The following is a 118,649-nucleotide window of genomic DNA, read 5'->3' as shown; positions in this document are numbered from 1 at the left end:
GTCAAATAGGTACAATTAAAATGGAAGACATCACTATTCTTACTAAATAATATCCTAGACATTTGTATGTTGTCCTTCTCCCAAATATTTTTCTTTTCCATTCCCATAGGACAGCAATAAAATCAATATAAAATTACTTTTAAAATAACTCTTGACATCAGAACATCACACTGGTTATTCTATGAACTTTTGAAAATTGGAAAACACAAAGATTTTAGTGTGGTGCCAATGGGAAAAGTAAGCATTTATGGAGGGGGTCATCCAGGGATAAGCTTTCTTGAGAAAGCACTGTACACCTCTTCTCAACGTCTCACATCTTAAAGGGAGTCAGATTCCAAAAATCACAGGTATTCAACATTCAAGTAAGCTACATCTACGGGGGGGGGGGGGGGGGACGAGATTGTCATCCAAAATGGTGCAGTAACTAACATCCAGAGGCATCTTACTGTTTATTTCTGGCTGAAGATAGACTGCCACCCATTGATAAAACCTTTCTGCATTTAAACTCTCCCTGGAGGTAATCTTGCTAGGAAGCTAGCTATACATAGCCTGTTTCTGCTGTGATCTGTAAAGAGGTTTATGGTAGCGCTTTCTTACATGGCAAGGTATCTGAATGGTGCTTGCAAGCAAAGCCATTACCACTCGACTGAACAATCATTTGGATGAAAATATACTTTTAAAAAAGGATATTTGGAATGTTGATCATCATGGGTGCCGCTGGGTCACAAGATGACATTAATGCCATGGAGATCCACCACTGGTATACAAAGTTTATGAGGGAATGTCCATCGGGACAGCTTTGTCTACATGAATTTAAATCAGTGTTGGGTCTACAAGGACTCAACCAAGAAGCTAATAAATATGTTGAGCAAGTCTTTGAAACATTTGACATGAATAAGGTAAGGAAGCATTTTTTTCCATATTTGCACTGTTCGTTCTGTTAATGTAGTACTCTGAAATTACCTTTAATTGTTACCTTAATACAGCCTAGATGCATTTCAGCTTATTACGATGTTGTGGAATGAGTGCTTGAAAAGAAATGATCAAAATACCCATTTGTAACTATTAGTTTCCTTTTAAATGAAGTCCTTGCTTGACTGCTGAATCTCTATGGCTTGCTCTTCTATGGCTCTCTAATCAGATCACTTCTGCTTAGCCCATTAATGCCTACCGGTGATGTTTCATATACTTGACAAGAAGGTTTTAAGTGCACAATAGGTGTTTTTGTTGAAAGTACAAAATTGTAGCTCTTGAGGCTTTTTCCTGGATATTTCTTTTACCATGGCAATGACTGTACTATCAGTATTTATTACTTATTAATATGTTCTGTATCTATTAGGATAAGAATAGCGTACAAATATTATCATGGTTGACAATGCAACAGCTTTGTTGGACAGATGAGTTGTTATATTTCTATAGGGGGATGGCGGCAAAAAAAATAAGCAGTTTGCCTCAAGGCCACACGAAGAGTTCTTGGCCTTAGTGAGATTGAGAGTCATATCAATAGAACAATTATAGAGGAAGTAGTGTTGTATAATGGTTAGAGATGGTAGTGTAAGATTTGGAAATGCAACTTTTCAATTGCTGCTCATGCAGCAGGAAAGAGAGAAATTATGTTTATAATCCTGGCCATTTTGAAGGAATGGGCCAGAAATCCCACCGTACTCCACTCCCCCCAAAAACATGCTCACTATATGGATCAATAGGCTTAAATGTTTTATGAAAACCATATATATGTTTTCATTTTTAAAAAAACCCTACCATATATCCCACAGCGATCAACAAGATGGCTTGAGACTCATTTATTTATTTATTTATTTATTTATTTATTTATTGGACTTATATGCCACCACGCCCCTGGGGCTCGGAGCGGCTTACAAGAATAGCTAAAATCTAACAAAATTTAAAAGCAATTTAAAACAATTTAAAAGAAATTCCATTTTTGTATATAGTGCATACACCCCACTGGTGTCATAAAGTTCCCTTTTGTGTCCATTTGTATGAGAATGTTTTGGAAAGCGCTGGTTGTGTGATTCCCCCATTGTTGTTCTTGTTGTTATTTGATACATAATAAAACCTTTTTGTGGAGCCTATTATCATTCACCTTCCTAGATGAATGATAATAGGCACCACCAGATAATATTTACCTCTGATTGCTTTATTGGACCTGACAACTGTAACACATCCTTACAAAAATTGAATTTCTTAGGAGCTTGTATAAACTCTTTGATGAATAACCTCAGTAACCTGAGGTTAAGGAATTTTTAATGGTAGTTGTTGCAAGTAATTCATTTGTTGTATATGGTGTCAAATCGGGTTATTTCCTTTAAATTGGCTTATGATGTTTTTATTAATTATGTATTTTATGTATTTGTGAGTTTTTTTAAAAAATCTTTGTATGGTGCTTTGAATCCCACCCATGGAAGAAAAGTGGGATACTACTCAGACACTCCAGGTCATACCATGTGACTAGATCTAACCAGGTCCTTCCACAGTGCTTTTAACCTCTTTTGCATTCTGGGAAATCTAAAAAATTATTTATCACAACCTGTTAATCCTGCCAAAGGTCACTAGAGGAAAGTTTATCCTGAAATTCAGATTTTGACATCAGCAAAATAATAATAATAATTTTACAACCTGTCTCACCTGTCCATGAGTAGCTGATATATATTATGAGTTAAGGCCTATGATGGGTGACTGTACTCTGGCAGTATGGTCAAGTAACCCTGGACCAGGGTGGTGGCTTTAGGCCAAATGGTCAAGGGGCTGTCAACTCTGTTTGGAGGTGAAGGAGCTGAGGAAAGTGCTTTTCTCCTTTTCCCTTCTTGTTCCCTCCCTAATTTTGGTGGGCTTGGAAAAGGCTTTGTTGGCATGCCACCTGGAGAGTTCTCACAAAGAAAGCAAGTGAGCAGTGAGCAGACAAACTGAGAAAGAGTTAAGTAGCCATTAGCTGTGGCAAGGGAAAATGGGAGGTTATATATTGCTATATAAGACAAAAGCATGCACAGCATATGACAAGTTTTCACACTTTGCAGATAAAATCACTTGGATCCTCTCTAACTATAGACAAGCCAGCCCCAGTGGATGCAACTTTGGTCCCTACTTGTCCAGTAATATTGGATTCTTTCTTATTTGTGCAGTCCAAGGATGTGGATAAGATCCTTGAAGAAGTGTGCTACATCCCATTTCCTTGGTTCATCAAATCGGACAAAAGTGGACTGGTTGAGTGGGTGGATATCCGTGCCTCCTTACAACAAAGCAGATTACAACTTGCCTAAAGCATGCAATTAGAAGGTCTTTGTTGACATTTATTTCCTCTACCCTTGTATAATAGGTAGTTTTCAGTCAGTATAACATTCAAGTTTGGGGCAAGGTACTGGAGCATGTGGTGCCCTTCCAGCTCTAGGAGTTCCTGCGTAAAACAAATTATAGTATGGCTGCCATGTTCATAGATAGAGGGCCTAGAAAATGCATAGAGATAATTTTTTTCAGATATGAGTACTAATACTGTGGAAACTGAGATTGTATTTTATCTAGTTTCAGCTCTGGTTTTGGCAAAGATACATATTTGGTTGCCTTGGTGGATGACCTACTAGGAACTGGAGAGGGAGAATATGTTAGCTCTGCTGGGTACCTCAGCAACTTTCAATATCATCTGTTATGGTAGGCTTCTGGACCACCTGACTCAGATGGAACAGATGTTGTTTTACATCAACTCTGTTCCTTCCTGGTAGATGGGAATATAGGGGATTTCTTGGCTCCTGACCAGTTCTTCCCCCTCCAATTCCTAGTGTGGGTAATCCACCAAGGTTTTTTTTCTGCATCCCATCATATTCAACATATATAGGGAGCAGCAGGTAAGAAAGACATTATTATTATCATTATTATTATTATTATTTTACTGACACAAAAACACAGTATGTCACAGCAAACAAGATATATACACTAGATTTCATATCACAAAATCACAAGTTGAACACTTCCCAAGCGTCTAGGACTGTGTGATGTATTTTCAAATGATGCATGCAGATCCAAGTAAAGTGGCCTTTTGCAGTTGACAGATCGTGATTTTGTCAATGTTTATTGTTTCCAAATGCCGGCTGAGATCTTTTGGCACGGCACCCAGTGTGCCAATGACCACTGGGACCATCTGTACAGGTTTATGCCAGAGCCTTTGCAGTTTGATTTTGAGGTCTTGATAGTGGCTGAGTTTTTCCTGTTGTTTTTCCTCAATGCGGCTGTCACCTGGTATGGCGACATCAATAATCCAAACTTTTTTCTTTTCCACAATCGTGATGTCTAGTGCATTGTGTTCCAAAACTTTGTCAGTCTGGATTTGAAAGTCCCACAGTATTTTTTCATGTTCATTTTCCACTACCTTTGCAGGTTTGTGATCCCACCTGTTCTTTACTACTGGCAGGTGGCACTTATGACATAAGTTCCAATGAATCATTTGGGCCACAGAGCTGTGCCTCTGTTTGTAGTCAGTCCGTGCGATTTTCGTGCAGCAGCTGAGGATATGATCAATGGTTTCATCAGCTTCCTTACACAGTCTGCATTTTGGGTCATCAGCTGATTTTTCAATCCTGGCCTTTATTGCATTTGTTCTGATGGCTTGGTCCTGGGCTGCACGAATCAGGCCTTCTGTTTCCTTTTTCAGTGTTCCATTTGTGAGCCATAACCAGGCCTTTCCTTATCAGCTTTTCCTTCAATTTTGTCAAGGAACCACCCATGCAATGCTTTGTTGTGCCTGCTGTCAGCTCTGGTTTGTAGTGCAGGTTTCTTGTACTGGTTTTTTCTCTGCTGTGCTTTGAGAAGTTTCTAATTATTGACTTCAATTAAAGCAGGTCCTTGGCTTTCCTTTACATATTCTGCCAGGGTGTGTTTTTCTTCTTCAACTGCTTGTTTTACTTGTAAAAGTTCTCTGCCACCAGACCTTCTAGGCAGATATATTCGGTCAACATCACTGCAAAGATGTAGTGAATTATGAAGAGTCATGCCTTTTCTTGTTTTTCTGTTCAAATTGTCCAGTTCTGCCTGTGTCCAGTTTATGATGCCAGCAGTGTATCTTATGACAGGTATGGCCCAGGTATTTATGGCCTTGATGGTACTGTCTCCATTGAGCTTACTTTTGAGAATTTTTCTGTCCCTTTGAATGTATTCTCTGTTGACCACAGTTTTCACAGGTTCATGTTTGATGATGATGATGATGATGATGATGATGATGATTATTATTATTATTATTAGAAAGAGCTGGTTGTCTAAATATTTGGGGTTCAGTGCTATCAACACTTATAACTCCCTTCTATTTATCATTCCCAGCTAACTCCAAGGACATTGTTTCCATTCTAAACCAGTATCTGCCTTCAGTAATGAATTGGATGAAGACAAACAAATTGAAGTTTGATCTATACAAAATGGAGGTGGTCTTGGTCAGTCAGAATGCAGATTGAGGATAAGGGATTGTGCCTGTGCCGGATGAGGATACACTCCCCTTGAAGACACAGGTTTACAATTTGAGTGTACTCATGGGTTCTGCTTTGAGCCTGGATGTCCAGGCTTAGTTGGTGACCAATGGTGTTTTGCACACTTCAAACTTCTATGTTAACTGCATTCATCCCCTGACATGTCTTATCTGGTTATGTGATAAATTCCTTATTTACATCCCATTACTGTAAATTTCTGTGTATGGAGCTGCTCCCTAAGATGGTCTGGAAACTTCAGCTGGTATAGTGTAAATTGGGGAGGGGCACAGTGACAATATTAATAAATAAACAATAAACACTGACTTCTAGTTGGTTTTGGACACAATTCAAAGTGCTTGTTATCACCCATAAGACCTAGGTCCAGGCTATCTAACATACATATCTCTCTGTATGAATCTGCTTAATCCAGATATCCACAGGAGAAGCTCTTCTCTCAGCCCCACCACTTTCACAGACATGGTTGAAAGGAATGGGAGATATGGGCTTCTCAGTGGCTACTCCTAAGCCCTGGAACTCCCTTTAAAGCAAACCCCTTCTTACTATAGTTCTATTTGTATGCAAATGCTTTTGTTTTGTTTTGTTTTTTGTTTTATTATTCTAGCAGGCCTTTAGAACCTAGAACATTAGTGTTTTAAAAGAGGGGCTCCTGCTCTTCTATTAAGAAACCAAGGACCTCTCTGGCTGAGAATTCCAAACGCCCCTCCCTAAACTACAAGCTCCAGAATTCTGCAAGAGGCAACCACGCGACAGGAGAGCGGGAGCCCCTGCTTTAAAACACGAATGTATATCATCTTTAAGAGTTTTTAAAGAAAGGGTTTTAAAGGGTGCTCTATTATTTTTTACTAAAGCTGGTTTTTAATCCCTTTCAGTTGTAGGATTTTAATTGTCTTCATGATGTGAATAGTTTGGTTCCATTTTAAGGTTTTGCTTTTGTATGTTTTAGCGAATCACACATTAAACTATCAATTTCCTGTAGTCCCAATTTTGGACAATAGGCAGGATATTGTAGTACGGGCAATAATTTGTAATGTGTACCTGCTTCCCCCACCTCTTGTAGGCCTTGCTTACCCTAATTCATTTTAGTCAATTTAACCTGAAATACCAGGGAGCAGCCTAAATTTAATTGTGTCATCAAAGGCTTTCATGGTCGGAATCATTGGGTTGCTGTAAGTTTTTCGGGCTGTATGGCCATGTTCCAGAAGCATTCTCTCCTGACATTTCGCCTGCATCTATGGGGATGCCTGCCATAGATGCAGGTGAAACGTCAGGAGAATGCTTGTGGAACATGGCCATGCCGCCTGAAAAACTTACAGCAACCCACTAAATCTAATAGCTAGTCCCAACTAGAGCAGGTCTGTTCAAACAGTCTCTGAATAGTAATGCTTATCTACATTTCAGTAGGTCTAGTATACTTGGAAATTTCAACATAAGGCAGTAATCATGTGGCCCTTTGTATGTTTTTGGTTTCAACTCTCAGTAATCCCTGGCCAGCCAAGTAAATGAAAATGTTGGGAGTTGCAGTCCAACAACATCTGAATTATCATGTGATCCTTACCTTTGATTAAGTCAAAGAACCAAAATCCATCTTCAGTCAAAGCAATTCAAAGCTTTAGGAAGTTACGTTTTTGGACTATAACTCTCAGAGCCAATGAGCCATGCCAGTAGCTAGGGTTATTAAGTATAACTCTGAATATTAATAGTGATACTAGTTCTTATCATTACTCATCATTCTCAGCAAATGGCCCAGGAATTGGTTCACCTGTGGGATGAGGTTTGGGGGGAAGCCAGGTAAAGTAGGGTATAGGACAAGTGATTCCCCATGCCCCACACTCTTCTCCTTACCTAACATTTGATGTAAATTACCCGGTATTCCATTTCATCTTCTAGCATTCCTCTCGTAATTAGATAAATATCAACCTAGGCCAAAACCTGAGGATGGTGCAAGGTTTGCCCTTATCAAAGGAAGGGAACCCAGGTGATGCCACTGACCACGAGAAACTGAACATCAAAGTTTACTACAGCATGCCATTCAATATTTCAAAACGCATGACTAACAAAGGATGGCATATACAGAAGTACGTATTTCTTCATGCAGTACTGGGATTCCTTCTCCTTTGCCCTAAGAAGATGATCCAGAGTCTAAGGGCCCTTCTACACAACCATGTAACCCAGAATATCAAGGCAGAAAATCAGCTTTGAACTGGGTAATCTGGGGGCTCTTCCACACAGACCTATATCCCAGAATATCAAGGCTGAGTGAGTGTGGACTCAGTTCAAAGCAGATATTGTGGGATTTTCTGCCTTGATATTCTGGGTTATAGGGCTGTGTGGAAGGACCCTGAGTCCACACTGCCATATATTCCAATTCAAAGCAAAAAAATGTGGGATGTTATTCAGCTGTGTGGAAGAGGTCTGAGATACCTGGTCTGGGACTGGATTTAGGAAATGCAGGTTGTCCACCCATTCCCTCCTCTCAAATATTTAAAGTTTGAAAAAGACACTTTCAGGCTACAGCCCCCAGAATCCACTAGCCTTTATGAGCCAAGAAATTTGGGGGAATGTAGTCCTAACAGATAATGTTTCCAATTTCTGCTTCTTTCCTTTTGGATTTGTCCTATTGAATGAAATTAGGTTTCCCCACTCCATTATAAATTATCTGTGTTGCTGGTTCAAACTGATCTAAACTGCTCTGGTTTGATTCTTGATAGCCATACCAACTGACTGTGTGTATTATTAATGACTCAACAATCTTTAGGAAATAGTTGTGCATAGAAAATTTGTGTATGTGTGCATGAGCGTGTGCGTGTGCATTTATTTTGATTCAGTAGTTCATCAATCAGTTAGTTGAATAGCAAAACACATATTATTTTATGGATTGATATTTCAGCATGAGACTGCTAAATTTGTTATGAAAACAGATCCAGAACTAAGTGAATTACTCAAATAAATGTGGTGCCATGAAACTTAAAGATTAAATTCCCTGCTATTTTTTTCATGATCTCTTTGACTATTTAAGAAATCTTAGGAAGTCATATTTCAATATTTTCTATAACAACAGGAAACTAAGAACATGGGGTTTAATGTTACCCCTGTTTGCAAATAATAGATTGAATTGTATTTATGACACATTTGTGAAAAATAGTCTGAGCCGCAAGCTGATGTCTTTCTCTTTTTCAAGTAATGGGGGGAGGAGAGGGGGACCTTTCTCCTGAATTTCTTCCTGCTATTAAATTTCTTGAATTATGTTGTCTTCCAAGTAAGATAAACTGAACCGGTGGCTGGCCGCTGTAACGGTCTGGATGAGGGAGAACAAATTGAAATTGAATCCAGACAAGACAGAGGTACTCCTGGTCAGTCACAAGGCCGAACAGGGTATAGGGTTACAGCCTGTGCTGGATGGAGTCGCACTCCCCTTGAAGGCACAGGTTCGCAGCTTGGGTGTGATCCTGGATTCATCGCTGAGCCTGGAGCCCCAGGTCTCGGCGGTGACCAGGGGAGCATTTGCACAGCTTAGGCTCTTGCGCCAGCTGCGCCCGTACCTTGGGAAGTCTGACTTGGCCACAGTAGTCCACGCTCTGGTTACATCCCGTTTAGACTACTGCAACGCTCTTTACGTGGGGTTGCCTTTGAAGACGGCCCAGAAGCTCCAATTGGTCCAACGTGCGGCAGCCATGATACTAATGGGAGCGGGACGCAGGGAGCATACAACCCCCCTGTTGTACCAGTTCCACTGGCTGCCAATCTGCTACCGGACCCAATTCAAGGTGCTGGCGTTGGCCTATAAAGCCCTAAACGGTTCCGGCCCAAGATACCTAACTGACCGCCTCTCGACCTATGAGCCCACAAGGACTTTGAGATCTTCCGGGGAGGCTCTGCTCTCGATCCTGCCTGCTTCACAGGCACGGCTGGTGGAGACGAGAGATAAGGCCTTCTCGGTGGTGGCTCCTCAGCTGTGGAACACTCTTCCCGTGGACATCAGACTAGCTCCCTCCCTGTTGATGTTCCGCAGGAAATTAAAGACCTGGCTGTTTAAGAAGGCGTTTGAACAAGAAGTGCAATGATTGGTAACTGACCATAGGATTGGAACAACGGAAAATGATACTGGATTGTGGTTTTTGATGATGAGACGACACGGAATGGCTTTTGTAGTAATGATGATGTTTTTGATGAAGATGTTTTTTGATAATGATGAATTGTGGATTATTTTATACTGAGTCTTGTATTTTGCACCTTGTTTTTCTATGTTGTACACCGCAGTGAGTCACCCCTGGGCTGAGAACTGCGGTATATAAGCAAAGTAAATAAATAAATAAATAAATAAACTCTAAAGGGGAGAGGGGTGTTACACAGTCATTTTCTAGGGTTCCCCTATTCCCTAATTTCCTTCCCAATGAGCCATGACCTTAATATTATTTTATCAGTGGCACAATGATGTTTGTTTTTCGTTCGCTGATTGAATGTTTAACATATTATTAGATAACATTGTTTATCTCCGATGCTAGTATTCCAGGAAGTGTCAGGTTGAGATCCTTGAACCCTTTGTATTGGAAATGTGCTTGAAACAACAAAGTTAAACAAGACAGGACAAAGGAAGAGCCAGGTTTTGCTAGAACAACCTTACCCAACCTTGGCACTCCAGGTATATTGAATTACAACTCTGAAATCCACAGGCAACATGGCCAAAATACTAAACTCTACTATGTAAGCCATATTGTCTTACATAGTAGACAATAGGACAGGCATGTAGCTGGGCGGGGGGGGGGGGGGGGGGGGGGGCTTGAGGGGCTTCAGCCCCCCCCCCCCCCAAATTCTCATGGTGGTTCGCCAAAAAGCCTTACTGGTGCATTATTTAAACTGTTATGTTTATTCATATCATGATCTGATCACCATACTCAATATATTCCATATGCATGGGGGTATTGGGGTAACGATAAAAAAGGTTTGCTAGGGTAGACCCTCTTTCACTCAGACTCAGCCCCCCCCTGAAACTCACACCCCCCCCCCGAAAACCCTCCTGAAAAAAATTCAGCCCCCCCCCCCAAATTATTTTGTGCATAATTTCCAGGTATGGGCTGGGGGTGTAAACTCTCCCGTTTCTTTGGGGGAGGGGTAAACGCTGGGTAAAAGTGAAGGCCTGTGTGCAAATCTTCAGCTCACCTAGTAATGCAACAGCTTGCTACAATTTGCATTAATTGTTTGCTGCAACTTGCACAGATGCTCCAGGAGATCTGTGTCTTTCCCCTTCCCTCCACCCCCTTCCTCCCAGTCAGTATAGTGCCATGGTGCATACTTTCGCTCTACCGCAGCAGTTCTTAGAGTATGCTCCCTGGAGCCCTTAGGAGCTCCACACTTCCTTCCTTCCTCCTCACCCTCCAAACTTTCCCTCCTCTTTCCTGCTCTTCCCCCTCCTTCCACTTGCCTTTTTGCCTTTCCTTGCTTCCTTTGCTGTCATAAGCCTTTTTTCCCTCACTTTCCTCGCCACGCAGATCTTTCCCCCCTCACTTTGCTTGCTCCCAAAAACCTATTTCCCTCCCACCACTCAGGAGGTGCTTTGATTGTGCTTTTCCTGAATGGCAGAAGGGAGTTGAACTGGATGGCCCCTGGGGTTTCTGCTATTATTATTATTATTATTATTATTATTATTATTCTGACACAAAACACAGTATGTCACAGCAAACGAGATCTATATGCTGGATTTCGTATTAAAAAAAAATCACAAGTTGAACATTTCCCAAACGTCTATGACTGTGTGATGTATTTTCGAATGATGTGTGCAGATCCAAGTAAGGTGGCCTTTTGCAGTTGACAGATTGTGATTTTGTCGATGTTTATTGTTTCCAAATGCCGGCTGAGATCTTTTGGCACCACGCCCAGTGCACCAATGACCACTGGGTCCATATGTACTGGTTTATGCCAGAGCCTTTGCAGTTTGATTTTGAGGTGTTTGATAGTGGCTGAGATTTTCCTGTTGTTTTTCCTCAATGCGACTGTCACCCAGTATGGAGACATCAATAATCCAAACTTTTTTCTTTTCCACAATCACGATGTCTGGTGTATTGTGTTCCAAAACTTTGCCAGTCTGGATTTGAAAGTCCCACAGTATTTTTGCGTGTTCATTTTCCACGACCTTTGCGGGTTTATGATCTCACCAATTCTTTACTGCTGGCAGGTGGTACTTGTGACATAAGTTCCAGTGAATCATCTGGGCCACAGTGTTGTGTCTTTGTTTGTAGTCCATCTGTGAAATTTTCTTGCAGCAGTTGAGGATATGGTCAATGGTTTCATCAGCTTCCTTTCACAGTCTGCATTTTGGGTCATCTGCTGATTTTTCGATCCTGGTCTTAATTGCATTTGTTCTGATGGCTTGCTCTTGGGTTGCAAGAATCAGGCCTTCTGTCTCCTTCTTCAGTGTTCCATTCGTGAGCCATAACCAGGTCTTCTCCTTGTCAACTTTTCCTTCAAGTTTGTCAAGGAACTACCCATGCAATGCTTTGTTGTGCCAGCTGTCAGCTCTGGTTTGTAGTGCAGGTTTCTTGTACTGGTTCTTTGTCTGCTGTGCTTTGAGAAGTTTCTGATTATTGACTTCAATTAAAGCAGGTTCTTGGCTTTCCTTGACATATGCTGCCAGGGCGTGTTTTTCTTCTTTAACTGCTTGTTTTACTTGTAAGAGTCCTCTGCCACCAGACCTTCTAGGGTGCCACCTTGTCGTGGTGGGGGGCTTAACTGCTCCAAGGATGCTGAGAGCTGTGCTGGCATTAGTGTAACTAACAGCAGGTTCAACCAAGTCAGAGAGGTCTCAGCTGAGGAGAGGAACTAAGAGCACCTAACTCATTAGCATTATGAAGAATCAAACCAAAATGAAGTCTATACTGGCTCGGTTGACACCTAGGATAAAAAGGACCACAGTGGATGCTGCTGATTCTGGACATCCATCGACAAGCAGGCTACAGAATCAAAATACAAATGAACATTCAAAGAAGCGGCAAAAATATACAATGCCAGAAAACCGCACAGTTATGAAATGCTATTATCATTACTACTACTACTACTACTACTGCTGCTGATACTACTACAAAGGCTGGGTCGTCATCTGTTGGAGTGCTTTGATTGTGCCTTTACTGCATGGCAGATGCCCCTGGGGTTACTTCTATTATTGTTGTTGTTGTTGTTGTTGTTGTTGTTGTTGTTATTGTTATTATTACAAAGGCTGGATGGCCATCTGTTGGGCGTGCTTTGATTATGTTTTTTTTCTGACAGAAGGGGGTTGGCCTGGATAACTCCTGGAGTCTTCCACTGAAATACTGTTATGTTTATATCTAGATTGAATTCTCTTTATTCTGTCTCCCCAAGTTTGTGAAAATGAATAGTAAACAGCTGCTTTAGCTAAGAATTCTCTTATTTTCGAAACAGGGAAATATTATTTCTCTCCCTCTCCCAGAAACTATGGTTGACTCATATAATCCAGTTCAAAGTGGATAATGTGGATTATCTGCTTTGATAATCTGTATTATATGGCAGTGTAGAAGGGGCCTAAGCAGGCATGTAGCCGGGGGGGGGGGGGGCTTGAGGGGCTTCAGCCCCCCCCCCCCCAATGCTCATGGTGGTTCGTCAACTGGTGCATTATTTAAACTGTTATGTTTATTCATATCATGATCTGATCACCATACTCAATATATCCCATATGCATGGGGGTATTGGGGTAATGATACAAAAGGTTTGCTAGGCTAGACCCTCTTTCACTCAGACTCAGCCCCCCCCCCGAAAATCAGCCCCCCCCCCCGAACCTCCCCTGAAAAAAAATTAGCCCCCCCCCCCCCAAAACGAAATCCTGGCTACGGGCCTGGGCCTAAGCATCTTTGGGTCAGAGCATATAGTGTTTCCCTTGTTCTCATTTCCTTCTCCCAATACATTTAGCCTAAGATACTAGCTTGGTAAATATCTAGAACAGTGGTTCTCAACCTGGGGTCCCCAGATGTTTTTGGCCTTCAACACCAAAAACATCTGGGGACCCCAGGTTGAGAACCACTGATCTAGAACTCTGGAAAATTACTAGAACTCCCAGATTCTTCCAGTCAGCAAAGTTACTGTGGTGCTGACTCTGGCCCCTTCTACACTGCCAGATAATCCACATTATCTAAGCAGAAAATCCATTTTATATGATTTGAACTGGATTATCTTCATTTACACTGCCATATAATCCAGCTCAAAACAGATAATGTAATTCAAATTGCTGGCTTTGGCCTATAAAGTCCTAAATGGCCCCGGCCCAGTTTACCTGTCTGCACATATTTCCCTCTATGAACTACTGTGGAGACTAAGATCTTCTGGTGAGGCCCATGCACTAGGTTCTGCCACCGTCATCGAAACTCCCTCCTTGGTGAGATTAGATCAGCCTTCTCCCTCCTGTCCTTCAGAAAGATGGTAAAAACTTAGCTGTGGGACCAAGCCTTTGGGACATTGTAATATTTATTTATTTCTGACATTTATATCCCATCCTATCTCAACCTCCGCAGAGGGACTCAGGGCGGCTGACAACAAAGCATAAATATACATCTTAGATAAAAACAGTATAAAACATTATAAAAACATCATAAAACAGTAAAACATTAGAACAATCACCAGAATTAAATCGTCATCCTACACACAGTCCATTTGAGTCCAACAGAGTCCATTAAACCATTGCTTTACCATCACGTCGGTCTACTCCGTGAAGGCCTGATCCCACAGCCAGGATTTCACCTTTTTCTGGAAGGTCAGGAAGGAACAAGTGGATCTGATTTGATTTGGGAGGTAATTCCATAGCCGAAGGGCCACCACGGAGAAGGCCCTGTCTCTTGTCCCCACCAACCACAATTGTGATGGTGGGGGGACAGTGAGCAGGGCCTCCCCGGATGTTCTTAAGGTCCTAGATGGTTTGTAGCAGGAGATATGTTCGGACAGGTAAACTGGGCCAGAACCATTAATAAAGTAATAATAGGAAACCCACTCCGCTGATCAGAGCCGATATGGTTTTAAACAATTGATTTTAAATTATATATACTGTATATACTTGAGTATAAGCCTAGTTTTTCAGTCCTTTTTTTAGGCTGAAAAAGTCTCCCCCGGCTTATACTTGAGTCAATGTTATTTATTATTTTACTTTGTTGTTGTTGTTGTTGTTAAATTTATTATTTTATTATTGTTGTTATTACTACATTTATTATTTTACTCTATTATTGTTAGTGTTACATTTATTATTTTACTCTATTATTATTATTATTTTACTCTATTATTATTGGAGGACATGTAAGCATATTTACATTGAAGAAGGTTAGAATAATGGTTTAATCAGAATTGGACAGTCTTATCTTGAATTACAGTTTTATGTAAATATTCAAAAACATTTAACCTACTGATGCCTAAATTAATATAATTTTATTGGTATCTATTTTTATTTTGAAATTTACCAGTAGCTGCTGCATTTTCCACCCTTGGCTTATATTTGAGTCAATCCATTTTCCCAGTTTTTTGTAGTAAAATTAGGTGCCTCAGCTTATATTCGGGTCGGCTTATACTCGAGTATATATGGTAACTGATTTTAGTACTTGTGTATATTTATAGTCTATTTTATGTTCTGGAATTGAATGTTTGTTATATAGATGCTGTGCTCTGCCCTGAGTCCCCTTCTAGATGAGAAGGGTGGAATATAAATGTTTTAAAATAAATACAATGTGGATTTTATACAGCTGTGTAGAAGGGGCCTCTGGTGTCTCTGGTATAGGTCTTTATGAACCACAAAACCTTTTCATAGCATGTGTCATGGGTTCAGTTTGATATGTCACAAATTAACTTTAAACCCATCTTTGTATAAAAATAAATAGGATACTTAAACACCAGAGATGGTTTTGCCAGTTCCTTTGTCCAAAGAAAGGTTCTTTTGTTAGAATAGCACATTCTTCCCTGGAGAATACTTTTGCTTTACTGTTTAGATCTGAAATTTCTTCCAGACTGGATTCGTGATAGTGCAAAAGATGTTTCATGCCTCATTTGGGCATTTCCAGACTGTATTTATAAGCTTGCAGGAGACATATGGAGTGTGTCTATAAGTGCTCAAGTCCCATACTATGGCATAGTAAAATGATGTTTCTTATATAAAATGGCAAAATCAAAGCTTGCTTTTAGGTGTGTGTTTTATTTGGTGTATGTGCTTTATTTGTTTTTATTTTCAAGACATCCATGGATGCAGAATCTGTGAATAAGGAGTGCCACTCGTACTTAATTTGTAATTTATGATAAAAAAATAACTTGGTTGGAATGGCTTTTGCAGTCATATTATGTTTAATCTACTGCGCCACCGGGGGCTTATGACATGGTCTTATGTGAATAAGACCATGTCATAAGCCCCCGGTGGCGCAGTAGATTAAACCCCTGTACCATCAGGACTGAAGACAGACAGGTCGCAGGTTCGAATCCAGGGAGAGCGCGGATGAGTTCCCTCTATCGGCTCCAGCTCCTCATGCGGGGACATGAGAGAAGCCTCCCACAAGGATGATAAAACATCAAAACATCCAGGCATTCCCCTGGGCAACATCCTTGCAGACAGCCAATTCTCTCACACCAGAAGTGACTTGCAGTTTCTCAAGTCACACCTGACACGATAAAAAACAAAACAAAATATAAGATCATGAAAGAGACTAAATAGCCCTAGCTGTGCTATTGGGTAGGCAAACGGGGGAATGGCAGGAACTATTATTATTACTATTATTATTACTAGTAAAGATAAAGGTTTCCCAAGTCTAGTCATGTCCAACTCTTGGGAGATGGTGCTCGTCTCCATTTTTAAGTCGGAGAACCGCTGTTGTTCATAGACATCTCCAAGATCATGTGGCCAGCATGACTGCATGGAGTGCCATTACCTTTCCATAAAAGCGGTACTTATTGATCTACTCACATTTGCATGTTTTCAAGCTACTAAGTTGGCAGAAGCTGTGCCTAACAGTGAGAGCTCGCCCCGCTCCCTGGATTCGAACTACCAATCTTTTGATCAGCAAGTTCAGCAGCTCAGCGGTTTAACCCACTGGACCACCAGGGGGCCCTATTATTATTACTACAGAATGATTATTTGTATTTTTATTACTGCTACTATCATATTCATAATCATTTAACTGTTATCAACTGTTATTAACAGGCCAGTAGAAGCAATAACTTGTGAGATGACTAATAAATGTATCAAATAAAATTATGAAATTACATCATAGAAATTAATCCCCTTCCTCACCACCATTTTTGAGTGAGAATGCCAGTCTGTGACAGTGATTGCAGCAAAGATCAGGCACCATGGAATGGAAATGCAGTATCATAATTAATGTGATCTTATGTAGCCACCTAGTGTTGATGGAAGATCAGAAGGAGATACTGTCCCAATCTAACTTGAATACTGTTGGTTAGAGAAGAGGAGAGTATCCCCACTGATTCAATTGAGTTCCCTTTGGGGAGATAAAATGGGGTATAAATAAATATTATAATAATTACTGAATTGTAAATTAACACATAGATATATCCAATCAGTTCTGTGAATCTACTGTAGCTGGGACTAACATTGGAATTGGAATTTATTATAAAATTTTGCAAATAAATTTCAAACTGAAACAACAGCTGGGTGATCTGAGATAATAAAAGACACAAGGGGCATGCAGTGAGAAACAATGTTAATACTGTTGGGATTCAACCCCACACTGCCCAAGTCTCAAGTCCTCAGTGTGGAACAGTTTAGTTAGTTTCGTATAGGCTGAGGGAATTCCTTTCCCCCATGTCTCCTGAATGGCAGTTGGGAATGTATCTTTTTATTCTCTCTTCTCTGTTTCTGCTCTCATTCTGATTGGTTGTTTAAAATTGATACTTTTCTACTGCAAGATTTTTGAATCTGCCTTCTTACACTTGAGTTTGGAGAGTATATGCTGTGTGTTTTGAGATCTCTCTGTGTGTGTGTGTGTCAGAGAGATGTAGTGATTGGTGTTTTTCTTCCCGTTCTTGAAACCTTAGAAGAGATGGGTGTTAGAGTAGCTCAGACCCACTTATTTACAATGAAGAAATGTAGTTCTTTATTATTGTGAATAAACCTTCTGTGATTTTTTAAAGACTGGACTCTGCATCATGTCTGCCTAAGCTCTAAATTCTTTACAGTCATATCACACAGCAATTCACACTCTGCTCGCTAATGAGCTGATGCTCAACTTTTGTATCCTGTTTGTTTTTGGGGTGCTCTGCTTTATTTTAGGGTAGTTTTCCCTAACAAATACATACTATAACCATACTATACCATCCTGTTTTATCTTGTTTCTCTTATTTAAAAAAAAATCATTTTTATTGGTGAATAATGTAACCACATTAAAAAAAAGAAAATCTATAGGTAAAAGGTCATTGACATGACTATGGTTCTTAATATAGTGAAAGTGGGTGAACATGGATTTAGAGAAAAGTAGGAGTGGAGGGGGGAAAGGAGCGGAAGGAGAGGAGACCAAGAAGAAAAAGACAAAAAAGAAAAAAACCATACAAACACACATATAACATACCTTTTCCCTATCACTTCCAGATCGCTTTACGTGGTATTATTTTGTTTCTTTACATTTTCTTCTTATTTGGATGTCTCTTACCTATGTCTATAAATTGGCCATAGGGATTTCTTTATTCGATTTTTGTAAACATTTTAATTGTTCTCTATTTTAAAAAATTAATAAAGTTACTTCAGTCCATTCTGTTTAGTATTGATCTATTTTGTGCAAGTTTTTGGGTCAACAGGTCCATATTCATAATATCTATTGCTTTCTCGATCCATGTTTCCATTGTTGCTGTTTCTTTTGCTTTCCAGAAGCAGGCTAAACTTATTCTTGCCACTTTGATAAGGTAGAAGACGATCTTGTCTCCATTTTTATCTATTTGGAAATCTGTCATTCCCAATAGGAAGTATTCTGGTTTGAATTCAAATTTAATTGCAAGATTTCTCCCATCTTTTTATATATCTCATACCAATTTTTTTACCACTTTACATTCCCACCACATGTGCATGAAGGTACCTATGTTTTTCTCACATTTCCAGCACTTCTTATTAATCCTTCTCTTCCTGTATTTGGCTAGTCTTTATGCGGTTAGTACCGCATTAAAAACATGTTGTTTCTCTTTTTGAATCAATGTGACAATAACCAGAGGAGCGGGAATACTTAATATGAAGGGTGAGGATAGTGAGCCCCCCCCCTTCCATATCACTTTATTAAATTATTGCTGGTTTGTTGGTAAAATACTTAATGGTCAATATTTTAATGTATTTTTATAATCTTGTTGGTTTATTTAATGGTAATTGTCTGTACTGCAATTGTTTGTTTGCTGGCATCTAATGATTGCCAGTTGTAAGCCACCCTAAGTCCCCCTTAGGGGCTTGAGAAGGATAGGATATATATGTTCGAAATAATAAAATAATAATAAAATAATAAAATAAATAGCACGAAACACTTCAAAACCCTTCCTCTCCCGACTTACCTCAAAACCACCTGAAACTGAAACTTACATGATGTCATGTGCTAAGTGCATCATTGTGGCCCTTGGAAGGGTGAAAATGTCCCTCTCCACCATTGCTTGTCTCTGTTCTATGTACATTCGAAGACATTGGAGCAAGAGAAAGAGAGATATTGAGAGACTGAGATCTGTCAAGCATTTTTTTCCCCTGCCCCAGCTTTCAGAATGAAATGGCTTTTAATTCTTTCCTTTCCCATAGCATGTTTTAGTAATTTTTTGTGGATCATGTGCAAGGTTCTTGCTTTTATCTTACTTACACCATTGTGGTTGTGAGAGTGGGGAAGGGAGAGCATGTCCTGTTTTTCCTTTCGCAATCATATCTCTGACCATCTGCAGCCTTTCTGGCTTCCCACTCTTCAGTTAAGCTCCAGCGAAGGGATTATGAGGTAACTGGCACAGGTGTAATACATATCATGATCCTGTTCCATGTCAGATGCAAGCCACCCACAAGCTATTTGAAAAGACCCATACGAAACAGCAAGAAAGAAACGTTAGCTTGGTTTGTGATAGGATACAAAGGAGTCTTTCAAGTACACACAGCAGAGACTTGTGTGTTAGGCATCTAGTTGCAAGTTATTGCTACTTTTATTTATTAAAGGGGATTTCAGAGGCTTCCACACCACAGAGGAGGAAAGGGCCAAATCCAAGTTTTAGTCAAAACTGTAAAGGGCTATCTTAAGCTAGTGGGGAGAAGGATTCAGCACCTTGGAGAGCTCCACCCTGAAGAATGGCTTCAGTGACCCAATATCACAGCCCCAGCTTCCATTTGTTTGGTACTCATCTATCATTCAAATAATGTTGTGGAGAAAAATATTCGTAAGCATGTACCCAGGAATAAACTAGATGTCCCAACTCTCAGCTAATGTGGAATCTGTTTATCCCCTCCAGATGTTGTGCATACATTATAGAAATGGGTTGCTGTGAGTTTTCCAGACTGTATAGCCAAATTCCTCCTGACGTTTCACTCGCATCTATGGCAGGTATCCGCAGAGGCTGATGGGTCTGTTGGAAATTAAGCAAGTGAGGTTTATATATCTGTGGAATGTCCAGGGTGAGAGAAAGAACTCTTGTCTTTTTGAGGCAGGTGTGGATGTTGCAACTGGCCACCTTGATTAGCATTTAATGGCCTTGCAGGATCAAGGCTTGGCTGGTTGTTGCCTGGGGGAATCATTTGTTAGGTGTTAGCTGGCTCCAATTGATTCTTGTTTGGAATTCTCCTGTTTTTGAGTGTTGTTCTTTATTTACTGTTATGATTTTAGAGGGTTTTTTTTAATACTGGTAGCCAGATTTTGTTTATTTTCATGGTTTCTTCCTTTCTGTTGAAATTGTCCACATCCTTGTGGATTTCAATGGTTTTTTTTCTTTTTAAAAAATATGTTTATTATTTTATCATGGTTTAATACATTTGTTATACATTGTCTGTTTTACAGCAGATACATATTATTCGATACAACCTGCCATACTTTTGGCATCTAGTGTTATTTTTCTGCTTATACATATTTTCTGTCCCTTACCACTGTGCTCCCCTCCCCCCTCTCAAGCCACAGCTTTTACATGTCATCTGTCCAAAATTTCAATTCTTCTTGTGGAGGAAACTTTCCTTCTTTATTTTTTAATCCTTTTTCGATTTCAATGGTTTCTCTGTGTAGTCTGACATGGTGGTTGTTAGAGTGGTCAAGGTTGGTTCATTAGGTGGTCTGCTATGGCTGACTTCTCTGGTTGAAGTAGTCTGCAGTGCCTTTCATGTTCCTTGATTCATGTTTGGACAATGATGCTGCATTTGATGGTCTCTATGTAGACTTGTCAACAGCTGCAAGGGAGACTCCTGCAGAAGCGTAAGGATCCCTTGTGTCCTTTGCTGAATGTAGCATTTATTGGATTTGTCATGTCAAACTACACAGAGAAGCCATTGAAACCTACAAGCATGTGGACAATTTTAACAGAAAGGAAGAAACCATGAATATGAACAAAATCTGGCTACCAGTATTAAAAAAAATAGGTGCCACATATGTGGGTGAGATGTCAGGAGAGAATGCTTCTGGAACATGGCCATAAAGCCCAGAAAACTCACAGCAACCCAGTGATTCCAGTCATGAAAGCCTTTGAAACACATTATAGAAACGATTAAGGTATCTCACAACAAAAATCTAAGCCAATAGGAATGTGAATGAGAAAGGGAATGAGATCAAAATGCATTCTGACAATCAGAAAAGAATCTTCTATGATATTGTACCTCAGGGAAAGGGTGGGGGAAAAAAGAAGTTTCAATGTGGATTTTAGATGTGGGTGAGAACTATAGTTTGATGGAACGTGACAGGACATTAGATGAGTGATCCAATTTTATGTGACCAGAAAGTAATCCTAGTAATTACAAAGAGCAGCTCATTCCATTACTACAATTAAGAAGCCAGCTTTGAATTAAGGGCTTGATTTCGCCTTCTGAAAGCAGAGGGATTGCAGAAGCAGAGGAGTAGGATGAGAGTGAATTTCCATTACGCTACGTTTTCCTAATCAAGCAATTCAACGGAAAATATTGTTTTCGATTTAACTGGATTTTTTCTAGATCAATCAGGTTGTGTTCTCTGCAACCATGCAATAATAACTCTCATGGTCATAATATTAGCCAGACAGAGCATCTTTTCCTATCAGTCAAAACTATGCTGCAATTAAGATAAAATATTTTGACCACATGTGAGAAAAGATCAGCTATTATTGCAATCCAACAGGGTTCAGCTCTTAACGAAATCCATCCATGTTAAAATGGAGTGTTGAAGTTAATCTCCCTTGGTTTCTATTTATACTTAGCCTAGCCCACATCCATAATGACCTGTAAGAGGTTTACAATTGTGATATAGTCCATAGTTTCTGTTGGCATCCCTCTTGGATGTAAGCCATTGTTAATGAGGGTGGATGCCTTTTGTGAAGCACACTTGAGCAAAGGAAGGGACAAAGTCATTTCATCAAGATGGGTGGCAGTGAATCAGTAGAAGAGCTTGTTGCTATGGAAAACCACCACTGGTATGCCAAATTCATGAAAACGTGCCCATCTGGACAGCTCAGCCTGTACGAATGCAAGAAGCTCCTCACCCTTGACAATGCGTCCGCAGAGGCAACTAGTTATGTTGAGAAGGTGTTTAATATCTTTGACACAAACAAGGTAAGAGCTCATTCTAGAGTGTGTTTTTTTGTTGTTAAGTAGTACATAACTTACATCTCATCTTTCAATTATTTGCTTAGATAATACCTCAGCATTTTCATTTTTCTTCATTTTAGAATTTTATTTTGGAAATAATGACATCTTATAAACAATAAATATTGGCACCAATGATCATGTGCTCCTTCAAAACATTTTGTATGCAAAGTTTTCCAGCCAATCTTTTGTAAAATGCTAATGTTCAATTGGACTTTCTGACGCTCTACAGAGTAAATTGAAACCCTTCTGGATAAGACCAAAGCCCCGTTGGTTTAGCATCAATAGCCTGCCAAATGTCTTATAGCAGCGGTTCTCAACCTGGGGGTCAGAACCCCTGGGGCGGGGGTCATGAGGGGTGTCAGAGGGGTCACCAAAGACCATAAGAAAACACAGTATTTTCTGTTGGTCGTAGGGGTTCTGTGTGGGAAGTTTGGCGCAATTCTATCGCTGGTATTTGGGTGTATCAGGTATTTGTGCCAAATCTGTTCCAGTGAATGAAAATACATCCTGCATATCAGATATTTACATTACAATTCATAACAGTAGTAAAATTACAGTTATGAAGTAGCAACAAAAATACTTTTATGGTTGGGGGTCACCACAACATGAGGAACTGTGTTCAGAGATTGCGACATTAGAAAGGTTGAGAACCACTATCTTATAGTAAATGTCCACAATTTGTTCATCCATTCATGTTTAATACTTTTATGGAATTTGTAAACAGTCCTAGAAAATAAAGTTCTCTGGGAAGTAAGCAAGGCCATCCCAACTAGAAACCCATTAAAAGAAACTTCCAAAATCCTATTTATTTCAGTGGGTCTAATCTAGTTGGGAACAGCACTGCCTTGTTGGGGAATCCCTTTCCGCAATGGTTCCCCAACAAATAGTACATAGAGCATTTTGCCTCTGATCCTAAAGGTAATGCATAGCCTCCATGATTAGCACCCGCAAATAACCTGATCCCCTAGTAATCTTTTTAATCCCTGTTTGAAGGCATCTTTTTTGGTGACCATCAACCATCCACACCTTGAAATAGCAGGTTTCATAGTTTTAACATCCTTTTCTCTGTCCCCAGTGTCTTGCTGTTCAGTTTTATGGGCAGATCCAAATTTAGGAACAGTGGCAGAAAACATTTCCTTAATCATATTGTCTTCAACATGTTTACGTCTTCCTTCCCTTCTTTCCCAATTGAACAAGTGTCAACAGTTTAAAACTTTTCTCACAGGGGAATTGCTCCAGCTGTATCTTCATCTGAGTTACCTGTTTTTTCATCTCTCAAACTCTACAACATTTTTAGAACAGGAACATGCAGTATTCTCAATTTGGTTGTATAGGTCTCTCTCTATAAAGGAATTCCAATAACTGGCAGTTTTGTTTTCCATTCTGAATGACACCTGGAAGAGAATTTGTCTTTATTAAAAATTGCTTCTCTCAACTTACAGAGCCCTTCAAATGTGTAGATGTGTGTGTTCATTATTTACAGATTACTATTTTCTACCTTTTTTGTTTCTACTCCAAGGTCGACACTTTGTTAGGGACATACATATACTTATAGGTGTGAATGTTCTTTTTTTAGTGCTACATTCTCTTCCTCCAGCCATTGCACCCAAAGCCATCTCTTCCATGTTACTATAAAGCCCCTGAACCTGCCCCCCCCCCCCCCCATTGCCATTATGGGCTTTCTGGCAGCATTTGGCCACATCCTGATGGCAAGTCAGAAAAATCCCCATAGTCAAAGAGAAAATAATGATATCAGGACTGACATCAGATAGGGTCTCAGCACTGCTATAATAATTGTTCATCAGGCTATGGGGATGTAGCCAGGTGCTTCTCTGATCCTGCCTGCTCACTATGATGCATAGAATGACTGCTCAAAGCAATTCCAGTGACTTTTCAGTAAGCTGAGGGGGGTGGAAATGGCTCAGTTTAGCATAGGTCTGCATGCAGATATTTATTCTACATCGATGAACGATTGATCGAGAGCAATATTTGAGCCATAAAACATTAAAAAAAACCTCTCGGCTTTGGATAAAAGATGTACTGAAGTTGCAAGATCTGAACTCAACTGAACATTACTGAAACAATTGCTGTGATAGAAAATTGCTGTGTTGGCATATCACATGTAGAAAGATGCAACTAATCATGTTTTCAGATTCTAGAGACATGTAATCATCATCATCATCATCACTTTATTTGTAATTTGCACATCTTACAATTTAAAACATGCCTTATGTTCTCTCCATGTGATTAGATCTAGTTCTATTCCCTGTATTTTCACAAGTCCTAATTGTGGAAACAGAGATAATTGAAACAGCTACTACAATTGACCTCAGCAGATGATGTTGTGTAAGAGATCAAAGCTTAACGAGAAACACAATGACATCAGCAGAAGGGTCAGTAGTAGTAACCCATGGTAGTGACAAAACAATGTGACACATGACATCTGTGATTGGATTTTAGACTTAAAGCACCTGCAGGAGTTGGGGAGGAGAGGGGCCCTCAGGTTGTGAGTGAACAAGCAGGACTGGGTGAAGGTGTGTGTAATACCGATCTAAATCTGGGAAGCTCCTTTTCAAAGCAATTCAATCCCACAACAGTGCTCACATCTTTTTCTTGCAGTCACATTGGAGGAGGAGACGCAGAGTGGGGAGCAGACTCGTGCACAAATCACTATACTATAATTTACTGTTTTGCCTGAAGTGTAGACCAGGCCTAATATACAAAACTATAATTATTTTATCCAAGAATCTTGAATGCAAGGGCCCTTCTTTGTGGCAATAGTTTAAGGGAAAATTTAAGCATATTCTGAATATCTGCATTAGAGAAACTTTGGCTAAAGGAATGGGGTGAGTGTATAGATGAGTATTTTCACAGGTGGTCCAAAAGCCGTGTGCACTGGAGCAGGCCAGAACTTGATCTCAGTAAATTTAGCACATGTTTCCAATGCCCATGTGCCCCTTAGCAGTCACGTTTTAAAAAGAAAAAGACAAACAAGAAACACGGGCAAGCTGTAAAACGAAAACAGGAGAAGCCATGCTCTTACAAAGGGATCCTACAGATAATGCCTGGAATCCTGTTGGCATTAAATGCAGACATTGTGTTGGAGGAAAATTCTGAGAGTGCCTTAGACTGTGAGAAAATCAAACCAGTCCATACTCCAGGAAATAATGCCCGGCTGCTCACTGGAGGGAAAGATATTAGAGGTAAAGATGAAGTACTTTGGCCACATAATGAGAAGACAGGAAAGCTTGGAGAAGATAATGATGCTAGGGAAAACGGAAGGAAAAAGGAAGAGGGGCCGACCAAGGGCAAGATAGATGGATGGTATCCTTGAAGTGACTGGCTTGACCTTGAAGGAGCTGGGGGTGGTGACGTCTGGCAGGGAGCTCTGGCGTGGGCTGGCCCATGAGGTCACTAAGAGTTGGAAGCAACTGAACGAATAAACCACAACAATGCCTGTGAATGCATTTTGAGGTCATCGCAGAAGGAGGTACCCAGCATCTCCTTCATGCAATGACTATGAGTGCACAGCCAGCCTTTATGTTGCCAACATTTTGTATGTTGAGGTCTGTATTTTAATGTGCTCTTTTTATTTGTTTTGCTTGCTCCTTTAAGATATCATTACACATGATGGCAAGTGGCACAGAAACAGGTTTATAAATAAAAAACCTGTGAAAGCATGTTTATGTACAGTGATAAGTGATATAGAAATTGTTTTATAAATAAATAAAGTGTGAAACCATGAAAAAAAGTATTCGGCTTCAAAGTTGTTTAGATCTCCAACATACCAGACAACACAGTATAAACTGTTTGCTTATCCGGACTTGTTTGTTGTGTGTCTTCATCTTGTCTCTGACTTATAGAGACCCTATCACAGAATTTTCTTGGCAATATCTGTTCAGAGCGGGTTTGCCTAAGATTGAGAGAGTCAGACTTGTCCATGGCGAAACACAGATTTGAATCCTGCTTTACTTATGATCTGTTCAATGTACACGTTAAATCAAAAGGGTGATAAAATGCAGCCTTGTCTGGCCCCATTGCATTTCTCTGTATTCTGTCCTGAGGGATGGTTCTTGTTCTGAGTACAGGTTTCATATCAGAACAATCAAACATTATAGCACATTCATTTCTTTAAGAGTGGATCATAATTTTTTTTATAATCTATACAATTAAAGGTTTTGCTATAATTTATGAATAATTGGCTGGTTTACTTTTGAAATTTTGCTGTGTGATTCCTAGAGCATCTTCCTTTTCTGAACTACAGCTTGGACATCTGGCATTTATTGTATGTCTTTTCTTGCATGATGTAGTAATGCAATGGTCCTATCGTTGCTATGCTCCCTGGTATCCCTTTTTCTTGGTGCTCCAGTCTGTGGGACATTCCTGTGGTTTCCATATCTGTTGACTGATTTTAGATCAGGTATCCTCAAACTGCAGCCCTCCAACTGTTTGGGCCTTCAACTCCAGGAATTCCTGATAATTGAACAAGCTTGTTAGGGCTTCTGGGAGTTGGAAGCCCAAACAGCCGGAGGGCCACAGTTTGAAAATGCATGTTTTAGATAGTATGGGACCAGAATTTGTGTCTGTAGCTTCAAACAGCTCTGTTCATAAGACATTTAGTTATATCTCCCAAGAGATCTTGCTGCAGCTTCCACTTCAATTACTAACATTGCAGGTTCATCTTTAAATGGTTATTCCTTGAAGGAATGTATCATATTTTCATCTCTGTTGTATGTATTTTCTATTTATTGTTTCCTCATCTTTTTATTTCTACTTGATCATGTAATGTGTTACTCTGCTGGTCATAAAGCATTCACTCTTGGCTTAAATTTCCCTTTGATTTCTCTGATTTTGCAGAAGAAGGCTCTTGTTCTTGTTTGTTGTCATTTTGTATTTCTCTGCATTGATCATTACAGTAGTTCTTTTCTCTACAATCAAAATGCTGGATCATTTCTGACACTATTTCTGTCACCTTTTACCTCTGCTACCCATCTGTCCTTAACTGCTTGAAGGATTTCATTTGTCATCCTCTGAGACTTCTTTCCTTTTTGGCTGCAGATAGTGTCTTTTTAAATTTCTACCTGACAATGTCCCTGGCTTCAGTCCAGAGTTATTCTAGCTTCCGGTCAATTAGGCTTAATAGTGCAAAATTTTGTTTTACATTATCTTTAAATCCTACAAGAATATTCTTCAAGTTGTAATTTGACACACTAGTTGATTTATCAAAGTATCAAATCATTTATATCGGTCATAGACCAGCACAGGAAATAAAAGTCACAGTTTCATACAAACTTGGTACGTTTAGTACATTAGAAATATAGGTGATGCACAATAGGGGGTGAGGGAGCAGAAGGGGAAATAGGATAAAAACATGCAATGCACAGGTCTATCAGCAAATTATAGATTCCAGGAAGATGATTACTGGGTGCACAGTTAACTTTTGGGACCAGTCATCCCCTGACAGATTTTGTATGCTGCTGCACAAAACTTTGCAACATTGTAGGTTGTAGCTGAATTACTATCTACAAGTAGCAAGGAGGTATAAAATTGTCCTGAACGACCTGGGTACTTCTATATCAGAGGTAAGATAAGCCTGGCACGGATATCCCTGTAGAACGGGCACTGAAGGAGCACATGTTCTATTGTTTCTATATGATCCGAATCACAAGGGCAGAATCTCTCTGGGAAAGAGATCTTCCGGTAGCGGCCTTCGAGTACAGCTGACGGGAGAGCATGGCATCGAGCCAGCGTGAAAGCCCTTCAATGAGTAGGAACCTCTAAATTTGGGGAGTAAGATATCTGCCGTCTTCATTGATAAGGAAGGCTGGAACAGAGGCAAGATCTAGTTGGCACTCTGTGTCTGTTGATTTAGTATTATCCTTTACCTTTACTCTAATTTTTGATATTAGCAGTTCATTGCATATACCGCAGTTTTACCTGGTTTTTATTTTTTTAGGGAGAAAGGCTCTGCCCAACTTACCGGGTGGAGAGGTTGTGGGGAAGGGCACCCTTCTGCCCACCATTGCTCCGGTGAGGGGCTTCTTCCTCCCAGAAGCCCCCTCTGTGTCGGGAAAGCTTCCTGCCAGCTGGGCTAGCGGTCAATCAGCAGAGGCCTCTTTTCAGCCCGTGATTTAAATGTTTCTATCTTCTGGGAGATTTGTTCAGAATGGTTTGCCTTTGCCTTTCACTGAAGCTGGGATTTTAACTTGCCCAAAGTCAGCCAGTGGGTTTCCATGGCTGAGTCAAAATTTGAAACCTGTTCTCCAGAGTCGTAGACCAACACTAAAACCACTACATTGCACTGGCTCTCACAAGCAAACTACAAGTCCAAAAGCTCTTTTTGTGCTACTTGAAAGCCATATAGCAATTGCCTGTGATATTGCAACTGTCCAATATTATAGGCAACTGGCAATATCACAGGCAACCCATCTGTTCATTGGTAGCATTATGCCCACAACCGTCCTTTTTATCTGTGTCTCTGCCCGGAACTGAACTCTATAATTCACTATTTATCTGCATTTCATTTACCAAAAGTCTTTCATATATCCATCTTCTTCTTGGCTCTTAAATCTTTCTTCTTTGTTGCTGCTTTTTTGTTCAGAAATCATGCAGCTGTCCAGAAGTCTATGCCGAGAAGTGCAGCTGCAATTCAACATTTGAAGGGCTGCACTGGTCCAAACCCCTGCTTTAGCATCTTGCAAATGTGTTTTAAAGGTTATTGTTGGTGCCATGCTTTTTGTGTTTAGGAGGCTTCTCTTATGTCCCTGCATGGGGAGCTGGAGCTGACAGAAAGAGCTCATCCGCACTCTCCCCGAATTTGAACCTATTGGTCTTCAGTCCTGCCAGTACAGGGGTTTAACCCCTTGCGCCACCGGGGGCTCTTATATCATATTCCATGAACACCATACTAAAAATAGATCTGTTAGCTTTGAAGAATCACCAACATTTTAAATTTCTCCTTTTAATTGTGAAACTGACTCCTAGAAAAAACACATTGACAAAACATCCTATTTTCTTATTTATATTATTATTGATAATGTTTGTCTTCACTGGGATTTCTTAGGTCAGCTGTGATTCCAAACTCTCTTTCCCCCCTATTTATCTTATACAGTTCCAGATTGTAAACCAGGGGGAATATCTTTGATTGCTAGCTTTATAAAAAGCCTACCTATCTTTGAGCTCAGCAATCATAGTTATGGACTGAGGCAAATATATATATATCTGGAAAGTGAAAAAGAGCTACCTAAAAATAGTAAAGCAGACACTGCACTTTAGTGGAGCCCAAAGGTGGAGAGAAGTATGCAATTTGAATTATATAAGTAATCTTGTAAAATTAAAGGGAAGTCCATGAAGCATCCTGGGGGAATATATGCCGGACCAAAGGCAAAGCACAACAGAGTGTCCCCTTATATTCCATGTGCAAAAGCTGATGAACTGGCAGCTTAATCTTTCTTAAACACATGATCATGAGTCAGCCTTCCACTTCACAGGAAAATAAAATGACAGGTTAAGAGGTGCAAGATAGGCAACGTGGATAGAAAGCTCTCTCCACCTACACTTCACTGCCACCTCCCGGCTGTTTGAAGCATCTGCCTCCCTTTTCACAACAAAATTCAAACTCCCCAAAATGAGTTATGTCTTTGCTGTCCAACCAAAATGCAGAAAATATAGCATACAAGCTTTTGAAACATCACTGGCTTCTTCATTAGACAAAGCTGTAAAAAATCATGTGGGAGAAAAGTGATGATGCTAGATGATGTCAAATGTTATTTCTGTTGTCAGTTAAGATGGCCTAGAAAGATATCAGTATATCTGAAGATACTATTTTTTGATGTAAGAAGCAAAACTTTAGGAGTTAATTGATATACGGCAATTCTCTGATTTTTTTTTAATCTCCCAGAAAGATAAAACTTTTTTATTTGAATTAAATTCAATATTCTCTGCCCAAGAAAAGGGCAGTTCGTTTCACACAGGGGCAGCCTGGATCTCAAGGGAAGTTACTTTTCTGTTGCTAATTTAGTTGAAATTTTCTTCCATCTTAAAAACGCTTGGGACCAGAAATGTTTTGGATTTTTCAAGTTTTGGAATACTTGTGTTTGAATATATGTTCACAATGAGATATCTTGGACTCTATGCATGATATTAATTTGTGTTCTATAGACGACAGAAGGTAATTTTATACAATATTTTAAGTAATTCTGTGCATGAAGCAAAGGCTGTTTAGTGTTTAGACTAGATTATCAAAAAGAAATGTCAGGCATCTATGTGCACATCCATGTACACATTTTTGCATTTTGGAATATTTGGGATTCGCAAATAAGGGATGCTCAATCTGTACTTCTGCTGGTGCCTCACCAAACTACAAATCCAAAGATTCCATGACATTGAGACATGGCAGATAAAGTGGTGTCAAACTGCATTGATTTTACAGTATAAATTAACATTGAACCATTTTCTCTAAGTTAATTCCATGATTCACTACATTAGGAACTGGATCCTGAGGCAAGATGGCGTCGGCACGATAGGGCGTGATTTAATGGGCTCAGATATTTATGTTTTTCCTACTCCCTCTCCTTGAAATGGGGAACGGAAAACACAATAGGACTAGCCCTGAATCTCTCCAGCATCTGTCCAACATTGTCAACTACTATACTACACTCACACCCCATCACATTGCTGACTCATACATGGCGTATTCTCAATTTAATTTTTTTTTTAATCTGAATCATTTTGCTTCCGTCAAGCCAAGCATCCCTCATCATAATTCCTGGAACATGTTACAGATTATAAAGAAATGATTAGTGTTTGGCTGAATATTGCCACCACTTATTCAGCACTGAACCAAATGAGAACTGACTTTCAAATGCCAGTTGGATACTTATTGATAATACATAGCTATCCTTCACCACCGAAACCCCTGGAAATGCTTCTTGCATGCCTGCATAATATACACTTTTGGGAACAGATGTTTGTCTAGTTTTCATTGAACATAAGAAATATATCTGCTAACCAAAACCCAACTTTCATGGCAATGCTGGATCCATAGAAATTTACAGGGGACCTAGACAATATCATTTTCCATTGGCATTCGTCTTGTTACAAGCATAGAATTGAAACTGTAAGGGGTTACAAGAGTCACCTAGCCATGCCAAAATCCACAGAATTTCCAAAAGATGACTATCCAACCTCTGTTTCAAAATTTCCAAAAGACCCCATTATCTTCTCGGGTAGCCTATTTGATAGAATTAACAATGTTTGCATCTTTATGCCTGAGCATTACTTGTTTGAATATTACTTTCCGGAAATTTAGACATGACATGTAACTTCCTGTGTGTTAGATCTTTTTCACATCCTCTCTCTCCTCATGCAACTCTAACCTACAGCCATTATTTTCTTTTTCCCACTGTCTCCTCTATTAGGTTATATATTTGTGCTCAACCACAGTAGGTAAAACTGTTTTATGTTTTGCAAAAAAGACTAAGCTTATTTGTTTTCTCTGCTGGTGGCGAGGGATGTCAGTTTTGCCACTGTTATTGCTCTGCTAAAGAAATCCAGTACTTTCTCCCATTTCCAAACACTATTCTATTGTCAAAAACTCTTATTATCAGGACATTCTTCCTAATGCACAGGTGGAATTTCTCATTTGATAATTTAATCCAATAGTTTGCATTTTAGTCTCTGGATCGGCAGTGCTTATTTATCCCCCTCTCTCCATGGGCTGTGTTGGGGAACAACGACATACTGGTTCTAAAATACAACACATACAACCAGTAAAACAAAAAACAAAAAAACTAGTTAAAACATCAGTTTAAAATAACGGAATCTATAGATATTAAAACAACCACCACATAATTTTAAAATCATAATTTAAAAATAATCTGGATAGACCTGCCGGAAGAGATAGGTCTTAACAGTTGTTTTAATTTCAGGCAGTGTATTCAGCTGTCAAATTTCTTTTAGCTGATCATGGGGGAAAGTCCTCAGAATGAGGGCTATCATGTCACCTCTCAATTGTCTCTTCTCAGACTTTTTACCATCTTGATCACACCACTCTGGACATATTCCAGCTCGCTAATATCCTTCTTGAATTGTGTTGGTTACGTTTATCTTTCACTCTCCTCCAGTGAACTTAAGGTGGCACACATCTCCTTCTCTTTCACTTTATCCTCACAACTTTCTTCAGAGATTGATCAGATTGCGAGAAACCGATGTCCCCAGGTCACCAAGCCAGTTTCACAGCTCATGAGATCTAACACCTGATCCCATAAACTCTGTTCGGCATCTTAACCACTACACCACACCGGTCCTCCCATATATTCCCAGGACTTTTACCCTGTCTTTTCCTCTTTACACAGATAATACATTAAAGAAGGAAAAAATGGGTTTTTTTTCTCTTTTGAGAAATAGCTTGATTTTTACAATGTACAATTCCATTTGATGAGAGGCACTGTATGACAGCACTGAAAGACTTTTTTTTAAAAGTCTCGTTGGTTGTTGTGGATGCATGCTACAGAATCCTGGGATTTGAAGTTAATTCTCCATTTAAAAAAGGCTAACACTGCCATTCAGGAGAGTAAACTACAGCTCTCTGGCAGAGAATTTTAAATTGTTCACTAAACTGCAAATTCCTATGACACTTAAAAGCAAACTGTTACAATTTAATTAGTGTAGACATATTCACAATTATAAATACAATACCCCTAGTTTTTCTCTGCTTCATCATCTCACTTTATTATTCCGTCCTTTATCACTATCAACACATCCGCTTTATTCTCTTGATCTTTCTTCTTAGTTACCTCACACAAAGTACCTATTAGTTGAAACCTCTTAGAGGTCAGATTTTTGCCAGGAATAGTTGTCGAGATCATCCTGAACTCGCCACTTCTTTCAAAACAATATCATTCCAGGTTGCAGAATGGTGGAGCAGAGATGCATTCACCAAAATGCAGGGCACAATTTAAGGAGCCTTTTCTATTTATCGGATAATTTTATTCCAAGAGTAGGTCTTGGTTGTTTTCAACATGTTACAAAACCTGTCTATTTTAAAAACAGGCACTGGAGATAATCTCTTGGTTAAGAGTCTATTCTTACTTAGCCTGTCTTTGGCCCCATCTTGTAAGAGGTTTAGAGCCGTTGTTAGTTTGTGAGTGGACATGAGCCATTGAAGATGCGAAGAAAGGTACACAGATGAAACGCCGGGACTGAGGATACCTTCTGTCCAATACAATGGGTAACAATCAATCACTATTGGGAGATGTAGTCTCTGATCAAGATGCTCATTATTTGTACACCAAATTTATGAAGGAGTGTCCATCAGGTCAACTCAGCTTGCATGAATTCAAAGCCCTTCTGGGTCTCCGTGATCTGAATTCAGAGGCAAGCCACTATGTACATCAAGTATTCAGTACCTTTGACTTAAACAAGGTAAGCCCGGTTTTATTAATTGCTTTTGTATTTAGCTACAAGTGTTGTGGTTGTGTTGTTGTTGTTGTTGTTGTTGTTGTTGTTGTTGTGTGCCTTCAAATAATTTCTGACTTACGACAATTCTAAGACAAACCTATTGAATATATGGTTCCTGAATTAAGCATGGCATTTAAGCTCATGGCACACTTTCACCTTTTAAAACAGTTTTCAAGAGTGATATTCCCCATGATTGTGGAGTTTTCACAGTAGCTCATTTTTATGGTATTCTAAAAGCAATGTGTTGCTTTGTGTGTGCCATATACTTATTCTTCATTGCACTTAAGCTGGCTGCCTATATAACCGTGCCTACTTGGAGTAATCACCCCTTTGTTAGAACCATTTGACTTTTTGATATCTACATTTTATTTTTCAACCATTTTTATATCTGCTAGGTTAAGAGATTCATATCACAACTGCTATGAATGCAATGAATTTTCTATCCTGAACCATTAACATTAATGGCAACTCTAGTGCTGCCTAGAGTCTTCAACAGAACCATGAAATCCCATTTCAAAATATTTATATTGCTGTTCTGTTTTATTCCTAATTTAAGGTGTTTATCATCTTCTATGAGGTAATCAAATTCCTAAGATATTATTAAACCAAAACACTCTGTAGTTTTGTAAACAAATAAAGCATTCTCAATATTTATGTTTTAAAATTTAGTTTTATGCTACTGTTTACTTCTTTTGCAAAAAATATCAGTGTAAAAATAATATATTCATGAAATACTTTGTTATTGTGTGCCTTAAAGAAATTTCCAATTTATGCTGACCCTAATTCAAAGCTATCATGGGATTTTCAGGGTCTGGTGTGTGACTTGTTCAAGGCCACCCACTGGATGTCCATGGCCAAGCAGGCAATTGAACACTGATCTCCCAAGGCATAGCCCAACACTCAAACCATTACACCACACTAGCACTCCACAGAAAACACTACTGGCTTGATTAAACAGAGCAAAACAAAACAGGGTAAGAATAAAACTGTATATTCCTTCTCCAAACATTCTTGCATAAGAGAAATGCATACAAATACAATCACGTTTTAAGTTTTCTAATCATCATCATCACCCAGTAGTGATCGACACACTGGGTGCAGTGCCTAAAGACCTTGGCCTGCACTTAAGCACAATCGGCACTGGCAAAATTACCATCTGTCAATTACAAAAGGCCACCCTACTAGAATCTTAGAATCTGCACACATTATTCGCCAATACATCACACAGTCCTAGACACTTGAGAAGTGTCCAACATGTGATCCAATACAACAGCCAGCAGAGTGATCTTGTTTTCTGTGCACTAATCTTGTTGTGTTTCTAATAATAATAATAATAATAATAATAATAATAATTATTATTATTATTATTATTATTATTACCCACCCTATCTCACCAGTCTACTGACTGGGGTTTTCACATCTTTCTCTCTTCCCTTCAAATGTGTTATGTGGAAGTGTAGATCCAGCTTGAGATTGTTGCTACTTTTTGCCTAATGGCAGGGCAAGCTCTAGAACTGGGTTCAAAAGGAATGAATGCTATTCCATAGGAAAGAAAATGGAAATAAGAAAGTTCAATAGGCGATAACATTAATTCAAGTTCCTGTCTTCATTAGAACAACAAGCAGTTTGAAGTAATGAAACAAAATTACTAATGTAAGAGTTTTACTTAACACGGACCCCTGTGGTGCTCCTGACTTCTTAATGCTTCCTGAATTAAGCATGGCATTTAAGCTCATGGCACACTTTCACCTTTTAAAACAGTTTTCAAGAGTGATTCATCATTGCTGTGTACAAGTACCGTATTTACTCAACTCCAGTGCACCATCTATTTTAGTGTGCACCTCAATTTTCAAAACCTGGTGGGGAAAAAAGATTTGCTAGCAAATGTAAGGAGGCAAAATCAAGAGGTGGGGGCAGAGGCTCAGGCTCACTCTGCATCCCTTTGAAGAGTTTGGAAGACTTTGTTTCAAGAACAATACAGATTTCCTTTCTTTCTCCCACTCCACCTTCCCCTTCTCCTTGCAACTCCTCTTTCCAATCATGAGGTGAAGGAAAAAGTGGGGAAGGCAGAGGCTCAGCCTAGCTCCACATTCCTTTGGAGAGTTTGGAAGGCTCTGCTCCAAGGAGAATGCACCCTTCCTCTCTACCTCCTCCCCTCCTTTGGCCTTTGCCACATCACTGGGAAGAGTCCTCCCAGGAGGGGGAGGAGAATAGGAAGGCTGCGTTCTCCTTGGAACAAACCCTTCCAAACTTTGCAAAATGATGGTGCCTTTGGGCTGCATGTCTCCAGAATAAGGTGTTGGCGCACAAAGGGGGTTATGTGAGTATGTGGGCAACAGAAGTGAGGGGCCCTCATGGGACTTGCAGGTGGCTTGGAGTACCAGGAAACCCAGAGGTTGGGTAGTTGGAGGCTGCTGCCATCAAGTCTCACCAGTTGGCTGGTCAACCAAGGATGTGGGCTTCAACAGAGCTGCCAAGAGGCTGGGTTTCAGGTGTGATTCTAATGTATCATCAAGTCTGATGCACATCCTGATTTGGGAGGCATAGTTTACTTTTAAAATATGCAGAATAGCCTCAAATAAGTATGGTACTTTGTTGCTATTAAAAGAAGTCTTTCAGCTTAATTGTAATTCAGAGAAAGTCCAATTACTTTCTTTTCCAAATACATTGTGGACAGAAATGCCAGGGTAATAAGATATAACAATAAAAAATGTAGACAAAGAGATCCCAGTTACAGCCTGACAAATACATTATTTGAGTCAGTGTAATGACGAACTTCCAAAGGAGCTGTAAGTGTATTTTCAAAGGCTTTCATGGCTGGAATTACTGGGTTACTGTGAGTTTCCTGGGCTGCATGGCCATGTTCCAGAAGCATTCTCTCCTGACATAGGTGAAACATCAGGAGAGAATGCTTCTAGAACATGGCCATACAGCCCGGAAAACTTAAAGCAACCCAGAGCTGTAAGTGATTGTATGGTCATTTTCTTTGTTTTGTCTAGTTACTGATTCTGTCATATTTCTTCCAGTCAGTAATTTAGTGAAGCCATGTGATTAAAACATTAAATACAGAAAGCTTAAGGCTAAGGATGCATCTACACCAAGCATGGACAAACTTCTGCCCTCCAGGTGTTTTGGACTTAACAACCGGTAAGAAGGTTGGGATTTTTGGGAGATGAAGTCCAAAACACCTGGCGGGCCCAAGTTTGCCCATGCCTGATCTACACAGTAGAATTAATGCAGGGATTTTCGTGAATCAGGAGAGCTCTCAGGAGGGGTCTACAGTTCCAGTGGATCTCTCCAGTAAGTTTTTGAGGGGGAACTGGGAGGCTGGATGGTGGCTGGTTGCCCTTCCAATTCAACCTGATTTGGGAGGGCATCTAGCCACCCCAGCCTAGGGAAATCTTGGGGTTGTGGGAAGGTGTGGGGACTAAATCCTGGGAGGAACTGGGTTAAAATAACTCAGTTCCTCCTGGAAGTTAGGGCAATGTAGAAAGGCCCTCAAGCTCCATTATTGCCTGGGTTGTTTTTTTTGGGGGGGGGGGGGGGTTGTCGTGTCAGGAGCAACCGCTCCTGTTGTACCCCGCTGCCTGGGGTAAAAGAACCCAAAGTCTAAACTTATACTTAATTCATTTCTACTTGGATCTGTAATTTTAAAACTAAGAAGAAGGGGGGAAAAAAACAATTGTAAGCTGGGCTGGCCCAAGGCACTTTGTTGAATGCGTCAAAGCATCCAAAGGAATTCATCCCACTCATCCAAATCAAGGCCCACAGTACTGGAACTAGCTAGACTTGTTTGGTTCATGAAGGGGATGAGAACCCAGAAACACCTTTCCCAATTTCTGCCTGAAAACAAAACAATAATTACAAAGTTAACAACTACCAATTGCAAGGGCAGCATCTGCAGGGTCCCCTGAGAAATCAAATAACCCTATGTAACATGATTTTTTTTTTGTTCCTGGGTAATAAATATAATTTTCTTATTGGTTCTATCATAAAAATATGAAAAAAGTTTATTAGACTGCAAAATCATTGTTGCAGCCTACACATTGAAATGTTAAAAATGGTATTAATAAAAATTAAGTGCCTACACTGAAGGAAATAATAATACTACCCTCAGCCACAAAAATGATGTTTCTGGAGTGTAACAACTACTTTCAAAGTACCGCACTATTAAAAAGCAAACACTTTCAAACCAGGAACAGATTTTTTTTTCCAAATTTTATTACATAGTGTAATTACATGAATTGGGGGAGGGGGAGGAGAGATAGATATATAGATAGACAAATAAGAAAAATGTTAATTTAGAAACTGTCACATTCTACTCAAAGAAACTGGAACACCATCTTAGGACACTTCTGAGTAACAATGTTTTCTCTATTTATTTTGATGAGCTTTCTGTGGCTTTTCTGTAATTACATGAAATCACTTTGGGACCACCTTTGCTCAGACTACTTGCTGCTTGCAATTAGAGGTGGTTAGTACAATATGAAATGCTATTATACTGCACTCCACAGCTTTCTGTGTTTGTTTTTCCCATATAGCTAGCTTTGCCCATATTATAAGTTTCAAGGGGAAAAGAGGAAATGGTGAAATCAATTTGCACTGATTAAATTGTGAAAGTATCTCTTTAATGCTGACCTAATTTGCATAGCATTTTGCTCTTCTGTTTCGTTTATTTTGTTGTTATTTGCTATCAAGTCATCTTTAACTGATGGCAATCCTGTGAGAATGAATCCCCCAAGATTCAATCTCTTATCCACTGACCTGCTCGGATCCCTGGCTTTCTTTATTAAATCGAACCACCTGCAATATCATCTTCCTCTTCTTATTGCCTTCACTTTTACCGAGCATCATTTCCCAGTGAGCCACAATATCTCATGTTAACTGGCTTCTTGAGGCTAGGATTCTTTTCCTCCTTCCATTATCAACCAAACCATTTCAGATCTACTTTGGACTTCATCCCATGTAGTATTCTCTCTGTCTCCTCTATGTTTCTCTGTGCTGCCGAAACAGAGTCCAACAGAAGCCGTAACATAACGCAAGGCCATTTCCAGTGATTGCCCATGGGACTTTATTACAACAGCACAGAGAAATGGATGGAAGTTGCATTTCCAAAAAATGGATGCTACCCCACTCAAAAGCCAGAGAGAAGCAAGGAGAGGCAGGGAAAAGATGTCAGATGGCTGCCATCCCTGAAGACAAAAAAGCAAAGGTCCTCAACAGTAGGGAACGAAAGAAGATTGTTCCCTCCACTCTTCTCCACTTTCATGGGATGAGGTCCTAAGAAGCAACTCATAATATTACATTTTTGCACTACAACTTCAAGATTGCTATAACCAGCCTGGTCAATGATGGATTATAGAAGTTGTAGTCAAAAAAAGCTTGTGTAAAAAGACAAATGGAAATCCTTAAAGATATGTACATGCATAAATGAAAGAGGGTAAGATGACTGCCTCAGTGCTCTCTCTGTCACTCCCCATCACCACATGCACAGAGCTTTTGCATAACATTGATCAAAGCTGGGGGGATTCTAGGAGCAGTAGAAGTAACATTTCTGAAGTTCTGCCATTGATACACTCTTAGAAGTTTACCAGATACCAAAAAACAATAATAGTGCTCCATCTTAGAATTGTAGAATAATGAACTGCAAGGGTTGCAAGAGATCGCAAGGGCCACCTAGTCCAACTCCCTCCCTTGCCAGTAAGGGACCCCTAAATACATTCCACTATTTCTGAAATGAAGAAGGCGTGCCCATCATCTTCTAAGTATGAACTTGCCAATGGTCCACATTCATGAAATTGCAAACTATGGACCGAGAAGCCAACTCTTTCTCAGGGACATCATCTTCATAGCCAGTTGTTCACATGTACTATTCTCTCTCTGCCTGGGCCATATCCTTTAACGGGAAGGAGTCATGAAATAACAACCCCAAAGTACTTTCCCTTCCTTCCCTATATTGTCCTTTAGCTCATAGTTTCCATACCCTTTACCTTGAAAAATAATTGACAGATTTGTATTCACTTCCTGCTGTATACTTAACTGAGAAGACTGAAATGCCAAATCACATCTGGTAATTCTAACATTTGATATCCCTTGTTTGATCCATCTGTGTCACTGAGGCAAGTGGTACTTGGGAAGTGCCCATTTAGTTAAATTGTCCATTTTATTGCTAAGCATGCACGCTCTCTCTGCTCATAAATGAGCATGCTGAAGGGCAGGAGGGCTGCCAATGTCAGGGGGATGTCTGCCTGGTACATTGTTCGTCGCACCGTGGGGACATTGACATTCAAAGTTAATTCACTCTGTTACACAGAAAATGTCTCACAAACACATGGTGGGAGAGAAAACAGGAAACTAATTAGCAAATACCTGATATTGGAAGTTTTGTATTTGGGAAGCACATACTCCCAGTGCTATTCTGTACAAATCTCCTCTTAAGTCCCATTAAGTTAATTGGGGATTACTCAAGGGTCAGTTAGGAGATGAGTATAGATTTCATGTACATGACTCTTCAATAGGCACTATACAAATTTATTCATTTGTTTAAACATTTATATGACACTTTTCTAATTTATCTACAAAATCAAATATAAAACAAAACCAAAACAAAGCATTATTAATGAGATCTAGATCCAATATAAAAAGCTCAACTTAGAAGTGTATCCTGAAATCCATAGTTTGGAAAAGGCATTTTCAGAGAGGTTCTAATTCTCAGAATTCCCCTAGTCCAGTGGTTCTCAGCCTGTGGGTCCCCAGATGTTTTGGCCTTCAATTCCCAGAAATCCTAACAGTTGGTAAACTAGCTGGGTATTTCTGGGAGTTGTAGGCCAAAACATCTGGGGACCCACAGGCTGAGAATCACTGCCCTAGTCAGTATGGTGATGCTCTGTTGGAACTATAACATGCTGAAAATAAGGTGGCTGAATTTATGGTAGACATTAGGACTCTCTTCACATGACATAGTTATAGTACTACTATATTATTTTTTAACTTCCATGGAAGTAACCTATGGCATCTCAAGGTATGTAGTTTCGTGAGACTTTAAAACTCTCTGGCTGAGAACTGCACAATTGGCCCTCTCTCTTCATAGATTTTATACTCATGGATTCAACCATCCATGGCTTGAAATCTTTTTTAAAATTCAGTTTTTTTAAAAAAAAATCCAGAAAATGAATCTTGATTTTGCCATTTTATATAAGAGACACAATTTTACAACCCATTGTATATTATGGGACTTGAGCATCCATGGACCTTGGCATCTACAACCAGTCCTGGAACTAAAACCCAACACATGCCAAGGGCCCCTTTTTAAACTGCTGGTACGAGGATGGCAATGCTGACTGGAAATAGTGATACTGTTAGTAAAAATACATTCACCTTTTATTCCCTCAAATGTTTTGAATTAATGCCTATGAAAGAGTTGATAAATGGAAATACATATCTGAAACATTAAAAATGAGAGAGAGAAACACAAAAGGTAACACAACTGAAGCATGAGTAGAAGATACGGATGACTGAAGCAATGTTTTATTCACCACTGTTTGCATTTGTTATTTAAAGCATGAAGCTGGAAGAATATCTTTTTCATTGTCTGTGTTCAGCCAGGGATAGCATTTACAACTAAAAGGCTAATTGCTACCTACAAGAGAGGCATTGTCTACTTCTGAACAAGATCTCAAAGGAGATGGGACTAGGGAGGACTTGAGATTCATTAAAGTCTTGCTAGTTTGTGGTTATTGCGTTTAAGTCCAGCATATGGCAGCTCTGTCATACAGTTTTCTTGTCAAAACCTATTGAGAGGACATTCGCTATTGTTTGTTTTTTGGTTGCATGCTGCAAGTTACATTATCACAGGATGTCTACACCCTACACTACTGGAGAAATTATACTGTTTAGCCAGTATTGCACCACCTGACAACCATCGGGCAGTAACAGCCTGTAACGAAAGGTCCAAGGCATTGACATCTCAAGCCCATCCTCTGCTGGATATCAGCCATCTACAGAGATACTTGCAGGAACACCTCAGCAAGCAAGAGTCCAAAAGTGGCAGGCTAAAACTTGGAACCTCAATCAGTGGCTGATGCCAGATGAGAAATTCCATCCTGGGCACACAGAAGACTGGGTGACTTGGAAAGCGCTGAACAGACTACATTCTGGCACCACGAGATTCAGAACCAATCTTAAGAAATCGGATTACAAAGTGGGGTCCACAACATGGGAGTGTGGAGAAGAGCAAACCACAAACCACTTACTACAATGTAGTCTGAGCCCTGCCACATGCACAATGGAGGACCTTCTTACAGTGACACTATGGGCACTTAAAGTGGCCAGCTTCTGGTCAAAGGAAATTTAGTATAATGCCAAGTTTTTAACATTTTTTTGATTTTTCTATACATTAATAACTATTCTCAATTCGCTTCTGACACGATAAATAAATAAAAGCTATTGTTTTCCCCAAGGCAACACACTGAGTTTCCTTGGCTGGGCAGGGATTCAAATCTTGATGTCGCAAAGGTCACATTCAACTCAAACCACTTCAGCATGCTGGCTCTCCAAATTTCTCATTATTCAAGCACAAATGTGTTAGTAACTTGTAGAAAGATCTTCCAAGCATGTATGACAGAACAACATATAACTCCTTTTCATCCAGAAGTCACACAAATATGAAAGGTAATTCAATGATTAGAATCAATGTCATAATGCTCATACTGAAAAGAAATGTGTCCAGAGGAGAGCGACTAAAATGATAAAAGGTCTGGAGAACAAGCCCTATGAGGAGCGGCTTAACGAGCTGGGCATGTTTAGCCTGAAGAAGAGAAGGCTGAGAGGGGATATGATAGCCATGTATAAATATGTGAGAGGAAGCCACAGGGAGGAGGGAGCAAGCTTGTTTTCTGCTTCCCTGGAGACTAGGACGCGGAACAATGGCTTCAAACTACAAGAGAGGAGATTCCATCTGAACGTTAGGAAGAACTTCCTGACTGTGAGAGCCGTTCAGCAGTGGAACTCTCTGCCCCGGAGTGTGGTGGAGGCTCCTTCTTTGGAAGCTTTTAAACAGAGGCTGGATGGCCATCTGTCAGGGGTGATTTGAATGCAATATTCCTGCTTCTTGGCAGGGGGTTGGACTGGATGGCCCATGAGGTCTCTTCCAACTCTTTGATTCTATGATTCTATGAAATAGAAATAGAGGTTGAGTATCCCTCATCCGAAATGCTTGGGACCATAAATATTTTGGATTTTTGTATTTGTATATATGTAGATTTATTTATTTATTTATTTACTTGTATACCGCAGTTTCTCAGCCTAACAGGCGACTCAACGCGGTTTACAACAAGGATAAAAATCAAACAGTGATATACAATTTAAAACCCTAATAACATGGTATACAATATTGACAAAACAATAACAACCCAATACATCTCATAACTAGAGTCGTGATCCAATTCGTCGTCCATTTTTCCATTCCTGTATCATAATAGATAATAAGATATCCATCAGATGTAAGCTACGTCTAAATATGGAATTCATTTATGTTTCAAATATACTTTAAAGACATAGCCTGAAATTAATTTTATACTTTTTTTTTTACAATTTTCTGCATGAAAGAAAGTTTGCGTGCATTGAACCATCACAAACTGAAGGTGTCACTATCTCAGCCACCAATAATGGACAATTTTGAAGGACTTCAGATTTTGGAATTCTGGATAAGAGATATTCAATCTTAATTAGTTTTTCTACCTTGCTTTCTGCTCTAGCTTGTCATTTCCTACTTTGTTGAGATTGCATTTTATTTAAACATATAATCATTTAAGAAAAAAATTAATGTCTTTCCATGGTTAATATTTCACCCTCTTCCTTTGCTACTCTGAGATAATGAGAGAACCTATGCTATTTTCTGTTTCTATAAGAACAAGATGAAATGAGAGAGAAATAGCAAATAGAATTGGTTGGGAACTATTTTTCATTGTTGGAAAAGAAGTAGCTGTTAATTCATACTAAAACTAGCATACAATGGATGACTAGAAGGAATTGAATAAAATTGCTTGTATGTCCTTTGGGGGTCAAGTCACTCCCACTAAATGAATGTCCTAACTGTGTTTTAAGAAGAATAAGAGTCCAAGGAGGGAACGTGAGCTAGTTTAGGAATTGTAGGAGCTGAAGTCCAAAATATCTGGAGGAGCACAGTTTGAGTAACTCTGCTGTAGAAAAGAAAAGGATCCTACGGATGTGATGTAAGAAGTTGGGTATGTTTAGCTTGGAGAGGAGGCATGCTATCCACCTTTAAATATTTCAGGGGATGTCATGTAAAAGATGGAGCAAATTGGATTCCTGCTGCTCCAGACACAAATTGCAAGAAAAGAGTTTCCACCAAGATATTAATTAGCAGGAACGTTCTGATAGTAAAAGCTGTTTAACAATGGAACAGACTGCTTCAGAGGCTGGTGGAGTCTCCTTGTTTCAAAGTTTTAGACAGAAGTTGGGTGACCATGTTTCAGGAGTGCTTTAGTTGCGTTTTCCTGATGACAGGGGATGGGGTTGGACTAGATGAACCTTGATGCCCCTTCCAACTCTGCGATTCTCTAATTCTAAGATGGAACACTTCATTGGAAATAGGTGGCTTTGTGAACAAAAAAGCAATGCATATAATAACAAAAGTCTCAAAACCTAGTGATCATAAAGTAATACATTTTGTTTTCAGATGATCTCTTGTGGCCCCTTCAAACTCTGTATTTTGTGTAAATAAGATATTTGAAAGAAGAGGAACTTTGAGAAGAACCAACAATTTCTGCAATATGTTTAATTACCATTCATGCCTGTGTAAAATTAATCTCACCATAATTTCTTTCAAAATATTTAAAACAAAAAAGATTCTTAGTTAAATTCCTCATATCAAGACAAGCTTTCTCAGATAAAAATATTGTATATCACATAAATCAGACTCTCAAAAGGACAAATAAATGGGTTCTAGAGGAAAGCGAGCTTGAAGTTTAACTTGGATCTCTAAGCCAGTGGTTCTTAACCTGTGGGTCCCCAAGTGTTTTAGCCTACAACTCCCAGAAATTCCACCCAGTTTACAAGCTTTCTGTTAGGATTTCTGAGATTTGAAGGTGAAAACATCTGGAGATCCACAGGTTGAGAACCACTACTCTAAGTTAAGGTTATTGAACTTTGAGCAACTGGCCACAATTCCGTATAACTCTGTATATCATAATAGTGTTTTATGTGGAACAATACTATGCTAAATCATTTACTATCCTGGAGAGGTACAATAGAACTGCTGGTGGCATCCCATAGTATGTGTAGACCTGAAAAATGCAGGTAAAGTAACTGTTCTCATTTTAAAGTGCAAAATGTTTGGATTCAATTTTATACATTTATATATACTGTGGATTAGTTTTATTCTTCTTCTCCTCAAATTACTGCTATAACACTGACAAATTCAAAATATAATAGAAAACCCAAGAATTACTTCTCATCTTTTAATGTAATCTCTTCTCTTCTTATGTCTCAGCTAAACCGTGATAGCATATTTATGGTATTACACCCTCCTCTCCTAAATAGTTTCAATGTCTTAGCTAATTTACCATGTTTACAACTTGTAGAACATCATTATAGTCTATATCACTAGTTCAAAACTTGTTTTAAACTCAATGGAAGTTGCACTTTGCTAATACCACTCAGGCTCAAGGAGAAACACAGCTCTCCCTGCAGCCTCAAAAGTGCATTCCAAGTAAAAGCTTGAAACCCAGAAATTGGCAGGGAAAAAACATGACAGCCTGGCTAATGGAGAAATTATAATCCTGTGGAATGTTTGCATCCATTTCAGCCTTTTTCTTTTGGGGATAAATTTAGTAAGGAGCATTGGGATTACTTTATTTAAGCTGTTGGAATCCAGCACTTGGCCAGACCCAATGTTAACCTCCTCTTCCTATCATGCTAAGGCTACTTAAGAAGTGTTTTAAAAGGCAAAGGGCATGGCTTAGTGATCTCACACTTTGAGTCTAAAATGCTGTCTGTCCAGGCTGACAGGTTTAGTCTTTAGATAGTTGTGAGTTCATTTTGATATTTTGTGATGTGATATGGAGATCCTTTAACAAACGTATTCTTTTTTTAAACATATTTTAAATGAGTAACTGAGATGCCATTGTAACTCTGCTTATGAAATCTTTCTTATCCACAAACACAAATAGAGTGGCCTTTTAATCATCACCCACCAGGAAAGAAACATGTCTTTTTCCAGCCACAATAAAAAAGGGCAGATTTGGATGAATTCACCTATCTTCATTATAGGATTGAAGTCTCAAAGTTAAAGTATGCAAGCGAGACAAATAGATGATATAGTCATTCCTCCACATTGGTTGGCTTAACCATCACAGATTTAAATATTTGTGGATTATTTTACTGCTGCCTCCAGCGGTGCCTTATGCCATTTTAATAGAGACTTCAATAATACTGGAATCCACCTCGAACTGTGTTCAGTTAAGTGAGGGTTACACTCTATCTACACTGCCAGTTTCTGAACAAATTAATTACATTATCTGGCAGTGTAGACTCATATAATCCAGTTCAAAGCAATTAGTCTGCATTCAGAAACTGTCAGTGTAGATGGGACTAACTCTCACTTAACTGAACACAAGTGAGGGTTATATGGCAGTGTAGATTCAGCCTTAGTGAGTGGTCGAATCTTTGGTTATGGGAGGAAATTGAACTGGAAGGATAGTTGGATCTGGCCGTACATGCATTCTCTTGCTCACTCAAGTGGACATATATAAGAGTGGGTTGATGCATTCCTTCATGCGCTCCCTCACGTGCTCAGGTGGGTCAGGGAAAGGTATGAAATCAGAGAGTGGGACAAGGAATACACTCATTCAATTGCACACTCATTTGCTTCAGAAGGGTGAAGGAGGAGGGAGGGTGCATGCTTTCCATTGTGTGGACACTTGAGTGGACTGGGGAGGGGAGGATTTGACAGGGGAGCAGAAGGAGGGAGTGCAGATGGTGAGCACGTCTTTGGGGCAGATGGAAGGAGTGACACTTATGAGGAACAGGTGCTCCCACTGCCCTTGCCATCCTCCCCCTGCTCCCACCATTGAAATCCCCTGAGTTAGTTCTCTTGTTCTCCCTTCTCCCCATCTCACTCCTTCTCTTCACCCTGGAAACCTCCACATCACTAGCCTTCCTGTCTGCCGCCCATCTGAACAAGTGAGTGACTGCAAAGCATCACATGCATTGTCAGTCAACCTGTCGATACAGGTGCTTTTTGTGTGTGTTAAAATACAATTTAGAGAGCCTAGAGATATTTGAGTTTTTGTAACTCCCAAGAAAGTTGAGGGCCAACTGTACTGACAAAAGAGCTCACTGCTTCAGTCTGAAAGTGAGAGGTCCTTTCCTGAGAGGTCCTTTCCATAGTATTTGTTCTGCTTTTGAGAGACATTGGTGTTCAATTTGAACAATATGTGAAATAATGTCATAAGGAAGAGGAAGCAGGCTTGTTTTCTGCTGTCCTGGAAACGAGGACTCATTGCAATGGGTTCAAATTACAGGAAAGGAGATTAGGAAGAACATTAGGAAGAACTTTCTGAATGTAAGAGCTGTTCAGTAGTGGAACTCTGCCGCAGAGTGTGATGGAAGCTCCTTCCTTGGAAGCTTTTAAACAGAGGCTGGATGGCCAACTGACAGGGGTACTTTGATTGTGCTTTTCCTGCATGGCAGGGGGTTGGACTGGATGCTCTTCCGACTCTATAATTCTATGATTCTATGGCAGTGTAGATCTAGCCTCAGGCAAGAAATGTTTTAGGCCAGGCTTTCATTTATGTAAACAAGATTCAAAGAAGCACAGAGGATTGCATTCACAATCTCAGTGGGAGGAGTCGTCTCTTTTATTCACTTGCCAGAAAAATTCAGGGAGCAAAACCCTGTGGCTGTTTGCCTTAATAAATGATGCATTGCATGGCTTTTGGAAAACATGAAAATAATAAATCTCTTACAGCCAGGGCAGTGGTCGTGTCAAATACCAGTCAACAATAGGAACTTAACATCTCCAGTACCACCATTAAATGTGGATATGGCCCATGGTGGTTAAGGGCTAAATTAGTCCTGGATAAATTAGCTCCCTTTGTGCACCTGCTCACCCCTGTTTTACACAATGATGTGCAAAGCATTTTATGCATGCAATCTCTTTGAAAACCCAAAGGCAGAGGAATGAGGAAGAACTATTCCAGCATTCCTGCCACTTGCCATTTTACTTTGTGATAGGCTAATAGTGCATAGTAATAAAAACATAGAAGTAAGGTGCCTTTCTCAATAACACCACATCCAAAGTGTGCACTGTTACTGAATTAATCAACAGCAAGATTCCTATATTCATTTTTGCATTTTCACTTAGCTGTACCTGGAGGGAGGAATGGAATTTGCTTGGTGTTGTCATATCTGCTGTTTTAGGTAACTCTGGTCCAGCTGGCTGCAGGGGTCTTACGTTTTTGTTTTGTTTTTTCATGTCAAGAGCGACTTGAGAAACGGAAAGTTGCTTCTGGTGTGAAAGAACTGGCCGTCTGCAAGGACGTTGACCAGGGGACACCCAAATGTTTTGATGTTTTACCATCCTTGTGGGAGGCTTCTCTCATGTCCCCGCAATGGGGAGTTGGAACTGATAGACGGAGCTCATCCACGCTCTCCCCGGATTTGAACCTGCGACCTGTTGGTCTTCAGTCCTGCCGGCACAGGGGTATAACCCACTGCACCTCCGGGGGCTCCTATAGGGGTCTTACAGTAATTTGTTGTTACTCATTGCTGACTACATGGTGCGTTGCAGTATCAATTTTTATGTGTCAGTTTGCCATTATGTGATGATTACTTCTATTTGGGTATAAGAGTAGAGATTATGAACTTTTTTCTCCCTTTTTTTGGATGGGGGGTGTCTTCTTTAAATAACATGTATGTTTTCTAAAAGTCCCTCCCTAGCCCCAAAAACGAACTCTTTTTCCCAAAAACGAACTCTCTCTCTCTTTCCCCATTCTAGTTATTTTATTTCCTTTCCCCTAAACATTTAAACCAGCTGATAGCTAATATTAGAGCTCTAGGAAGCTTCTCAGAATCAGAGATCTGGTATTAACAAATCTAAACAAGACACATGGGTACTTTCTTCTAATTGCTTCTTGATTGTGTAACTTTGGAGAACTGAATCACATTAAAGAACTGTTTATTCCGCTGACATCATTCACCCAAACAGAACGTTTTAGGTTGTATTGGGGTCAGTAATAGATTCCCAAGGGAGAAGGCAACAACATTCTGTGCTGCCCTTTTTGTTTGTTTGTTTGTTTTGCTGGTGTGCATCTTTAGAGGGAGATTTGACTTTGCCTCTCTCTGTGGAGGTGGGAACATCTACATTATATATGATTAATGCAGTTTGACCCCACTTTAACTGCCATGACTCAATGCTAGGGAACCATTAAGGTTGTAGTCTGGTGAGACACCAGTACTATTTGGCAGAAAGGGTTAAAGACCTTTTAAAACCATAAGGCCCATGATTGCACAGCATTGGGCCATTGTAGTTAAAGTGGTATCAAGCTGCATTACATCTGCAGCAGTGGTTCCCAATGGGGTTTTTTTTTTGACCAGGGATCACTTGACCAGGAACCACTTTGACCAGAACCACTCTCCAACATTAGTACCAAAAAGGGTTAAAAATAAGTTTTTGGTCAACTTTAGATTCGGTTTGGGGTGCTGATTCAGAAAATTGCATTGAATAGACCACATCAGCTCTGGTTTCTGATACAGAACATAAGCCATGGTCAGTGACAGGGAAGAAGTGGCAGCAAAAGGAGTGGAAATAAAATAAACAAATAAAAAGGCAGGAGGCTCGCAGACCAGATTTTCATCCTTACAGCCCATTACAGCCTCATAACCCACAGGTTAAGAACCACTATTCTATAGTGTAGATGCACCCAGAAACAGTGTGATTTGCTCAAAACCGTTCAATGTGTTTTCATGGCTGATTTTTTGCAGGATGAATTCATTCAGTCACGTATTACAAAGCTGTGCATAAAAGAGTATATCTGAGGTCTTTTTCGGATTTAGAACATCAAATTCCTATAAAACAAGGATACATGTTAAAAAAAAGGTTTTATGACCCTCAATTTTGTATGCCTGTGTAATTAATATAATGAATTATATAGAAGCACCAAGTACAGGAAGTCCCCAAGTTACAAACATGATAGGTTCTGTAGGTTTGTCCTTCACTTAACTTGGATGTAAGTTGGAACAGGTGCATTTTTAAGTGTGACTCCAGCCATATGTGTGTGTGACTCCAGCCACATATTAGGTTTGCCCTTCAGTTAATTTGGATGTAAGTTGGAACAGGTACATTTTTATATTGTGCTTTGAATATATATATGGCTGGAATCACACTTAAAAATGTACCTGTTCTAACTTACATCCAAATTAACTTTAGGAAATCCCCATGGTATCCAAAGCGCGATCGATCGATCGATAGATAGATATAGATAGATAGATGGCACTTTGGATAGCATAGGGAAGGGTTAACACCCCTGTGGTGTTTGTTTTGCTGTCTCCGCACTTTCTGTCCCTGTAATAATTAGATTTTGAAAAATGTGGCTTGTTGTGGAAACAAGGATTGGTGAGAAAGCTTCAGTTGAAACATCTTTTCTCCCATGATAACCCTTCCAGGAGTGAATTTCCCTTCCTAAAGGTCAGGCATGTAGCTTGAGGGGCTTCAGCACCCCCCCCCCCCCAATTCTCAGGGTGGTCCGCAAGAAGCCCTTACTGGTACATTATTTAAACTGTTATGTTTATTCATATCATGATCTGATCACCATGCTCAATATATCCCATATGCATGGGGGTATTGGAATAACGATACAAAAGGTTTGCTAGGGTAGATCCTCTCTCACTCAGTGTGCCCCCCCCCCCCCAAATCAAAATCCTGGCTACTGGCTAAGGTAGAGATCTCTCACCCTCTTCTTAACTGTGAGTCATTTGTAAGTTGGATGTTTGTAACTCAGGGATTATCTATATATCACATTTCTTCAGAGCATCCCCAAAAGGTTCCTACTTATAAAAAGAGAAACAGAGAAAGAGCCTAACAAAGCTCTCTCTTGTGTCTAGCTGGGATCATAGGAACATCTGTCCACATCAGGCATGGACAAACTTCGGTCCTCCATGTATTTTGGACTTCAACTCCCACAATTCCTAATAGCTGGTAAACAGGCTGGGATTCCTGAGAGTTGAAGTCCAAAACACCTAGGAGGGATGAAGTTTGTCCATGCCTGGTCCACATGGTGTGCAGGGAATTGCTTCTCAAATCAAACCCAAGACAGTATCAGCTGCATTCTGACATTTCAGGATCAGGTCATAGGCAACAGTCGCTATATGAAGAGACTCCAGTGTGTGGGAAGTAGCTTATTTTGTAAAGGAAGGGCACTAGTATTCGAATGTTACCTTCAAATTATGAACATGTTGGTTTTTTCCCCTCAAAAATGATTTCTGGCATGATTTCTGTTTTGACCCTTTAAAGAAACCTAGGGATTATCAACACTGTTCTAAATATAAAGGGATAATGGTCTTGTTAGGCTTCTGATTAGCTTATTACGTGACCTCTTACATAATGCGCTAATGCTTTCCATGTCCCATTCGGCATGTTATGGACACAACACTCTCTGATGGCTGTGTGGACTGAGGTTTCTGAGTAGAAATGTATACTTTCCCCAATTTTGTTGGTCTGCGTAAGAATAAGTACATTCAAGTCTTCCCACTATACATACTTTTTGATTACCAGTCATGCTTCAGGACATTTCAAAGTTATGTTATTTATTATTTATTAAAATATTTATACCCCACCCCTTATCTGAAGTTCTCAGGGCAGCTTTTTGATATCTTATTCGGCAGTCACAAGAATATAAGATGCACAACTACTGGGAATTCACATGCATGGTCTTTAACGACAGATCCCATCTGGTCTTAGAAGCAAAGCAGTGTCAGCTCTGATCAGTACTTGGATGGGAGATGGCAACAAATATGTTTGGGAAGAAACAAAGATTCAGACATTAATTCATTAAATTCACTCATCAATTTGAGAAGAAACACTTTCAAGAAATGGTCTACCCCTCAGCTTTGCTTCATGCTAATTCTTCAATATGTTTCCCTGAAGTCATATTGAATTTAGCGTATTTTTTCAGGCATGCATATTAATCTCTAATAACCCACCGACCCCATGCTCCAAAATGCATGTGACACTTTTCAATCAGTTAGTTTTGCTTTCAAGTGAACAATATTTTCAGATTCTGTGTAGTAGTTTGAGTAAATTAATAAAGCAAAGAAATCCGTCTGTAACCCCCACTCCTAAAAAAAACCCAATGTTTTCACATGTATTTAAGAGTAGGGTTGATGTGCATGGAATGGTATGCCATGTCTTTATATTTTTAACAAAACTGCATCAATCACTGTTTTATCATGCAAGATGTACCTAATATTGCTTTAACTCCTGGTCACCAGGTCCCTGCTGGTAAAGTCACAAGGCGCACTTCTCTCTATCTTCCATCAGATGGCTTATTTGGTGATACTATTTGAATAGAAGCCAAGTAGCTTCTTGTCTCCAATCAGCTCAGAGAAGTCATATATATATATATATATATATATATATATATATATATATATATATATATTCCACAACACAAAGTTTAGGGTTGGGTGTAATTACATCTGATATTGGTCAATGAATTGTGGGGAATGTAGCCACATAGCTGCCTGATGATATCTATGGCTTCCTTTCATAGAGTGCTGTTACATTTGGGTAAGCTCACTTGACAATGGGTTGGATAAACAATAGTTGCAATCTTGTGCATCCACACCTCTGGGTCCTGAGAGACATTGGTGGTAGCAACTATTGGTGGCAGCAACCCTGTGGCCCTCCAGGTGTTTGGAACTCCAACTCCCAGAACCAGCTTATTCAATGATCAGGAATTCTGGCAGCTGAAGTCCAAAACATCTGGAGGCCCACAGTTAGTGCAGGTCTGGCCTAGACTTAGAGCAATAGTTCCCAACCTTTTTGTGACCAGGGACCACTCTCTAACATAGTACCAAAAGGGTTACAAATCAGTTTTTGGTCAACTTTAGAAGAAGAAGACCTTTATTTTTATACCCTGCCTCCATCTTCCCAAAGGACTCGGGGCGGCTTACATGGGGCCAAGTCCAAACAACATACAGTTAAAACATAGCAAATAAAATATTAAAACAACACAAAAGCAACATCATAAACAATAATAAAACAAGCATCATAAGCAACAACCAAAAATACTTCCAAGTCTCATTTGGGGTGGGGTGGGGGGAGCTGGTGTGCAAACAAGTTAAGGAATGTGCTGGTCAATAAGGTGGATGGAACGTATAACAACATAGGAATAGAGCAATTGTGGTGGGGTCATTTTAACTTAAAAGTGCAGTAATTAGATACGGGAACCTGATTTTAGGCCATGGTTAGGGGCCATCTGTCAAAGGAATCGTCAATCGATTTAGTTATTTGGGGTGCTGATTCAAAAAATTAAATTGGATTGCCTACATCAGCTCTAGTTTCTGATACAGATCATATGCCATCCAGTAGTCGCCATCTGCTAGCCCTCAGAAAACCATACTTAATAATCTAGAGCAGATATGATCTATCCAATGCAGTTTTCTGAATCAGCACTCCAAATAACCCTAGGAACAGGCCTAAAAGCTAAGACAACAAGGCACCCCTTTTCCAGGTGCCACATGGAACGGCTCCGCTAAGGGGGAGGTAGGAGGAGAAGTAGTAGTCAGGAGACTTGTTGTTGCGCCTTTTGTGGGTAGTCAGCCTCTCCCCTCCTGATATCCCCGTTGCCTTGGCACTATAAAGGGGTTTCACGAGAACAGGCACTCTGGTTGTACAGGTGTAGTAATGTTGAGGCTGCGAACCATATTTTAGTTCTTGCGGACTACAGGTTAGGAGCCACTGACTTAGACAGTGGTGTCCAACGACTTTTATATTCATCAATGAAGTGAATTGGCTCTGAGTTTTATTCTAGCCTTGGAGAACCACCCTCAGTTAGACCAATGGAATAACTCAGTAGAAAGCTGTGTCATTTTTTGTTTGTTTGTTTTGCTTTTAAACCAGTAACTTATATGCTGACCATTTTTGGAGTTTCTTTTTCTGGTGTTATTAAAATGGGGGGGGGGGGGGAGAGAGAGAGTTTGCCCTAGTTAAATCAAAGAAAGTAGGTTGTGAACTAAAATTGTTTCAACTTTTCATTCTAAAATTACAGTTATTGTTGTTAACTGCCTTCAAGTTTATTTTGACTTATGGTGACTCAATGTGTGTATGGGAGACCTCTAAACCCTAGCATCAACAGTCCTGGTTTTGCAGATTCAGGCCTGTGGCTTCCGGATTGAGTCTAACTATCTGGAATGTTGTCTTTTTCTACTGCCCTCTACCTTACCAAGTATTATTTACCAAGTATCTTTTCTAGTGAGTCATGTATTCCCATGATATGGCCAAAAGCCAACAGCCTCAGTCATCTGTGAATGAATATTTGGGGCTAAGCCTCACTGAACATGTTATTTATTGTTGAAGATGCCTGAGACTGGGACATATGGGAATAATTAAAAGTTGAACAGCTAAAGTAACAAATTTCTCACCTCATCTAGATATGCCTATATTGCTTTCAATGAAGAATGCCAGAACTGGGCAAGTGCTTTTGTCCTTGGACATTATGTGGATAGTGCCAATGTGTAGTCTGATCACTAGATGGCAATAGAGGTACTGATATAAACTAAATATTCTATAACAGGACGTTTGGGGAAAGAGTAAACAAATGGGCATTTTATTCTTATAGCATATGCAGTAGATCACTGCCTGTCAAATACAGTTTTTTAAAATAATTAATAACCTTCTCCATTACCTTTACTCAATGTGATATTTAGCTGAATTTGGTATTTATCACTCAACAGATTAGGTTTTAGCAGATCATACTACAGCAGATCCACTATAGCAGTCATGGGATGGTAAATCAATGCTTTTTTAACTCAGTTAATATGGTTGGGATTGGGAACAGGATTTAGATTGGATTGTGAATTGTAAACTCTTTCAGATGTTGCTGAATAGCAATTTCCAGTAGTCCTAGGGCACTTCCACACAGGCATATAACCCAGAAAATCCCACAATATCTGCTTTGAACTGGTCGTATATTCCAGTTCAAAGCAGGAAATGTGGGGTTTTATTCAGTTGTGTGGAAGGGGCCCCAGACACAGTTAGTGCTGAGGAAAGTGAGAATTGAAATTCCATAATTAGAGGAATTTTATTCCCAGCTTATTCATCCCAGCATCTGCCTAATTATAATGAGGCATGAATTTCTCAACTAGACTGCAAGTTAGTGTACCATTATCTAGCAACCATTCTTAACCTATTACTGTAAGATGTAAATTAATATAAGATTGTTAAGAAAAATGCATCAGCTATCAACTTTGTAGGTATAACTTTTGATGATTTGATTAGTTATGGATTTGATAAATATAATCTCTCTGGAAATTTCTAGTTCTTTCTGTGCAACTGTATGGTCTTTCTGTAGCAGAAGCTGACCACAGAACCATGTTGAAATGCCATGTTGAGAGGTGTTTTCTCAAGTTTTAAAAAAAGTGCTGAGTTGTTTTATTCTTATTATTTTACTGACACAAAATCACAGTATGTCACAGCAAACGAGATATATATGCTGGATTTCATATCACAAAATCACAAGTCAAACACTTCCCAAGTGTCTAGGACTGTGTGATGTATTTTCGAATGATGCACACAGATCCAAGTAAGGTCACTTTTTGCAGTTGACAGATTGTGATTTTTGTTGTTGTTGTTGTTGTTGTTAGTGGGTTTTTCCACTTTTCCACAGGCCCTAACTCCTCTAAAAGTGGAAAGTCTTTTGCATTTGCAAAAAAAACCCCAATCTCAAAGTATGAAAAAAACCAATCTTAAGACTCCCTACTGTGAACAGCCTATTAAAAGAAAGGGATGAAAGGCTTAATTTTCTCTCTCCTTTGCACACTGTTTGCTTTTATGTATCATCTTCATGGTATTAATCAATTTTTACAGATTATTTCATTGAAAATCTTGAATACATAATTGTGAGTTTCTATAATAGTAGTTTGCTTTAGTGTCTTTTTCTGGATTTGAACTGATTGGAATGATAAAAGAAGGAATGTGCAGGTGTTGACAAAACATATAAAGTGTACCCATAACTTGATTGGCACCCACTCTTTTGGAATTATTGGGGTTAGATAGCTTACTAAGAAACTTGATAAAATCAAAGACTATCTAGAATACACACACACATATCATGTCAGGAGCAACTTGAGAAACTGCAAATTGCTTCTGGTTTGAGAGAATTGGCCAACTGCAAGTACATTGCCCAGGGGATGCTCAGACGTTTTACCATCCTATGGGAGGCTTCTCTCATGTCCCCACATGAGAAGCTGGAGCTGACAGACAGGAGCTCACCCCGCTCACCAGAATCAACCCACCGATCTTTCGGTCTGCAGTCCTGCTGGCACAAAGGTTTAACCCATTGCACCAATGGGGGCTCCTTACAAAATATTGAGATTAAAGGAAATTATTTACTCCTATTTTACCCTACAGCTATAGGAACTGACATTATACAAACAAAAAAAATGTGAACCATCTGTCAAAGAAGCTTTCATGTGACTGAACTATGTAGGCTTATGGCTGTGTCTATGTGTATAGTTATTTACATTTTTGTTTTTATTTACTCTCAAAGTCTTCAGTGATTACTCAAAAACTCTGCTTTACAAGTAACATACCCTTTTTCCTCGTACAGCATGACACTCATATACATTAGACTGATGTCTAAGGCTTTATTGATCTGTATCTAACACACATGCCTTCTGTAGGCATTTTCTAAGTTCTCCAGCATATCGCTATGGTATTCTTGGGCCAGATATCCTTCATTTCAATAGGGTTTTCCATTATCTACAATTTTGCATATTTGCACAAAATCCAGAAATATACTCCCTAACATTACAGGGAGGTTTTTATTTATTTATTTTATTTATTTGGTATGTTTGTATACCGCTAATATCTCAGCCTGTGCGGCGACTCATTGCGGTTTACAACATGTTAAAATATACAATGTTAAAAAATACAATTCACTTGAGCATATAAAAATTAAAATTAAGAATACATACAAAAAACATACGCAGTATTGGGCCACCAATACAGATCGGGACATCTCATAGTTAAAATCGTCATCCAATTCGTTGTCTTGATTGCTAATCCATGGTCAGATAGAACATCACGACAAAGGTCAATTGAAGACTTGCTCAAACATCCAGGTTTTTAGTTTTTTCCTAAATGCCATTAGCGAGGTCGCTGATCTTAATTCAGTAGGGAGGGCATTCCAAAGCTGGGGGGCCACCGCAGAAAAGGCCCTATCTCTCGTTCCCACGAGCCGCACCTGTGAAGCAGGTGGGATAGAGAGAAGGGCTTCTCCTGAAGATCTAAGGGTCCTGGTGGGCTGATAGGCCGAGATACGTTCGGATAGGTATGTAGGGCCAGAACCGTTTAGGGCTTTAAAGGTCAAAACCAGCACTTTGAATTGGGCTCGGTAGCTAATCGGTAGCCAGTGAAGCTGGTACAGCAGAGGAGTTGTGTGCTCCCTGCGCCCAGCCCCTGTTAATACCATGGCTGCCGCCCGTTGGACTAGTTGGAGCTTCCGGGCCGTCTTCAAAGGCAACCCCACGTAGAGAGCGTTGCAGTAATCAAGACGGGATGTAACCAGAGCGTGGACTACCGTGGCCAAGTCAGACTTCCCAAGGTACGGTCGCAGTTGGCGCACGAGTCTTAACTGTGCGAATGCTCCCCTGGTCACCGCCGAAACCTGGGGCTCCAGGCTCAGCGATGAGTCCAGGATCACACCCAAACTGCGAACCTGTGTCTTCAGGGGGAGTGCGACCCCGTCTAACACAGGCTGTAACCCTATACCCTGTTCGGCCTTGCGACTGACCAGGAGCACCTCTGTCTTGTCTGGATTCAATTTCAATTTGTTCGCCCCCATCCAGACCGTCACAGCGGCCAAGCACCGGTTCAGGACCTCGACAGCCTCCTTAGTAGCGGGTGGGAAGGAGTGACAGAGCTGGACATCATCTGCGTACAGATGACACCGCACCCCGAAACTCCGGATGATCTCGCCCAGCGGCTTCATGTAGATGTTGAACAACATGGGAGACAGTATTGAACCCTGAGGAACCCCACAAAACAAAGGTTGTGGGGTAGAACAGGAGTCCCCCAGTGACACCTTCTGAGACCGACCCACGAGGAATGACCGGAGCCACTGCAGAGCAGTACCTCCGAGACCCATTCCCGCGAGGCGTCCCAGAAGGATACCGTGGTCGACGGTATCGAAGGCCGCTGAGAGGTCGAGTAGCACCAACAGGGACACACTCCCCCTGTCGAGCTCCCGACGGAGATCATCCACTAAGGCGACCAAGGCTGTCTCGGTACCATGTCCCGGCCTAAAGCCAGACTGTGCCGGATCTAGATAATCCGTGTCTACCAAGAATGCCTGGAGTTGTGAGGCCACCACACGTTCCATGACTTTGCCCAAAAAGGGAAGATTGGAAACAGGCCGATAGTTTACCAATTGAGTGGGGTCCAGTGATGGCTTCTTCAACAGCGGTTTTATTACAGCTTGCTTTAAGCTGGCTGGAAAAATGCCTTCCCGAAGGGAGGCATTAACCACCACCTTAACCCACTCGGCCAATCCCCCTCTGGCCTCCTTTAGAAGCCAGGATGGGCAGGGGTCTAGGATGCATGTGGTAGCTCTCATTCCTCCAAGCACCTTGTCCACATCCTCGGATTGAACCAATTGAAATGAATCCATCAAAATCGGACAAGCAGATGCTCGTGTTACATCCTCAGAGACTGCCGTTAATGCGGCGTCCAGTCCAGAGCGGATCAAGGCGACTTTGTCTGCAAAGAACCGAGCAAAAGCTTCACAGCGAGCAGCCGAGTCATCAGGGCACCCATCCTGAGTGGTGGGTTTTAAAAGGCCTCTGACAACTCGGAACAGTTCAGCCGGACGGTTCTTTGCAGACGCAATAGTGGCCGCGAAGAAAGTTTTCTTAGCGGCTCTTATTGCCGCGGCATATGACCTTAAAAAGGCCACAAACCGTGTTCGGTTTGACTCGCTCGGATCCGAACGCCACACGCTCTCTAGTTCCCTCTTCTTTCGCTTCAACACCGCCAGCTCCTCAGTAAACCAAGGGGCCGGTTTAGATCGGCTACTTGAGAGGGGACGTTCTGGAGCGATCGTGTCTATTGCCCTAGTCATCTCCCCATTCCAGAGAGCGACCAGGGCATCAACAGGATCACCAACCGCGGTGGCGGGAAAATCCCCAAGAGCCGTCAGGAATCCTTCCGGATCCATAAGCCTCCTGGGGCGGACCAATTTAATAGGTCCTCCACCTCTGCGGAGGTTAGGGGGCGCAGTAAGTCTAAAGCTGACCAGGAAGTGGTCGGTCCATGGCAACGGAGAGATGGATAACTCCTCAACACCGCCACCTTCCTCCCATCCCTGACAGAAAACCAAGTCCAATGTATGTCCAGCACTGTGGGTGGGGCCAGATACTTGTTGGGACAGACCCATGGTCGCCATGGTAGACATGAAGTCCTGAGCCGCTCCCGTTAGGGCAGCCTCAGCATGGACATTGAAGTCCCCCAGCACAAGCAGCCGCTGGGACTCCAATGCCAGGTCCGAGACTACCCCCGCTAGCTCAGGTAGGGAGACTGTAGTGCAGCGAGGTGGACGGTACACTAACAGAATCCCTAATCTGTCCCGGTCACCCACCCTCAGGTGGACGCATTCAAAATTTGTTGACTGCGGGATGGGGGTCCTGGTCAGAGGAATAGAATCTCTATAGACTACTGCAACCCCGCCTCCCCGCCCTCCGGATCTCGGTTGATGCTGCACAGAGAACCCGGGTGGACAAAGCTGGGTCAGATTTACACCTCCAGCTTCGTCCAGCCAGGTCTCCGTGATGCACGCCAGATCTGCCCGCTCATCCAAGATTAAATCCTGGATGACAGTTGTTTTGCCGTTGACAGATCTGGCGTTCAACAGCACCACTTTCAATCCCGAGGGACCGCCATCCTGGTTACACCTACTTACCGTATCAGGAGACCGATTTGGGATTACTAAAGTTGTTCCGCGTTCCCTAGGCCGAATTAAAGGTCTCCTTTTCCCGTATCTCCCCTTCCCCACCACGACTTCTATGGGGGCTCCTCGGTTAACGGAAGCCTCTCCCTCCTCCATGACGCTTTTGGTGCTTATATTAATAAGCCAGGGATCGTTATGGTTTGCATACCATGTTATAATTGCATTTTGCCATAGCTTATCCTTCCAAGTGTTCTTCAGTCCCGTTAAGCTATATTCAAGATCCCTCGCACTATTCCATTTATCCATTGGTTGTACTGCACTTTAGATTGCTCAGGACACCACTAATGTTCAAGGTCAAATGTGTTCTCTGACTCCATTCATCACTACTTCTTCTTTCCTTTTTGACAAAGAGCAACATATGGATGGAGCATACCATGGTCTGAATTAGTCTGAATTAAAGTGGAGTCACTAAATCTGTTAGGTTTACCTACTTTACTCATAATCAATTTATAACTGCTCTAACGATAAAAGTCCTATTTGGCCATCAATTCATTGTGTCTACTCCAGCTGGGACTATCTAGTACATTTCAGTTCTTTGTCATCTCCAGATAAATTCTTGGCAGTGTGTCAGCTTAAATCAATTTCTTGTACATCTATGTTCAGGAAGACACACACAGACACATGCTACAGCCTCTGCATCTGCAGGAGACATGTTCCTGAATTCACTGTGAAAACAGGAAACCTTGAATAATAACAAACCCAATTGCCATGGATGACTTTTGCCAGACATGACTACATGAGGATCTAGAAAATTCCTAGGAAAGTATCATTTCTAGAAATCTGCTACATCTTCCAACTTCTGGTGGAAACATACTAGAATCACCTGGAGGACCCAGAAAATTCCTGGAGAGAACATATTTTGTATGTTGTGGATAGGTAAAACCACAGGTAACGATATCACAGTATTTGAAGGTGGGGGCATCTTACTGTATATACTGAGCACAATCCAAAGTGCTGACTTTAGCTTATAAAGCCTTAAGCGGTTCCAGCCCTGCTTACCTGTCCGAACATATCTCCCTCTATGAACCATCACAGAGGTTAAAATCTTCTGAGGAGGCCCTGCTCTCGTTCCCACCTCCTTCGCAAGTGCGGTTGGTGGGGACAAGAGACAGGGTTTTCTCAGTGGTGGCTCCTCGGCTCTAGAATCTCTCCCTACTGAGATTAGATCAGCGCCCTCCCTCTTGCCTTCAGAAAGGAAACACATGGTTGTGGGACCAAGCCTTTGGCCAGTAAAGTAATTCAGTGTAAGAAATAATTAGGGAATATGTGCAATTGACAATTTGGAATGGCTACAGTTTACGATTTTGGATCATGTGATTTGAATGTTTATACTAGGATGCTTTAATGCTTTGTTTTAATGTTTAAATGTTGCTTATGTCTTATGTTTAAAGGTCTTAATTGTTGTTATTGTTATTGTTATTATTATTACAGGTCTTAATTGTTTTTAACTCACACTTATGTGTCATTGTTTAGATATTATGAATTTTTACATGTATGTCTGGCATTAAATTTTGCCATTAGTATGTTGTAAACCGCTTTGAGTCCCCCTCCCCCCTTCCCAGGGCGAGAAAAGCAGTATGTAAACACAGTAAATAAATATATAATACATATACACATATATTCACTGCTACAGCAGCTCATGGTTATTGTTTCAGTATTGTTCTGCATGAAATAGGGTCAAGAACTACAAGGCTTCCTATCCCCAGCCATAAGGGATTTCTGGTATTTGATGTTTTCTAGGTTGTTTTCAAAGATATTTACCTAGTATTACAAAAACTTGTACAATGTATGTTACTCCTCTTAGATTGTACTTACAAAGGCCAACAAAATATAGACTTTTCAATAATGCTTTCTAAATAATCTTTTTCCTCTCAAGGCAATGATCCACTTATTAATGTCACTGCCAGTATAAATGAAAGACTGTACAGGTTGCAACATATATTTTTCTTCTTCTTTAGGATGGATTTATTGACTTCTTGGAATTTATAGCTGCAATAAATCTGGTCATACGAGGGAAAATTGACCAGAAGTTGAAATGGTATTTTAAGCTCTATGATGCTGATGGAAATGGAACTATTGACAAAAAAGAACTCGTAAGCATATTCACGGTAAGGAAATAGTATACATTTGCATACATTTCCAGTAATGTATTAAATATACCATGAAATTCAATTGTTTAAAGATATCCATGCTTTGATTAGTCCAATGACTATTTATTTAGACCAGAAGGGGGCAAACATGAAAGGTCTGTGGGCCAACACTATCCGATTTTCCATCCCATTGGTTATAGTCAACTCCTTTTACTATACAAAAACTGATTGATGGTCACCTCCACACACACACACACACACACACACACACACACACACACACACACACATATATATATATATATATATATATATATATATATATATAGAAAAGAAATACTATTAAATTGAAGCATTAAATGAAAGGCTTTTGAAGAAACCATTTTTTGTTTCTGGGCTTCTTATTTTTCATCAGTGGGGATGGGAAAAGTCAGGGGACCCTGCAGGTCACACAATAAGTCTTTGAGACACAATTCCCACTGATGTTTTTGATCCACTCTCTTGGAGCATGGACCTGAACTGATATCTCCTCCAACAGAGGTGGGGGGGGGGGGAGAAAGCATTTACCCAGGGCTGTTATTCTTTGGCATACTTGGGGAGACAATAGAGTCCCAACCTACTGGCAGAACCCACTATAGCTGATATCTCTGGCAGTGAAAGGCAAAATCCCCATCCTTAGAGTTCTGGAGTAGCAGTAAAAAAACAAAAACAAAACAAAACTGGAATAGCCACTCATGGAGCAGGATGGAGTAACATCATTGGATGACATGGATGAAGGGTCCTACATTTTTCACTTTAAATAACAGAAATATGGGCAGCTGTCTTTTCCTCATACAATATAATAGCAACACCGCGAATTCATCCGCACAATGTCATCCTGATGGAATTCACCCAGGGTATGCTGTAAAGCAGAGCTTTCCAAATGTTTCATGTTGGTGACACACTTTTTAGATGGGCATCATGTCGTGATGCAGTAATTCAGCAAACTGAAGGTTAAACCAACCCCTTATAAGAGATATGGTTGAGAAGACCAGCTCTGGAAGCAATTTCTCAGCTCCAGTTAAGGAAATGTCAAACCTCCTCTGATTTAATCTAGCCAAGAAAATCCTAAGATAGGGTCACTATTAGCCAAAGTTGACTGGAAGAGACAGAACATCTGTAACAAAACTTCATAAAGGGGATGGGAAGTCTTTTGCAGACCTATGCCCAGTCCTAGCTGACTTCTAATGGTTGATGTTGTATGTCTTGAAGTCATTTCTAGATTTGGTTTTTGAATGTTATGAAATGTATATACATTAACTATCTCTTTGTCTAGAAAGTCATAGTGGTGCAGATGTTTGTGTTTTGGAAATCTGGGAAACCAGAGTTTGAATCCTCACTTGATCTCCAAAGCCCTCAGGTGGCCTTGGACAAGTCACTTTCTCTCGCTGACAAACATTCTCTTCACAAATTTTGCTTTAAAAACCTTTAAGTCAGAAATGACTTAAAAGAAGACAACAACAAAGTGTTTTATAGTGTTATATAGGGGTTTTTTAATTTGTATTTTATCACCTTTCATTTTTAGCCACCCTGAGTGGCATGTAAATATTGGGAAAGTAGTATATGTTTTGTATAAGGTAAAGGTAAAGGTTTTCCCTGACATTAAGTCTAGTTGTGTCTGACTCTGGAGGGTGGTGCTCATCTCCATTTCTAAGACAAAGAGTCAGCGTTGTCTGAAGACACCTCCAAGATCATGTGGCCAGCATGACTGCACTGAGCACTGTTGCCTTCCCACAGAAGTTGTATCTATTGATCTACTCACACATGTTTTCAAACTGCTAGGTTGGCAAAAGCTGAGCCTAACAGAGGGAGCCCACCCTGCTCCCCGGATTTGAACTGCCAACCTTTCGGTCAGGAAGTTCAGCAGCTCAGAAGTTTAACTCACTGTTTTGTTTAAATTACATAAATATGCAATGTAGTGTCTCATTGTAACATCTACTGAACGTTTCGTAAAAGCCTATTCAATCTTTAAGAAAATGCACATCATATAGATGTCCTGGGATGGTTCTTACTGATTTAGTGTAGTCTTCCTTCTAATGTTCTAATTTAATATTTGAATGGTCATGTTTTGCATGATGCCTGCCATCATCTATATTGTGTCTGAAGAATCTATATTAGTGAGAATGAAGATATCTGTATTTAAATTGCTACCTTCTACTTCTTTCCCACGCAAACAAAGCAAAAATCTCTAAGGTACTTTTAGGGTGCTAGTGCTTAACTTATTGTGGTGCTCACTTCATTAGGAGGAATAAATCACACATAATTTTGTGAAGAGAAAAGTCACTTAAGCCTTCCTACCGCGTATGTACAGCTGTACAAGATAATCCTGAATTTTAAATAGTATAGAACATAGCTTAAATCCCCAAAGACCAAATTCTCCAGGGTATGATAAAAATGCAGCTATGTTTCAAAATAAATCACATGGGCTGAAAGGGCCTTTAATGATATGCAAATGAGATCATAATCCTTTAGTTTGCATTAACTTAATTTCCAGATTTCATTGCTGGAGATTTTACTGGGAAATCAAACCTGCTACTTCAACCTTATGCGGGATGGCAAAACCACTATCATTCCTGCAGTCAGTCCACATATTACGCGTGTTCATGCTACACAGGTTTAGTTATACGAGGGGCTGCTGGTAAGTTTTTGGCTTTGTATTTTTTTTTGTTTCAATGGTAACGTATGTTACATCACATGAAAGCCTTATGTGTCTAATATATATTTTCAAAATTTCATGTTTGTAGCTTATGGCAACAGTGATCTAGGCACGTGGGAAAACAAAATGGCGGAGTCTAAGGCAATATTCACAGCAAATGAGAGCAGATGATAAAATTCTTGTTTCTGCAAGGAAAGTCCATGAAGGATATTCATGGTGATATGTTGCAGACATTGGTGATATGTTGCAGACACAGTTAAAAACTGGGTTGCCAAATTTAAAATGGGCCAATTCATCACCAATGATGAGGAATGTCCTGGACGACCAAGAGTGGTTGCTGTTCCGGAGATCGTCGATGCTGTGCACAGCCTCATACTGGAGAATCGGCGAATTTCAGCTAAAGGAATAGCAGATATCATGGGGATTTCTCGTGAATGTGTTGTGTCATTATCCATGAACATTTGAACATGAAGAAGGTATCTGCAAAGTGGGTCCCCAAATGTTTAACAACAGATCAGAAAAGCATTCGAGTGAAAACTTCCCAATCAATTTGTCAGCATTTCCGGACTGATAAGAACTTCCTGGATTGACTGGTCACTATGGATAAAACCTGGAACTATTTGTATGGCCCTGAAACCAAGGAACAGTCAAAAGAGTGGAGGCGCACAGTGGTTCTCCTTGTCCAAAGAAGTTCAGGGTGCAAAAATCAGACACTAAGGTGATGCTGTCTGTGTTCTAGGATAAGGAGGGTGTTCTGCTAGTGGACTTCCTTCAAAATGGTTCAACCATCAATGCAAGATATTACATTGAACTTTTGGACCAATTGAAGGCAGCTCTGAAGGCCAAAAGGTGCTGCAAGCTGTCCAAAGGAATCTTGTTCCTGCAAGACAATGCCTCCGCTCACACTGCACAAGCGACCATGGCAAAACCGGTGGAGCTAGGCTTCCAGTTGGTTGACCACCTACCTTATTCACCGGATCTAGCTCCCTCCGACTATCATCTGTTTCCAAACCTGAAGAAACACCTCAAGGGTACCGAATTTCACACCATTTCTGATGCCATGGCTGCTACAGATGACTAGTTTGAGCCACATCCGAAATCCTTCTTTTTGCAAGGCTTACAGAACTTTGAATACCGATGTAAGAAGTGTGCTGATATCAGTGGAGAGTATGTGAAATAAATTTAAAGTTTCATCTTCCTGTCTTGTTTCTTTCTGGGTAAAGCCAAAGACTTATCAGCAGCCCCTCGTACATGAACATTCGCTTCATGGATAACAGCAGTCAGGGAAGGGGCTGCTTTCAGTAGCTCAGCTCAGATAGCCCACGCCCCAATGTGTGAGTCTTCCTTCTAACTAATGTTTCCTTGGTGAGGTAGCAGCTTAGTCAAGGTGGGGTGGGGATATTTTGATTCTGCAGTATTTTGAGCTTTCAGTTGTGGCAGAGGGGGACCCAACCGGCAAAACCTGCACCCAGAAAGAATGTTCCAGACTTTGCATGGAATGCAACCCCTACAAGACGTGGACATATTGGATTTGTAATGTTTGCTTTGTTTTGTCTCCAGGCTATTCAAGCTATTAATGGCAACCAAGAGCTGTCTCCTGAAGATTTTGCAAACGTAGTATTCCAGAAGATAGATGTAAACAATGATGGTAAGATTACATCTTCCTATGCATGGATGAAACTTTCTCTCTTGTGTCCAAAATCTCTGCACGTGCAGCACAGGCTTGAGAAACATGTCAAATTTATCTCTGTATCATTAGCCCAGCCTGTATAGAAAGAGATTTCAGATCTGGTAGCAGCCATGGACTCCCTTTCACCTGAAGGAGGTCTATGAATTCATGCAGAACTCTTTCATGAACCAGTTGAATGCATAGGACTAAGATCTTATATTGTCTCAATGTGGCATAAATATCCACTGGCAGAGTTACACTACACTGGTGCTAAGCAATCTCTGTCCAAAATACTACTATAGCACATCATATGAACAATGCAATCTGCCACTTGATTGCAGTGTGTAATGCACATTGATGCCCTATTCTAATGCATTATTACACATCAGCTACAGTTCCAACACCTGCTAAGTATATCTTGTTCTGTATTATCCAAAAGCCAGCCCATATCTGGGTGACAATTTATGCCTGTATATGTTGCAAATAGGATCCTGGCCATGCACAGGATACAGGATATGACCAACATGGTCTCATAATACACTACACATTATGAAGAGAATGATTTAATCTTATAGGTCATGCAGAACTAGATGGGTGGAGTCCCATAAAACATTTTACTTAGACTACAGTACTTTTTTTTATTAAGGCACTTCAACTATTTGGTAATTTCCATAATCATTTGCGGGGGGTTTTCAGATCATCTCTTTGACAAACTACTGTAACCATTTGATAATTTAAGGTCCCATCTTTACACTGTCATATAATGCAGTTTCAGAATATAGATTAACAGTTGAATTGTATTATATGGCAGTGTAGACTCATGTAATCCAGTTCAATGCAATTCAATCTGCATTATATGAGACTAGATTAAGGTAAAGGGTTTCCCCTGACATTAAGTCCAGTCGTTTCCAGCTCTGGAGGTTGGTGCTCATCTCCATTTCTAAGCCGAAGACCGGCGTTGTCTGTAGACACCTCCAAGGTCATGTGGCCGGTATGACTACATGGAGAGCCATTACCTTCCTGCCGTAGTGGTACCTATTGATCTACTCACATTTGGATGTTTTTGAACTCCTAAGTTGGCAGAAGCTGGGACTGACAGCGGAAGCTCACACCACTCCCCATATTCGAACCTGTGACCTTTTAGTCAACAAGCTCAGCAGCTCAGCGGTTTAACTCACTGCTCCACCAGGGCTCCGTATATAAGTCTACACTGACCATTATAATGCAGATCATATGGCAGTGTAGATAGGGCCTAAATGTTCCTCTCATTTCCTACATTGATTTTCTCAAGCCCAATGAATATTTTATATAAAGTCAGAGTAGTTCTCCCCAATTTTGAAGTTTCAAAACATGTGATAATTTGAAACATTTCAGTCTTTAGCCATGGATCTCAGCTGTTAACCTCTAGATCGTTTGGACTTCAACTCCCTAATATGGTCCATGGTCAGGAACTCTGGGAGCTGAAGTCCAAAACATCTGAAGAATCAGAGGTTTAGATCCACTAGTTTTAGTCATTTATGCCGATTCCTAAATGTTTGTGCTTTCATTCCAGGGGAACTGACTTTAGACGAGTTCATTAATGGAGTGGAAAGTGACCAACACCTCCTAGAAATGATTTCAAAGAGCTTTGACCTTTCCAATGTACTGAAAGTTATACAAAGTGGGAGAAGACATAGCATCTGAGACTTTCATACTGCGAAGAGGACTTGTAATGAAAGAACAATGCAAGGGACCTATTCAGTATCAACACAAAATGTTACTTTTTCTATCTACTGTTTAAAACATAAGAAGTTCCAGGTGGAGTTGTCACATAGACAAGTCTGTCATCTGTTTTTCCCATTCCTCCGAGTGGATGTGATAGCCCATGCAAGAACACTGAATCTTGTCTACTTACATCGCAAAAACTATTTGGTTTGATACAAAGCACTACCTATTAGCACCCCTAATGAGGAGAAACCCTTGGTTTTCAAAAAAAGTGGACCTCTCTGGAAGATACAGAGCTGACAAATTCTTCTAAGTACTGTTTGTTTAACTTGCAATTTACAATGTGGAGATAAATCGGTAGATAGGATTGGCTTCCTTCTAGATCAATTAAGGATGAGAGATGGTTTGCATTAACTTAACATTTGCACTAATCAGTGCTTAAAATAGAGATGGATTATCTGGACAACACCTCAATCCTCTTATGGGTCCAAAGATAAATATCCACTCGGGAAAGCTGTTTATCACTTTGGTATTCTTATTAATACATCTGTACTTTAATGTGACTTAAGACTTTGATGTTTCATCTCATGTACTTTTCCCTTTTTTATTTAATATTGTTATTATGAATAATGCATTCCTTTTTTAAAAAAAAAAAATTTAACCTTTTTAGAGAAGCTTTACATTTGTCATGTGTGACACCATAGATGGGGAAAATAATTAAAACTCCAGAGGAAGTGAAAATGCAAGAACTTTAGTGATCAAAGATTAATTTGACTTTAAAAGATAATTGTGCTTATTTGACTTAAAAGCAGCCTAGGTTCCATTCTTCCATTGTTCATAACCATAAAAACATTTTTTAATATAAATTTCTATTCAATTGACCATACGTTGAAGTGAGGAATGAATACCTTAAAGTTTGCTTAGATTGTAGTATTCCATGATCCAGGATTTGACAGTCCTGGAAGAGATGTTTTCCTCAAACCTTTTTGTCTTGTTGGATCTCGTCTGGCATCCCATTACTCTTGAAGTGCTAAAAAATGGATGGAAAATTCAAGTTTTTTTAATGGGCTAGGAGCCAAGGAATTGAGCTAAAAGTACAATACAGAAGATATTAAATATCTATAGGAAATCAGTTTCACATTCACAGGATTGATAATTTGGGGAAACAATCAGTTATGTGACTGGACTCTGAGAAAGAGTCATACAGTACTGAAGAATGGTACTGTCACCCAAATCTCTTAAAAGGTGCAGCTTTAGAGACACGACCAGCAAAGCAACTGAGAGTTTCTTGCTCTGAGAAAGAAAACTTTATTTTGAAAAAAACTAAAATGAGGTAGAAGAATACAGAGAATTGGAGCTCCCAGTGATGCTTCCAAAAGGGAGGGACCCTGAGCAGTGGCAGTACATTTGCTTTTATAGTTTCACAGTGCTGTGCTACCCTTTTGGGACATCATTCAATCATTCTCAGACTCAATTAGTTAAAAGACGATCAGGTCCATGTCCCCTGACCTGTACCTTCCCTTCATCTAGTTCAGTGGTTCCCAACCTTTATTTGACCAAGGACCACTTTGACCAGGGACCACTTGAACAAGGACCACATTGACCAGGGCCATTCTCCAACATTAGTACCAAAAGGGTTACGAATCATTCCATTCCATTGAATAGACCACATCAGCTCTAGTTTCTGATACAGAACACATGCCATCCAGTAGTCGCCATCTGCTCATCCACAGAAAACCATATTTAATAATCTTGAGCTGATGTGGTAGTAGTAATCTTTCTTGGGTAGTCAGCCTCTCCTGACATCCCCGTTGCCTCAGCACTATAAGAGGGTTTCGCGAGACCAGTCACTCTTTCTGCCATGTGTTTTTGAGGCAACAGTGTAGTAATGGTGAGACCACAGACCATATTTTTGTTCTTGGGGACCACTGGTGATCCACACACCACAGGTTAGGAATTATTGGTCTAATTCTTATCAGTAGGAACTCTTCATCCCAAACTCACCATGTGCAAGGCTAGTAGTGCTGACACCAATGAGGCAGGGGAGGGTCTGGCAAGCCTCCGCTTATCAAGGCCATCTGTGTCTAGCAGGGCGGGTTACGGGGTGCTCACAGTACAATGAGAACAGAGAAATAAAGTAGAGAAGTGGCCTTGTTTTATGTTTAGGCAAAAACTAAGAACTCCCATACTGGATAAATTTTGCAGAAAGATGGACAGAAGTATCTCCAACGTTCACCATATTTCAAATCTGTTTTTAAATCCATTCAGTAAGCTGAAGTTTATGCAAAATAGTTTATTACAACTGAGGAATAAAAGGGAAATGTCCATAATTAATTATTAACCTCTGTTTCTGTAGATTCATTTGATCTTTAATTTTATACAGAATATATCATTCTGTTTGTAATTACCTGTGGACAGATCTCCCCCCCCCCCCCCAAAATTGAATAATGGATAGGAATGCTTATATTTTTCACGCTTATTCAACATAGATCTATTATCTGTGTCAATGTTTTCCCAACAGGAGAATATATCTGTTGTGGAGAAAGAAGGTTAACAAAGGGATTAAATAAATGAATGGAGTTTTCCATAGCCACAATGCCTATTCCATTCAAATGAATGGTGATTTTATAGTGTCAGAAATAGTTGTTTTTTTTAAGAGAATGTGCAATAGTTCTGTTAATGACCTAGGTAAAATTACATTAATTTTTGACTTTCATATATTTGACACAAGTGGTAGGAGTTGAAAATGACAGTGAGGATGGAAAATGCAATATGGCCAACTCATAAAATGTATTTATTTTTCATATATGCAACTTTCGTAGGCAGTTAACCAATTGTCAAAAGTAGTATCACACCAATAAAGACATTCGTTATTATTATGATTATTACTATGTTTATTTACACCCCACTTTTTCTCTCCACAAAGGAGATTCAAAGTGGCAAACATATATTGTTTATTTGTTCAGTCGCTTCTGACTTCGTGACCTCATGGACCAGCCCACGCCAGAGCTCCCTGTCGACTGTGGCCACCCCCAGCTCCTTCAAGGTCAAGCCAGTCACTTCAAGGATAACATCCATCCATCTTGCTCTTGGTTGCCCCCTCTTCCCTTTTCCTTCCATTTTCCCCATCATAATTGTCTTCTCCAACCTTTCCTGTCTTCCCATTATGTGGCCAAACATATACAGTACAGCAAGATTAAACAGTAGAATTTAAAATTTAAAATTAAACAGTAGAATTTAAAACAGTAGAATTTAAAACCAGTAAAGAATCCACCAGTTAAAACTTTCCATACTAAAAACCTCAGATAGAAAAAAAACCCAGCTTCATGTGGTGCCAAAAAATTGTTAAAGAAGTTGCCAGATTTCCAAATGACAAACCTAGAAAAGACTACAAGTGTCTAGTGTATGACATTTTAATATTATTCTTATAGTAAATCTTCTTCTCCGAGAAGCACATATACTTTTCAGCATGACAATGTCACATCAGCAGAGACTCTCTGGCATTTTCAAGGCAGACAGATGTGTTTTGGATCAATATTGATGGAAAGTTCAGTTTGGTTATAAGAAATAATAATTAATTAAAAACTTTATTTCTAGACCGCCCTCTCTCCCCAAAAGGACTCAGGGCAGTTTACACATTCAATGCCTCAAAATATGCACAGACACATCAAAATAATAGAAAATAATGGAGAATAACAACACAAAACTTACAACAAAGGAATTAAGTAGAGCACTTTTTATATATATCGCAAACTTCATGTGAAAGACCAGGTAAGTACTAGGTTGAAGTTGTAATCTTACACACAGGAGTACACCCCACTGAACTCCACAGTGGGTTATTCTGTAGACTATGTTTACTTTCATTAGAAATATACTGGATTTGAATGGAGGCTTTCTTTGCAAAGCACATGGCAAGCAGAGGACATTTGCTGGATCAAAACTATATGGGGAGAAGGCAAGAGTTTAAAGATTCTTGCCCCTGTCTTCGTTGGTTACTTATCCTAATTGTGCCCCTGTTTTGCTAACTTATAAAACAATGGGACAACAGAAAGAAGACCAGATCTCTATGACTTTCAATAATGGTAATTTGACATTAATGGAAAACCCAAGGTATTATAAGAAATCCTGGTTGAATGAATACTGTATCTGCATCCTTCTTTTGGGCATTACTTTTAAAGTGCAGGCGGTCTCCAGGTAATGAAGAATATAGGTTCTGTAGGTTTGTTCTTACGTTGAATTTGTATGTAAGTAGGAACAGGTACATTTTTAAGTGTAACTCCAGCTATTTATTTTATTTATTTACAGTATTTATATTTTTCCCTTCTCACCCCGCAGGGGACTTACAGCGGATTACAACACACATATACATGGGAAATATTCAATGCCATTAGACATACAACATATATAGACAGACACAGAGGCAATTTAACATTCCAGCTTTCCAGCTTCATGAGGGTATACTCAATTCTGGCCACAAGGGGAGCCACCGCTTCACCGTCCACTTGTGACACCGAGTTCTTGATGGAGTACTTCCTCATTCTTACGCACACTGCTGGAGGTTTTTATGGTGTCGTAAATTAAATTATCTTCCCCACATAAAACGGTACCTAAATTTTCTCAACAGCAAGCTAGACTATTAATGGTCGGGAGCTCACTCCAACCCAGGCTGACTTCGATCTCATGACCTCTCGGTCGGTAGTGATTTAATGTAGCTGGCTACTAACTAGCTGCACCACGACCCGGTCCTATCTAAACTATCTATCTAAACATACACATACACAGATACACATAAACACACAAATGCTATAGATCGCATAGAGAAGAGTTAACACCTCATGTGGTGTTTGTTTAGCTGTCCATGCCCTTGTTCAGAAGATTTCACCTCACTTTCTGTCCCTCTGATAATTGAATTTTGAAAAATTGGGCTTGTTGTGGAAACAAGGATTGGAGTTAAAGCTTCAGTGGAGACTCCATTCCTCCCATGAAAACTCTTCCAGGAGTGAATTTCCCTTCCGAGGAGTAGATTTCTCTCACTTCCTGTTGTCTCACCCCTGTTCTTAACTATGAGTTGTTTCTAAGTCGTATGCTTGTAACTTGGAGACTGCCTGTAAATATTTTATGTTTTCATACATTTTCTATGTCAATACATATTTTGTTTGGAACGTTGGGAAAAGTAGCGAGTGTGAGTAAAAAGGATGGCCTTGACCCCTTTGTTTTTGTATTAAATAGACCCTTAATTTTGCTGTTGTTATGAGCACAAAGTGAAAAATAAATGTATTATTCTCCAAGGATGATCTAATAATCAAGGTTATTATTGCTTGTGAATATGCATGTTCTTTTTGTTGGAAGTGAAAAACCTTTACACTTGTGTACAGACAATTTAGGGGCAGGGAATCCCAGACAAAAATCTTGCTACCCCCCAATCCCTTCCAAGCTTGTTGCTTTCTGCCCAAATGTAGAGGCAACTCATCCATTTCTTCCTAAATGTTTCAACATTTTATGATCCTTTGTCTGAGATACAAGCAAGTATGGGACTCCTGCCTCTGGATGGCACACAATACACATGACAGTCAGGTTTTGGTAACTCTTGTACCAAAAGTATAGAAACTCTTGTCTACTTTTCTATATATAAAAAAAAGATTTCCTGAAGCAATAAACACAAGTTTTACTTTTTTTCAGCCTTACCAACATGTCCTACATATTTTCTCTCCTTTCTCCTACCACTAAGCCAATATATAGTAATACCTGTGCTGCTCTCTGCCTTTGATATAGTTATCAAATTTCTCTACACTGTAGAATTAATGCAGTTTGATACTTTAAGTGATACAGCTCAGTGCTATGGAACCCTGGGAGTTGAGGTTTGATGAGGCACCATAGAATCATAGAGTTGGAAGAGAACTGGTGTGTCATCCAGTCCAACCCCCCGCCAAGAAGCCGGAAAATCACATTCAAAGCACCCTCGACAGATGGCCATCCAGCCTCTGTTCAAAAACCTTCAAAGAAGGAGCCTCCATCACACTACGGGGCAGAGAGTTCCACTGCTGAACAGCTCCCACAGTTAGGAAGTTCTTCCTAATGTTCTAGTGGAACTCCTTTCCTGTAGTATGAAGCCATTGTTCCGTGTCCTAGTCCCCAAGGCAGCAGAAAACAAGCTTGCTCCCTCCTCCCTATGACTTCCACTCACATATTTATACATGGCTAACATGTCTCCTCTCAATCTTCTCTTCTCCAGGCTAAACATGACCAGCTCTTTGAGCTGCTCCTCATAGGGCTTGTTCTCCAGACCCTTGATCATTTTAGTCACCCTCCTCTGGACACATTCCAGCTTGTTGACATCTCCCTTCAATTGCGGCACCCAGAATTGGACACAGAGGGGTAGCATGACTTCTCTGTATCTAGATCAAGTATGGGCAAACCTAGGCCCAGGGGGTGGATGCAGCCCCTTGGGCTCCTTTCTCAGCCTTCCTCTCTCTCATCTTTCTATCCTTCCTTCTTTCTCTCTTTTCTTCCTCCTTCCCTCCCTCTTTCTCCCTCCTTCCATTCCACACTTATGTCCTTCCTTCCATCCCTCCCTCTTTCTCCTTTCATCCTTCCCTTCCACTTTTTCAACCTTCCTTCTCTCCCTCTTTCTCCTTCCTTTTGTGCTTCCTTCTTTTTCCTTTATCTTTCTCTTCTACCTTTCCCTTCCTTCCTTCCATCCTTCATTTCCAACCTTTCAACCTTCCTTCCTTCCCTTTGGTCTTTCCTTCCCTCATTCCTCCCTCCTTCCCTTTCACCCTCTTTCTCCTTCCATCCTTCCCTTCCACACTTTTGTCCTTCCTTCATTTTTGTCTTTTCCTTCCTTCTCTTTCCTCCCTCCCTCTTTCTCCCTCTCTCCATTCCCTTCCACCCTTTCGTCCTTCCTTCTTTCTTTCCTTCCTCATTCCCTTCCTTCCCTTCCACCTTTTCGTCTCTCTTTCCTTGCCTCCCTTTTGTCTTTCCTTCCTCCTTACCTCCCTCCCATATTCTTCTTCTTCCATCCCTCCCTTCCACTTTTTCATCCTTCTTTCCTTCCCTCTCTCTCGCTTTCTCCTTCCCTTTTATCTATCCTTCCTTCTCTTTTTCCTTTCTCCTTCCTTTCCTCCTTTTTTCCATCCATTCCTTCCTCCTTTTCATCCTTCCTTCCCTCTTTCCACCTTCCATCCCTTTAGTCTTTTTCCTTCCTTCCCTCCCTCCTTCCATCCCTCCCTTTCTCCTTCCATCCTTCCCTTCCACTTTTTCATCCTTCCTTCTCTCCCTTTCTCCTTTCTTTGTTCCTTCCCTCCCTTTTATCCTTTTATCCTTTATCCTTCTCTTCCTCCCTTCCCTTCCTCCCTTTCAACCTTAGTTCCCTCTTTCCTCCCTCCTTTCCTTCTTCCCTTCCTCCTTCCATCCCTCCCTCTTTCTCCTTCCATCCTTCCCTCCCTTTTGTGTATCCTTCCTTTTTCCTTTATCCTTCTCTTCCTCCCTTCCCTCCCTTCCATCCTTTCCTCCTTGGAGAGAGTGCTAGCATGCGGCCCCCAAGTTAGAAAGTTTGCCCATGCCTGATGTAAATACTCCTAGAATCATAGAATCAAAGAGTTGGAAGAGACCTCATGGGCCATCCAGTCCAACCCCCTGCTAAGAAGCAGGAATATTGCATTCAAATCACCCCTGACAGATGGCCATCCAGCCTGTTTAAAAGCTTCCAAAGAAGGAGCCTCCACCACACTCCGGGGCAGAGAGTTCCACTGCTGAACGGCTCTGACAGTCAGGAAGTTCTTCCTCGTGTTCAGATGGAATCTCCTCTCTTGTAGTTTGAAGCCATTGTTCTGTTCTCCAAGGAAGCAGAAAACAAGCTTGCTCCCTCCTCCCTGTGGCTTCCTCTCACATATTTATACATGGCTGTCATATCCCCTCTCAGCCTTCTCTACTTCAGGCTTTGTAATACTACAACTCCCAGGAATCCATAGCCTTGAAGCAGGGCAGTTAAAATAGTGTCAAAGGTGTATTAATTGTATAGTGGCTCTGAAGCCTTTGTGTCACCGGAGGAGGGAACCGAGCTTTAGGGAAGGTACCCAATCGAATCAAAGGCTCCTCTCTTTCCTCCCGCTGATTGGGCGCTCTGCTTTGAATGACGTGCGCCGCCACGAATCAGGTAGCGTAAAGGGCCACGCGCTCCTGCGGGATTGGGAGAGCGCGGGATTTGAATCGGAGGAGGGCGCTGCGGTGAGGGGACGGAAGTGAGGAATGGCGCGACTCCGGAGGGCGCGGAGCAGACCGGGAGGGGAGTCCGGCGCCGGCCTGTGAGGCACCCCGGGAAGGCCACGCCATGGACCGGCGGAGAAGGCGCAACCGGAGGAGGTTCGTGGCCACCATGAGCGCCATCATGGAGAAGGTGAGGCCCGGTCGTGATGGGAAAGGCAGGGCCTGAGGCCTGGCTGCGTGTCTGGGCCCCTCAGAATTCACCCTTCCTCGCTTCTGAAGCGCCTCGGCCTTTGCTTGAGTTCCTGTAACAGGAGACTCTTTTCTGTGCCGTGTGGGGGGCATCTTACACTGTGGAGTTAATCCACTTTGACACCGCTTTAACTATGGAATCATGGGCGTTGCAGTTTTGCAAGGCCTTTTGCTCTCTCTGCCAAAGAAGGCTGGGGCCTCGACAAACTACAACTCCCAGGATTCCGTTGCATCCAGCCGTAGCAGTTAAAGCAGTGCCAAACTGCGCTAATTCTACATTGTAGACCATGCATAGGGAAACTTGGGCCCTCCAGGTGTTTTGGACTCCAACTCTCAATTGTGGGATCTGCAGTCCAAAAACACCTGGAGGGCCCAAGTTTGCCCATGCCTGCTGTGGATGGACCCGAGCTTTGCCTGTTTGGGATGCAAAAGTGATTTATGTATTTTTAAACAACAGTCCTCCATGAATTTTGAGGCATTTCTGGGAATCCTAGTCCCTCCCTTACTGTCTGGTGTGCAATATGAGGGGGGGAAATATACAGGTTCCATCCACATCCAAAGCTGTCAACAATCTTCACCACATTAGAGAATTAATCTACTTTAAATCCGGTTTCTGCCTTCTGCAGAATTCTAGGGTTTGTAGTTTAGTGATGCTGTTAAGTCTCCTCCCTAAACTACAAACTCCAGAATTCTTCAGGAGGAAGCAAACAAATATAAAGTGGATTCATTCTCTAGTGAGATGAGGCCCCGCAGCATTGGCTGCAATAATGATACCTTTTTCTTGTTTATTTTTTAACTTTTATCTCCTTTTCCTCCTGATATAGCAGGCAGGGCAGACTTGGGCCCTCCAGGTGTTTTGGATTTCAACACCCACAATTCTGCTGTTAGAAATTGTGGGAATTGAAGTCCAAAACACCTGGAGGGTCCAAGTTTGCCCATCCCTGTGATATAATATAGTTAATAGTACAATGTAATGCAATATAATAGTAATAATACAATATAATAACTGTATATTATATATTTTGTGTAATATAACTAATATTATTGCAGTATAGTGGTATAGTACAATATAGTCATAAATAATACTAATATTGTGCTATGCTAATAATATATATTGTATGTACATATTATATTGATCATGATATTGTAATACAATGTAATAATATAATTGTATAATATATAACATTGATCATTATGTTGTAATACAATATAGTAACAATACAATATAATAACTGTATATTATATATTTCATGTAATATTGCTAATAATATTGCAGTATAGTGGTGTAGTACAATATAGTCATATATTATAATATTGTGCTATGCTAATAATATATATTGTATGTACACATTATATTGGTCATGATATTGTAATACAATGCAATCATAATATAATTGTATAATATATAATATTGTTCATGATGTTGTAATACAATATAACAAGAATAATACAGCATAATAATATAATAATTATATATTACATGTAACATTACTAATAATGTTGCAGTATAGTGGTATAGTATAATATAGCAATATATAATACTAATTGTGCCATGCTAATAATATATTATATGTACATATTATATTGATCTTAATGTAATACAATATAATAGAAATAATAATAGAATATAATAATTATATATTACATGAAATATTTCTAATAATATTGCAGTACAGTGGTATAGTACAGTAAAGTAATATATATATAATACTAATATTGTGTTATGCTAATAATATAATATTTTGTATGGACATATAACTTGTAAGCCGCTCTGAATCCCCTTCAGGGTGAGAGAGGGCAAGGTATAAATATAGTAAATAAATAAACAAACTAATAAATAGAGTCTCAATAATAATAAACTTTATTTCTATCCCACCCTATCTCCTCAAGGGGACTCAGGGCGGTTTACAACATACAGCAGCAAATATCCCATGCCGTATATAAAGTGCTATCAAAAAAGCGAGTAAACAATCCTAAAACAGATAATCAACATCAAATCATGGTGAAACATTACTATAGATTATGTAAAACATGGCTAAAAGTCATGTGGACAAAACATCAGGAGTGAATGCTTCTGGAACATGGTCATACAGCCTGGAAAACTCACAGCAACCCAGTGAATCTGGCCATGAAAGCCTTTGACAACACATAGTACATTCATTACATAAATCCTATTTATGATATGGAAAGTAACACTTGGCTTTCTGGTGGATGGTTCAGTGTCCATAGCCTTTGTTTCACAAATGTATAAAATTATCCTCAGGATACATGTAAGGGGGTTAATGAAGCATAGGTGCATTTCATGCTTACACTTAAGTCTCATCTGCAAGAGATCTCATTATATACACCTTGTAATTACTATCTCTGTGTAATGTAGAAGTTAACTATCCTGTAACACTGGTGTGTTTTTGTTTTTCAAACCTAGTACAATGTCCCCTTTGACGATGATATGCTTGTCTCTATCAAATCATTGACTTACTCTACACTTGATGGTAAGTTTGATTTGACTGCAGTTTAATTTTCATTGGATTTTCAATCTATGTGATACAACAATATTCTGAAACCCATGGACACTGTGTGAATTCAAATGAAAATACATTAAGTTTTGTTAAAACATGCAGTGATCTTATTCCAGTGCACCAATATGTGTAGCCTTGAAGTTCCTTCTTTTCAAAGTCATTCCTATAACATCTGGGAAGGAGGGAACTGCAAAAACTGCTTCATTATGTAAAAATATTTTTATAGCAACATGTTCTCATATCCAAAACTTGAGGCAAAGAATTGGAAAGAATGCTAAACTCTTGGTACAGTTATAATGCTATTTTTTTTAAAAAAAAATAACATGGGTATATTTTTTCTTCTTTATGGTGATGATGGTAATATAAGGAAAGTAGTCACAACTGGCAATTAGAAATTGATCTGAGTTCTAGAAACTCTGAATCCTTTGCTGTCATTTACAATAACAGAACTCTTGGTGTACTCAGGTTCGGTTCAGACATGAAACTAGGAAACTACTGGTTTCTAGTGTGAGATTAAACTTCATTTTTCTGATTCATATGTCTTCATACAAGATTGTGAATTCTATCATAGTCTGGAATGATTCATGAAAAGAAAATAATATTAACCCTATAGAGAAGATAGTATTAGATTTTCTTTTAAATGAACCGTCATTTTGGATTGTGCTTAGCTCTCGCTTTAGTAGTTCTGACAAGGGCGTAATTGTCTTACATACATCAGTGTTGTTGAGCAAGTGGGCTTAATAACAAAAGACCCTCTTCATAAATGTCCAGCAGAGTAACTTAGAAGCAGCAGCATGACCCAACAACAGTAGCCCAAAGTGATAAAAAGAACAAAAACACACAGACCAATCTTATCTCTTCTATAGGAGGCTTTTCTTTGTAGTAAAATAATATAGTAGCACTATTTATAATAACAAGGTTTTCACAACACAAATAAAGTCTTTTATACTCTATTCTTTGCTTCTTCCTCATGCAGATAAACAGCCTCGCTCTCACAGCCTCTTCTCACAACTGGAGCTTCACACAGTAGCTTTTTACACACAGCAGCCTTTATACTGGAGCTTTACACATGAGGCTTGACAAGGCATTCAACCTGGAGCTTCTCACACCAAAGCTTCTCTCACAGACTGAGAGCCCTTCCACACAGCCCTATATCCCAGATTATCAAAGCAGAAAATCCCACAATATCTGGGTTATCTGAATCCACACTCAGATAATGTGGGATTTTCTGCCTTGATATTCTGGGATATAAGGTTGTGTGGAAGGGCCCTGAGACCTTTCTCCCACTGAGGTTTACCTCAAACTGACGACTACTAAGCTACAGGCACACCTGCTTATGTAGAACTGAGGCTTTTGCTAAGACATATCCATTTAACCCTTTCAGTGCCTGACTCAGATTTTTTAAAATAAAAATATCTAGTTAACTGAATGTTTCTGACAAGTGTTTGCTATGCACTCCTAGATGAAAAATAAAAAGTTGCATTTTGCGTAACTTTTCTCACATTCGATAATGGTGTCTCTAAGCGTGAAACAAACAGAGGCACACTATAACCAAGCACTCCACCAACAGGTCCTGTCAATATTTGAAACCTTCTGCTTGAACACTGCATTCATGATGATAATAGGCAGTTTCCAGTATTGTATCGTACTCTCTCATGACCAGGAAGCAAGACTAGACTAGTTTGGGGGAGGACATAGTGATATTGCATGAGTGTATTCAGTAGTATGCAGAACGTTAATGGCATTTAGCACTTCTGTCTCCTGTTGCTCTTATTGAGCATAGCACCATGTTTGTTTAACAAAATTGTATATAAATGACAATATTGTAATGATTTTTGTTTTATTTCTAGGGGAAAAGGTTTGGGGAGAAGAGTCAAGCTCTGAAATTATAGGTCGATCTTGTAAGGTATTTAAAAATGTGTAACTGGCAATGAATATATTCTTATGCATCCAATTTCTAGGTAATACTGTATTCTGTGTTGTGATAATGTTGAGAAATGAAAAAAACATGTCTGGAACCATACATTTTGGTCTACATGGTACTTGTTACTCTATTATTATTTTTACTATGAAAAACTGCAGCATGCCTTCAGAGGAAAAAAATGGATTTCTCATTATCTTTTAAATGCAAACTGAATAATATAACCCCAAAACACGTGCAATCTGTACAGAATTAGTTGACCTGAACACTTTTGTAAACAGGTGACTTTAACTTGGTACTAAAATAACTCTAGAGGGAAGGTATTCCACAACCAAGTTGCAACTGCAGAAAAAGGCCTTCTCCTATAGAATCGTAGAACCATAGATTTGGAAGAGACCTCATGGACCATCCAGTCCAACCCCCAGTCAAGAAGCAAGAAAATCACATTCAAAGCACCCCTGACAGATGGCCATCCAGTCTCTGTTTCAAAGCCTCCAAAGAAGGAGCCTCCACCACACTTCAGGGCAGAGAGTTCCACTGCTGAACATCTCTCACAGTCAGGAAGTTCTTCCTAATGTTCAGATGAAATCTCCTTTCCTTTACTTTGAAACCACTGTTCAGTGTCCTAGTCTCTAGGGCAGGAGAAAACAAGCTTGCTCCCTCCTCCCCTTATGACTTACCCCCACATATTTATACACGGCTGTCAGGTCTCCTCTCAGCCTTCTCTTCTGCAGACTAAACATGCCCAGTTGTTTAATTCACTCTTCATAGGACTTGTTCCCCATACCCTTGATAATTTTAGTCACCCTTCTCTGTCACCCTGTGGGAAGTTTCTTATCAACAAGATGCAGAATGGGTTGTTGTAGGTTTTCCGGGCTATATGGCCATGTTCTAGAGGCATTTTCTCCTGACGTTTCGCCTGCATCTATGGGAAGCATCCTCAGAGGTAGTGAGGTCTGTTGGAAGTAGGAAAATGGATTTATATATCTGTGGAAAGACCAGCGTGGGACAAAGGACTTTTGTCTGCTGGAGCTAGGTGTGAATGTTTCAACTGACCACCTTGATTAGCATTTAATAGCTTGGAAGTGCCTGGGGGAATCTTTCTTTGAGAGGTGATTTGATGTGCCTGATTGTTTACTCTCTGTTGTTTTGCTGTTGTAATTTTTGAGTTTTTTAATACTGGTAGCCAGATTTTATTCATTTTCATGGTTTCTTCCTGTCTGTTGAAATTGTCCACATGCTTGTGGATTTCAATGGCTTCTCTGTGTAGTCTGACATGGTGGTTGTGAGAGTGGTCCAGCATTTCTGTGTTCTCAAATAATATGCTGTGTCCAGGTTGATTCATCAGGTGCTCTGCTATGGCTGACTTCTCTGGTTGAAGCAGCCTGCAGTGCATGAAAGCCTTCGACAATACAAGATGCAGAATCATAGCTATAAAGATGGAGAATAAGGTTGGGGCAGTAACACTTCCCTGTTTGACACCTGATTCCATCTTAAATGGGTCACTTTGGGAGCCTTTGCTGTCCAAGACTGTTGTCATCATAGTGGAGCCACAAGATGTTCACAAATTTCTCAGAGTATCTGGTTTTTAGGAGAGCATTGCGATTCACTATGCAGAATGCCTTTGCAAGGTTAATGAATGCAATACACAGAAGTTGGTTTTGTTTGCTACATTTTTCTTGGAGCTGTCATGCAGTGATCATATCCACTGTTCGTCTGGAGAGGAATTCAGGGAGAGTGTCTTCTGAGATAGGTAGAAGGCAGTTTGCAAGGATTCTTATGAGGATTTTCCCAGCGGGGTTTAAAAGGGGGGTATCTCGATAGCTTCCACCAAAAAAATTATATTTAGGGCTTTAATGATATTGGCTAGAATTTTGAATTCAGAATGCAAATATATTGGCAATCAGTGCAATATTTTCAGAACAGAGTGAATGGAATTCCAGTGATCAGTCTAGTTTTTGCATTTTGCACTAGCTCTGGTTTCACAGTCATCTTAAAGTGTAGCCCAGCAGAGAGTGCATTGGGGTAGACTCATCAGTTAGTTACCAGTGCCTGGATCATTGTGGCTATACTATTTCTGCCAGGAAAGGCCATAGATCATGAGCCAATTGGAACTGGATCCAAGCGCTCCACGCCACCAAGTTCTTCTGAGCTTCTAGGGATTAGGATTAATTTTGGTTTCTTCATATTCACAGGGAATGCTCAATATAGGACAGGCATGGGCAAGCTTTGACCCTCCAGGTGTTTGGGATGTCAACATGTGGAAATGTTTCAAATCTTTTTGTAGATCCCTCTGTTCTTGGCCTGAACCTTCTGAGACACCAAAATTTGATTAATACCTTTCTTGTTTCTATATTAACCTGCAAAGATTACAAATATATTCTGTTTCATCATGTTTAAACTAAGGAAGACATCTCAGCAAAGGAACTTTAGTTGTATAGTGATGCCAAGTGAAAACTATGACAAGAGCATCCTATGCCTCCAACTAGCAAATGTACCCTATTTAATATTACTTAATAATAAGATGTGATTGTGCATTTGAAGACATTTCAAGCAAAGCATGCCATCATTGCATTTGAAAAATAAGATGTCCTTTGTCGAATCTAAGGAAGTTGTGCTACCCTTCTAGTCTGTCTTGGTCAGACCACACCTGGAATACTGTGTCCAGTTCAGAGCACTGCAATTGACAGATTTTGACAAGCTGGAATGTGTCCAGAGAAGGGCGATTAAAATGATCAAAGGTCTGAAGAACAAGCCCTATGAGGAGTGGCTTAAAGAGCTTGGCATGTTTAGCCTGCAGAAGATAAGGCTAAGATGAGATATGATGGCTGTGTATAAATAAGTAAAGGAAGTCATTGGAGGAGGCTTTTTTCCTGCTGCCCTGGAGACTAGAATGCAGAACAATGGCTTCAAAGTACAGGAAGATTCCACCTGAACATTAGGAAGAACTTCCTAACTATGAGAGCTGTTCAGCAGTGGATCTCTGCCCCGGACTGTGGTGGAGGCTTTCTTTGGAGGCTTTTAAACAGGCTGGAGGGCCATCTGCCGAGGTGCTTTGAATGCGATTTTTCTGCTTCTTGGCAGGGAGTTGGACTGGAGGGCCCACAAGGTCTCTTCCAACTCTATGACTCTAAAGTAAAACATAGACTGAAATATCTGTTTTTTAAACTTGCAGGTCACTGTTCAACGTCAAGAAAACATAGGTAAGAAAGGTTTTGAAACATAACTAGCTTTAGGTGGAGTATGATGATTTATTATCATTTTCTTCATCTTTTTCAGTATCTGTCTCCAAACCAAACCAAAGTTTTTACTATTTTTACAAATAGTAAAAAATTTTGATTGTAAATTGCTTTCTACTTAATACAGGGGTCCTTAAACTAAGGCCTAGGGGCCGGATGCGGCCCTCCAAGGTCATTTACCCGGCCATCGCTCAGGGTCAACCTAGGTCTGAAACAACTTGAAAGCACACAACAACAACAATCCTATCTCATCAGCCAAAAGCAGGCCCACACTTCCCATTGAAATATTAATAAGCTTATATTTGTTAAAATTGTTCTTTTTAATTATTGTATTGTTTTTAAGCGGGTTTTTTGCACTACAAATAAGATATGTGCAGTGTGCATAGGAATTCATTCATGACCTGGCCCTCTGTTTGGGGACCCCTGATTTAATATGACAGAGAACTCACGTGGAGGAAATAAGAGGTTGGTTTGCATGTGTGAACTGACCTTAAAGGAACATTTCTTTTCACCTGCATAAATCTAATCAAGAATTTTCCTTTTCTTCTAATTAAGAAACACAAAAGCAGCAGGCTTCTGACTTTCAAAACGAGGAGTGTGACGCCTATAAGGTATGTTTTGGTAAATAATTTAACAACAGAAAATCGTACCCTACCTCTGTTCCATGCAATGTATTATATGTATATCCAAGCCAAGAGGGGAGCAGTTGTTTATTTTTATTTATAACCCAAAACTAGAATTTAAGAAAGCTTACAATTGTAAACAAATATAATTAAATTTACAAGACATCAACATTAAAATTAAACTCAACACTAAACATTGTTTTGAATATAAAAGTAAGAAAAATTAAAAGTAGTATTTTTAAAATTGCATTCAGAATACTCTTAAAAGTTGTTTTCTTAATAACACTTTCCATGTAATTTTAGTGTGTTTTTTTAAAAAATAGTACTTCATTTGCAATAGTTTAGAAATTACTTAAATTTTATAGATGTGTGCGGGTGTGTGTGTACGCAATTTTGAAATAGATGTGCTTGTTAGGGCTGGGCGATTTCATTCGTTAATTTCGTAATTCGTTATTAATTCGTTATTTTTTTATAACGAAGCGAAACGATTTTTTTCAATTCGTTTCGTAATTGTTTCGAAATCAATTCGTAATTGATTCGAAATCGTTTTGTTATTATTTCCGCATGTCTGGTGCAAGTTTTAGGGTTGCTGTTTGTTTTCTCAGTGGAAAAAAAAAATCACACCAACAGTCAACAACAGAGGGAGAGGGAAGCTTCCTGTCCCATTTGGAGGTTTTTTTAGCGTATTGCGCGATCGCGCCCGCCATTAACGAATCGATTCATAATTGTTTCAAAATCGATTCGTAATTGATTCGTAATTTACGAAATTTCGTAAATATTGAAAAAAATTTGAGGAAAATTTCGGAATTCTTTTAAAAATTGAAACGCAAAAACCCCCTAAAAACGAATCGAGTTTAGAAACAAATTTTTCCGTGGTTGCCCAGCCCTAGTGCTTGTTCTACTAATACTCAGCATTTGAAGAATATAATCTTAAATTGCCTTTCTTTCCCAGTGAGGTATGAAGACATTTATTAGAAACTCCAACATAATGAAACTTTAGTATCTTTAAACATATATTTCCCAGCTAATCAGGATAATTGCCAAAAGTTGGTCAGTGAATAAAAAATAAGTGACAGTACTGCAGTATAATGAAAACTTTTGTGTGGGTGAGTATCTTTAAAAATGCTCACATGTTTTCAAAAATGGAGAAAGAAAAATACATTCATTTAATTGGGTGAATGGGCAGTTTTCTATTATAAATAGTGAAATTTGAATACTGTAGCTGAGTTGGAACAAAATGTTGTTTTTGTTTTCATAGAATATCAATATTTTAGTCTAATCTTTAAACTAATATTTGTTTTTAACAGTCATTTGAAACAGAGCTGTGTGGAGAGAGTCATCTTAATACAGGTATGGCAAATTAAAATAGAATAAAATGTTCTTTGTTTTCTTCCAAGTCTGATTGTTCAAATAATGCTTTAGTAAGTTTTATCTGAAATAACTAGGTCTAGCATTCTACATTAGCTGCTTTGTGAAATATGCTTAACTAAGTTTAGTTAACTATCGTATATGCTTGAGTTTAAGCCGACCCGAATATAAGCCAAGGCACCTAATTTTCCCCACAAAAAATGAGAAAACGTATTGACTCAAGTATAAGCTGAGGGTGGGAAATGCAGCAGCTACTGGAAAATTTCAAAATAAAAATAGATACCAATAAAATTACATTATTTTAGGCATCAGTAGATTCAATGTTTTGAATATTTACATAAAACTGTAATTTAAGATAAGACTGTCCAATTCTGATTAAACAATTATTCTAACCTTCATCAAGGTAATGTGCTTATGTATCCTTGCAATAATAATAAAGAGAGTAAAATAATAAATGTAATAATAAAAATAGAGTAAAATGATAAATGTAATAAATAGATAAAATAATCTAATATCAATAATCAAGAGTAAAATAAATGTAATAATAAAATAGAGAAACATTATAAATATCATAATAAATGTAATAAAATAATAATACAGTAATGTAATGTAAATGTAATAATAATAAATAGAGTAAAATATTAAGTGTAATAATAATAATAATAATAATAATAATAATAATAACAGCAAAATAATAAATAACTGACTCGAGTATAAGCTGAAAGGGGGGGGGGGCGGTTCAGCCTTAAAAAAGGGCTGGAAACCCCAGCTTATACTTGAATATATACGGTAAATTCTAATGATCCAAGTCCCTAAAAAGTCATGTTCCAAATGCCGGCAGCTGATTCCAAGTTACAATCATAGCAATAGTGTCATAGTTGTGACTAAGTAATGATCATGAATATGAGATGGTTGCCATCTATATACTAAGTACCTGCCTATTAACATGTCAATTGCTAGATCCAAGTAGCTGTCTAAATGGAACTAAAGAGTCATTTCAAACAACTATATTTATCCAATGTGTCTTTTTTCCCTATCACACCCCCTTCTGCCCTTTGTTGTTATCATAAACCAATAGCAAATGAAATTTTCCCTAACTAAAAGAAAAGTTATTACAGAAATAACTTTTTCTGTAATAAAGTTATTACAGAAAAAAGTTATTACAGTAATAAAAGTTATTACAGACTGGCTTTTCTTTAGCTGACATGGAACAAACTTGACTGCATCACTATCCCTTTACTTTTAATGTTGGCATTGCCAGCTGTTCTGCAAGTCATGCATGTAAGCCTGCCTTTTCTGTTATTGCTCTTCTTACATGGAGAGTCACAATCTGAAAATGGGAACCTGTAATGCGGATGAAGATTCTCCACACAATTGGAAATCTTTTAAAAAACAGAATTCAAAATCCTGTGTTGATCATCTGTTTTCTTCAGGTTCTTAACTCTTCACATGTAGAGAGCAATGATGAAGGGGGCAGGGCCTTTGTGTTCTTATCACTTTTTTGTGAATGCTGGGTACGGCTATATAATTATACATAGATGACATGGCTTCAAGTTCTTTCAGCGAGTTAATTCTCCTTAAAATATTGACTTGCTAAAGAAATGGGGGGGGGGGGTTCTTTAAAATGACGATAACATGTAGATATTAGTTATCCTGCCTAAAACATTTCTTGATGAACTTTGAACTGTAGATCACCAGAGCAATGTTGAGCTGTCATCCATTAAAAGACACATGGAAAGCATATCTATCAAGGTAACATTTCTCTATATTTCAAGGTGAACTAATGTTTTGCTTAGATGCTTTTGCCTCCTCCCCAAATGCTGTTCTTTGAAAAGTGACCAAAAATAAGACCACCTGGAGAAATTGTTTTTCAGATTATAATGCTTATAATTTTCCAGGGAAATGTAAAATAAAAATACAGAGCTTTTATGAGCCTTTTTATTATAACATTGTATAATCTAACCAGAAATCTTTATCATCACCGTCTACAGCAAAAAGTATCCCACTCTTATGTAATAGAAAACCTAAGATGGTATATGTAATATAGGTTCTTTCTGGTCTTACATCACATATATTGTTTTCAGATTTCAACCATTTGTTAGAAAACACTACTTCCATTTGAATCCATTTAGTGTCTGTCTTAGTTCTTATTCAGTTCCTTTCTAACCACTACACAAGTAAATTCAATAATAATAATAATAATAATAATAAACTTTATTTATACCCCGCCACCATCTCCCCCAACGGGGACTCGGGGCGCCTTATATGAGGCCAGGCCCAACTAACAAATTACAACAGAGTAAAACCAGAAACAACAAACAACAACATCATAATTACATAATAATAAAAGAAAAAAACATATAAATGCATTAGCAATATAAAATTACAATAGAAACTTTATCTGTTGTAATAGTCTAACTTTTCTTAGAATTCTAAGTTTAGCTTGTACCTATTCATTGACTACGAAGACACACTTATTACTGAGGTGAACCTCCCAGAAGTAAACTTGTATTACTGGCATCTAAAAATCTTCAGTTTGTGATTATAGGTTGGTAAATGTATTCTTGTTGCTGCTTGTAATTAATTTTAATTATTCACTGTTTGTCAAAATATATTCTGTTTGAATCTAGAATATGCTAGTTGAAATTGGGTTAGAATTGAATAACAATGAAAACTTTGAATTATCAGTGATTCTGTGGGAATGAAGTTCAGTGTGTTGTCGAAGGCTTTCATGACCAGAATCACTGGGTTTTTGTGAGCTTTCTGGACTGTATGGCCATGTTCTAGAAGCATTCTCTCCTGACATTTTGCCCACATCTATGGCTGGCATCTTCAGCGGTTGAGGGGTCTGCTTGAGGCAAGTGTTAATGTTTCAAATAGCCACCTTGATTAGCATTTAATGCCTTTCAGCTTCAAAGCCTGGCTGATTGCTGCCTGGGGGAATCCTTAGTTAGGAGGTGTTAGCTAGCCCTGATTGATTCCTGTCTGGATTTCCCCTGATTTTTGAGTGTTGCTCTTTATTTACTGTCCTGATTTTAGAGTTTTTAAAAAACTGGTAGCCAGATTTTGTTCATTTTCATGGTTTCCTCCTTTCTGTTGAAACTGTCAACATGTTTGTGGATTTTAATAGCTTCTCTCTGTAGTCTGACATGGTAGTTGTTAGAGTGGTCGGTTCATCAGGTGCTCTGCTATGGCTGACTTCATTGGTTGAATTGGTCTGCAGTGCCTTTCAAGTTCCTTGATTCGTCTTTGGGCAATGCCGCGTTTGGTGGTTCCTATATAGACTTGTCCACAGCTGCATGGTATATATAGGGTAGACTTCTGCAGATGTGAGAGGATCCCTCTTGTCCTTTGCTGTACATATCATTTATTGGATTTTATTAGTGAGTCTGCAGATAGTTTGTAAGTTGTGTTTCTTCATCAGCTTCCCTCTGTGGTCAGTGGTTCCCTTAATGTATAGTAAGAACATTTTTCCTCTGGGTGAATCTTTGTCTTTACTCTCGTTGCTTGTTCTTGGTCTTGCATAAAGTTCAGGTTACATACTCTGGATCCAACCTTTTGCATAATCAAAATAACTAAATTTTATTTATTTTATAACAAAGAAGAGTATTCCTCTCATGTGCTCTTCTGGATCACCTATGAAGAATAAATGCAGAGTGGAAATGGACTTGTTGTTGGAGGAAGGTAGCAGCTCTGCTCCGAAAGTGCTTACGGTAACAACTGTTCTTTTCTTTTCTTATTAAAATGTTTTTCCATATACAGTTACCATTGCTGATTGTAATGAATGGTATGATTTCAGTATAACTACGGCATACTATATGGACTTCCCATTTATTTCTATTGGAAGTCCAATATCTGCACATCCATCTCAAATGTGTGCACAGATCTCTTGAAATGGATGTAGAGGCCTTACATATAACAGGTGTGGGCACAACCTTCTGAGCAGTAAAAACGTAGGCCCCTTCTACACTGCCATATAATCCAGATTATCAAATCAGACAATCCACATTACCTGCTTTGAACTGAATTATCTGAGTCTACCCTGCCATGTAATCCTGTTCAAATCAGATAAGTGGGATTTTATATGTCAGTGTAGAAGGGGCCTTAGTGAACTGAAGTAACTTCTGTTTACTTGAAGTGAAATCCGGTTCAATTTATTCACATGCCTACCGGTAGTTCAGACACATCAGTTTGAAATGGGATGGCAACTGTCTAATCTCCTTGGGAAGTCTTATAATAACGAACATCTAGTGGTAAATAAGATGTATGTCACAAATAAAAATAGTTGAACTATTTTACGGACACAAGCCATTCTGGAAATCTATTCTCCATATACTAAGTGCCTTCTTTGGGGATTTGTACTTAGGTTGTGAGAACAAAAACAATGGATTGTCACCAGCAGCCTCCTTTCCAAGATTTAGATGATGTCTCCTTGAGTGGTGAGTATAATAACAAAATGTGAAATATTTTGGTAAAAAAGCAAGTTCTTAAAGAGAAGTAAATGTTTTGATGAAATACATTGAAGTCCTAAATCCTGTTGTTAGTTGTAACTGGAATAAAATTATTGAATCAATTGGATTTATCTACATGTTGACTCACCCTTCAGAACTGATTCAGTGGATCTTTTTCTGGTTGGGATTAACCAAAGAATAATAAAGCAAATTTTATAGTATTGAGCAGAAAATATTGCATGTCCAATTAATTTAATAAAGAAATGGTAATCATTTCTTGAGAGTCATGCTAAGATTATTCTAAGACACAGTTTATTGATTTTTTTTTAACTTATCTGCATTTAATTAAGTCAGATATTGGTTGGAAAACAAACTTTGCCAAAAATACAAAGTCCAATAAATTCCTCATTTGCCTTGCAGACAATTTTATTAATATCAAGTCAATATAGAGTTTATGGTATAGTTTAGGGTACAGTATTAGGCAGACTTGTTTTTTGTTAATAACTCAAACAGCCAGAAACTACATTTATTTGTCACTCACCTGTCTCCATGGTGCTGGTTAACCAAGAGTTTACTGTATATATAGTGGGCGGTTTCCCCCATAAAGTAAATCTATATTATTACCTTTAATCCAAATGTAGCCAAGATAATGGCCCCTTATGAAAACATATAGAAAATAGCTAGTTTCACAGTGTCAAAAGGGATGAGAATGATTGCTGGGTTGCTGTGAGTTTTACGGGCTGTATGGCCATGTTCCAGAAGCATTCTCTCCTGACGTTTTGCTCACATCTATGGCAGGCATCCTCAGAGGTTGAGAGGTCTGTTGGAAACTAGGCAAGTGAGGTTTATATATCTGTGGAATGTCCAGAGTGGGAGAAAAAACTCTTGTCTGCTTGAGGCCAGTGTGAATGTTGCAATAAATAATCTTGATTAGCATTTAATGGCCTTGCAGCTTCAAAGCCTGGCTGGTTGCTGCCTGGGGAATCCTTTGTTAGGAGGTGGTAGCTGGCCTTGATTGATTCTTGTCTAGAATTCCCCTGCTTTTTTACTGTCCCTCTTTATTTACTGTCCTGATTTGCGAGTTATTTAAGACTCTAAAAAACATTAAGTGGAGCCTATTATAACCTCGTATTTTAAAATTTTTGTCTAATAGGCCATCCTGATGTGGTCCTAAAGAAGGAAATGCTGTCTTCAAATGGACATTCTACATTGTTGTGTCATCAGCAGTCTGACCCAGATACCTCAAATTTAATCAATAGGACCATGGTCCCTAGAAATCACTCCCTTTGGGGGAATAACGATAGTGGATTCAGTAGCTTTTTGGAAATGTATGAGTCTGCAGATGAACATTGTTCTTGGAATAACGTCACAATAGCAGATTTGTATCCAAACATGGTGAAGACACTTAGCAGACTGTGGCATAAAGCCTCTTTTAGTTCATTAAACAGATCGAACAAATATGAGTATCGGCACCTGAAGAAAGGAAAGCTTAATACTAGCAAAGAGATAATAAGGAACATCAGACGATTAAAGTTGAAATCTAGCTTCACAATAACAGATGAAGAACAGAAGAAACATCAACTGCCTATGAGAAATATGAGAAGTAACAGTCCTTTTGATGATTGTGAGCATCAAACCGGGTTTTCAGAGCACTATGTGACTAGAGTGGTGTCTTCATGCTGTGATACAAATAGCATGGAAATAAACTCTTCTGGCTTCGTGGAAGAGCATACGTATGCTGAAGATGTGGGACAAAATGGCACAGAAACTCCCATTTCTCCTAGAACTATTTCTCCAGATGAAACATTTCTGGTCAGAAGACCAAAATGCACACCATTATCTTCAGACTCTGTAGAATTGAGCCATTCTCTTGAGGTGTCTTGTGCAGTTGACAGTGCAGATTCGGGAGGGGTATTTAATCTAACAATTGAAGATAAACCTGTGGAAATTAACACAAGCGCATTCAAGAGTGCCTCATATTTAAGCTTGTCCTTTAATGATACTACCAATTCCAATTTGCAAAACAACAACCCTTCTCCAGTAAAAACTTCAAGTACATTACTGGGGAAGCATGAAAATAAAAGACTCAATAAAGCCATTTCATTACAGCGGAGTTATTCACTATCATCGCTTCCTGTTAACCGAAGTCCCAGGAAAGCGCATCAGAAATGTGAAGATGCATTTGAAAAAATGTATGAGGAACTGTGTTCTCCAATATTACACAAGTCGCTTACGTTTTCAAATATGCGTGCAAGTCCACGGAAGTCTGCAAAATTACGCACATCTAGTTTTAATGGTGTGTCTTCAGAACCCCATCAGAAATGTAACAATACATTTGATAGCATATACCAACAATTGTGTTCTGGAGAGTTTCCCAAAAGTCCGACATTTCTGAGAGCAGAAAACCTTAAAAGAAAGTATGAAGGATTACGTATGTCTGAAACTGTAAATGCTCTCATTAATTCCCCAGTAAGAACTGTGTCAGTAGTTTCCAGAATTAAAAGAGCAGCAAACTTCTTCAGTGAGGACTTGAAGTATTCACCCGTAAAAAGATTTAAAAACATATCTGATAACCCTTACGTGATTTGTCAAAAACTTCCTTCCTGGAAAAATAATCTTCAAAAAACTGACATGACTTTCACAGTGTATACCCCTAATATGAACTGTTGGACTTCACAAATGGTAAGGACATGCTTTCTATGATAAAAGTCGAAATCACACTGATATGTCTACCCAATGTTTTTTTTTAAAAACCCAAAACTTGGTTTTCAGTCAAAGTTAATACACAACAGCATTAGTATTTGAATACTAGTACAAGCAGTCCCTGAGTTACAGACATACGGCTTACATATGACCCGTAATTAAGAACAGGGGTGAGACAACAGCAAGCTAGATAAAATCTGCCCCTAGAAAGGGAAATTTACTGCTTTAAGAGTTGGGGGGAAATCTCTGCTGAAGTTTATTAATATTGTAATAGGAGTTTACTAATATTGATTATCCCTAATCCCTGTATATCCATAATCCGTATTGTAATACTGCATCATTTTAATGACTGAATGCATAATTTCCAGGATTCTGGATTCCCTGTGTCTTCGAATCACAGGTTTCTGACTTCTCCAAGCACCAATAGGACAGGTAGGCTCTTCGATACTCAGTAGATGTTGCCTTGAGGGTGAACCCTCCACATCAGAACATGATATGGATGATGGTTGACTCAATGTTGCCAGTTTTCCAGTTTCTTTCAGTTGTGTTTCTCTCCTTTCCTATAATGAAAATGGAAATCACAGCTACAAAAGCTGTCTGAAAAATGGGTTTGGACATGGAGTCAATATTGACTAGAGAAAACTGAAGAAACTAAGATATTAATAGAAAGTATTGAAATGTATTTTATTGCTATTATATTTATTTATACCCCGCTTTATCCACTCAAAGGGGATTCAAAGCAGCTTGACATTAAAGCATTACTATACAATTTAAAATATGCAAAAAATGCAAACATTAAAATTGAATTAAACTCATGCAGCACTTAAAAAAATACAGTAAAAACCATCACACATTCATATTGTTTCTGTTTACATAGCCTGCTTTTTTGTTTTTGGTACAGGATTTTTTTTAAAAAAATCAGAGTTTGATTCATTTTTATTTATATGCTTTGCTATGACAAAAGGCTTCATCTTTTATCTTTTAAGATACCTTTACTTCCAAAATTCTTAGTGGGACATTTACTTTATTTGTCACATCTAACTTCTTCACAGAATCCAGGATAGCAGATGTAAATGAGAATATTTCCAGCAGTTTACCAAGTTGTGTCTTTCTTGGAGGACCACAAAACTGTACAGTAAAGTAAGTGACACCTGAATTTTCTTTTAGTTTCCAGTTGTTGTCTCTGTCCATGGAGAATATACAATATTGTCTCTATCCATGGTGAAGATACAGATATGGAGAATAAACAATAATTGTAAAGAGGTTCTTATTAACTACATCCTAAAACACTAGAAATACAGATTTTTGTCTTATTCTAAGACTTGCCATAAATGTGTTTAATAAAAATCGTAATAGAGAATCATTAGTCTTTATGTTATAGATATTCATATGCAACTGATTTTTTCATATTTTCTTTAAGCCCAAGTGTCCCGTAATTGCTGCAGACTCTTACAATTTTAATCAAATTTGTTATATTTTAATTGTATTTTAACTTTATATCTACACACGAATATTTCTTTTGAAATTTTTGTATTTGCTTTGTTTTAAATTGTCATTAGACTATGTAATTCTTGTCCACCTTCAGTCCCCACAGGGGAAAGGTGAGGCATAGATAAAGTTAATTAATAACAAATAAATAAGGAGCTAAAAGGAGGTGTTGATATCAGTGTGCCAAAATTACAAGTGTGCTTGTTTGTTTCAAAAGCTAAAACGTATTTGAGCTTGATGCCACCTTTCTATATGACCAAATGAGCAAGTTTAGGTATGTGTGTTATTGTATCATTTTGAAAGGCAGATGCATAGTGCTAACATTCTAATTTAGCTCAACTCTGCCAAAGTTTAAGAGTTGGTGCAATAATGAATTTAAAATTATTAACTGTGGTGTTGTGGTTGAATACTGTATTCCTTAGCTAATACACTCTGAATTTGACTGTCTTTTGTTTGGATTTCTTTGACATGCTAGTGCATTAATTATTTATGGAAATGGAGAGAGGCGGTATGAGCATTTTTCCCTCTCTGCAAAAGAACAGTTGAAAGAACTTGCTTGTTGACAGTGCATGTTCAGATGCCTACTTTCTAGAACACTACTTCTTAAACTGTGGGTCCTGGCCCCAAATGAGTCCCCTTAGTTCAGTGTTGGGGTCTCAAAAATAGCTACCTAGTCCTTCAACTGTACTCCATAAAAAGAAAAATCAGACTGTTATCAAGTTTTGCAATGCTGATTTATTTGCATTAATGCTTGATTTTAATACATTAAAATTATAAGGTTCCCTTGCATATCCTTGCAAGGGAACCTACTTTATATACATGTATACGTAAATTTGTAAAAGTTTCTCAGGCAGGAATGGCTCCCAAGTCGAAACAGTTTAAGAAGCCTTGCTCTAAGATAGTTATTGTTCTTTGTTTCTTACTGATGATGATCTCTTTTCTAGGGTTTCCAGTTGCTTGAACTACAACGATAAGCAAATGAGAAGTGAAAATACCCAAGAACTTTTATGTAAAGATTATGAAGTATCACCTCTGCAAAGATATGCAAGGGAACCTCATAATTTTTAAGCAAAAGCATAACTTAATTGTATCCATAGTGCCTTTTCATGCAATAAAGGAACATTGTCCCAAATGGGTTTTTCATGACTTGAAGCAGAAATCACTCCCCTTAATCTTGTAACCCAGAAGCTCTGTTTACAGAGGATGCAAGAAGAGCATATGTTAAAAGCATGCAGAGGCTATAGAAGGAAGAGGGGGCTCTGAGTACTGTGTTTCATGAGGACTGAATCCAATCCTTTATATTTATGCTTTGCCATTCAAGAAAAGAACAACCTCTCAGCACTTAACTACAGACCACATCTATAGCATTGGGATAATCCTATTTTTTTGCTTCAAGAGCCCATGAGCCATTTGGCTTTTTAAGAGAAAGCGATATTCCTCCTGAAAGCTTATCAAACTTAAGTATTCTTTATTGGGAACAGATCATTTTGTACATAGTTTGTACATAGCTTTAGCTATTTTGCTTGGCAAATCAAGATGTACTCTTAATCTATAATGTTCTATAACAGGCTATTCAAATGAGTATAATTATTTTGGTGAGCACCAGTTTTAGAAGATCCAGAGCATTATTTTACTGCTGAAAGTACTAGATTTGGAAAGAAAAATTGTATATTTCAAATCTGATTTTTAACATGTTGAGGTGCACATTTAGGTACTTGACAGTTGTATATCTTTATTGCCTAATAAATCTTTATATATGGTTACATTATATACCATTAGCAGGTTAATGTTGTATCTGGGAGTTTTCTAGGTAATAAGCAGCTACTTACATAATCTTACTTTCTGTGTTGTATTAGGGGTGGGAGGGAATCGGGGAGAAAATTAATATTATCTAGAAAAGAATGGACATTATACAATATTTTGAAAGGTTAGAATGCAATTTTTGGTATGTATTTAAAAAAAACTTTGTGAAAACAACCTGGATGTTAAAATGGTAAGTATAAAAAGGTTAACCGGAAAGTAAGGTTACAAGGCACGTCACTCTCATGGTAAATTTTCTTGGGGGAAGTTGGTATTAATGCCATGTAGTAGGAAGCTAGCAGAAGAAAACAAGCAGTGCCAGTTGTCAGCAGCTCATCAACTGTCATAAAGCTTAGAGATGAGCATCCTCATTCCATTTCCCTTCAAGTACGAAGTTCGCACTAATACGCTACCTAAATGTTAAGGGCATGAACGCCTGTGTGATTCATCATGAAATTGTTTCAGTTTATGGAGAGGATGTAATGTCAAGACCGCATGTGACAAAATGGTTATGGAATATATTGTGAGACCATGAAGAAACTTCACAGAGCCATCCAAAACAAATGTGATGGGATGCTGACAGTGAGATCCTGTCTCCTTCAAGACAATGCGCGTCCGCACACTGCTCATGCAACACAAGTGTTCTTGACTTCATTTGTTTGAGATAGTTCAAGCCACCCTTCTCACAGCCCTGATCTTGCACCCATTGACTAAATTAAAGGAACACCTTGGTTGAAAACAGTTTTTTAAAACAATGAGGTGAAAATCAAAGTGACAACTAGCTGAAAAAGGCAGAGGGAAACTTCTGTTACACAGGCATCAAAAAACCGTCCCACTGATGGCAAAATGTATTGAACTGAATGGTGATTATGTGGAAAAATAATGTAATACTTGCGACAATCTGTAAGTTTTATAAAATATATTCATTCTTTGTATTTTAAACAAATCTTGTAACCGTACTTTCTGGATAACCCTCGTAATTCATTTTACAGAGGGTAAAATGATGGGAAATTGTTTATTACGTCTCTTCTAAGCACAGTGACATCCCTTTGTACTGCTACCATAAAACACAAACGGCTGTATGTATGTGTTGACTAAATGCCCTTTCGGAAATACCTAAAGAACAAGAACTTAATTTGTGCTCAAAAGACCTCCCTTAGCAGAAAGACCTTTGTGCTGTTGTGCACTATCTAGTCCTGGAGTTCTCGTTCTGAAATTGTTATTATGAGACGTTCTATCAGAACAAACAGAAATAAATCAGTTAAATAATCCGTGTTGTCAACATCACACAAGTTAGAACATAAAAACATCTGTCCTTTTAATCTCTGGTGCAAAATTGAAATCCTAAACTCTGGGGAGTAAAGTGCATTTGAGAGCTAGCATCCTGTAGTATTTTGGTTGTTGGACCAAAGTTCAATCTCCTGTTTGACCATGGCAACCCACTGACTGACCTTGGGCAAGTCACACCTGGGACAAATTTGGCAATATTAAACATTTTATATAGGTTCCATCTTAAGGTTGTCATGAATTAGAAACAACTTGAAGTCACACAGCAAGATGTATTGAATGTCTGATAACCAATGGAGCTGATGTAGTGAGAGTTGTATGCTTGTAGCAAACCTCAATCAGCACTTCAGGTGCCACTGTACCACCTGCCGTTTCTCAGTTCTCTGCAAAGATATTCTCATGTAAAGTATATGTGGAATATTATATGTTTTTAATGATTTTATATGGTTTTTATAATGTGTGCTAAATGTTTTGTGTTTTATTACTGTAATGGCATTGAATTGCTGCCAATTTGTAAGCCGCCTTGAGTTACCTTCGAGCTGAGAAAGGCAGCATAGAAATACCATAAATAAATATCATGGGAGACAAAGGAGCCCTGGGGGATTCCCCAACACCACTGTTTGAACTTGTCCTTCCGGGAAGGAAGCCAGTATAAACCCTTCTCCCAAATCCCATCCCAGATTGGTGACCTAGAAGGACACTACGATAGGGTAGTTTCAGAAGCCAGTAGAACCAACCAACAGGGACCCATTCTCCTGGACCACTTCCAGTTAAAGGTCTTCCCTCAAAGTGGCCACAGTTGCCTGTCCTATAACCAGCCTAAAATCACATTAAAATAGATTAGGACAATATGATTAATCCAGGAGTCCTTAGAGCAGTGGTTCTCAACCTTTGAGTCCCTAGGTGTTTGGGTCTACAACTCCCAGAAATCCCAGCCAATTTACCAGCTGTTAGGATTTCTGGGACTTGAAGGCCAAAACTTCTGGGGACCCACGGGTTGAGAACCACTGCCTTCGAGTAAGATAAAGAAAAATACATTCTAATGCCTTGTTATTAGAAGAAACTGTACCTTAAAGAACTGGTCTGGTCTAGGTCTCTGCAGGGTCAACTGTGATTAGGACTTGGATGGGAGATCACGTGCCGTGGGGCATATTTCAGAGGAAGCCATTGGCAAAACCACCTCCGAGGTTTCCTTGCCGAACAAGATCTTGTGAAATCCATTGAAATTCATAGGACAACAGTTGACTTGAAATCACATGATTTTTCATTGGTGATATATTGACATGAGAACACATTTACTATTTTATATTAAGATGACATTTCTAGACTAGTGTTATTGTGCATTCATAAAATTGGGTCCTGTTCTGAAGTCTCACAGATGCATAGCTGGTGGCACAAATAGTTTGCTAGATGGCTCGGTGGGTATACCCTAACATTTGTGTAGTTCTTCAGATCAAGCATGAATTAATAACAATGTTAAGTACTTCCATCTATTTGATTAAATCACAAGATCGGGGTTACTTGCAATGAACATTTTGGCACTACATTTTACTTGCAGAAAAATGAGATCAAATGTCATCTCTGGCTATTTGCCATAAAGTTAATTGAAAGGTCCTGGTATGTGAAGGTTAGTGGAACATAATCTAGGGCCATGTTGACGTGCATTTGCATTTGCCCACTAGGACCAGAAGGCTACCATTAAACATCATTTCAAGAAGATTAACCAATCAGACTTTGCTTTTTAACAGCCTCTACTTAAATGTCAACCACTGATTTCAGAGCAATAGCATTTGCTTAATTCAAGCGCTTTTGCCTACAGTATCAAATAGGGCAATTTCTATCACAGCAAGGGTTTAGATTTTTAAGTGAGTATATTTAGAGAATAATAAGGAATAATATTTTCCTCCAGAATAGATGATGAAATTGCTGTACAAAAGTCAACAATATTTTAAATCCCAAAAAGTGCATCGAATTCTTCCTTAGAGATTTTTTATACCTCATTTAGCTCTTTCCTTACAGAGAATTGGATCTGAAAGTACAAGGCATTTCACACACATTAAATAATGTGGATTGACTCTAGCAGTATTTACCAGCAGGAAACTAAACATATGAGAGCATTAAATTAGCTAGTTTTCTAGCTATACAAGTGCTAATTAGATGAACCAAAGCACATTGCTCTCTAATTAACTTTAAATACTACATGAACAATGTGGCAAATACAAAATATGGAGGAGATAAGCAAGGTTTTGTTTTCAAAATTCAGTACCTTTTGTACTGAGTGTTGGACATTCCAGGCTTCTAACATTCCTCATAACATAATAGGGAAAATAAAATTTGGCACACCAAAAGTCCCCCTGATAGTAATCCCTGCTGTTATCTTGGATCAGTTACAGTTTTTTTCATATGTTATAGGTTTTAAATGTGTACTATGAAGTCAATGTTGATATAGTGGTTTCAGCACCAGAGACTATGAAATGCACTATGTAATCTTGGGCAAGTCACTCTCCATCTCAGAGGAAGAAAATGGCTAGCCTCCTATGAACTAATCAAGAAAACCCCATGATAGGGTTGCCATATTCCAGAAATGGCTTGAGGATTCACAGCAGCAATAAATTACAGAGTATATACCTGTGTGTTATGGCGAGACAGTATAATAAAGAAGAAATTCTTCACTTGTACATATTTATTTATTTACCATATTTATACCCCGCCTTTCTCAACCCTGTAGGGTACTCAGGGCAGCTTACATATATAGGCAACTTAGATGCCATGTACATACATATACATACATAGTAAAATGTATACATTAAAACAGTCATTGAAAACATCAAACCTTAAAACACTTATTAAAATTATGTTATCCAAATTCATAATCCATGTCTGTTCCAAATGGTCATTGCACTATTCCATATTCTCTAGTTAGTTGCTAACTGAATGCTTGATCCCACATTCACATCTTTAGCCTTTCCCTGATGGTCAGGAGGGAGAGGGCTGATCTGATTTCATTAGGGAGGGAGTTCCATTGATGAGGGGCCACCACTGAGAAGGCCCTGTTTCTCGTTCCCACCAGACACAACTGCAAAGCCTCTCCAGATGATCTTAACCTTCTAGTTGGCTCATAGAGGGAGATAAATTCAGACAGGTAAACTGGACCAGAACTGCTTAGGGTTTTGTAGGCTAAAGCCAGCACTTTGAATTGTGCTCTATAGCAGACTGGTAGCCAGTGGAGCTAACGTAACAGAGGAGTTTACTCCCTGTATTCCACTCTGGTGAGAAATCTGGCTGCCACCTGTTGGACTACTTGAAGCTTCTGAACAGTCTTCCAAGGCAACCCCACATACAGCATGTTGCAGTAGTCTATTCTTGATGTAACCAGAGCGTGGACCACCATAGCCAAGTCGAAACTTCCCAAGTTATGGCCGCAACCGGCACACAAGTTTTAATTGTGCAAAAGCTCCCCTGGCCACTGCTGAGATCTGGGGTTCCAGGCTCAGTGATGAGTCCAGAAGAACTCCCATGCTGCGAACCTGTATCTTGAGGGGAAGTGTAACCCCATCCAGCACAAGCTGTAACCCTATACCCTGTTAGACCTTACAACTGACCAGGAGTACCTCTGTCTTGTCTGAATTCAATTTCAATTTGTTTGCCCTTATCCAGACCATCACGGCTGCCAAGCACTGGTTCAGGACTTGAACAGCCTCCTTAGTAGCAGGTGGAAAGGAGTGATAGAGTTGAACATCATCTGCATACAGATGACATTGAACTCCAAAACTCCAGATGTTCTCTTCCAGCAGCTTCATGTAGATGTTAAACAACATGGGGCAGTATTGAACTCTGTGGGACCCCACAAGACAATGGCTGTGTAGCCAAGCAGGTGTCCCCCAGCATCACCTTCTGAGAGCGGTTCTCTAGGAAGGACCGGAGCCATTGTAAAAGAGTGCCCCCAAGCCCCATATCCATGAGGCATCTCAGAAGGATACCATTGTCTACAGTATCGAAGGCCGCAGAGAGGTCCAAGAGAACCATCAGGGACACACTCCCCCTGTCTAGTTCCCTGCGTAGATCATCCACTATGATCATGCCCTGTATGAGTCAGGCTCCTCTGCCTAAGCATCCAATAATATGGAGTTCCAGTTCAGCAGAATGAAGAAACAATATGACTTGGCATCCTGCAGTATTAGTAGTTACTCATTGGGACTGGTCTCCAAACAAAAGCTTATTTAACTTGGAAAAAGGTTGACCACACTATTTTGACACTTGTCTCAATTAGCTTCAAGAAACTGGCTTCAAGAAAGAAATCACCTTGATTTTCCTCACATCAACATTTTCCCTGGTTTCATGATGCTGACATAATTCATATTAAATGTATGCTTCCCCATCTCTGATGCAAACATTTATGAAACATGTATGAAACTGAGTGTTTTGTAATCAACATACATATCATTTGGATATATATCATTATGGACACATCCATAATCAACTCCAAAGAAAAAGGACTTGCTGTGACTTTTGGAGCTCTTCTCCTTCTGCCAATTAATCATCTTTTTAACTGCCAAGTTCTAACCTCGGTTGGTTAGTTATTTCCAAATGAAATTAGCTGTTTTATTGGTCACAATTACTTCGCTGAGCAAATCCCTACTGAAACCTGGCATCATTTGTAGTGGGAGTGATGCCAAAGACACTGAAGGGATCTTCATGTGGAGTATCGTCAGTCAGTTAAGTTTCAGCATTTAGCTGTTCTGTGTTGAGATAAATGCAGGTGTCAGAAGGCATGGAGCTGCTGACAGTAAGGTGGTCTTCATCCATTTCTGGTGTAGGGTGTTTCTTTTTTCTGTTTCTCTTCTGTTTTCTTCTGACACTGTGATCCAAGGAAGCATAGCACATCTGGTGCTCAGAAACCTGCTTCAAAATAAAGTAATTCATATTGACCTATTGACAGTTGTCACCTATGAGTTTTTTTATCTCATAATTTATTGATGAAAATAAAAGTGCATTCATTTAATAAATGGAAATGAATTTGTGGGCAGATTGCAATCTCTTCTGCCTGTATTTACTTTTTAAAAATGGATATTATTATTTTATTCACCTATCTTCCAATTCTGATAGTCAACACAGCTAGCAACATATTTCCAAACAATCTATAAATATAAAAATGTAATGCTCATTTGTGGGATTAACATAACTCAAAAACCACTGGATGAATTGCTGCCAAATTTGCCCACAAGACACATACTAACCCAAGGAGTGACCATCACTTTAAAAAAATGATTTTGTCATTTGGGAGTTGTAGTTGCTGGAATTTATAGTTCACCTACAATCAAAGAGCATTCTGAACTCCACCAATGATGGAATTGAACCAAACGTGGCACACAGGACTCCCATGACCAACAGAAAACACTAGAAGGGTTTGGTGGGCATTGACCTTGAGTTTGGGAGTTGTAGTTCACTACATCCAGAGAGCACTGTGGACTCAAAAATGATGGATCTGGACCAAACTTGGTACGAATACTCCATATGCCCAAATATGGACACAGATGGAGTTTGGGGGAAATAGACCTTGACATTTGGGAGTTGTCGTTTCTCATTACTTTATTTTCCAGATCGCCAGACTGGGCCACAGAAATGTGTGGCAGGGGGTAGCTAGTATAGAATAAAAAGTGTACGAGAAATGCAATAAAAGGTTAACTATAACAGTTATTTTAAAATAATGTATAAAGTTAAAAACGTGGCTGGAATTCTCTGTTGTGGTATACATCGTCTCATGCACACTTATCTATGTAATAGTAGCACAAAGGAACCCTATTAGTGAATTGTGAAGATGTGTAATGGGACATCAACAAGCTCATCACAAGATGCATGAAGCTCCAACAATGTGAATTGACACCCCATAGCTGGTGTCCAGTTTTAAATTGGGACCCAATACACAACAGCCGCTTGTGGTGCAATGGGTAAGCCACTGAGTTACTGAACTTGCTGACAGAAAGGTTGATGGTTCAAATCTGGAGAGTGGTGAGGTCCCACTGTTAGCCCCAGCTTCTGCCAAATTAGCAGTTCAAAAAACATGTAAATGTGAATAGATTAACAGGTACCACTCCAGCAGGAAGGTAATAGCATGCCATGCAGTCATGCCAGCCATATGACCTTGGAGGCATCTACGGATGAAGCTGGCTCTTCGGCTTAGAAATGGAGATGAGCACCACCCCCCAGAGTTGGACACAACTAGACTTAATGTCAAGGGGAAATATTTACCTTTACACAACAGCCACTTTGCTGCACACAGAAAGAAGTTCACTTACAAATACAGTTTCCAAATGAATTCTAGCCTGCATATAAACCATAAAAACAGCACTGCAATATATATGAGCTTAATATACTGGATCAATAACTACATACAGCTTAATAGTGAGGGAACTTCTATCTCAGTCTCTTGCAACATAATATTTTGGGCTTCTGAATAAGAATATGATATATGGAAACTATATTAAATGTAGCTCAGGAGCTCCAAGCAAATATATTCTAGATTGAGGAAGACCATTTCTTCATCTAGGTCATGGCTTCTTAAACTGTGGGTCTCGACCCCAAATAGGATCCTCTTAGCCCAATGTTGGGATAAGGAAAAAATTGGCAATGCATTTACACAAATCTTTTTAGCAACAATGTGCAGTGTTTACAGTGGACTCTGCAGAAAATGCTTCAGCTGTACTTCATAAAAAGGAAAATCAAGCCTTGCAAATGCTAATTTAGTATAAGCAAATGTTTGATTTTTATGCCTATTTTATATGCCTATATTTGTGGTTACGTAAACATTTCTTGGGCAGAAAGAGGTCACAAGTGGAAAAAGTTCAAGAAGCCCTGATTGAGGTCATCTCCAGTCATGAAGAAGCTAACTGGGAATTTAGTCTTCTCTCTCTCTCTCTCTCTCTCTCTCTCTCTATATATATATATATATAGTAGATTGATAGAGACTAGCAGAGTAAAGAACAACATATTCTAGAGTTTAAACACAACTATGATGAAAAAAAGCCCATCCTAGACAGCAAATAACACCCAGTTTATTAAAAACAATACCTGTACTTCAGTGGTGGAGGGGTGGCGTTGAGCATTCATTGGTTCATAGCAGCTTTCGTCTGGAAAATATTTGAAGTAGAAAATAAGTTTGTGATTGCTGAAGGCTTTCACATACAGCATCACTGGCATGTTGTGTGGTTTCCGGACTGTATGGCTATATTCCAGAAGCATTCTTTCCTGACGTTTCACCTGCATCTGTGGCTGGCATCTTCAGAATGTGGTCATGTGGCCCAGAAACCACACAACACCCCAAGTTTGTGATTGATTTAAGCATTCAGCATTGAACTTTTATTTCCACTTAAAATGCAGTGTGGCACTTTTAAACATGTGTCATAAATAGTATAATTAAGAATATTCTTCTGGAATATTGGGACACCAAATTGGGAGGGATAGCTAATACTCCAGAAGACAGGAGCAGAATTCAAAATGATCTTAACAGATTAGAGAGATGGGCCAAAACTAAAAGAATGAAGTTCAATGGGGACAAATGCAAGATACTCCACTTAGGCAGAAAAAAACAAAATGCAAAGACAAGAATGGGGGACGCCAGGCTAGAGAGCAGTATGTGTGAAAAAGATCTTGGAGTCCTCGTGGACAACAAGTTAAACATGAGCCAACCAATGTAATGCGGCGGCAAAAAAAGCCAATGGGATTTTGGCCTGCATCAATAAGAGTATAGTGTCTAGATCCAGGGAAGTCATGCTACCCCTCTATTCCGCCTTGGTCAGACAATGCCTGGAATACCGTGTCCAATTCTGGGCACCACAATTCAAGAGAGATATTGACAAGCTAGAATGTGTCCAGAGGAGGGTGACTACAATGATCAAGGGTCTGGAGAACAAGCCCTATGAGGAGCAGCTTAAAGAGATGGGCATGTTTAGCCTGAAGAAGAGAAGGCTGAGAGGACATGTATAAATATGTGAGAGGAAGTGATAGGGGAGGAGGGAGCAAGCTTGTTTTCTGCTATGCTGGAGACTAGGACACGGAACAATGGCTTCAAACTGCAAGAAAAAAGATTCCATCTGAACATTAGGAAGAACTTCCTGACTGTGAGAGCTGTTCAGCAGTGGAAATCTCTATCCCAGAGTGTGGTGGCGGCTCCTTCTTTGGAGGCTTTTAAAAGAGGCTGGATGGCTATCTGTTGGGGATGCTTTGAATGCGATTTTCCTGCTTCTTGGCAGGGGGTTGGACTGGATTGCCCACGAGGTCTCTTCCAACTCTATGATTCTATGAATGGATAAATATGCTATTAAAATATCTGGAAACAACAGATTACACTAATAAATGGCTTCTGCTGAGGAATAGAAGCCAGCACCATCTGTTCCCTGAAAAGGCAGCAAGGTTGCTTTCCAGCTTCTTTCTCTCATCCATGTGCTGATGAGAGCAGGTAGAGGTTGGTGGGCCTATATTTCCAAGTCATTTGTGTGTTTTCATTTGGTCTTTTTTTGTAATGATTCTGTGCCCAAGAGCAGTACAGAAATGCTTTCCCAAGTAGGAAATCATGCTGTATCTCCCAACACAATGCAATCTAGCACTTCTTGAGTTTGGCCACATCCAAGGAACCATCTCTGGTGTGGCCAAGAAGAGGTGTTGGCTTTCATCTCTTCTGGAGGACACATATGGTGACACTCGAAAAGAAGTATAATGTTCTGTAGGCTTCATAATGTTCAAAATGGATTTGGAAGCGGTCCTTTGATATCTGCTGGGATTTGCTTCCAGGAAACTCCATGAATACTAAAAATTGGATGCTCAAGTCCCATGATAGCAATGGTGTAGCAAAATAGTGTCCCTTCTTTGAAATGGAAAAATCAAGGTTTGCTTTTTGGAGGGTTTTTTTTTGGGGGGGGGGGGGTGTAAGGTATTTTCAAGGAGTGAATGGTTAAACCTGTGAGTATAGAGGGGTAGCTATGGTTGAGACCATATGTTTCAACTCCCATGTCAGAAGTGAAATAAAATGAAAACCTTAAATGCAACTTACCTAGCATTTCTAGATGGCGGTGATTTAGGTTGTCATAAACAGGAGATTCTTCAGTATTAAATTCACCATAACTGTAAAAAGAGTGACAGGAGTTAAATCTCTGAAAATACTGTGAAGCAGTTTATCTGAAATAGCTACACTTTGTTTAAAATTGGTTGTTCAGAATACAAATGGAGTTATTTTTCTTTGGTTCTTTGTTCTTAATGTATCTAGGGCAGTGATGGGCAAACTTTTGAGCTTGGTGTGTCACAATTCACCAAAAAAACTTAGCGTAACTCGGGTGGGGTGTCCCTTTGATAGAGAGAAACCATAATTTCGTGGTATTTATAGTTTAAATTAAAAATGTATAATTGCAATATATAACTGTATTTAATAAACCAAAAACTAATTATTTAACTTACCTTCTTAGTGACTTCTTGGTTCATCTGTCAGTCGGTTTCTTTTGTTGGTCTTAATATCATTTAATTTGTGTGGGGCGCTGTGAACTAAGATAAGTGAGGGGGGGATTCTTTAACTAAGTTGCCTATTAGTGACTTTTTTGTTGCTGAATTTCATTGGCTCAATCTTCAATTGAAGGTTGAACACTTCAATTCTTGTACACTTCAAGCCCAAGCAAGTGCTACTACCTTAATATTTCAATTTCCCATGACATTCTGCTTCTCCCTGCTCCACTGGCCGGAAGTGAGGTCAAAGATCCCTTAATGGCCTAACTGGAAGCCCCAGAACTAGATGTTTTGGCCTACACACCTCTGGCACAGAGTGTCTACACCACACTATAGCAAATGTTTCATCCTTGGCTCCTGCACCTGGCCATGCAGGAGCCGTCCTTCTCAGCATGTAACCCCATACTTCTCTGAATGCAGCCGTGTGTCATCGGAAATGGCTACACTTATCAATGCGGACACACATGTCATAGGTTCACCATCATGGATCTAGGACTTTTTCAAAATGAAAGAGGCTCTAGTGCCTCAGCAAACTGAAGATCCATGGATTCCTCAGGATGCAACCTTGGCTGTTAAAGTGTAATCTTAGTGCCATAATTGTATAGTGTCAAAGACTACAATGCAATCACAATTTGACTGAATAATGGACTGTGTTATTACATCCCATGAAGACTCATGGAAAGGGTAGTGTCCACCAACATTAGATACAGCAGATTTAAGGTGACTCTCTGTCTCACTGTTGACTTTAACCTCTGAGAATTCTCCTTAGAAAGCTGAGGAAAAGTACAAACTAATATAGGAAATGATGTTGGAAAAATGCCTCCTCTCTTGCGTTATGACAATATGGGAATTCCCTCACATCAAAGACTATCTGTGAAAGGGTACCTTATGATCCAGTCCAACATGTCTATGAAATATAAACGCAAGATTCATCAATTCTGGAGAGAGAAAATGGTCAGAACATTGGCCATACCTTGGGCTATTTTCAGGGTTGTCTTCATCTGTGTTACCTTGAAAATATTCTATAGGGAAAAGCAGAAAAGCTTAAATGCAATGCAGTTCTATGACTTGGTCATTTATAATAACTTTTCAGTGACCTGAAAGGATAACTCACTCACACCCCATCTACACCGGAACTGCCATGGCAAAATGCTATGGGATCATCGGAATTGTAGTTTTACAAGATATTTAGCCTTCCCTGCCACAAAGAGCTGGTGCCTCACAAAACTACAAGTCCTGTGATTCCATAGCACTGAGCCATTACAGTTCAAGTGGTGGCAAACTCAATTAATTCTACATTGCACATGCACCCTCAGTTTACTTAGAGCCAGAGTAATCAACATAGTTAGTAGTCCATGGACTGGGGCAGGTCATTGGAGAGCTTTGAGAGAGGCAAGAAACAAATCATGGCTAGTGTGTACAAATAGATTCCTGTCTCTTGCCTACTGGGAAGAAATGGCTAATGCCCTACATTGAAAAAAGAAAAACATTAATGTATTTATTTAGGATGTTTTATTAATTGATTGATTGGATCTTATTCCTTACCTTTCATCTCAGATAGGATCCAAGATGAATCTAGATTCTGTTATTCCCATTCATTCAGGGCGCTTCCAGACAGTGCCAAATCTGCATATTAGAACTAAGTCAAAAAATCCCGAGACTTGACAGCAGGTTCATATGCAGATTTATCAATCCCGGGATATCATCCCCTGCTGTCCTCACAACCTTCTTTTGAAGCAAATCAAGACAGAGGGTTGACTAGAGACATCTGGTGGAAGGTTGTTTGTTTGTTTTTTAATCCCTCAGTTAAGTGCCAAGTTCCAACCCTATGATTCTATGATTCTATGGTTCAAATTCCCGTTCAGCCATGGAACCCCATTGGGAGACCTCATGAAAGTCATACTCTCCTAGACTCAGAGGAAGGCAAAGACAAGAAAATTCCATGGTAAGTCTGCCTTAGGATCCTCATGAATCGGAAACAACTTAAAGGCTCCCAACAACACCACATTAAACACTTTGACAGTTTAAAAGACAGATTAAAACCAGTTTCCAAGATCTCTAGCTCAACTATTTATTTGCTGCAGGGTTTGAAGGCATTTATTTGGTTGTGATAAACAAGCACCGTTTTGCGTTTGCCAATCAAAGGGAAGCTACTGTAATAGGAAGCAATTTAAAAACATTACTTTACTGGTGCATGAGTGAAAGAGGCCTGGCACTGTTGAATACCCTACAATTACAACTATGAACATTACTAGACCTATCATTAAGCAGAATGGAGCAGCTACCGCATGTAACAGACACACAATTCTGTCCTCTATGATAAAGGAACTGTTATGTCTTTATTATTGGGTTCATAATTCTATGTGTATTGTGTTGAGTATTTGGTTCTTTGCCCCTAAACTAGTCATCCAGCTATGCCATTGGAAGTGCAGAAATTAAACTCATCTGCCACTTTGGCTAGCTTCTGCACATATAATGGAAGGTGATGAAAATCTCAAGTCCTTGAGCTCAGGTGGCAAAATAGTTTGAGTCACTAGGTTGCTGTGAGTTTTCCAGGCTGTATTACTATGTTCCAGAAGAATTCTCTCCGGACATTTAGCCCACATAGAATCATAGAGACCTCGTGGGCCATCCAGTCCAACTCCCTGCCAAGAAGCAGGAAAATTGCATTCAACGCACCCCCGACAGATGGCCATCCAACCTCTGTTTAAAAATCTCCATAGAAGGAGCCTCCACCACACTTCGGGGCAGAGAGTTCCACTGCTGAACAGCTCTCACAGTTAGGAAGATCTTCCTAATGTTCAGGTGGAATCCCCTTTCCTGTAGTTTGAAGCCATTGCTCCACATCCTAGTCTCCAGGGTAGCAAAAAAACAAGCCTGCTCCCTCCTCCCTATGACTTTAACTCACATATTTATACATGGCTATCATGTCTCCTCTCAGCTGTCTCTTGTGCTAAACATGCCCAGCTCTTTAAGCCACTCCTCATAGGACTTGTTCTCCAGACCTTTGATCATTTTAGTCACCCTCCTCTGGGTGCATTCCAGCTTATCAACAACTCCCTTCAATTGTGGTGCCCAGAATTCGACATAGAATTCCAGGTGTGGCCTGACCAAGGCAGAATAGAGGGGTAGCATGGCTTCCCTGGATCTAGACACTATACTCCTATTGATGTAGGCCAAAATCCCATTGGCTTTTTTTGCTGCAGCATCACATTGGTGGCTCATGTTTAACTTATTGTCCACAAGGACTCCAAGATCTTTTTCAGATGTACTGCTGTCGAGCCAGGAGTCCCTCATTCTGTATCTATGCATTTTATTTTTTTTTCTGCCTAAGTGGAGTATCTTGCAGGCATCCTCAGAGGTTGTGAGGGATATATGCACCCTCCTTGCCTAGTTTCCAACAGACCTCACAACTTCTGAGGATGCCTGCCATAGATGTGGGTGAAACCTCAGGAGAGAATGCTTCTGGAACATGGCCATACAGCCAGAAAACTCACAGCAACACAATGATTCTGCCCATGAAAGACTTCAACAGCATATCTGGAGTCAATTCAGATTGCCACTTTCTTAACCACCTTCTAATTCATGGTATGAGTTGAGACAGAATCATATTTCCATGGTGACAAAACCATTCCTTTGAATGAGCAAGTATATCTAGTTCAGATATAAAGAAGAAGAAAAGGAGAACACATCCTGCCTAATCAGGTCAGAGATGAAAAGATATGCGATGGAACAAATTATACAACACTTTGCCTCTAGATGCAGCTCCTATTTCCTCTTTGCTTTTTCATAGATGTAAGGTAACAAAGAAAGTATCAATTATGGGGTGTATCTACACTCTAGAACTAATGCAGTTTGACCCCACTACGGCAACCAAGGCAAAATGCTATGGAACATGGGAATTAGAATTTTACATGGTATTTAACCTTGTATGCATCTGGAACATGGCCATGCAGCCCGGAAAACTCACAACAACCCAAAAGATTATTAGGTGGGATTGATTTTTAGCATCTCATTCTCTGCAATTTGAAGACTGAAGAGAAACTATGGGGGAAGAATTCATACTTTTCCCCTCACCTGACACCAATAGCTAAATCTCTCCAAATAACTAGCACATCATTAGTTTTCAGCAATAAAAAATATTTTGCATGATATTAATATTCTTACTGAATTCTTTCTAAGCACAAACCTACAATGTTTCTTACCTTTTTGTTTCTTTTCTTTTAAGTAATATGAAATATTTTTCAACAAGGAAATAATCATAACTGTCGTTACCAAAGCAAGAGGTACCCAGCAATAGGTGCATTGCTCATTTCCCATGTCTGTAACGAAAGGAGTCAACATACACACACAAAAATTGATATTATTCATTCTAAAAGTTGCAATCCAAAAGATGTTTCGGCATACCTAGGTTAGTACATTTATTTCAACTTTGTAGATCTTGTGGAGTCAATTGTGAATTGCACTGTACTTATAGGCTCTGGTTAAGCTTTTGGGTTCAATAGCTATGCGTAAAGATGTGTGCATTCCATTCCTATCATCTGATTTTAAACAATGGTGGATATTTGTGTACAATATAGTCACAGCCGAGTGTCTCCTCTAGAGTAAGAATGAGAACTTGCCTCCTTGCCTTGGAAAGAGAGTACGTGCATGCGTGTGTGGCATGCAGCCTCCAAAAGTGTGCACACCTGCTTGCAGCCGAGTGTCTCTCCTCTAGAGTAGAAACAGGTAAGAAGCCTCCTTAAAGCATGCAACTGCCTGCAGCTGAGCACCTCTCCTCTAGAGTAAAACAGCTTCAATGCCTAAAATGATGGGAAGGGGAGCCTGGGAACCCCCCCCCCCCCATGAGCCAATAGAAAATGGATCTTTCGGCATCCCAGAGCAAAAACAGATATCTGCCCTCCCAATTTAGGGAGGCCCCCAAAAACAGATCAGGGCCCCCACTGAAAGCTGGATCACGAAACAGGTCAAGGTTTACCCTGAAAGCACAACCCTAGAAAATATGCAAAGACATACAGGTATGCAAGTCCAGACAGAGTAGCCAATTATAAACAACTTAGGCAAGCAGCAAGTATTGCCTCCCTGAAACACAAGCTCCCATCTTCTCTCTCGTCCATCCATCAAATGCAAAATCGAATGCATATATCCAATATATTATATGATATATTGGGATGGTCAAACTGCTGTCTTGGGACTCATATAGTCTGAAGATGATTTATTCAGTCCTCGCCTCCTCCATTTGTGAACCATCATTTTTTGTGACCAAAAATATGTTGTTTTGTGAATAACTGTCTCTCTTAAAAGATTCTGGAAGTGATAACTCATCTTTTACACAAGTTGCAGAGCCTACTCTACTCTGTTAAACATTTTAAAATGTCAATTTTTCATAAGCCAGAAAGATACGAGGGAGAGATGACTGGAACCAAGACTATGGCAATTCTGCAAAAAATATAAATGAAACAAAATTGTGTTAATTTACCTATTTGATAGAATTCATTCGACTTGTGATGCTGAACAATACAGTAGTTTAAACTACTAGGGCCTCTTCCACTCAGCTGAATAAAATCCCACATTGTCTGATTTGAACTGGGTTATATGGCAGTGTGGACTCAGATAACCCTGTTCAAAGCAGATATTGTTGGATTTTCTGCCTTGATGTTCTGAGTTATATGGAAGGGCTCGAAGATTTTGAAATTGTGCATCAGTTTTTTTTCTTGGATATATGTATGTAATATATTTATTTATATATTCAATGAGTGTTTGTGCAATAACTTTCTAAGGGCCCTTCCACACAGCCCTATATCCCAGAATATCAAGGCAGAAAATCCCACATTAACTGTGGACTCAGATAGCCCAGTTCAAAGCAGATATTGTGGGATTTTCTGCCTTGATATTCTGGGATATAGGACTGTTTTGGAAGGACCCTTCGTATCAATCCAAATTCCACAAAAGAGTAAGAAAGATTTTCTTCAGCTTTATAACTCATGCAGTCTGTCATTAGAGATAAGGGGACATAACATGGATGTCTGAGGATTGTGGAGAAAACCCCATGTGAGCCATTACGATGCAATATTAGAAATGGAGAAAAAAATTGCAAAATTACAGCCAGTTTTTCTTTGATGGCTCGTGCGATTATACACAGAGAATGGGACTCTGATATATCTGTGAGAGTAGGTCATGTTAATTCGTGAACACATCTATAGACTAAGCAGAAAAGTGAACATTGCAAGATTACTAGAAATGACTTTGATCTGATCTATCTGCAGCCTCTGTCTGGTTCATCTGTCTGTTTTACTGTATGGTTCCCTGTTTCAGAATTTGATAATTTTCAATTATTTACTTCATTGCTGATAGCCCTCTAGAACACTAGAAGGGTGGGATATATGTCCCATGTATTAGTTTTAGAAAACATTTTTGAAGTAGTAAAGAACTGCTAAATGAAACATTGACTTCAAAAACATTTCATTCATGTTTGAAAAGAGAAAATCGTTCATAAAAAGTTGTTAAAAGAACATTGCATTGTTTTGGATTATTTAAAGACTTCAGTCAGGAGGGTGAAGATGTTTTGATGTTTTATCATCCTTGTTTTAGGCTTCTCTCATATCCCCTCACGGGGAGCCGGAGCTGTCAGAGGGAGATCATCCGCACTGTCTCCAGAATAGAACCTGCAACCTGTCGGTCTTCAGTCCTGCCGGCACAAGAGTTTAACCCGCTGCGCCACCGGGGGCTCCTGGTGGCATCACTGAAAATAGGGTTTTGTTTCCCCCCTTTTCTAAATGGTCATATTGTTATTGTGTGCCTTCAAGTTGTTTCTGACATATGGCAAGTGACCTATCATGACAATAGGACATGCAATATATAAATAGTGCTACAATCGTGTCCTCTAACCACTGGAAATCCTGTTCAGTGGCAGCACACCTCAGCTGGGCTTCTGAGGTTTTTGCAGATGCTGGCCACACACGTACATTCTAATCTTAGATCATTCGGGGCTAAAAAAATGTGTTTGTTTTATTTAAAGAAAGGGAAAGGAAGCATTACTGTTACATTCTCTGTACAAATTTCAGAAGCTGACATCTTTTTTTCTCTGGATGCTATTTCACCATCTTTGATGCAGAAATGCCTTAAAAACTTGCATGTTGTATTTTGCAAAGTTGGGTTCATTCAATTACAGGATCACTACATGTTGGATAAATAAATAAATAAATAAATAAAGCCCGACTGCTCACTGGAGGGAAAGATACTAGAGACAAAGTTGAAGTACTTTGGCCACATCATGAGGAGACAGGAAAGCCTAGAGAAGACAATTATGCTGGGGAAAGTGGAAGGCAAAAGGAAGAGGGGCCGACCAAGGGCAAGATGGATGGATGGCATCCTTGAAGTGACTGGACTGACCTTGAGGGAGCTGGGGGTGGTAACGGCCGACAGGGAGCTCTGGCGTAGGCTGGTCCATGAGGTCACGAAGAGTCGGAGATGACTGAACGAATGAACAACAACAACAACATGTTGGATTTTAAAGGTTTGCTATGCCTTGCTTGATGGCTAACCTGGCTCACCCTGAAACATTTTCTAATCTGAAAATGCCAAATTCAGTTACACACAAGTGGATCCTATACCCAAGAAAGTTAATTTTGTGCCCTCTTTCACAGGGACTGTTTTTCCAAAGATTTGGCCCATCCGACACTGGAAAAAACCACCAGTTTATGGCCACTTTTCCTCTACATATACGTCCTGTAAGATCCCAAAAGTAGACACTGTGGCCCTCATGCTGTCATTTTCACAGTTGTTTGATTATTTCCATATTTATCTAGTGAAGAACCCTGTAAAGCAGTGTTTCTCAACCTGGGGGTTGAGACCCATGGGGGGTTCGCAAGGGGGGGGGGTGTCAGAGGGGTCACCAAAGAGCATCAGAAAACACAGTATTTTCTGTTGGTCACGGGGTTTCTGTGTGAGAAGTTTGGCCCAGTTCTATCGTTGGTGGGGTTCATATTGCTCTTTGATTATAAGTGAACTATAAATCCCAGCAACTACAAATGTCAAGGTCTATTTCCCACAAAATCCACCAGTGTTCCAGTATTTTTTGTTGATCATAGGGGTTTTGTGTGCCAAGTTTGGTTCCATTCCATCATTGGTGGAGTTCAGAATGTTCTTTGACTGTAGGTGAACTATAAATCCCAGCAACTACAACTCCCAAATGACAAAATCACCCCCCCCCCCCAACCCCACCAGTATTCAAATTTGGGTATATTGTGCCAAATTTGGTCAAGTGAATGGAAATACATCCTGGATATCAGATATTTTCATGACAATTCATAACAGTAACAAAATTACAGCTATGAAGTAGCAATGAAAATAATTTTATGGTTGGGGGTGACCCCAACATAAGGAACTGTATTAAGGGGTTGTGTGTGTGTGTGTGTGTATTGTGTTGTTGAATGATGGAATACACAACGTTTCTTTTCACTTGGGAAAGACCAACATAAAGCCTTAGTGAGGATCAAAGAATATGCGATGCAACAGCATATATTTTATCTTACAGGACACAAGAGCAGAGAAAGCCATTACATTGACAACATTGGTCCATCTGGGTCAGAGTTTGTGAGTTGGAATTAAATTTAGCATAGTTTGCATGCAAAACATAAGCTCTACAACTGAACTGCAAGTGATATATAGCAAGGAGCATCTGTAGCAGAAAAATGGCTGAAAAACTTAAACAATACTTCTTCCTGTATCAGTCTTCATCATCTACTTTATTTTCAAGCCTTTACAGCTCCATTTTATAGAACTAGCACACAACCAAAATGTAAAGGGGGGGGGAGCAAGAGACTCTCCTTTATACAGATACTGTCAAACCATACATTTTCTTATTCTTTTTAATGTTTTAATTTTAAAATGTTATTACCCATCAATTTTTACTTAGGAACAACTGCTGGATTATGATTGCACGATATTTCTATACAATGGAGGCAATTTTGCACTCACAGGTAACTAATTTGAAAAATTGGACAGAATTGGCAGAAACTGAACTCCTAATTTTAACAGTGCTTAAAATGCCCCCTTTACAGCAGTGAAAGAACTAATTTTGTAATAGAGAGTTTGAGCCGAATGAGTCACCTTCATACCCTTCTTTTTTATAGCTATTCATTCTTATATTAATTCTACCAATAGGAAAAATTAATAGAAGGTAAGGAAATATGGAAATAAGACAACAGCATTAGATGTCTGAATTAGAATTTATCAGGAAATTACACTCTATTCATTTGAGTTTGAATAGAGACAATAATTTCCTGTTCCGCTACAGACTATATTGTTGTCAAACACTACATTGTGCTATTGAATCTTTTAAAATACTAAGCCTGTTAAAAGCAAAAGGAGCTAAGCAGACCCCTATTCTGGTTTTCCATCAAAAATCGCTTCCTGTAACTCCTTATACATCTTTAGGAGCATGAAATAGTCGGGGTGATACGTTTTTAGTGTTAAGCAGAAATGGAGTTCTGATTTATATGAGGATAATGTATATATAGTTACTACCACAACCCAGGGCCCTTCTACACAGCCCTGTATCCCAGAATATCAAGGCAGGAAATCCCACATTATCTGAGTGTGGACTCAGATAACCCACCTCAAAGAAGATATTGTGGGATTTTCTGCCTTGATATTCTGGGATATGGGGCTGTGTGGAAGGGTCCCCAGTTTGCCTTGGCACAGGATACTGAAGATACAGCAAGTGTGTTTTCTGCTTCTCTAGAGCAGGGGTTCTCAACCTGTGGGTCCCCAGGTGTTTTGGCCTCCAACTCCCAGAAATCCCAGCCAGTTTACCAGCTGTTATGATTTCTGGGAATTGAAGGCCAAAACATGTGGTGACTCACAGGTTGAGAACATCTGCTCTAGAGACTAGTCTACCACTTCATCACAGTAGAGAAAAAAATCCACTTAACATCTGATTTCTGCCTCCTACAGAATTCTGGCATTTGTAGTTTAGTGAGACTGTTAAAGGCTCCTCCGCAAACTACAAACCCCAGAATTCTGCAGGAGTCAGAAACCGGTTTTTAAGTGGATTTTTTTAAGGATATGGAGCAACTGATAGCAGGAAAAGAGACTCCACTTAAATATTAGGAAGAACTTCCTGACTGTAAGAGCTGTTCAACAGTGGAACATACTGCCTTGGAGTGTTCTGGAGTCTCCTTCTTTGGGGGTTTTAAACATACAGTTGATTGGGTGTTCCTGCATGACAGTGGGTTGGACTGAATGGCTCTTGTGGTCTCTTCCAACTCTAAGATTCTATCACTACTGTCACTAGAAGCCTATATTAGGTGCTAAGAAATCACTCTCCCTCTGTCCCTTCTGGGTCATGTCTACACTGATAATTTCATGAAGTTTCAAACTAGTTTCTGTGCGGTTTAAAAACTTTAAATTGAGGTAAGCAAAATCAGGGGGAAGTTCAAAATAAAGCCCTTAATATGCATCAGCATACTCTGGTGTCAGCCACATCACTCGATCAAACAGGTTCTGTAGAATGAGAATCACCGTGTGGACATCCAAAGCACTCTGCTGATCTGCACATGCATATACCGATGGTGGAGATGGAAAAAAAAATCCATGACTGCCAAGCCACCGATACTGCAGATCCTGAAATTGCTGCAGTCACCATCTAGGTCTTAAACCAGTTCCAGAGTTTCCAGTGTATTTATCCATACACCAACACCATGTGTCCCTGGAAGAACACCATGTCTCCTATTGACCATACTTGCCAAAAAGGGCACTTCATTTATTTCCTATATTTGTACCCCACCCTTCTCACACACCCCGGGGGGGGGGGGGGAGGGCGCTAACAACAAGCACCATACAATGCCATCACCACCATAAAACATTCAACAGATACATTTGAAACATTAAAATAGTTAATTAAAAACAATTGATTAAATACACCAGTTAAAAACCAAATCCAAGTCTGGGTCAATTCATTGCCATGAGATGCCTAAGTTTTCTTTCCACTTGCTGCTAATCACTGGTTGAACGCCTGGTCCCATAGCCAAGTCTTAAGTTTCCTTCTAAAAGACAGGAGGGAGATGTCCAGTCAGATGTCCCTGGGGAGGGAATTCCACAGATGGGGGGGGCACTGCTGAGAAGGCCCTGTCCCTCATCCCCACCAATTGTGTTTGTGATGGCGGTGGGATTGAGAGCAGGGCCTCTCCAGATGATCTTAAACTTCATGATGG

At 39.6% G+C, this 118,649-nt stretch overlaps 3 protein-coding genes across 6 annotated transcripts; 2 read left to right on the top strand and 1 right to left on the bottom strand.

Moving 5' to 3' along the window:
* The first annotated feature begins 543 nt into the window (after nt 1-543).
* On the top strand, nt 544-73,383 carry GUCA1C (guanylate cyclase activator 1C). Of its 3 annotated transcripts, none has more exons than XM_060770654.2 (4): nt 544-899; nt 61,892-62,041; nt 66,279-66,366; nt 67,940-73,383. In XM_060770654.2, exons 1-4 carry the CDS (start codon nt 696-698, stop codon nt 68,068-68,070), a joined length of 573 nt encoding a protein of 190 aa, XP_060626637.1. In that variant the 5' UTR covers nt 544-695; the 3' UTR covers nt 68,071-73,383. The 3 variants fall into 3 exon arrangements, with proteins under 3 accessions (XP_060626637.1, XP_060626639.1, XP_060626638.1); XM_060770656.2 differs by lacking the exon at nt 544-899 and adding an exon at nt 21,875-22,191; XM_060770655.2 differs by lacking the exon at nt 544-899 and adding an exon at nt 33,330-33,651.
* A 2,902-nt stretch (nt 73,384-76,285) lies between these two features.
* HJURP (Holliday junction recognition protein) lies at nt 76,286-96,627 on the top strand. 2 transcript variants are annotated; one of them, XM_067466644.1, is made up of 13 exons: nt 76,286-76,486; nt 78,971-79,037; nt 80,915-80,970; nt 84,161-84,188; nt 84,780-84,835; nt 86,155-86,197; nt 87,906-87,967; nt 89,821-89,928; nt 90,582-90,654; nt 91,820-93,348; nt 93,738-93,801; nt 94,422-94,509; nt 95,802-96,627. In XM_067466644.1, exons 1-13 carry the CDS (start codon nt 76,421-76,423, stop codon nt 95,923-95,925), a joined length of 2,364 nt encoding a protein of 787 aa, XP_067322745.1. In that variant the 5' UTR covers nt 76,286-76,420; the 3' UTR covers nt 95,926-96,627. The 2 variants fall into 2 exon arrangements, with proteins under 2 accessions (XP_067322745.1, XP_060626640.2); XM_060770657.2 differs by having other exon boundaries at nt 89,818-89,928.
* Nucleotides 96,628-102,579: 5,952 nt separating this feature from the next.
* TRAT1 (T cell receptor associated transmembrane adaptor 1) lies at nt 102,580-111,777 on the bottom strand. Its single transcript, XM_067466223.1, is given in 5 exon segments — nt 102,580-102,846; nt 105,013-105,071; nt 106,991-107,061; nt 108,407-108,455; nt 111,639-111,777. Coding segments are annotated over 5 exon segments (585 nt in total).
* Between the last annotated feature and the right edge of the window lie 6,872 nt (nt 111,778-118,649).

Source organism: Anolis sagrei, chromosome 3, assembly GCF_037176765.1.
Source record: "Anolis sagrei isolate rAnoSag1 chromosome 3, rAnoSag1.mat, whole genome shotgun sequence".
NCBI lineage: Eukaryota > Metazoa > Chordata > Lepidosauria > Squamata > Dactyloidae > Anolis > Anolis sagrei.
Note: the sequence above shows the minus strand (reverse complement) of the source record. Positions and strands in the feature narration are given on the sequence as shown.

What these genes read in the sequence shown, in the direction of transcription:
- GUCA1C (XM_060770654.2), top strand. Translation starts at nt 696, where the DNA reads ATGTTGATCATCATGGGTGCCGCTGGGTCACAAGATGACATTAATGCC. An exon ending in AAACATTTGACATGAATAAG is followed by an intron (nt 900 to 61,891) that starts GTAAGGAAGCAT and finishes CTTCTTCTTTAG; the next exon opens with GATGGATTTATTGACTTCTT. An exon ending in GATAGATGTAAACAATGATG is followed by an intron (nt 66,367 to 67,939) that starts GTAAGATTACAT and finishes CTTTCATTCCAG; the next exon opens with GGGAACTGACTTTAGACGAG.
- HJURP (XM_060770657.2), top strand. Translation starts at nt 76,421, where the DNA reads ATGGACCGGCGGAGAAGGCGCAACCGGAGGAGGTTCGTGGCCACCATG. An exon ending in AGAGAGTCATCTTAATACAG is followed by an intron (nt 86,198 to 87,905) that starts GTATGGCAAATT and finishes TTTGAACTGTAG; the next exon opens with ATCACCAGAGCAATGTTGAG. An exon ending in ACTGTTGGACTTCACAAATG is followed by an intron (nt 93,349 to 93,737) that starts GTAAGGACATGC and finishes CATAATTTCCAG; the next exon opens with GATTCTGGATTCCCTGTGTC.